Genomic DNA, 144179 nt, shown 5'->3' with positions numbered 1-144179 from the left:
ACCTACCTCTGACATCCCCCTATCCTTTCCTCCAATCACCTTAAAATTATGCCTCTCATATAACAATTTCTGCCCTGGGGCAAAGCCTTCGGCTGTCCACTTTATCAATGCCTCATATCATCTTGTACACCTCTATCAAGTCACTTCTCACCTTGCTTCACTCCAAAGAGAAAAGCCCAAGCTCGCTCAGCCTGCCCTCATAAGACAAGCTCTCTAATCCAGTCAGCATCCTGGTAAATCTCCTCAGCACCCTCTCTAAAGCTTCCACATCCTTCCTATAATGAGGTGACCAGAGCTTGACACTATATTCCAAGTGTGGTCTAACAGGGTTTTATAGGACATAGAACATAGACATCTGCAGCCCATTACAGGCCCTTCAGCACACAATGTTGTGCCGACCATGTAACCAATTCTAAAAACTGCCTAGAATTGCCCTAGCGCATAGCCCTCTATTTTTCTAAGCTCCATGTACATATCTAAAAAGACCCTATACTATCTGCCTCCACCAGTTTCATTGGCAGTGCTTTCCACGCACCCACCACTCCCTGTGTGAAAAACATACCTCTGACATCCCCCTTGGACCTACTGCCTAGCACCTTAAAACTATTCCCCCTCGTGTTAGCCATTTCAACCCTGGGAAAAAGCCTCTGGCTACCCACACGATCAATGCCTCTCATTATCTTCTACACCTCTATCAGGTCACCTCATGTCCTCCGCCGCTCCAAGGAGAAAAGGCCAAGTTCACTCAACCTATTCTCATAAGGCATACTCCCCAATCCAGGCAACATCGTTGTAAATCTCCTCTGCACTCTCTCTATAGTATCCACATCCTTCCTGTTGTGATGTGACCAGAACTGAGCACAGTACTCCAAGTGGGGTCCAACTGAGGTCTCGTATAGCTGTAGCTGCAACATTACTTTGCAGCAGTTGAACTCATTTCCTCCTAATAATGAAGGCCAACACATCTACACCTTCCTAACCACCCTATTAACTTGTGTGGCTACTTTGAGGGATCTCTGGATGTGGACCCCAAGATCCTCTGTTCCTCCACACTGCCAAGAATTCTGTCATTAACTCTATACTTAGCCTTCAAATACAACTTTACCAAGTGTATCATTTCACACTTATTGAGTCCTGGTCTCAATAATATGTGATTACCACCGTGCAGTGGATTATGAGTTTAGTGGCAGGTCTTGATCTTCAAATTCAGGTATAGAGGGTGGTGAAAGAAGGCATTTGACCCACTTGCCTTCGTCTGTTCAGGAGTACTAGAATTGGGACGTCATGTTACACCTGTACAAGATATCAGTATGACCACACTCGGAGCACCTGTGCAGTTCCAATCACCTAACTATAGGAAGGATGGCATTAAGCTGGAGAGGATGCAGAACAGATCCATAAAGATACTGCTGAGACTGGGAGACTTGAGTTATAAGGGGAGACTGGATAGGCTGGGCTTTACAGTGGAGTATAAGTTCATGAGGCTCATAGAAAGGGTCAATGGTCAAAATCTTCTTCTTGGGGATCGCAGGTTTAAGAAGAAGGATTTAAGTGGGACACACAAGGAGCAAGTCGGGAAAAATGTATTGCCAGCATCTGCTTATGAATTTCACAAGAAGTTTTCTGTTTCTCCTGGCTGAGATCTGTCCATTTTATTCAGGCAAAGTAAAAATAAAAAATTGGAGATGCATTTCATCCTTGCCACACAAAGGAACTGTTCAGTCTGCATTGGCCTCAGACCAAAGGGGTCATTATTTCCATATGATTTTTCTCCTTAAATGCAGTTTTCTCCATTTCACTTCTATCTCACCACAATCTTGTTATTTACAAAGAGGGCTGGGTCTGAGATTTAATGCTTTGCAGCCCTGCAAAGAGAAAGACCTTTCTTCTTCTAAGAGAGTTCAGCTATTTTCCAATTTCTGTGTTGTATTGGTTGCTCTTGACTGTCTCACAGGCTTCATATGCAAGAGGCCCAAAGAAAGAAATGTGTTCCAGCTTTTGATCTGGGTTATATGGAAAAAAGAATTACAAAAGGGAAATGATGGGTTTTTTCATGGACTCATTACACAGGTTTTAAAGGCAAAAGCTAGCATTGGACATAATTTGGATTCAAGTCACCATCAGGTTCATTGACAGGAATGTAGAGTAAAATCATTCTCCCCCACACCCCACACCCCAAAACACACAACAAAATCGCTAATTGAGTGCCAAGAATCTTTTCTTCGCTTCTTTTGGAAGTAAGCCCCAATTCCAATATTTCTGTCAATATAAACAGAGACTGGGAACAGAAACATGTAAGTGTATTTTAGTAACCCACACTTGCAGTATCAACACATTTCCTGGCTGCTCATTCCCTTCTCTTGGCCAGAGTCACTGGATGATTGTTTCTTGCCTTTGTATGTTTGCTTTGGTCAGAAGAAGTTTGGCTGTAGTGTCATTTTCATTCCTGTTATAGAGGCCTGTGCATCATTATTGGCAACCCACACATAGAGGGGAAAGAGGTAGGCGATAATGACCATGAAATCATTTTCCTAGAGACAAGATTTTTGAGAAATGAACTGAAGTGGAATCTTCTAAGGTAAAGAAAATTCTAAGAAAGTGTGTGATGTTGAAATCCTGATCAGGAATCTTAGCCATGAGCGGATGATGCAGAACCAACAGTATTCAAGTTGGCACATTGCTCCGTCACCTCATTGGATGTATTGCGTGCAGTTTTGGTCTCCAAATTTGAGGAAGGACATTCTTGCTATTGAGGGAGTGCAGCGTAGGTTCACAAGGTTAATTCCCGGAATGGCGGGACTGTCATATGTTGAAAGATTGGAGCGACTGGGCTTGTATACACTGGAATTTAGAAGGATGAGAGGGGATCTGATTGAAACATATAAAATTATTAAGGGATTGGACACACTGGAGGCAGGAAGCATGTTCCCGCTGATGGGTGAGTCCAAAACTAGAGGCCACAGTTTAAGAATAAGGGGTAGGCCATTTAGAACAGAGATGTGGAATAACTTTTTCACCCAGAGAGTGGTGGATATGTGGAATGCCCTGCCCCAGAAGGCAGTGGAAGCCAAGTCTCTGGATGCATTCAAGAGAGAGTTAGATAGAGCTCTTATAGATAGTGGGGTCAAGGGATATGGGGAGAGGGCAGGAACGGGGTACTGATTGTGTATGATCAGCCATGATCACAGTGATGGCGGTGCTGGCTAGAAGGGCCGAATGGCCTACTCCTGCACCTATTGTCTATTGATGGGTAAACTGTCCTCATTGGGTCTCAATGCCTCTTTCTGCAACTGGATCCTGGACTTCTTGACAGAAAGGCCTCGGTCAGTCCATGTTGGCAGAAACATCATTAGCTCCATCATGCTGGACACCGGTTCTCCCCAGGGTGCTCAGCCCACTGCTGTTCACGTCGCTGATGCAAGACTGCACTGCTAGATCCAGGTCAAGATGAACCATCAGATTCGATAATGACACAACAGTGGTTGGCCTCATCAGCAATGACAATGGGGCGATGTACAGAGCAGAGGTTGAGTGCTGGTAGAATGGTGCCAGCACAACAATTTCAGTCTCAACATGGACAAGGCTAAAGAGATGATTATGAACTTTAGGAAGGCACAGGCTGACTACTCTTCACTCTGCACATAAACGGCTCCTCCATGGAGAGAGTTAGGTTTCTGGGAGGACGCATAATGGAGATCTCACCTGGTCCCTCAACTCTTCGGTCACGAAAGCACAGCAGCATCTCCACTTCCTGAGAAGGTGGAGGCGAGTGAGGCTCCCTTCCCACTTCCCATTCTAACCAATTTTTATAGGAGCTCCATTAAGAGTGTCTTCTTTAGCTGCGTTCTGGTACGGGAATTGCAAGGCAGCTGGCTGCAAGATACTACAAAGGATTGCGAGGACAAAGGGTGGGGTCTCTTTTCCCCATATTAGAGATATTCATCGGAGTATTGCACATTCAAGGCCCTTATCATTGTCAATGATCCCTCCCATCTGTCCAACAATCTCTTTGACCCCCTCCCATGAGACAGGAGGCACTATAGCGTTAGGACACAAACTGTTAAATTGGAAATAGCTTCTTTCCCCAGACCGTAAGAGCACTGAACTCCTGCTACCACCCAGGTCTCATCACATATAAAGTGCCAGTAACATCATACTGTTTAGTTTTCAACTTGTGTCGCTCATCTACGTTATTATTGTGGTAATACCACTTTATGTTATGTGCGTGAGTTACATGTACCACATTGTGCACCTTGGACTGGATGAACGTTGTTTCATTTGGTCATATATATGTGTACAGCTGAATGACGATAAACTGAACTTGAACTCAAGGGGAAGAGTTCCTGAAGGATTTAAATGCATTTGGTGAGGAAAGACATCTGGTTTATAACACTATTGCAGAACAGTTACAGCTGAATCAAATGACTATTTTTCTGTTGTATGAATTCTATTAAAATTATATGTAAACATTTCAACTTAGAATCACCCCAAGATGCTTAATTTGATTAAACTGTTCTGCAGTGTAAATACTCTATAAAACATTCACAGTTAGAGCCAATGACAGGCCAAATCCTAGATAACAAAGACTTAAAATTGCCAAAGCTTGGCTTCACAGCATATGATCTCATGCGCGGATTAAGTGACAGAACAATTGTTGCATCGTGTATTAAGCATTGTTTAAACTATTATCAGTCCACATTGTATCTAAAAGCACATTTCTCTTGCAGCTTAGACTGAGTGGATAGAAGTGTAATTTATGCCAACAGTACTTGAGACATGGCCTTGTAAATTGAAACAATCTTGCTGCCACCATTCAGATCTTCGTTGGTGACAGTTTTTGCTGAGGGATTTCACATTTGTGCCTCAGTGACATTTGTGTTGACTCTTATTCATTGGGTGCCTTTGTGGGTGGATGAATTGATTGACCCATTGACCATCCCCGCCTCCCCACCCCAGGTCAGTGTGTTGTTGGTTCTGGGAGTGACTGTGGAGAGGAAATTACTGTCCTTCACCCTGAACAGGTCAGGGTGTGACTGTGGAGAGGAAATTACTGTCCTTCACTCTGAACAGGCTGAAGGACTGGGTTGGAGTCAGAATTCCATGCGAGCAGGAGGAACGAGGCATGCTGACCCACTGATCACGAATCAGGGAGATTGGAGTTGGAGGCATATTGGACAAGGTCCCATCATCATTGTCCAAAGCTCGGGGCCTGGTGTTTAGTGATCAGTGGAGCCTGGGGTTGATGTTGAGGACTGAAGGCCAAGGGTCAAATGGGAAGTTAGAAGGTCAAGGCCTGTTGGTCAGAGCCCAAGTCTGCAAATCTCTGTGAGTATGTTGGTTAATCAAAGGCCGATATCTATGTACATGTCCCATTCCAAATATGCTGGAGGCTTGAGGCTGAGGAGGCTCTATATGCGTGTGGGTGGGAGGGAGGAATGGGGCTTGTTTTGCTGTTGTTTCATTGCTTACAGTGTTCTACATTGTGGCCATGTTATGTTGGTGCTGGAAGGTGTGGCGAAACTTGCTGTCTGCCCTCGGCACCCCCTCGGGTGTGCTGGCTGTTAACACAAATGACACATTTCACTATGTGTTTCGATGTACTTGATCAATAAATTTGAGTCCAGAATCTAGTGTCACAGCCACGGATTCAGCAGCGCAGCAGATTCAGCAATTGCGCTCGTGAATGTGCACATGTCAGCTAATTATTATTTCATTGTGATAGTATTTAACTCCATTCATTCTGTCGTAGTATTTGTCGAGACTTGGACACAGCACAGCAACGCTTCGCTGCCTGCTTGCACTCCGCCTTGCCTGAGAAATTGGACTGTCGAGTCAACTGACTCTGAAGACGAGCAGTATTCGTTATATTCTCAGTTGTTCTTTTCAGCCGCAGTGTAGGCTTCATTTTCTATTTGAGTGTTTTAGTCAACGGCCATGTTTGGCCTAGTGTTTATTGTTTTCTTTTCCCTTTGACATTGTTCGCATTAAATTCTGTGAACTATCGACCCACTTCAGAGTCTCCTGCTCCGCACTTGGGCCCTATCCGATCCGGGTGACATCTAGAATCTTGGAAGTTTTGGTGGATTAGTTTTATTATTGCTTAAATGGGAATTTTGTGGATTAGATCAGCCAGCTAGTGAACTTGTCAGTTCTGCCTGGTGTTAAATCCTTTTTGTGATCCTGGCTGCTATCAGCCATGGTTTACTCTCTATACTGCAACAAGGACAAAGCTCACAAAGCAGAAGAACTTTGACACATATTAGTGCAAGTCCTGCATGCTATGACAGTTTAGCAAGTGGACAAGTTTTTGTACATTTTTGCCGAAAGCTGTTTTACTCACGTCGGCGCTATGGTTCCCATTCGCAGTGTGGCCCTGCCCTTCAGAAAGTCGAATCTTGGCATAGCTGATGTTATTCTGGTGTCATAGTCAGAGTCAGGGGTGGTCCCTTCTTCCTTATTTACAGAAATTGGAGCCATAATGTGTGACTAATGATTTTAACTTCTGGCAAAACTGAAGAGCAAACCGGGCAGATAGTTGGCAAAGTGTGAAGTAAAGTGTTTCCTTCGAACTTCAATGTCCAGTCCGAGTTTTCAACACTCTGTGTTTGTTACATCGTTATGCTAATTGCAGACACTTACTGCCACGCATGACGCCATCTTTTTATTTGTTTGGTTTTTCAATGGCTAGACCAGCTTTGAATGCCCATACCTTTCCCACCTCGAGCTCTACAGTCTTACTGAAGTCGCCCACTGCTGATGGGCGAGGGAGGGCCCTGCAGTCACTATGCACAGTAGATTAAAGATAAAGATTATCTTTATTTGTCACATGTACATTGAAACATACAGTGAACTACATTGTTTGCCTCAGGGACCAACATAGTCCACGGACATGCAAGGGCAGCCCGCAGTTAAGATAAGATAAAACTTCATTTATCCTGAAGGAAATTAATGACACCATGCTGCCCGCATCAACATGGTCTGCCAGCAACTCCCTAACCCTAACTCCTATGTCTTTGGAACATGGGAAACCCTCATATGGGTCAGAGATGAACTCGTATGTCAGCTGAAAAGAAAGCATTGGTGAAAATTGTTATGGCGATTGGGAGGGTGGTGTACAGTGAGAGTTTTAAGTGAGGCCTGAGCGAGTTGGAACATGAGAGTAACACGAGCGAGGAGGAAGGGTTGTGCTGAGATGGGATTTATGATCTCACTTGAAGGCAGCCTGTGAGACAATATCCCAGATGTAAGGGTTCTGTGTTTTCTCAAAGTTTATCCTCGATGTCATTACAGTTGCTCACAAAGTGCTCATGGATGGCAAAGGCCCTGCTCTCAAGTGAACAAGATTTCAGGAGGGATGAGGAGACGTTGATTATGGCAAATCTATTAGGCCAGCACTGGAGGAGAAGAAGATTAGGAAGATTATCTGTGGGTAAGAAAGTTAGCGGGAGAATAACGACAGTAGAGTTAGTTATTCATGAGGAATACTAAAAGCCAAAAGAGGCAAATTACCTTAGGGATTTGAACCTGGGAAACGGTCAGGGGAGGAGGTTAGGAAGATCTAAAGACTGAGGTAGGAATTCAGGAAAGTAGAATATAGAGGAATGGTGAATTGAAAGAAACATGAAGGACAGAGATGTATTTAGAAAGAGTAAAGTGGCGGGAAAGTCACTAAAAGCCTGGAGATAGAAGCAATAATAAAGCCAAAAATATGCATATAAATGAACATAGCAATTATAAAACCTCAACTGAATTGCTTTTAGGAGGCTAGTTGATTGAATGAATCAGTAAAAAGCAGAAGACCCAAGCTGAGAACTCTAAAGTTGACATCCACTGGAAATATTGCCTGTGAATAGAACTTGAGAAACAGTGGTGGAACTTCATCTCATCAGTATTTCTGTTTCTCTTTGTAGTTACCTGTTCTTTACCTCACAAAGTCATCAGCGATGAATGCCTCTGCTCTTATTCTTATCTCTGTTTATGTTCTGCTCCCAGAAGCTGCAATTGCCTCTCTGTATTGCCATATCTGCCAACCTCTCCTGCTCTCTGGAGCAAAATACTGAGTTGAAAGAGCAACATTGAAGTTGAGGCTGGCCTTCCAATGCAATACTAAAGCATTGCTGCATTATCAGGTGTATTTTCCAATGGACGAGGGTTTAAACTCAAGGATCTTTTCTGCTTTCTCTAATAGCCATGGCATAATTTCAAAGAAATGGTATTAAGTTTGCCTTGGTGACCTGGCCAGTGTGAGGAAACCTACTACTTAATGTATAGAGCAGGACTAAGTGCATTTTTCTTCGGCAGTTTGAACGGGGCACGACTGCGCAAGCGTGTGAAAGTCGGCCGGTGATACAGCGGGAAAGTTTAAAGAGCCAGCAGAATAACGGAGCGGGCAATGTAGAAGCGGGCGATGGAGTAGAGGGAGACAGAGTAGAAAGGCTTTGGCTCAAGAGGCTTCAGTGAGCAGAGGCTGAGGACGAGCTTGCTCCCAGGGAGGTAAGGCCGGGTAAGTTCTTTTAATAACTGTAATTAACTTAGGAGTAGGTAATAGAGGCAGCAGTTAGGGCAGTTGAGTGCTCCGTTTGCAGTATGTGGGAAGTCAGGGCGAGCACAGCTGTCCCTGATGACTACACCTGCGAAAGGTGCATCCAGCTGCAGCTCCTGACAATCTGAGTTAGGGAACTGGAGCTGGAGCTGGATGAACTTCGGCTCATTTGTGAGGCAGAGGCAGAAATAGACAGGAGTTACAGGGAGATGGTCACCCCTAAAAGTCAGGAGGCAGGTAGTTGGGTGACTGTCAGGAGAGGGAAAGGGAATAGACAGAATTAGCAGAGCACCCCTGTGGCCATTCCCACTGATAATAAGTATACAGTTTTGGATACTATGGGTGGGGTCGACCTACCAGGGACAAGCTGCAGTGGTTGCGTCTCTGGCACTGAGACTGGACCCTCAGCTCAGAAGGGAAGAAGGGAAAAGAGGAGAGCAGTAGTGAAAGGGGGGTTCAATTGTTAGGGGGACACATAAGAGGTTCTGTGGAAGAGATCGAGAATACTGGATGGTCTGTTGTGTCCCTGGTGCCAGGGTCCGCGATATCTCGGATTGAGTTTTCAGTATTCTCAAGAGGGAGGGTGAGCAGCCAGATGTCGTGGTTCATGTAGAGACCAATGATGTGGATAGGAAGAAGGAGGAGGTCCTGCAAAGAGAATTTAGGGAGTTAGGTGCAAAGTTGAAGGACAGGACCTCCAGGGTTGCAATCTCAGGATTACTACCCGTACCACCTGCTAGTGAGTCTAGAAATAGGAAGATAATGCAGCTAAATACGTGGCTAAGGAGTTGGTGCAGGAGGGAGGGCTTCATGATTCTGGACAATTGGGCCTTGTTCCAGGGAAGGTGGGACCTGTTCCGGCGGGGCGGGTTGCACCTGAACTGGAGGGGGACCAACATCCTTGCGGGGAGGTTTGCTGGTGCTGCTCCGGAGGGTTTAAACTAGATTTGCAGAGGGAGGGGAACTAGAGTGTTAGCAGATAGTGAGGTGGAGGAGGATAAAGGTCAAGAGAGAACTGTAAGTATAGTGCATGGAGTAAAGCCAGATCTAACATATAAAGAGGCTTTGAGGAAAGAGAAACAGAATAAAGGGTGTAAAGGTAGTAAGGTAGAAGGGCTAAAGTGCATGTACTTCAATGCAAGAAGCTTCAGGAACAAAGGAGATGAGCTAAGAGCTTGGATACATACATGGAATTATGATGTAGTGGCCATTACAGAGACTTGGCTGGCACCAGGGCAGGAATGCATTCTCAATATTCCTGGACTTCAGCGCTTTGAAAGGGATAGAGAGGGGGGGAAAGGGGAGGAGGGGTGGCATTACTGGTCAGGGATACTATTACAGCTACAGAAAGGGTGGGTAATGTAGCAGGATCCTCTTTTGAGTAAGTATGGATAGAAGTCAAGAACAGGAAGGGAGCAGTTACTCTATTGGGAGTATTCTATAGGCCTCCTGGTAGCAGCAGAGATACCGAGGAGCAGATTGGGAGGCAGGTTTGGAAAGGTGCAAAAATAACAGGGTTGTTATCATGGGTGACTTTAACTTCCCTTATATTGATTGACACCTGATTAGTTCTAAGGGTTTAGACGGGGCAGAGTTTGTTACGTGTGTCCAGGATGGATTCCTGTCACAGTATATTGACAGGCCGACTGGGGGGATGCCATACTAGATCTAGTATTAGGTAACAAACCGGATCAGGTCACAGATCTCTCGGTGGGTGAGCATCTGGGGGACAGTGACCACCGCTCCCTGGCCTTTAACATTATCATGGAAAAGGATAGAATCAGAGAGGACAGGAAAATTTTTAATTGGGGAAGGGCAAATTATGAGGCTATAAGGTTAGAACTTGTGGGTATGAATTGGGATGATGTCTTTGCAGGGAAATGTACTATGGATATATGGTCGATGTTTAGGGATATCTTGCAGGATATTAGGTATAAACTTGTCCCGATGAGGAAGATAAAGAATGGTAGGGTGAAGGAACCATGGGTGACAAGTGAGGTGGAGAATCTAGTCAGGTGGAAGAAAGCAGCATACGTGAGGTTTAGGAAGCAAGGATCAGATGGGTCTATTGAGGAATATAGGGTAGCAAGAAAGGAACTTAAGAAGGGGCTGAGGAGAGCAAGAAGGGAGCATGAGAAGGCCTTGGCATGTAGGGCAAAGGAAACCCAAAAGCATTCTTCAATTATGTGAAGAAGAAAAGGTTGACAGGAGTGAAGATAGGACCAATTAGAGAAAAAGGTGGGAAGATGTGCCTGGAGGCTGTGGAAGTGAGCGAGGTCCTCAATGATTACTTCTCTTCGGTATTCACCAATGAGAGGGAACTTGATGACGGTGAGGACAATATGAGTGAGGTTGATGTTCTGGAGCATGTTGATATTAAGGGAGAAGAGGTGTTGGAGTTGTTAAAATACATTAGGACAGATAAGTCCCCGGGGCCTGATGGAATGTTCCCCAAGCTGCTCCACGAGGCAAGGGAAGAGATTGCTGAGCCTCTGGCTAGGATCTTTATGTCCTCGTTGTCCACAGGAATGGTACCAGAGGATTGGAGGGAGGCGAATGTTGTCCCCTTGTTCAAAAAAGGTAGTAGGGATAGTCTGGGTAATTACAGACCAGTGAGCCTTACTTCTGTGGTGGGAAAGCTGTTGGAAAAGATTCTTAGAGATAGAATCTATGGGCATTTAGAGAATCATGGTCTGATCAAGGACAGTCAGCATGGCTTTGTGAAGGGCAGATCGTGTCTAACAAGCCTGATAGAGTTCTTTGAGGAGGTGAGCAGGCAGATAGGTCAGGGTAGTGCAGTGGATGTGAACTACATGGATTTTAATAAGGCATTTGACAAGGTACCACACGGTGGGCTTATTCAAAAAGTCAGATGGCATGGGATTCAGGGAAGTTTGGCCAGGTGGATTCAGAATTGGCTTGCCTGCAGAAAGCAGAGGGTCATGGTGGAGGGAGTATATTCGGACTGGAGGGTTGTGACTAGTGGTGTCCCACAAGGATTGGTTCTGGGACCTCTACTTTTCGTGATTTTTATTAACAACCTAGATATAGGGGTAGAAGGGTGGGTTGGCAAGTTTTCAGACATCACAAAGGTTTGTGGTATTGTGGATTGTCGAAGATTGTAGAGAGACATTGATAGGATGCAGAAGTGGGCTGAGAAGTGGCAGATGGAGTTCAACCCAGAGAAATGTGAGGTGATACACTTTGGAAGGACAAACTCCAAGGCAGAGTACCAAGTAAATGGCAAGATACTTGGAAGTGTGGAGGAGCAGAGGGATCTGGGGGTACATGTCCACAGATCCCTGAAAATTGCCTTACAGGTAGATAGGGTAGTTAAGAAAGCTTATGGAGTGTTAGCTTTCATAAGTCGAGGGATAGAGTTTAAGAGTCGCGATGTAATGATGCGGCTCTATAAAAGTAAACACGAGGAAATCTGCAGATGCTAGAAATTCAAGCAACACACACAAAATGCTGGTGGAATGCAGCAGGCCAGGCAGCATCTATAGGGAGAAGCACTGTCGATGTTTCAGGCCAAGACCCTTCGTCAGGACTGACAGTGTCCTGACGAAGGGTCTTGGCTCGAAACATTGACAGTACTTCTCCCTATAGATGCTGCCTGGCCTGCTGTGTTCCACCAGCATTTTGTGTGTGCAGCTCTATAAAACTCTGGTTAGGCCACACTTGGAGTACTGTGTCCAGTTCTGGTTGCCTCACTATAGGAAGGATGTGGAAGCATTGGAAAAGGTACAGAGGAGATTTACCAGGATGCTGCCTGGTTTAGAGAGTATGCATAATGATCAGAGATTAAGGGAGCTAGGGCTTTACTCTCTGGAGAGAAGGAGGATGAGAGGAGACATGATAGAGGTATACAAGATATTAAGAGGAATAGATAGAGTGGACAGCCAGCACCTCTTCCCCAGGGCACCACTGCTCAATACAGGAGGACATGGCTTTAAGGTAAGGGGGTGGAAAGTTCAAGGGAGATATTAAAGGAAGGTTTTTTACTCGGAGAGTGGTTGGTGTGTGGAATGCAGCGCCTGAGTCAGTGGTGGAGGCAGATACACTAGTGAAATTTAAGAGAGTACTAGACAGGTATATGGAAGATTTTAAGGAGGGGGTTATATGGGAGGCAGAGTTTAAGGGTCGACATGACGTTGTGGGCCAAAGGGCCTGTACTGTGCTGTATTGTTCAACGTTCTATGTAAACTGAATACCAAGCTTATGTACATTAGTGACTATACTCTAAAACTAATTCATCAAAACTGTGACAATATTGTTGAAGAACAATAATTAACACAAATGGTAAACAGAGATGGGTATGGGGTGACAGCAAGGATAAAATTTAAAACAAGAATTCTGCAGATGCTAGAAATCATGAGCAACACCACAAAATACTGGAGGAACTCAGCAGGCCAGACAGCATCTATGGAGAGGAATCTATCGATGTTTAAGGCTGCGATTCTTTATCAGGACTGGAAAATAAAGGGGAAGATGCCAGTTTAAGTAGGTAGGGGGAGCTTAAGGAGAAAAATCTGGGTGATAGGTGAAGTCAGGAGCACGTGGGAAGGTGGAGGGGTGAAGGGGGAAAGAGTAAAGAACTGGGAGTTGATAAGTGGAAAAGGCAAAGGGCTGGAGAAGAAGGAATCAGATAAGAGGAGAGTGGACAACCAGGGAAAGAGAAAGAGGAGGGGCTTCAGGGGGAGGTGATAGGCAGGTGAGGAGAAGAGGCTAGAGTGAGGATAAAAGAAAAGGGTACGGGGAGTGGAAAACATTACCAGAAGGAGAAATCGATGTTCATGACATCAGATTAGAGACTACCTAGACAAAATTTGAGATGTTGCTTCTCTAACCCGAGAGTTGCCTCACCATGGAAGAAGAGAAGGCTGTGAACCAACATGTTGGAGCAGGAATAAAGATAGGAATTAAAATCTGTAGGCTCTGTGCAAGTCCTTTCTAGTACATAGCAACTACCATCACTCCGCCCCACACCCCTCTCTGTTACCATTCTTGTTAATTATTGCTCTTCAACTATATTTTAGCAGACTTGAACACCTACAATATTTGGACCTTCTAAAGATGTCAACAAAATAGAGAGAGTACAGAGAAGATTTACTAGAATGTTACCTGGGTTTCAGCACCTAGATTACAGGGAAAGGCTGAACAAGTTAGGTCTTTATTTATTGGAAAGTAGAATGTTGAGGGGGGACTTGATAGAGGTATTTAAAATTATGAGGGGGATAGATAGAGTTGACGTGGATAGGCTTTTTCCATTGAGAGTAGGGGAGATTCAAACAAAAGAACATGAGTTGAGAGTTAGGGGGCAAAAGTTTAAGGGTAACATGAGGGGGCATTTCTTTACTCAGAGAGTGGTAGCTGTGTGGAATGAGCTTCCAGTAGGAGTGGTAGAGGCAGGTTCGGTATTGTCATTTAAAGCAAAATTGGATAGGTATATGGACAGGAAAGGAATGGAGGGTTATGGGCTGAGTGCAGATAGGTGGGACTAGGTGAGAGTAAGCATTCAGCGCGAACTAGAAGGGCCGAGATGGCCTGTTTCCGTGCTGTAATTGTTATATGGTTATAGATCCAAACAGTTAATTCTGTTTTTTTTAGGAATCTGAGTATTGCTGGCAAGGCCAACACTCATTGGCATTCCTATTTGCCATTGGAAAAATTGGTGACACAGCACCTTCTTGAGCTGCTGATCTGATGACCATACCCCAAACTTGGCCAGAAAGGAGGGGTTGCAAGAATTAAACCCAGTGATAATGTAGGAATGTAATATATGTTTATGACTTGTGTAGGTTTGTATGGATGGCGAAGCCCCCATTGCTTTAGGAGTGTTTTATTCTGTTATGCATTGTGTTGTAAATCCCTCTCTAAATGTTCTCCCCTCAATGAAGTCCTTCTGACCGTCTTTCTGAATAAGTGTTCTCATGTATCACTAGGACAAATTTGTGAACCTTAGGATAATGTTTGCTTAACAGTTTCAAGTTTCAACAGTGTCAACACCTCTATGGGCCCAAAATATTGATACAATTAGAAGAGGGCACACCAGCCGCTACGTTTGGTTAGGAGTTTGAGGAGATTTGATATGTCATCAAAGGTTCTAGCAAATTTCCGCAGTGTACCATGGAGAGCACTCTAACTGTCTGGTATGGAGGGGCCTCTGGACAGGATTGGGAAAAGCTGCAGAAGGTTGCAAACTCGGCCAGCTCCATTGTGGGCACTAACCTTCCCACCACTGAGGGCATCTTCTAAAGGCAATGCCTCAAAAAGGCGGCATCCATCACTAAGGACCCCCACCACCCAGGACAAGCCCCCTTCTGATTATTACTATTAGAGAATGTGATAAACTATGTATACCTGTCTGGACACGCCCCTCTGCGAACTGCTTCCACTATGGCCTGGGCTTCTTTCTCCACCGCGGAGTGCTGAGTTTCGGGGCCTTGAAGGGTACGAGAGAAGAATGCTACCGGCCTTCCTGCCTGATTGAGGGTAGCAGCCAGCGTGAAGTCGGAGGCGTCACTCTCTACTTGGAAGGGAATGGTCTCGTCCACCGCATGCATCGTTGCTTTGGCAAGGTCCCCTTTAATGCGGCTGAAGGCCGCGTGGGCCTCAGCTGAGAGGGGAAATGCGGTGGACTTGACCAGGGGGCGGGCCTTGTCTGTGTAGTGAGGGACCCATTGGGTGTAATAGGAAAAGAAGCCCAGGCACCGTTTGAGGGCTCTGAGGGTGGTGGGAAGAGGGAGTTCTAACAGGGGGTGCATACGGTCGCGGCCAGGGCCAATGACTCCGTTCTCCATGACATACCCAAGGATAGCAAGTCGGGTGGTTCCAAACACACACTTGTCCCTGTTATAGGTAAGGTTAAGAGCTTTGGCCGCTTGGAAAAATTGTTGGAGGTTGGTGTTGTGATCCTGCCAGTCGTGACCGCAGATAGTGATGTTATCCAGATATGGAACGTGGCCTTCAGTTGGCACTGGTCCACCATCCGGTCCATTTCCCTCTGGAAGACAGAGACACCATTCGTGACACCGAAGGGGACGTGCAGGAAGTGATAGAGCCTGCTGCCCACCTCGAAGGCGGTGTAGGGGCGGTCCTCTGGGCGGATGGGGAGCTGATGGTAAGCAGATTTCAGGTCTATGGTTGAGTACACCTTGTACTGAGCTATCTGGTTGACCATATCCGCGATGCGGGGTAGGGGGTACGCGTCAAGCTGCGTGAACCTATTGATGGTCTGGCTATAGTCCACGACCATCCTATTTTTCTCCCTGTTCCGAACAACAACCATCTGGGCCCTCCAAGGACTTATGCTTGGCTCAATGATCCCCTCCCTGAGTAGCCGCTGCACCTCCGACTTAATGAAGGCCCTGTCCCCCGCGCTGTACCTCCTGCTTTTAGTTGCCACAGGTTTACAGTCGGGGGTCAGGTTGGCGAACAGTGGGGGAGGGATCTTGAGGGTGGAGAAGCTGCAAGTGGTGTCAGTAGCGCGGCTGTTGGCATGGTGCAGGGTGGGATGAGCGGATCGGTGTGTGTGTGTGGTCAGTAGCTGGGTATGTGACAAATTCCCACAAAACTGAGGATTCCTGACAGTGATTGGTGGGAGTCGCCCGTCATACTCCATTGTCACACTTTTCAGGTGGCTCTGGAAGTCGAGCCCCAATAGCACAGGGACACACAGTTGAGGCATGACCAGTAACGCAAAGTCCCGATATTCTGTGCCCTGCACCACTAGTGTCGCTACACAACCCCCCCGGATGTCTGTGGAATGCGATCCAGAAGCCATGGCGACCCTCTGGCTTACCGGCCGTGTCACGAGTCCGCAGCGTTGCACCGTGTCCGGGTCAATAAAACTCTCAGTGCTGCCCGTCTCAGACAGGCAGCTAGTCCTGTGTCCCTCCACCAGGATGTCCATCATTGACCTTGCAAGCTGGTGTGGGGCGCTTTGGTCAAGGGTCACGGAGGCCAGAGTTGAATCACCACTGGTCTGGCGCAGTGGGAGGCCCGGTAAGCACCCGTGGGTCGTAGGTGGTGCGAGGTGGTGCCGACCAAGATAGCCGCACCCATGCCTCGCACGTGGCGGGCAGGCAAGATGGCGACCCCCATGCCTCGCACGCGGCGCTGCTCGACCCCGCTCGCGGTTTGGACTTACAGGCCTTGGCGAAGTGGCCCTTCTTTCCGCAGCTGGAGTAGATAGCTTCCCGGGCCAGGCAGCGTTTCTGAGGGTGCTTCTCGAGTCCGCAGAAGTAACACCTCGCGGACTCGTGACTGGCAGCAGCCGAGGTCGATTCACCGGCGGGTTGCGGGGTCTGCAGCGTCAATGAGGCCGGCGGAAGATCGTGCACCTGGAGAGCGCCAGCATTGTGCAGAGCGGCCTCCAGCGTGTCGGCCAGCTCGATCACTGAATGTATGGTAAGATCGTTGTGTTCCAGCAGCCGCTGGCGCACGTACACTGACCTGATCCCCATAACGAAGGCGTCTCGTACCAGGAGCTCCGCATGCTGTTCCGCCGTCAGCCCCCTGCAGTCGCAGGCCCGCACGAGTGTCTGTAGGGCCCGGATAAACTCAGCGCTCGACTCTCCGGCCTGCTGCTGCCGTGTCGCTAAGCGATGTCTTGAGTAGACGATGTTCACCGGCCGCAGGTATTGTCTCTTGAGGGCATCCAGCGCACCCTGGTAGTTTGGTTGGTCCCTGATCATCGAGTAGACCCGTGGACTGACCCTGGAGAGGAGAACCCTGCGCATCATGGCAGGCTCGGTCTCTTGAATCTCCTCCAGGTACGATTCGAAGCATGCTAGCCAGAGTTCAAAAGCGTCACCAGCTTCCTGGGATTGAGGGTTGAGATCCAATCTGTTGGTCGTAAAATGCTCTCCATGTTTTAAAATTGCTGTTAATAAAATTGATGCACCATCAATAACTCTAGGAGACTGGAAGTGAACGATAGGCTTTTATTAACAGCAAAAAGGGAGCACGACATGTTGAAGACTGAGGGAGGAGCAGTGCCCCAATCGCCTTTATACAGGGGCCTGTGGGAGGAGCCACAGGAGCAGTCAGCAGAGGGGTGTGTCCAGACAGGTATACGTAGTTTACCACAGAGAGGAGGTGCAGGAGACTGAAGACACATTCTCAATGTTTTAGGAATAGCTTCTTCCCCTTCACTATCAGATTTCTAAATAGACAATGAACCTATGAACATTACCTCACTATTTTTGCTCTCTTTTTTGCCCTGCTTATTGTAATGTATAGCTTATTTTATGTACTGTTACTGTAAAACAACCAATTTCACAAGAAATCTCAATGATAATAAGCCTGATTATTGTTATGATATCAAGCTTTTTATTGTTCAGTGGAATATAGATCACAAGGAGATAGATCACTCCTAATGGCAGTATAAGCAACAGGGTCTCTTACATCGAGTCCTGATGAAGGCTCTCAGCCCAAAATATCGACTGTACTCTTTTCCATAGATGCTGCCTGGCCTGCTGAGTTCCTCCAGGATGTTGTGTGTGTTCTTTACATAAAGTCCTGTCTAAATCTTGTCCATAAAAGGCAAAAGCACTCCTCCCAGATGTTCATTTTTAAAAGCTTGAACTGGTGAGATTGAGGAAAAGATAGAATTTACTAACATTCCTTCTATTTCACCATGGAGTAGCATTTATAAATATATCTGTTACTGTACATTTCCAAGAGCACTTCTGATCTTGCTTGCATTTCATGAGGAAACTTGGAATAATTCCAAATGTTTTTTTAACCAAACAAGGAAATCGTAATGACTTTGCTTTTGACTTTATGGATGGAATGCATGATAATTAATGAAAGGGAAGTAATTTCAGCCATGTGTGTTGAAAAAGATCAAATAGAACTAGGATGGTCATCGAGCTAGCCAGGCGTGGAGAAAGACTCAGTCATAGAAGAACACAAACATTGCATGTGTATTCGCATAATCAAGTCTACACAATATACAAAGTCAGCCAAACAAAAGAGTTAGTTTTGAGTTCAGGAAGGGAGGTGGTGCCCATGCTCCTGTCTATGTCAACAGTGCTGAGGTCGACTGGGTTGAGAGTTTCAAGTTCCTAGGAGTGAATCTAACCTACCCTGGTCCAACCATGTAGATGCCACAGCCAAGAACACACAGCAATGCCTCTACATTTTCAGAAAGCTAAAGAAACTTGGCATGTCACCATCAACCCTCACCAATTTTTTTTGAGCACCATAGAATTTAGGCAGTAATCAGCTACATAGCCAAATGCACTGAGGATGTCACTGTGATGAAAACCTTCACCGCACGTGGTAATCAAAAGCCATGGATGACAACAGAGGTGCGTTCGCTACTGAAGGCCTGTGACACAGCCTACAGATCGGGGGACAGGAGTGCGCTTCGCTCAGCCAGGACTGCGCTTTCACTAGGGATTAGGAAAGTGAAAAGGGCCTACGCGGGCAAAATACATGGAGACTTCTGTGACACAGGTGACACCAGCCTGATGTGGCAGGGAATTCAAGCTCTGACAGACTACAAGATCAGGCAGAAAACTGATGACAGCGATGCCTCTCTTCCAGACAGACTCAACAATTTCTTTGCATGCTTTGAAGCATCAAACACTACAGCAAGGGGGAGAGCCAGACCCTTCTTACCATCTAACCAGCCGGCTCCAATCATTGATTCAGAGCAAACATGGAGGACCCTTGCCAGGGTCAACCCACGAAAAGCAGGAGGTCCCAACAACGTCCCTGGATGTGTGCTCAAGGAATGTGCTGATCTATTAGCAGATGACCTGACAGACATTTTCAATATCTCCCTTAGTCAAGCCATTGTCCCCAGATGCTTCAAAACCTCCACAATCATCCTTGTAGCAAAGAAATCAGTTGAGGCCTTTCTGAATGATTACCGTCCGGTCACCCTGACCCCCATAGTGATGAAATGTTTTGAACGGCTTGTCAAGCCTCATATCACAGCCAGCCTCCCCTCATCGCTGGATCCTCTACAGTTTGCTTATCGTCCAAATCGCTCTACGGAGGACGCAATATCCACCACACTGCACACAGTTCTCTCTCACTTGGACAATAAAGACACTTATGCCAGAATCCTGTACATTGATTTCAGTTCAGCGTTCAATACCATCATCCCTCAGAGACTAGTGAAGAAACTGTCGCTGCTTGGCCTTAACACTGCCATGTGTCGCTGGATTCTGCATTTCTTAACAGAGAGACCACAGTCAGTCCGTGTTGGCAGGAACATCTCTGACTCCATCACACTGAGCACTGGATCCCCACAAGGCTGTGTGCTCAGCCCATTGCTGTTTACACTGCTAACATATGACTGTGCAGCCAGATTCAAGGGGAACCTGATCATTAAATTTGCTGATGATACCACAGTGGTGGGGCTCATCAGCAAAAATGATGAAACAATGTACAGGGAAGAGGTCAAACACCTAGAGAGCTGGTGCAGTGACAACAACTTGATGCTTAATGTCATCAAAACTAAGGAGATGATCGTCGATTTCAGACTGTCTCAGCCTGAGCACACACCCCTCAGCATCAACGGCTCCACAGTGGACAGAGTGGAAAACATCAAGTTCCTTGGGGTGCAGATCTCGGACAATCTCACCTGGTCCAGGAACACCACTGGGATTGTGAAACGAGCCCAGCAGAGTTTGCACTTTCTGAGGAAGCTTAAACAAGCATCACTCCCCGCTAGCATCTTAACTACATTCTACAGAGGCGTGGTTGAGAGTGTGCTGACCTTTTGCATCACAACCTGGTACTCCAGCTGCAGTGCTGTGGACAAAAAAACCTTGCAGAGGGTGGTTGGGGGAGCAGAGAAGGTTATTGGGGTCTCCCTACCTTCTGTCCAAGACCTCTTTCAAAGTCGATGCCTCCAGAAGACACGATACATCATTAAAGACCCCTCACACCCTCTCCATAAACCGTTTGTTCTTCTGCCATCAGGCAAACATTACAGGAGCATCAAAACAAAAACCACAAGGCTACTAAATAGCTTCCTCCCACAGGCAGTCAGACTGTTAAATAGCTGCTCTACCTGACTCTGCTTTGGACACTTTTAACTTGCACTGGACACTTATAACTTGATTTTAACCGACATGTGGCTGTTGTGTTTTACTGTTTATTGTTGCGTTTGTTATGTTATGATTGCACTTGCCTCTGGGAAACGCTGTCTCATTCTGCCCTGCGGAGCTGATGTATGGTTGGAATGACAATAAAGTTTTTGAATCTTGAATCTTGAGAAGGCATCCTATCCCCCGGACGTATCACAGCTGGATATGGCGACTGCTCTGCCCACAACCCCAAGAAAACACGATGCTGTGGACACCGCTCAGAACAGATCAGCCTCTTCTCTGTGGACTTCGTCTACACTTCTCACTGCCTTCAAAGTTCAAAGCTCAAAATAAATGTATTATCGGAGGACACACAGTATGTGTCACCATATACTACCCTGAGGTTCATTTTCATGTGGGTGTTCAGAGTAAACACCAAGAAACACAATAGAATTAATGAAAAACTGCCCACAAAGATGGACAAACAACCAATATCCAAAAGGCAACAAATAATGCCAAGACAAAAAAGAAAAATAAAATAATGATAATATATAAGTAAATAATAAATATTGAGAACCTGAATTGTAGAGTCCTTGAAAAAATGTCTCTAGATTGTGGGGTCAGTTTGGTGATGGGGTGAACGAAGGTATCCACTCTGGTCCAGGAGCCTGATGGTTGAGGGGTAATAAGTGTTCCTGAACCTGCTGGGATGGGACCTGAGACTCCTGTAGCTCCTTCCTGATGGGATGGTGGGGGTCCTTGATAATGGGTGCTGCTTTCCTGCGGAAGGGCAAAGAGATTCACACCAGTGTACATGTCAACTTCCCCCCCCCCCTGCTCCTATATTATAGGAGTCACCTTTCAGTAAAGGTAGACAGCTATAATAAAAATCACCTCCACCTACAATGCTTCTGGCCAGCTGAGGATAAATCTAAACCTTGAGCCTGACACAAAGTCCGAGATCTACCAGGTATCTACCCTGCTCTCCTGTATGCTGCTGTGACCTGGACAATAAGCAGCAGGTCACATTGCCTTAACAACCAACACACACAAGGATGTCCCGAGGGCAGCCTACAAGTATCGCTACATATTCAGGTGCCGACATAATATCCCCACAATGCTCAGCAGAACGACACAGAACACTACAAAACGTAACGCGACAAACAACAAAAAACAACAGCTAAACAAGCCCTGTCCTTCTCCTCGACTTATACACATGCACAGTCCTCTAACCGCAAAGTAGGCCTCCAGTCTCCAGTGGACCTGGATTCAGACCTGGACCTGACCTTCTAACTCCCTTCTCTGTCCCCAAAACCATCTCCATGAACCGAAAAAAAAACCTACCAGAAAACAACTAAAAACACATCCCAATGCCATCTTGAGTATATCCTACATTGGTCTTGCTAGCCACCTCAATAATCTGCAGAACTAGACCTGAAACAAAGTCATCCTGGTTCCTGAGGAACTGTCTGAAAAGAAGTAAGACAATATACCTCAGTGGTTGGTAAGTTGATGGAGAAGATCCTGAGAGGCAGGATTTATGAACATTTGGAGAGGTATAATATGATTATGAATAGTCAGCATGGCTTTGTCAAAGGGAGGTTGTGCCTTAGGAGCCTAATCGAATTATTTGAGGATGTGACTAAACACATTGATGAAGGAAGAGCAGTAGGTGTAGTGTATATTGGATTTCAGCAACGCATTTGATAAGGTACCCCATGAAAGGCTTATTGAGAAAGTAAGGAGGCATGGGATCTAAGGGGACATTGCTTTTGTGGATCCAGAACTGGCTTGCCCACAGAAGGCAAAGAGTGGTTGTAGACGGGTCATATTCTGAATGGAGGTCGGTCACCAGTGGAGTGCCTCAGGGATCTGTTCTGGGACCCTTACTCTTTGTGATCTTTATAAATGAATTGGATGACAAAATGGAGGGATGCCTTAGTAAGTTTACTGATGACACAAAGGTTGGAGGTGTTGTGGATAGTGTGGAGGGCTGTCAGAGGTTACAGCAGACATTGCAGGATGCAAAACTGGGCTGAGAAGTAGCAGATGGAGTTCAACCCAGGTAAGTGTGAATTGGTTCATTTTGGTAGGTCAAATATGATGGCAGAATTTAGCATTAATGGTAAGACTCTTGGCAGTGTGGAAGATCAGAGGGATCTTGCGGTCCGAGTCCATAGAACGCTCAAAGCAGCCGCGCAGGTTGACTCTATGGTTAAGAAGGCATACGGTGTATTGACCTTCATCAATCATGGAATTGAATTTAGGTGCAGAGAGATAATGTTGCAGCTATATAGGACACTGGCCAGACCCCACTTGGAGTACTGTGCTCAGTTCTGGTCGCCTCACTACAGGAAGGATGTGGAAGCCATAGAAAGGGTGCAGAGGAGATTTACAAGGATGTTGCCTGGATTGGGGAGCATGCCTTATGAGGATAGGTTGAGTGAGCTCGGCCTTTTCTCCTTGGAGCGAAGGAGGATGAGAGGTGACCTGATAGAGGTGTACAAGATGATGAGAGGCATTGATCGTATGGATAGTCAGAGGCTTTTTCCCAGGGCTGAAATGGTTGCCACAAGAGAACACAGGTTTAAGGTGCTGGGGAGTCGGTACAGAGGAGATGTCAGGGGTAAGTTTTTACTCAGAGAGTGGTGAGTGCGTGGAATGGGCTGCCGGCAACAGTGGTGGAGGCGGATATGATAGGGCCTTTTAAGAGGCTTTTAGATAGGTACATGGAGCTTAGTAAAATAGCAGGCTATAGGTAAGCCTAGTAATTTCTAAGGTAGGGACATGTTTGGCACAACTTTGTGGGCCGAAGGGCCTGTATTGTTCTGTAAGTTAGGGGTCACCAACCTTTTTGCACCGCAGACTGGTTTAATATTGACAATATTCTTGCAGACCGGCCAACGGGGAGTGGGGGGTGTTGATCACGACCGGAATACAGCGATGCTTGAAGGGAGTTCCTTATGTTCAGTCTATTCTGCAATTTAGTTTTCGTGGCTATCAGCACTTGCTTCTATCCTGCTTGCTTACGTTTTTTCCACTCAAAAAACTCAACGTGTTTGTTTTTAAGTGCAGGGTGCTTAAAAGACTCAAGGTACCAAAGCAGTTTTGAGGGCTTCATTGCCTCATTAGACAGCCTCCAGGCCCGAACTCCAGCCTCCCGCCCACCCACCGCCAGACGCCTTGGCCAGGTGCGGCTGGTCGTGGGTGGGGTGAGAGGACAAGGTAAGGGCCAGAGGTCCTCGTGCCGGGGCCACGGTGGTCGCAGTCCAGAGAGAGCGACGGAGAGAGCGAGGAGTGCGACAGGGCGCGTGCCCACCCCCCTCTTGTAGGTAGGTAGGATCTATCGGCCGGCAAAAGTTTGGCTCAAGGGATGACTCTCAGTAGATCGCAGTGAGGTAACTGCTCTGCTACTTACGAAACCCTGAGCCTGAATTAGGTTGTCTGCGAATACTTTAGCACCGGGTTCCCCACAAACATTCAGTGTGCTAAACAGGTTTAGAGGCGGCACCCATCTGTCTGTGCCCCAGGCCAGTAGTGACGGCACTTCTCGCTGGCCGTGCGAGGCCAACCAGTGATCCCTGGCGCGAGGGTATCACTGCGTTTCGGCGACTGATGACCTCGCGTGGGTTCAAGTTCAACAGTGGGCATGACAGGGAATGAGGAAAAGTGCAGCTGACTCATATCGTTTCATATCGCCAAATTATATCGCTCCCTCATGGGCCGGTAGCACATGCTTTGCGGCCTAGTACCGGTCCGCGGACCGGTGGTTGGGGACCACTGCTGTAGGTTTTCTATGTTTCTATATCCGTTCATTATTGTGATACTGCTGGTGATAGCTTGCTGTACACAAATTGGCCAGCCCCATTTCAAACACTAGGACAGGAAGTACACATCCACTTTTACGCCTAGCGTATATCTCAGGTGTTCTGTGGGTGCAAGGTCTGATGGAAAACCTTGTATTTGTTCTCCAGCATTTTTCAGGCACTGATGTCTGGCTGTCTGGCTAAATGCATCATTGCCAGTCCTGTGAGAAATCATTTGCACCCAAGGGATTTGCAGGATAATATCAAACTTTGGCTGAGCTCTAGCCAAAGCCATCAGCTGTGCTTTCTGCTGCTCCATTTTGAACAGCCAAAACCTTGGCTTTTCCCTGAGTGAAAACTGTAGAACAGCTGCCCCTCCCAGTTTCTGATAATGGAGGGTATTCACTCAACACCAGCAGGTTGCATTAGTTATCAGCAGGCCGATCAGGACTCTTGTTCCCAGGACAGCATGTCCAACCCGAGCAGCTCACCCACTGTTATTGCTCAGTGTGAATGAAAAAGGAAAGATGTGGGGTATGGAAAGGAGGAGATGTCTGTCTACTGGCAAACAATGCTCCCGAGCTGCTAACTACCATACAGTTTCTCTAGCAGGATGAAATGGCCCACTCCATACTTCAGCAGTTCTGTCTTCCAGGATCGTCGGGGAACTCAGCTCACAGGAATTTGTCTTTTTTTCACTCAGAGGGTGGAATGAGTTTGGAACGAACTGCCAGCAGAAATGGTAGATGCAGGTTCAATCATAACAATGAAGAGATATTTGAATAGGTGCTTGGATGGGAGGGTCTTTGAGGGATATGTCCCAGGTGCAGGTAGATGGACCTAGACAGAAGATCAGGTTGGCATGGACTAGATGGGCTGAAGGGCCTGTTTCTGCGCTGTTGTACTCTATGACCTATGACTCAAAGAATAAAGGACTAATGTCACTGAAAGGAAGCACAGTTAGAAAAGACTATTGGAAAATAATATCTGTCTTTTCCTTATCAGTGAACAGACACTTTTTGCAGCAATAATTTTAAATTTTAGTTATGGGAAGATAAAGGACTGGTTTTGTGTCAGACAGGAAATGTTCTACATGGACGACACCAGAGGGTGGGTAGGATCAAAGCCAGTTCCCCGGAGCTACAGCACAAACAGCTACACCACAGTGCTATTCAACCAATTTAGTAAACCCTCCTACTGTATCTTAATGTTCAGTAGAGGGAACACAGTTCTAGCCTATTCAGACCCTGCAATTAGACCATAAGGCATAGGAGCAGAATTAAGACATTTAGCCCACCGAGTCTTCTCCTCCATTCCATTATGGCTGAGTTACTAACCCTCTCAACACCATTTTCTTGCATTCTCCCCATAACTTTTGACACCCTTACTAATCAAGAGCCTATCAACATCCGCTTTAAATATACTCAAAGACATGGTCTCCACAGCTGTCTGTGGCAATGGATTCTACAGGTTCACCACCCCTGGCTAGAGAAATTCCTCCTCATCTTTGTTCTAAAGGGACCTCCTTCTATCCTTCTATTATGCAAACCAACCTCTGACAAGACCAATATATACTGATCTTAGAAACATAGAAACATAGAAAATAGGTGCAGGAGTAGGCCATTTGGCCCTTCGAGCCTGCACCACCATTCAGTATGATCACGGTTTATCATCCAACTCAAAACCCTGTACCTGCTATAGAAACATCTTCCCCACTTTATCCTTAATGTGGTCCTGTTCAATCTGTCAAAGTCAAAGGCAAAGTTGAGTTTATTGTCATATGCTCTAGTACATGTACCTGTTGGAATTAATGCAAGAAAAATCTTTCTTTCCGCAGAATCACAGGCACATAGCATCAGATACACACCATTTCCAAGAAGAAGACAAAAATTTAAATGATACAAAGTTATACCAGGTAGAACACAACTTAAACAAATCTATGGAAGTGTAAATGGGTGATATACTGAGTCAGCGATTAGGGTGAGCAGGTAGGTTCAGGAATTGAATGGTTAAAAGGAAGTGGCTGTTCTGGAATCTGGTGATGTGGCACTTCCGGCTTCTACACCTTCTGCCCATGGTAGCTGCTAGAATGGCAGGGACTTTTGATGATAGATGGTGCCTCCTATCAGTGCCTCATGTAGATACCTCTGATGGTGGGGAGAGATGTGCCTGTGATGTAGTGGGTGGAGTCTGCTACTGTCTGCAGCTTCTTACACTCCTGTGTAATGGGATTGCTGTACCAGTCAGGATACTTCAATAGGACATCTACAGAAGTTTGTCAGAGAGTTTGGTAACTTCTGGATTCCTGTAACTTCCTCAGAAAGTGAAGATGCTGGTGAGCCTTCCTTGTGATTGCATCTTGGTGCTGGGTCCTGGACAGGTCACCTAGAAACTTAACACTTAGAAAATTAAAGCTGCTGATCCTCTCCTCCCACTACTTATCGCCCAATGTACGCTCACCCTCCATCCCCTTCAAGAAGTCAACAATCTCACGTCTTGCCCATATGGCCGTGTTTGCCATTGTGATTAATTATGAATCGTATACAGACACATAGTTGCTCATTGGACTGATACAAGTTCAAGTTCGGATTATTGTCATTCAGCTGTACGCATGTATACTGACAAACGAAACAACATTTCTCTGCACCAGGTTGCACAACACAGTACATATAATTAACACACATAACACGTAAAGTCACATAAAAAATAATAAGGTGCAGGTATGATGCAAGCTAAACAGTTTAACGCTGCTGACGCTTCATACGTTCTGAGACCGGGGTGGTGGCAGAGAGTTCAGGAGAGAGGAAGCTGCTTCTCATCCTGACAGGTACCTCCTGCTGATGGGAGGAAATCAAAGAGATTATTGGACAGATGGGAGGGATCATTGACAATGCTAATTGTCAAAATCAACTCTCAAAATGTTTAAAGACTTTTGAGTTAATCACTTCTTGTGGTAATGATTTCTATAGATCAGTGACCTCCAGGAACGCACCTATTTTCCCCATTAAGTCGATTGCATTTATTGGTTTTGGTGAAGGAGTTTTCATTCAAGTGTCAACATTCTTTCCACATCTATGATTTACCTCCGGTTGATAATTTTAAATACCTTTTTAATGTCACTTCTATGTCATCTCTTTTATTTAAAAAGTCTTATTTGATCTTTTCTATTTAGCTGTAGTCTCTAATAGTATCATCTTTAAAAATTTCCTTAGTTTTCCCTGCAAATGATCCGGGTCCCTTTCGTAGTACATAGACAATAAATGCAGTATCACCAGTGTCCCAGGGTTTAGCTTAGCTTTGCAATAGCCTAGAAATACAATAAATCCCCAAGATAATTTTGTTTGTTGCCTTTCAGAGCTGAGTAACCACAATTACTCTCAACTCTTTTGCCTAAATGTTTTCTTAATATCTTAAAACAGAGTTGTGAGTCTCCTTAATGAAGGGTCTCGGCCTGGATTGTTGACCGTTTATTCCTTTTCTTGGATGCGGCCTGGCCTTCCCAGTTCCTCCAGCATTTGTGCGCTGTTTGCAGAAGTCTCTTAAGAATCAAGATCTTTATGGCACAATGTTTCAACAACATTTAAAAGACATTTATACAGGAGATTAGATAGAAGAAGTATAGAGGGGTGTGATTGTCCACGTTTGGCTAATGTCACTCTAAAATCTTTTCATTTTCAATATGTGAGTCCTCAGAATGATGATGCCCATCATTAAGGCCCCATCACCCAGGATCTATCTTCATTATATTGCTGCCATCAGGGAGGAGGTACAGGAGCCTGAAGGTACACAATCAACACATGAACACCACCTCAATGTTTGCTCTCTATTAGCACTACTTATTGAATTTAATTTTATATATATATGTGTGTGTGTATATATATATATATATATATATATATATATATAAAATGGCAATTTTACCTTTTTTTTTGTATTGCATTAGACTGATGCTGCTAAGCAACAGCTTTCATGTCAGTGATATCAAACCTGATTCTGACTCTGATTCAATGTACCTGTCCAAATATATTTTAAACAATGTAATTGTACCTGCCTCTACCACTACCTCTGGCAGCTCGTTCCATATACTGGCCATCATCTGTATGAAACGTTTGTCTATCAGCTTCCTTTTAAATCTCACTTTAAATCTACGTCCTCTAGTCCTGGACTTTGCGGTGTTTCAGTTTTGAAATATTTAGATAGATAGATAGATAGATAGATAGATAGATATTTTATTCATCCCCATGGGGAAATTCAACTTTTTTCCAATGTCCCATACACTTGTTGTAGCAAAACTAATTACATACAATACTTAACTCAGTAAAAAAAAATATGATATGCATCTAAATCACTATCTCAAAAAGCATTAATAATAGCTTTTAAAAAGTTCTTAAGTCCTGGCGGTAGAATTGTAAAGCCTAATGGCATTGGGGAGTATTGACCTCTTCATCCTGTCTGAGGAGCATTGCATCGACAGTAACCTGTCGCTGAAACTGCTTCTCTGTCTCTGGATGGTGCTATGTAGAGGATGTTCAGAGTTATCCATAATTGACCGTAGCCTACTCAGCGCCCTTCGCTCAGCTACCGATGTTAAACTCTCCAGTACTTTGCCCACGACAGAGCCCGCCTTCCTTACCAGCTTATTAAGACGTGAGGCGTCCCTCTTCTTAATGCTTCCTCCCCAACACGCCACCACAAAGAAGAGGGCGCTCTCCACAACTGACCTATAGAACATCTTCAGCATCTCACTACAGACATTGAATGACGCCAACCTTCTTAGGAAGTACAGTCGACTCTGCCTTCCTGCACAAGGCATCTGTGTTGGCAGTCCAGTCTAGCTTCTCGTCTAACTGTACTCCCAGATACTTGTAGGTCTTAACCTGCTCCACACATTCTCCATTAATGATCACTGGCTCCATATGAGGCCTAGATCTCCTAAAGTCCACCACCATCTCCTTGGCTATCCTCATGCTGTTGCTTGTGGTAGCTTATAGCCCAGCTGCAGTGATCCGTCTCCATCGCTGAGTATATTCAAGGCAGGCACATTTTGAAATGAAGAAAATCAAGTAATACACAGTTCGTGTATTGCTGTAGAATTGAATAGCTGGCTCCATAAGATGTCGCACAGACTGTGGCACCCGGCTTATCGGTAACATTATACTGGTCTATAGGGCTGGCTTTTTCTCTCCGAGTTGAAACAAGGTCTGCACCTGACTGCTGGCAATCCACTGTTATCAATACGTTATAAAATTAACCACACAATTAAAAACATGAATTGTAAATTTATTTCAATTTTAATCTCATGGTTTAGCCAGAAAATTATATGAATATTTTTGATTGGTGCAAATGAAAATGTTTTGCCTTTAATTTTAGAAGGCCTCATGGGATACTTTTTCCTTATAAGTTCCAAAGATATTTTTTAAAACTTGTCATGTTCAAATGTCTATTTACACTTTAATCTCTTCCACTCCTAGAGCCCTCAGAACACTGCTTTCTTTCATTTCTTTTCCTTTTCTTAAATGCATCTATTTTAATGCTAGGAGCATTGTAAGAAAGGTGGATGAGCTTAGAGCATGGATTGATACCTGGAAATATGATGTTGTAGCTATTAGTGAAACATGGTTGCAGGAGGGGTGTGATTGGCAACTAAATATTCCTGGATTTTGTTGCTTCAGGTGTGATAGAAATGGAGGGGCAAGAGGAGGAGGAGTTGCATTGCTTGTCAGAGAAAATATTACAGCGGTGCTTTGGCAGGATAGATTAGAGGGCTCATCTAGGGAGACTATTTGGGTGGAATTGAGGAATGGGAAAGGTGTAGTAACACTTATAGGGATGTATTATAGACCACCTAATGGGGAGCGAGAATTGGAGGAGCAAATTTGTAAGGAGATAGCAGATATTTGTAGTAAGCACAAGGCTGTGATTGTGGGAGATTTTAATTTTCCACACATAGACTGGGAAGTCCATTCTGAAAAAGGGCTGGATGGTTTGCAGTTTGTAAAATCTGTGCAGGATAGTTTTTTTGCAGCAATACATAGAGGTACCGGCTAGAGAAGGGGCAGTGTTGGATCTCCTGTTAGGGAATGAGATAGGTCAGGTGATGGACGTATGTGTTGGGGAGCACTTTGGGTCCAGTGATCACAATACCATTAGTTTCAATATAATTATGGAGAAGGATAGGACTGGACCCAGGGTTGAGATTTTTGATTGGAGAAAGGCTAACTTTGAGGAGATGTGAAAGGATTTAGAAGGAGTGGATTGGGACAATTTGTTTTATGGGAAGGATGTAATAGAGAAATGGAGGTCATTTAAAGGTGAAATTTAGAGGGTACAGAATCTTTATGTTCCTGTTAGGTTGAAAGGAAAAGTTAAAAGTTTGAGAGCACCATGGTTTTCAAGGGATATTGGAAACTTGGTTTGGAAAAAGAGGGAGATCTACAATAAATATAGGCAGTGTGGAGTAAATGAGGTGCTCAAGGAATATAAAGAATGTAAAAAGAATCTTAAGAAAGAAATTAGAAAAGCTATAAGAAGATACGAGGTTACTTTGGCAAGTAAGGTGAAAATAAATCTGAAGGGTTTCTACAGTTATATTAATAACAAAAGGATAGTGAGGGATAAAATTGGCCCCTTAGAGAATCAGAGTGGACAGCTATGTGTGGAGCCGAAAGAGAGGGGGGAGAGTTTGAACAATTTCTTTTCTTCGGTATTCACTAAGGAGAAGGATATTGAATTGTGAAAGGTAAGGAAACAAGTAGGGAAGTTATGGAAACTATGACAATTAAAGAGGAGGAAGTACTGGCGCTTTTAAGGAACATCAAAATGGATAAATCTCTGGGTCCTGACAGGATATTCCCTAGGACCTTGAGGGAAGTTGGTGTAGAAATAGCAGGGGCTCTGACAGAAATATTTCAAATGTCACTAGAAACGGGGATGGTGCCAGAGGATTGGCGTTTTGCTCATGTGGTTCCATTGTTTAAAAAGGGTTCTAAGAGTAAACCTAGCAATTATAGGCCTGTCAGTTTGACGTCAGTGGTGGGTAAATTAATGGAAAGTATTCTTAGAGATGGCATATATGATTATCTGAATAGACAAGGTCTGATTAGGAATAGTCAGCATGGATTTGTGCATGGAAGGTCATGCTTGACAAATCTTACTGAATTTTTTGAAGAGGTTACGAGGAAAGTTGACAAGGGTAAAGCAGCGGATGTTATCTATATGGACTTCAGTAAGGCCTTTGACAAGGTTCTGCATGGAAGGTTAGTTAGGAAGGTTCAATCATTAGGTATTAATATTGAAGTAGTAAAATGGATTCAACAGTGGCTAGATGGGAGATGCCAGAGAGTAGTGGTGGATAACTGTTTGTCAGGTTGGAGGCCGGTGACTAGTGGTGTGCCTCAGGGATCTGTATTGGGTCCAATGTTGTTCGTCATATACATTAATGATCTTAGATTTAGGCCAGTTAGAAGAGTGGGCTGAATGATGGCAGATGGAGTTTAATGCTGATAAGTGTGAGGTGCTACATTTTGGTAGGAATAATCCAAATAGGACATACATGGTAAATGGTAGGGCATCGAAGAATGCAGTAGAACAAAGTGATCTAGGAATAATGGTGCATAGTTCTCTGAAGGTGGAATCTCATGTTTGGTAGGGTGGTGAAGAAAGCTTTTGGTATGTTGGCCTTTATAAATCAGAGCATTGAGTATAGGAGTTGAGATGTAATGTTAAAATTGTACAAGGCATTGGTAAGGCCAAATTTGGAGTATTGTGTACAGTTTTGGTCACTGAATTATAGGAAAGCTATCAACAAAATAGAGAGAGTAAAGAGAAGATTTACTAGAATGTTACCTGGGTTTCAGCACCTAAGTTACAGGGAAAGGTTAAACAAGTTAGGTCTTTATTCTTTGGAGTGTAGAAGGTTGAGGGGGGACTTGATAGAGGTATTTAAGATAATGAGGGGGATAGATCGAGTTGATGTGGATAGACTTTTTCCATTGAGAGTAGGGGAGATTCAAATGAGAGGACATGATTTGAGAGTTAGGGGGCAAAAGTTTAAGGGTAACATGAGGGGGAATTTCTTTACTCAGAGAGTGGTAGCTGTGTGGAATGAGCTTACAGTAGAAGTGGTAGAGGCAGGTTTGGTATTGTCATTTAAAGTAAAATTGGATAGGTATATGGACAGGAAAGGAATGGAGGGTTATGGGCTGAGTGCAGGCCAGTGGGACTAGGTGAGAGTAAGCATTCAGCACGAACTAGAAGGGCCGAGATGGCCTGTTTCCGTGCTGTAATTGTTATATAGTTATATGGTTTGTGTACCCTGATACTTTTTGGCATTCCCTCTTTTCCTACCCCTCTCTTTCTCACTCTGGCTCCCATTCTCCATCTCTCTCTCCCTCCCTCACTTACTCTGCTCCTCTTACCCTCTCTGTCTCTACCCCTCCCTGCTCCTTCCCTACACCTCCCCACTCTCTTCCTCCCTTTCTCCTACCCTTCTTACTTCACCTGCCCTCTCTCCCTGTCTCCCCCTCATCTTCCACTGCATAGTTTCCCTCTCCCTCCTTCCATTCTGTGAAGTGTACATGCTGTTGCTCTGAATGACTAAGATGGTGGACATGGTTCTCTTGAGAGATAAAGAATCTGCACTCAAAAAGGAATTCTATCACATTCCTGTTGTGGAGACACAAGAGACTGCAAATAAGGAATCCAGAGCAACATATGAGAACTGATAAACTGAATATAGGGTGATAAAATTGGTCCTCTTGAAGATCAGAGTGGTCGGCTATATATGGAACCAAAAGAAATGGGGGAGATCTTAAATGGGTTTTTTGCGTTTGTATTTACTAAGGAAACTAGCATAGAGTCAATGGAAATAAGGCAAACTGGTCGTGACATCATGGAACCTATACAGATTGAAGAGGAGGAAATGCTTGCTATCTTGAGGCAAATCAGAGTAGATAAATCCCCAGGACCTGACAGGGTATTCCCTTGGACCTTGAAGGAGACTAGTGCTGAAATTGCAGGGGCCCTGGCAGATATATTTAAAGTGTTGGTATTTACGGGTGAGTAAATTTACGGAGGATTGGGGGATAGCTCATGTTGTTCCGTTGTTTAAAAGAGCCTCTAAAAGTAATCCGGGAAATTATAGGCCAGGAAGTTTGACATTGGTAGTAGGTAAATTATTATAAGGAGTACTAAGAGATAGGATATATAAGTATTTGGATAGACAGGGTCTTATTAGGGAGAGCCAACATGGCTTTGTGCGTGGTAGGTCATGTTTAACAAATCTGTTAGAGTTTTTCGAGGAGATTACCAGGAAAGTGGATGAAGGGAATGCAGTGGATGTTGTCAACATGGACTTCAATAAGACCTTTGACAAGGTCCTGCATGGGATGTTAGTTAGGAAGATTCAGTCGCTAGGTATACATGGTGAGGTAGTAAATTGAATTAGACATTGGCTCAATGGAAGACGCCAGAGAGTGGTAGTGGAGGATTGCTTCTCTGAGTGGAGGCCTGTGACTAGTGGTGTGCCACAGGGGTCAGTGCTGGGCCCATTGTAATTTGTCATCTATATCAATGATCTGGATGATAATGTGGTAAATTGGATCAGCAAATTGATGATGATACGAAGATTGGAGGTATAGTGGACAGTGAGGAAGGTTTTCAAAGCTTGCAGAGGCATTTGGACCAGCTGGAAAAATAGGCTGAAAAATGGCAGATGGAGCTTAATACAGACAAGTGTGAGGTATTGCACTTTGGAAGGAAAAACCAAGGTAGAACATACAAGGTAAATGATAGGACACTGAGGAGTGCAGTAGAACAGAGGGATCTGGGAATACAGATACAAAATTCCCTAAAAGTGGCATCACAGGTAGATAGGGTAGTAAAGAGAACTTCTAGTACATTGGCCTTTATAAATCAAAGTACTGAGTATAAGAGTTGGAATGTTATGGTGAGGTTGTATAAGACATTGGTGAGGCCGAATTTGGAGTATTGTGTGCAGTTTTGGTCACCGAATTACAGAAAGGATATGAATAAGTTTGAAAGAGTGCAGAGAAGTGCAGATGGTAGACTATCTACCATTGCCAGATACTGCTACAATACAGAGATCGCCCTAAAACAAACCTTCGTGAAAATCTGCTGGGTACATTGCGCGACCTCGGCTTGCTGAGGGAATCGGGCCTGCAGTCCTCGGAGTCGCTTGATACCGGTGGCCAGAGCTGGGGACATTGTCGGCGGTATGTGAGGAAGCGGAAGTGAGGCGAGTGAGCAGGAGTCTGTGCCAGGAGAAAAGTAAGCCCTAGCCGGCCGGCACTCCCGTCCATTCTGCTCTCCAATGGGCATTAGATTGGACTACATCTGTGGCAACGAAATAACTTGGCGGGAGTACAGAAACGGACGGAATCCCGGATGCTGCCATTCAGCTGTTTATATTATGTAATAGATTTTCCCCCAAGCCATCGGACTACCAACCTACTGACCTCTGCTGTGCCTATTGTCTTGTTTATTATTTATTGTAATGCCTGCACTGTTCTGAGTACTTTATGCAGTCCTGGGTAGATCTGTAGTCTGGTGTAGTTTTTGTGTTGGTTTACATAGTTCAGTGTAGTTTTTGCATTGTTCATGTTCCTGAAAAACGTTGTCTTGTTTTTACTGTGTACTGTACCAGCAGTTATGGTCGAAACAACAATAAAAAGCAACTTGACGACTTCACTTGACAAGGATGTTGCCGGGACTTGAGAAACTGAGTTACAGAGAAAGGTTGAATAGGTTAGGACTTTATTCCCTGGAGCATAGAAGAATGAGGGGAGATTTGATAGAGGTATATAAAATTATGATGGATATAGACAGAGTGAATGCAAGCAGGCTTTTTCCACTGAGGCCAGGGGAGAAAAAAACCAGAGGTCATGGGTTAAGGGTGAAGTGGGAAAAGTTTAAAGGGAACATGGGGGGTGCTTCTTCACACAGAGAGTGGTGGGAATGTGGAATGAGCTGCCTGATGAAGTGGTGAATGTGGGCTCACTTTTGACATTTAAGAAAAACTTGGACAGGTACATGGATGAGAGGGCTTTGGAGGGATATGGTTCAGGTGCAGGTCAGTGGGACTAGGCAGAAAAATGGTTCGGCACAGCCAAGAAGGGCCAAAAGGCCTGTTTCTGTGCTGTAATGTTCTATGGTTCTGTGGTTCTAATAGAACAAAACAAAGCAATAGCAGTAAAGCTAGCCCCTTTCCCATTCACCCACCCCATCACACACATGCAGACAGATCTCTAACCTTAGGACATACAGCTTCTGGGCCTCCATTCCTCGGCTCCAGACTCCCCGAATCACAGACGTCAGTCCTTCAACCTTCAGTCCATAGCCCGGGCTTACTGACTTGACCTCTTACCTTCACAAATCAATGCTATTCATCAAAAACAGATACAGGTACAAAAATAAAGAGTTAATGGTTCTGGTTACATTTGAAGTGTCAGCCATTCAACGTGTTATTGATTCTATTCATTGCTAAAATGGCACAATTGAGTACATAGCATCATTATAACTCATGTGGCCTCCTGTTTGAGAGGCTTCTGTTCCATTAACTCTTTAATGTCTAGTGAAAGAAGGACAATGAGACTGCATTGCTTCTACACAACACCTTTGAGTGAGCTGCAATGACCTTTAAAATGTCCCTCAGCAGGCACTGCTGTGGCCTCGAATGGGCTTGTCGCCAGCATTCTCTTATGGACACCTTGTTGTGCTGGAAGGCCAGCATGTTTTGGGCAGACTAGAGAGCATTTTTCACCAAATTCATCGTCCAGCACCACGTAGTGCCTGTCTCTTTATGCATCGCTGCAAAGAGCCGCACAGATCAAAGAGTCCTCTGTTATGCAACTGTTTGGGATGAACAAGACACTTTGCATTCTTCTCCACACCTTCTTTCTGAATAGAGGTGGGCGACTGTCCCTTTCTCATTGCAGCCCTCCTGAGGGCAGCGTATGTTGGGTAAAGATTTCCAGCATTTGCAGTATCTCGTGTTGGGAGTGAGCTTCCCATCATGCATGAAGGATCTGCTAGAGAGGTCCCCTCCACCCCCACAGCCAAGCAAAACCTTTGGCGGTGAGCTCTGATGATTCAGCCAGGTGATCTGGAGTGTCTGTTCAGGGAACCACCAAAGCAGGTTCCAACAAGTCTTTGTTCCCCAGCGTCTGCAGGACACTCTACTGCCGGCTGACCCATTCTCTTTTATCAGACTCCTTCCTCCTTCCTCTATCTCTTTCACCTATCACTTGCCAGCTTCTCACTTCATTCCCCCTCTCCCAACCACCTGCCTTTCCTCTAGCCTGGCTTCACCTAAAACCTGCCAGCTTGTACTTTGTTCCCTCCCCCCAAACCTTTTATTCTGGAACTTTTTGCCCTTCTTTTCCAGTCCTGAAGAAGGATCTCTGCCTGAAACGTCGACTGCTTATTCCTCTCCACAGATGCTGCCTGAGCTGCTGAGTTCCTCCAGCATTTTGTGTGTGTTACTTTTGACAACATGTTTCTCTGAAAGAACTTTTCCACAAAAGATTGGAATTGAGACAACGTTCAGTTGGCAATGGGGCAAAACCCACCCTTCGGTTTTACCAGGTCTCCTTGATGCCACGGTCACTCAAGTACAGCCTCAATGCCATGAGCAGTCACTCAAGACTTCTGGAGACTACCTCTTTGCTCCATTTTTGAGCTCAGTCTGTGGTGAGGTTTGGAGCTTTCCAAGACTAGGCGCCAGTGAACGGGTCAGTGGCAAAAACTATCACTTCATTTCATTGAAACTTTCAGAACTGCTTGGAAGTTGCCAGTCTAGTAGCTAATTAGCTACATCATGGAACACTTTGGTAGAATGCAGAGTAACAGGGACAGAATGAGACAGATTACTTAGGGCGGATTGCTGTTGAACACTTATTTGGCATCAAGATGTTCAATGGTAATGTTTCTTTCCAAAGTATTTAATGAGTAAGCCTGTAAGAACTCTCTGCTTTCCTACAACCTACGCACATGGACCCAGTCCCAGTTACAGTTTGTTCAGTAGTTTTTTTTGAAATTAGAAGCATCCCATCTGTCGTAAGCCAAAACAAAGCAGGAGGGCTGTGGCTCGCTGAGGACCCCCACAGTAATTGTGCACTGAGAAAAAAAGTTACATGCTTTTTGAGGGAGTTCTTGCTCACTACTTGGAAGTTGAAAAAATGTGCAACTTGCAATTACACTCGGTGACCACTCTGTTAGTTACCTCCTGCGGTGGCTACTGAGTGAATGCTCATGGTCTTCTGCTGCTGTAGCCCATCCTCTACAAGGTCCAACATTTTGTGTGTTCACTGGTGCAGGACCAGGACCAGAGATACAGATGCTTTTTAATGACATTGTGGAGTAAATATTAGGCAAGGCAACAATTAGAATTTCTCTACTTTTTTATAGCATTTCTGTGCAGATGGACCACTGCCCTCCTTCACTGGAGGGTCATCACAGTTCTTTGGGTGCACGTAACTCATCAGGGAATTTGATCCTTCTCCCTTCTGACCTTGAGGCAAGCCATTTAAGATATGGCTGCACCAGGACAGAAGGTGCTACATCACGGCTGTTTGAAACCGTCCCGACAAAGTAAAAACTTCAAGATCTCTGCTGAGTGTTTTATATCTCCAGAGTAAATCCTGCTGATTAGCTGCTGCAATAAAACTTCAATGTTGAAATACTGTTGGGCGATTACGAGATTTTAGCCAGTCTTTCAGCTCATGGTTTCGAATCTCCTTTGCCAGCTGAGGTAATGTTGAAGAAATAGAAAGAGGTGTTGGTGGCTTGGATAGAACTCTACTTGAGGGAGAGACTACGGAGATGAGAGGAGAACTTCTGAAAACTTTGTTAGTGAAGAATAGATACTCAGCATCCAATCAGGAGCACCCATCAACACCAGCATCTCATCCTTGTAGGGTGATTCCCCTATCCCATAGTTTGAAATTTGGAATGTAAGCTGATTAACAATGGATAACTGATAGCACATGGGTCCAGCAAGGTCATATCTGTCACTATTTCTTTTCAATGATACCTTGGGCAGTTTTCACACGGTAGGAGTCTGATACAACATACTCTATCTGATCTGCTTGAGAGGCAGGCCAGGAGAGGCCATAACCTGTTTGATATGACTCTGAAGCCTATTCTAAAAGCAATTGCCTCCAAGTTAGTAGGAGACAGGTGGCACACTGGCACAGTGAATAGAGCTCCTGCCTCACAGCTCCTGTAACCCGGGTTTAATCCCGGTCTTGGGTGCTGTCTGTGTGGAGTTTGCACGTTCTCTGTTTGCTCCAAGTGTTTTAGTTTCCTCTCACAAGTGGGTTGGTGGGTTAGTTGGTTGCAGTACATCGTCCCCAGAGTAGTCGGTGTAGGAGACTTGATGGCAATGTAGTTGATGGAGACGTGAGAGAATGAAATTAATTTAGGTGGGTACTTGTTGGTTGGCATGGAAACAATGGATTATTCATGATCATCAGGAGGAAAACCACATAGAGTATGAGGGAAATAAGATGAAAGCAGGCTGGGGCACGATGGGGAGGGGGGAGAGTTCAGCGAAGAGGAATTAGCACAGTCAAGCTGCTCCTTGTCAAGGTGAAGAACACCTGGCTGTCAGAGCAAGTGGGAAGGGAGATTCAAAGTGCCCAGTGGCATTGTCATCGACTGCTGATGCGTGGCTGGAGATGATCCAAAACAGAACTCATCTGGTGAAGATGATTGACACCATGGCATAACGGTTAGGTCAGTGCTTTACAACACTCTGGCTGTAACATCGGGGGTTCAATTCCCACCACTGCCTGTAAAAAGTTTGTTGAATCTCCCCATGATTGTGTGGATTTCCTCTTGGTGCTCCACTTTCCTGCCATATTTCAAAGGCATACAGGCCAGCGCTCATAACTGCGGGCATGCTGCATTGGCGCTGGAAGTGAGGCAGCACTTGTGGGCTGTTCAGCATAATCTTCATTGATTTGATTTGATGCAAGCAACACTTGATGTACTTGTGACAAATAAAGCTAATTTTTATCATCTTCATCATCACCATCAGTGCAGGAGGCAAATGTAAAACCTGGGAGGTGGAGGTGGTAAGGGCATATTTATAAAATGCCATCTTGCACTCAGCCCCGTACACCTAGCATTAGGCATCAAGAATGTGGCTGGCAATGGTAAATCCGTGACATGGGGTACCCTCACCAGGCTAGCAACATGCCACCTGAGGCAGGAAGATTACGAGCACAGGGCAAGGGAGTAGCAGGGGATGGACATAAAGTTTGAGTGGCTCCAGACTCTTCGTTCATTTATGTTGATTGGAATACAACAACTGAAACCACATGTAGGCAAGGATCTGAATTGCAGGAGGAATGGGGAAATCCTCTTAAAATAATTATTTCAACCTTAACTTCCTGCTTTCTGCCTTTTTCACCATATAGTCAGGAGATTTGTGACTGCCCCAGGAATCTGGGCCCTTTTCATTGCAAAAGAAAATTAAACTGGACAATAGGGACTTGATGTAGTTGTTTCTGATTGGGTTGATGGCCCAGTGAGGTGGAGATGAGACCAATTACAGTCAGGCCTAGAAGAGATTTGCAGCCACTATGTTCCATTATTGAGAGGTGGTGTGGACGGGGCTTCCTCAGGGCAGGGTTTTTGGGTGTCTTTCTGAGAAAGGCTCCACTGTATAGGAGACCCCAAATGTAACACAGACTCAACGGGCCAAACTGAACTCTGGAACCATGGACACTGCAGAAAATGATATCTACCAAGTGAAAAAGAGATAAAGAAAATATGGCACAGGATTTGCCAGGTATATCTTCCTGAAATGCATCTATTCCTTGAATGCACAGCAGTCTTCCAAAAAATATACAGAAATTACAGGTTGAGTCGATGATAAGGAAGGCAAATCCAATGTTAGCATTCATTTCCAGAGGACGAGAATATAAAATCAAGCATGTATTGCTGAGGCCCTTTAAGGCATTGATCAGACCACACTTGGAGTATCGTGAGCAGTTTTTGGCCCTTTATCTAGGGAGGAATGTGCTGGCATTGTAGAGCATCCAGAGGAGGTTCACAAGAATGATTCTGGGAATGAAAGGATTAATGTATGAGGAGCAGTTGATGGCTCTGGGCCAGTACTTGCTTGAGTTTCGAAGAATGAGGGGTACCTAATTGAAGCCTATTGAATGTTGAAAGGTCTAGATAGAGTGGATGTGGAGAAGATGTTTCCCATATTGGGCAAGTCTAGAGTGCACAGCTTCTGAAGAGAAGGAATTTAGAACTGAGATGAGAAGGAAGTTCTTTTACCATAGTGTGGAGTTTCTGTGGAATCATTGCTATGGATGGCTGTGGAGGCCATCATTCAGCAGAGATTAGTAGATTCTTGGTTAGTCAGGATGTCAAAAGTATCGGGAGAAAGTAGGAGAATAGGTATGACAGGGATAATGAATCAGCTATGATGGAATGGTAGAGTAGAATCGGTGGGCCAAATGGCCTAATTCTCTCCAGTCTTATGGTCTAAAAAATAGAAGTGGGGAGCATTTTTTAAATGGGGAGAGATTGAAAGATGTTGGTGTTCTGTGGGACCTGGGCTCCCTTTCAGAAGAATAATTGTAAGTTAGCATACAGTTGCAATATGCAATTTGGATATATTAGCAAGAAAAGTTGTATGTACTGTATAAGAGCCAAGGTGATTCACTGGCATTACATACAATGGCACCTCATCTGGAATATTATGTACACTGTGATTGTCCCACACAATGAAGGATGCACTTACAATAAAGGGAGTCTAGCAAAAGATCACGAGACGGATTCCTGGGATGGGGAGAGGGGCTTTTTCATGAGGAAACATTAAATTGGTCGGACCTGTACTCTGGAATTCAGAGGAAGGTGAAAGGAATTCATTGAAATGTACAAAATGTAAACAGGACTTGATATAGCAGATGTTGGGATGTTCTGAGGTACACAGGACTGGGAGTCATGGTCTAAAAATAAGTTTTCAGCCAATCAGAACAAAGAAGAAATCGTTCCATCTAAAGATTGGCGAATCTTTGGAATTCTATATCCAATTTAGGTTGAGGATAATCAATACAGAGATTGATGCATGACTAATGTTAAGAGCATCAAAGGATATGTGGTCAGTGCAGGAAAGTAGTTCTGAGTTATTAGATAAGCCTTGACCTTACTGAACAGGGCAGCAGGCAAGAGGGGCTGAATAGCTTCCATTTCAGACTGCACTGACTTCTATGAGACATTACCTCGGGAGGTAATGCTACCCCTGGTCACCACAGAGAGATAAATCTCAGTGGCCATACTAGACTATAGATTTACCATCTGTACAGACAGATGAAGGACCTGCCATACTAGGGTGTAAATAGACAGATAACCTATGCAATCAAACCCAGGAACGGGACAGTGGTGATTCCCTTGATATCTCTCCATTCTCTTGCATGTCCCTCTATTCATGTATTTATCTAGTTCCCTTCTGAAAGCCTTTTAAAATCTGTTTTCATGCAACACATTAAGGGTCAGAACTACTTCTCCTTTTCTTGCACTATTTTGATCTGGTCATTCATTGTAAACCTGCACACACTGTTTACTGACCCTCTCTTTGGATCAAAATCTCTGGAAAGATGCATCTATGGTTAGGACTGAGGCAGAAAAACAACCCTTTTAAGTTTCACAGAGATTCACATGTGGGCTTGGAGCAGGCTGGAGGCTACAATTGCCAGCATTTGATGGGTGGGGCAGTATGGGGGACCTAACAGGGGGATTTCAACATTGATTTGGCAAAGATTAACTTTTTTTCTACATTCATTTAATGAAATTACAGAATTGGAAATACTAAATGAATATGCAAAATGTAATCATGTTACCTGTCATGCATAATTTATGGTAATTTTGATGAGAGAGCCATTGTTGGCAGCTGCTGGGCTCTCTGCACAGCTGTATGGAGACACATACTTTCACAGTTTTCCCATTCCTGGCTGGATGCTTTTAGGGCCAGCCTACTTCATACTCGGTCTCCGTCTGGAGCAGAGGCAAAGGCTTCTGCTGCTCTGCCTCCCTCTCCCTGCCTAGTTTCTGCTTCATATTCCGTGTGCTTAGCACACCAGTTCCACTGCAGAAGTGGAAACCATGGCTTTAAAGGTATTATTCGTACTGATCGAACTCTGCTGTGTGTGGAAGCTTACCCTGGCTGAAGAAAACAGCTTCTATCATCCAGGTAAGTGCTTGCAATCTGTGCTCGGAAGAAATTTCAACGTTTTCGTAGAGGAATTCTGTCAAGTGATGGGTGGCTTCATTGCTTTTGATCAACATGGTTTACTTGTCCTTTTACATTACTTTCTTGTCTCTGAGTTAATCTATCACATTTACTAAGATATGCAAGGAAGAAAAGAGGCAATAGTTCCTTGTATTTCAAAGACGTGCATTTCACTTGCAGTTTCTAAAAAGCAACTTTAATTTTTTGAAGAATTCCCTGACATGGTTCAAATTTGAGTTATTGTAACCATCCTGTTGTCTCCACAGAATGCCCCGCAGATCTATATTTCGTGTTGGACACATCTGAGAGTGTTGCTTTAAGAGTCCAGCCCTATGGATTCCTTGTAGATCAGTTGAAGAAATTTACTCAAGACTTCATCGACAAATTGGACGACTGGTAACCACTACATTCTTTTCTCTTACATTCTCTGTCTCAAACTATCGGGAACTGAAACACTTGGAATGATTGGCTCCCGTATGCCTGAAGATGGCGCTGGTGTTCTGGTGAGGGTGGTTCCTTTGGCCGAGACCAGTTTCTTCCACAAGTATTCCATTTTATCAAAAGTATCTGTAAAAAAAATCTGTCTGTGATCCCTTGTCTTTGCTAATGTTGAAAATGTCTGTAGTTCCAGCTTCATTCTCATTTGGTGGTAGAGCAGAAATGGATGTGTTTTTTGGTTAGATATCAGCCATTTCAGTTGAGGATTTCAGCTAGCAAAGTTTATAATTTGTTGTCTCAAGCTATATAGATCTCTAAAGCTAATACCTGCAGGATTATCTGTGCCCTGGACCAACATCACATAATTAAGACACTGCAAACATCAATTTATCCACAATTCATGAGTTGTACATACTTAAGTACACCCTTCAGTATTATAAACAATTTTCTCAGGAATGCAATTAGGCAAAATGTGAATTGCATTAAGATATGTTACAAGATCGTCAGAAATTCTGGGCTAAGATTAGGCCAAGGAACAGGTTTTATTGGGCTCTTAAAGGAAGGAAGATGAACAGAGTGGTGTAGGAAAGCAGAGTCAGAAGACAATGCCACTGATGATGGAAGGTTGAACCTTGGTAATGGTCAATGGGTGATATTTTTTGCTAGTTCTCTCATAGCTCTTTCCTTTCCAATAGAAAGTTATTGGCTCTGTAAACACAAAATACTACAGGCCCTTCAGCCCACAATATTGTGCTGACATTTTAACATTGTAACATCAGTCTAACCCTTCCCTCCTACATAGCCCTCCATTTTTATATCATCCACTTGCCTCTCTAAGAGCTTCTCAACTAGTCTAAGTGAGTGGAATTTTTAATGGTCATCAAAAGAACAGGCCTTTTAATGCACTGAAATGGTAGATTTATATGGTATTCTCAGGACCTCCTCCATGGTGTGTAGCTAATGAAGTATGTTTGAAAAACAAGTCACTGTAGAGACTGAGGGATTACACTACTCCTTTGGCCCAATCAGTATTTTCCAGTTAGTTCCAGTCCCTTTTTCTTTTTCCATTGTACAAGCATTTCCTGTTCAGTTACTGTCCAGTTCCATTCATCCTGAAGCTACTCAGATGAGTTTTCAGGTATTGCAGACCAACTTGCTAAGATGAAACAAACCCCATCAATTGTCTGTAATTAACTCCATGCCTTCCAGTTGCTGGCACAGGGATCAGTGGAAATTTTCTCTTCTCTCACTCTACTAATGCCCTTCATTTGAGGTATCTCCATTAAATCTCACCTTAGTCAGCTGCTCTGAGAATAATTCAAGATTCTCAAGCTTCCTGGTAGACAGAAAATCCCCAGCCCTAAAATAGGAGACTGCCCCAAAAAATACTGTCTAGTGATCTAACCAACAAGAAGTGTTGAGAATTCTTTAGCATTTGAAGGGATTGGACCTGCTTAAGATGGCGAAATAAGCTGAAAATGCAGATGAGAAAAAGCATAGAATCCTACAAGCAAGCCCTTCAGTCTATAACGTCCCTACTAACCATCAAACATGCATCCACATTAGTCACATTTCTCCTTCAATACCTCCCACTCAGTTATCCAGCCACATCCCTACATTAGGAGCAATTTACATTAGCCAGTTAACTTGACAGCCATGCATCATTAGGATTTCTGGAAGAAACCCCTGTGGTCACGGGAACTTCACACAGTTAGCTCCTGAGGTCAAGATTGAACCTAGGTCTCCAGCATTGTGTGGCAACTACTGTGCCATGCCCTCTTGAAATCTTTTGATAGTGTTGTGGTAACACATTTCTCTCAATGACACCTGTCACCTTCCAGAAGTCACTATGACAACTTTTGGGTTCTTCTCAGGGATGAACATGCCCAGTGTATGTACATAAAGGTCTTTGGGCCTTGCTGCACTCCTGGTTTGATCGAAAGCTCATGAATTCATGATAAATTGCCTAAAGAGGAAGCTACAATGGAATGTACAGTGATTTGAGAAACACAATTTACACAAGCAAAGAATGTGCAAAATTGCTTTATTGCCAATCCATCATTTATGTTGTGTAGAAAGCAATCTGTGTACTCCAAAGATGCCACAAAACCAAATCCATACCCCCACCTTATCTACCTTAGGGATGCTTCTGAAGGAATGAGTGTACAAAAGGTTGGGAACATTCTTATAGCTTCCCCAAATGTTGTCATGAAATCCTGTCATGGCTGAGATTTTACCTGCAAATAAGAGACAGGTCTTGAACCCACAACCTATTGATTCAAAGGCAACAATGACTCACTGTCCATACCTTGTTTTTCCGAGTCAGAATCACTTTTATTGTCACTACCTTATGACATTACATGTGTGGTTTTGTGTTAGCAGCGCAGTGCAAAGGCATAAAAATTACTATAAATAAATAGTGCAAATAGAAAGAATAATGAGGTAGTTACATTGCAAAAACTCAGAAACATTGTGAGATTTTTTTACCATCTCCTCTGGCAGCTCATTACAGATAGATACCACCATATGGATAAAAAGATTACCCCTCAGAATTCCTCTAAGTTTCTACCTCTCTGCTTAAAGCTGTTCCTGATTATGCTAGAGCTCCTTGGGAGGTTCAAGCTATCAATCCTGTCTATGCCCTTCTCTAAGCAACTGGAAGGTCACCTCTCAGCCCTCTAAGTCCCTATGAGTACAAACCCAGCCCAATCAATCTCTCTTTCTAACCAAACCCCTCCATTCCAGGAGACAGTCTTTTGGATCTCTTCTGCATTCTCTCCACAGCCATCTCAAACTTTTTTCCCTGGCTTTCATATTCCTCAATTCTTCTAAAGTCTAAAAATCCATTGTTCTCTGCCTTGAACAACATGTCTCCACAGTTTTCCAAGGAAGGCCATTCCAAAGATTCACCACCCTCTGAATGGAGAAATATCTCATCATGTCAGTCCTAAATGGATTACCTTATGTGTCAAGGCAGTGACTCCTGGCTCAAGTCTCCTCTGCCAGCAGACCCATCCCATCACGACCTCTGTGTAATTGGTACATCTTCATAAGGTCACCTGTCATATTTACTGCTAGAGAGCACCAAGTCTCACAGTCCCACTGAGTCTCTTCTGATGACAAGCCAGTCATGGCAGGGACCAGTTTGCTGAGACCTCTGTAGCAAGTATATCTTTCTTCAGGTAAGAAGTCCAAAATGTTACACAAAAGTGACACATACAAAATGCTAGAGGAGCTCAGCAGGTCAGGCAGCATCTATAGAGAGGAATAAACAGCTGACCCTTCATCAGGATGGACCAGGAAGGGGGCAGAGCCAGAGTAAGAATGTGAGGGAACAGGAAAGAGTAGACACTGTTACGGGATAGGTGAAGTCACCTTGTAGTCCAAGTGTGGCCTCACCATTGCTCTGTTTAATTGTAGTAAGAATTCTTTACTATTAAACTCCATCTGCCATATAATTGCCCGCTCTCACCCTTGAAACCTCTTTGCATTCTTATTCTGATATCCCCGCTTAGCCTTGTGCCAACAGCAAGCTTAAATGCCACATTTGGCCCACTCAGGCAAATTTTGATGTGGATTGTGAATACTTGGGCCCAAGTGCTAACCCTTCCACTGGTCAAAGCCTGACAACCCGAGAAGAAGCCATTTAATCCCATTTAATCCTGCTCTTTGTTTTGTGTTCACTAAGCAATTCTCAACTAGTGTGTCACCCACAACTTAATATACTCCAGTCTTGTTCACAACTGTTATTAAAAGTCTTCCAAACATCCGACGCACCACACCTACAAGCTCTCTCTCAATTGCAGAGAATGTTCTGAAGTCAAATCCTTTCTGTAATTTGTTAAAATACTATTCCACACTTTTGATTTACAGTGCTTTAAGCTTGGCTGAGAGCCATTTTTATCATGAATTATCTCAAGATAGCAAATGAAGCACCGTTGGCACTGATTTAATCTTCTCCTCATGTCCTGTGCACAGGAGACTGGTTGGGCTATTCATTCTGGGTCATCAAATGACCCAGTCTGTTATAGGAACATGAGCCTTTTCCCTTTCTATGTACCAATGTTTTATAAATACAGCAATTGTCTTGTGGTATTTCTCCATGTTAGGTACAGCTTAGGAGGAGGCCAATTCACCACACTGAATCCATGTCTGCTCACAGAACAATCACATTCCCCCAACAACTTTCCCAGAAAACTATTCCCTCACATTCTCATCAAACTCCCCCAGAATCTACCCACGCCATAGAGAGATCCAAGTACCCAACCAGCCCACGCAGTGTCTCCGGGGCCGTGAGGTAGTGGGTCTACTAACCATTCCACTTCACTGCCTGTTTAAAAAGTAAGCACAAATTTGAGAGCAGCACGTTGACTATTTGTTGTCATGCTTAGACTGGAAGCATCAGAACAATTTAACTGATCCTGTGTGTTGCTATTAGAAACAGAGATGGTGATGTCTTCATTATTCATCATAACTCATCCACTTATTGTTGAACAGTTAGAAAGAGCTTGTCTTTTTCAACCGGAATTTGACTTACTTTCTGAAGTTCATGTGGGGCAGGGCTTCTGGAACCAATACAGAAAAATCTGGGTGTGGTTCATTTGGCTATATGAATAAATCTGTGGGAAAGTGAGTGGAGGACCATAAAACGTAGGAGCAGAATTAGGTCTCTCAGCCCATCGAGTCTGCTGCGCCATTTCATCATGGCTGATTCATTATTCCTCTCATTCCCATTCTCCTGCCTTCGCCCCATAACCTTTGACATCCTGACTAACCAAGAATCTACCAAACTCTGCTTATGCTCAATGACTGGACTTTGATAGCAATGGTTCCACTAATACACCACACTATGCTAAATAAAATTGCTCTGCATCTCTGTTCTAAATGGACATCCCTCTTCAGAGGCCATGCCCTCTGGCCCCAGACTCACCTACTATGGGAAGCATCTTCTCCACATCCACTCTATCTAGACCTTTCAATATTCAATAGGCTTCAATTAGATCCCCCACATTCTTCGAAACTCCAAATGAGTACTGGCCCAAGGGCCATAAAACGCACCTCATACATTAATCCTTTCATTTCTGGAATCATTATTGCAAACCTCCTCTGGACCCTTTCCAAACCTGGCACACCTTTTGGATAAGGCACCCATAACTTCTCACAATACTCCAGGTGCAGTCTGAACAATGTCTTATGAAGCCTCAGCATCACAGCTTTGCTCTTATATTCTAGTCCTCTCGAAATAAATGATAACATTGAATTTGCCTTCCTTACCACCACTCAACCTGCAAGTTAACCTTCAGGGAATCCTATAGAACAACTCCTAAGTCTTTTTAAACCTCTGACTTTCCAATTTTCTCCTATTTAGAAAATAATTTATGCCTTTATTTCACCTATCAAAATGTATGACCATATATATCTCTACACTATATTCCATCTACCACTTCTTTTCCCATTCTCCCAATTTGTCTTGGTCTTTCTGCAGACTCCCTACTTCTTCACCACTACCTGCCTCTCCTCCTACCTTCATATTATCTGTAAACTTGGCCACAAAGCCATCAATTCTGTCATCCAAAATACTGACATCCAGTCACTTGCAGCCAACCAGAAAAGGCCCCCTTTATTCCTACTCTTTGTCTCCTGTCAGTCACCAGATCTTCTCTCTATGCAAGTATCTTTCCTGTAATACCATATGCTCTCATCTTGCTAAGAAGCCGTTTCTGTGGCACCTTGTCAAAGGTCTTCTGAAAATTCAAGTAAACAACATCCAGTGACTCTTCTTTATCTATCCTGCCTATTATTTCCTCAAAGAATTACAACAGATTTGCTGGGCAAGATTCCATTAAGGAAACCATACTGACTTTGACATATTTTATTAGGCGACTCCAGAAACCTTATCCTTAATAATGGACTCCAGCATTTTCTCAACCACTGAAATCAGGCCATCTGGCCTATAATTTCTTTTGTTCTGCCTTCCTCCCTTCTTAAAGAGCAAAGTGACATTTGTAATTTTCCAGTCCAGTGGAACCATTCCAGAAACTAGTGATTCTTGAAAAAATCATTACTAATGTCTCTCCAAACCCTTCAAATCCCTCTTTCAGAACCCTGGGGTGTGGTCCATCTAGTGCAGGTCTCTTACTGTATCTTCCTTTGGAGCTTTCAACTTCACTTGTGCCTTCTCCTTAGTAATGGCAACTACACTCATTTTTGCCCCCTCACACTCTCAAATTGCTGGAATTCTGCTAGTTACTTCCACAGTGAAGACTGATACAAAATTCTTATTAGGTTCATTGTCATTTCTTTGCCCTCATTGCTACCTCTCCGGCATCATTTTCCACAATTGCCTTTCTTTTTCTCTTTATATATCTGAAAAAACTTCTGGTATCCTTTTTACTGTTACTGGCTAGCTTACCTATATATTTCATCGCCCCTCTCCTTATCAGGTTTTTAGTTGTCTTCATTTGGTTTTTAAAAGCTTCTCAATCCTCTAATTTCTGCTATATTATTTGCCCTCTCTTTTGCTTTTATGCTGTCTTTGTCCAAGCCATTATTGAACCTCTGCTGGGTCTATTTTAGCCGGGGTTCTAATGTCATGCTGTGCGCTGAGAGATGACTGAATCCAGGTGCAGAGGACTGACAGACTCCCTTGTAGAGATGGAAACAAGAGTTTATTCATAGGAATTCCAACAGAATATTGTTGGCCTGATCGATTGGCACCACAAGGCAAATCATTCTCAAAACACAAGAACCCCGCCATTAGCACTAATCAGGAGTCCACTTTAAATAATCAGAGTATGTGGAAAACCCATGTCAGTCAAAATAAACTTGACAGGATTGAACAGAAAGCACAAGAGCTTAACAACTGTAGACTAGACAACAATTATCAAATACAGGTGCACAGGCCCACTAGGTTCATGACACCTATTCTTGCCCTGACTTGCACATGGCATTGGAAGTAATCAAGAGATTACTACCTTGGGTTCTACTCTTCAGCTACTTCCCTAACTTCCTCTACTGACTATGCAGAACCTCTTCTCTATTTCCTATACCGACTGCTGAGGACCTCTTCCCCATGTCTACCTATGTCATTGGTGCCAATGTGCACCCTGCCCCTTGAGAATTTTCTGCAGCTGTCCCGAGACATCTCAGACCCTAGCACCTGGGAGGCAACACACCATCCTGGCTTCTCTTTCGCAGCCATAGAATCTCCCATCTGTCCTCCTAACTATCAAGTCTTCTATCACTATTGCTCTGCCTAATTTTACTCTCCCATGCTGAGCCTCAGACAGCCTCTGGGTGCAACCATTTCAGTAAAAGTTTCACCTATGAAGTCTACAAGGAGGCGATATTTCATTGTCTTCCAGGCCTGGAATGCTGCCTCAGTGGAAGTGGTCTCCATGCAAGGTGCATTTAAAATCAAAGTCGAGTCTATTATCATACATAAAAATGCATTTTTAAAAAGATGGAATGAAAAACTTCCTTGCAACGACGTCACAGGCACATATAGCATCATAGAAGCAGCATTCGCAAGAAAAAAAACAAAAAATTAGATGTAAATTACACACAGTTGTTACAAGAAAGAAAACAATTAGAAAGAAAAACAAGTTGATTTTAGTGTCAGGTAGTCACAGTGTTGCTAAACTGTAGAGCTTAGGGTTTTCCTGGTTGTTTCAAGAACTGAGTGGTATATGTTCCTGACTAAGACGCTAGCAATCCCCCTCCCGCCACCGCCAAAAAAAAGCATCAGCACCCGCCACCGAGCACTCAAGTGTGATCAAAGCCACAGCAAAGACACAGACTTGCAGTTACCCCAAAGACTTGGCGTTTCACCCAGTGTACGACATACCACAGGCTCTCTTTCTCCCTAATAAGGGAGAAAAAAGTGTCTCCACTTTCATAGCGAGCGGGGAGACATAACAAACAACTCACTGGTTTACGATGTTAAAAGTCTGTTACGTCGCCCTTTACGAGCTCTGTGCCTGAAGATCGCAAAGATCCCGGGTCTCCAGGCACACAGTCACAGACATCCTGACTCCCTCAACGACACACGGGTCTCCTGTCACGACACCGACCCTCGATCCGCCCGTCTCCAGAGCCCCGAGATCCCAGACTTCCGAATTCGAGCCGGACTCTTAGGCCAGACTTTAGCGTGCTGAACAACGGCCAGTTATAGAACCCCAAGAGCAGGTCCCATTCCCGCAAAGAACTGTAGTCAGCGTGTAACTCCTGGTCAGGGTCTTCATAATAACCCTGAAAGGGAAAAACAGAGAAATTAAAGATGGAAATAGAGTTGTTTCCGAAGATGCAAGCAAAGGAGTCTCCATTGGATGCCATTGACCCCCCCCTAAGCTCTACCTTCTGTGAGGGTCTCTGATGATGGGTGCTATCCTGTTAAATCAGTGCCTCCTATGGTTGTTGCCAGTAGTGGGGAGGGTTGTGTCCGTGATATATTGGGTGGAGTTCTCTGCTCTCTGCACTTTATTACATTCCTGCATATTTGAATTGCCGTACTAAGTGATAATTCAACCAGTTATGATAATAACTGTAGTGTTCATGGGTTCATAGTCCATTCAAAAATCTGGTGGTGGAGGAGAAGAAACTGTTCCTAAAACATTGAGTGTATGTCTTCAGGTTCCTTGATGGTGGCAATATGTAGACGCATGTTCTGGATAATGGGTGTCCTTAATAATGGATGCTGCTCTTTTGAGCCATCATCTTTTGAAGATTTCCTCAATGGTGGGGATGACAGTACGCATGATGGAGCTAGATGAGTTTGCAACCCTCTGCAGCCCTTTAGCGATCCTGTACCCTCCATCCTAGACAGTGATGAAACCAGTTAGAATACTCTCCATGGTGCACCTGTAGAAATTTGCTAGAGTCTTTGTTGACACACCAAATCTCCTCAAACTCCCAGTGAAATATGACTGCCTTCTTTGTAATTGCATCGATATGTTGGGCCCATGATAGACCTTCAAAGGTTTTACCACCCAGGAATTTGAAACGATTCACTCTTTCCACTGTTAATATCAGTTATGAAGATGGTTGAATAAGTAGAAGAAATTGAGTGCAGACTTCAGTAAGGGGAAATTGGGAGAACATACATTGGTCTGCATTGAAGAGTTAGCAGTGGAAAAGGTTTCATGGTCCTGAGCATCAACATCTTAGTGCTGGTCAATCTCCCGGGCCCAAAACATTGATGTAATCACAAAACAAGCTCGCAAGCAAGCAAGTTTATTTGTATAGCGCCTTTTCAAACACTAGCCAGTTCGAAGTGCTTTACATAGAACAAGATAGGAAATTCAAACATCAAATTTAAGACAATATATAAGAGTAAAACCATACAAAAATAGATATGTTAAATAGAAGTTACAGTGCAGGAAGTTCTAATTGAAAGCTACAGCGAAAAGAAAAGTTTTAAGCCTCAATTTTAAAATAGCAGAAAGTTGGGGCAGACTTCAGACCCTTTGGAAGTTTATTCCAGATATGTGGAGCATAGTAACTAAAAGCTGTTTCACCATGTTTAGCTTTGACTGGGGATGGAGAGCAGAACTGCCGAGATGCCCTGATAGCTTGAGAAGATTCATAATGCAGCAAGAGTTTGGCCCTGGATTATTCAGTGCTTTATAAACCGGTAGTAATACTTTAAAATAATCTTCTGATGGTCAGGAAGCCAGTGTGGCCATCGGAGAACTGGAGTGATATGTTTTACTTTCTTGGTCTTACTGAGGACTCCAGCAGCAGCAGTGAGGACAAGAAAGCACACCAGCAGATTTAGGAGTTGGAGGAGATTTGGTATTTCCTCAAAGATGCCTGCGAGTTTCTGTAGATGTACAGTGCAGGCATTATGGCTGGTTACGTCACACCCTGGTGTGGAGGCTCCAGTGCACAGAATCACAAGAGGCTGCAGAGAGTGTAGGCTCAGCCGGCTCCATCATGGGCACAACACTCCCCACCATCGAGGACAGCTTCAAGAACTGATGCCTCAAGAAGGTGGCATCTGTTATGAAGGACCCTCACAATCTGGGGCCCCCTTCTCATTACTACCACCAGGGAGGAAATGCAGGAGCCTGAAGACCCACATTCAATGATTTAGGAATAGTTTCTTCCTTTCCATTATTCCAGGTGTCTGAGCAGCCCTTGGACCATGACAAATGTCTTGTTTTCCCTTTAGTTTTCACTATTTATTTATTTTATAATTTACATGTTTTTATGTATTTGCTGCCCCAGAGCAACAAATTTTCACATGATCTAAGTCAGTGATAATAAACCTGATTCTGAAATTTCTGCTGGGGTCCATAATGAGCCAGCCCATCAGGAATGATTAGAAAGTTAAACCAATAGAAACCTGAACTTTTCCCCAAAGAGCTGTACTTGCTGGGGACCAATGGCAAACATGAGAATTGAAGAGGTACTAGATTAAGGCACATGATAGGAACTAGGATAAACATTGTCTGTTGTCAAACGTAAGGACAAGTGAAGTTTAAGAGGCAGATATATATTTCCATGGCTACCAAGAAGGCAAAGAAATTATAATGTAATGATGAATGAAGTGAGAAAGGTTTCAGCAGATTAAAAACATTTGTGGCTGTGGCAATAGTGATGAAATTTTCAGCTTAACAGATGTCACCAGAAAGTGAGCCATTTGGGCTTTTCTACTGAACATGGTAGATTACCTGGCGCAAAGGGATTGGCGGAGGCACAAATCTTGTAGGGGAGAATAAGAGAGCCCTGATGAAAGATCTCACCAGAAATGTCGAATGTTTATTCCCTTGCATAGATGTTGCCTGCATGGCTGAGTTCCTCCAACATTTTGTGTGTGTTGTTCTGAGTTTCCAGTATCTGCAGAATCTGTTGTGTTCAAGAGAAGAGAGAACTAGCCAGGCTATGTGTTATCTATCAAAGCTGAGTTTTTGTTTCATTTAAAGGATTTTCTCACAGTGAAGTTTCTTAGAAAACATATGTACAGGATAAAGGTCCTTAACCATCTTCAAAGCATAGCCATCACACTGGAATTAATGGCTTTGACTCATCAACACAAACGACAATGTTAATTTACCACTGGTCTTATTTCCATAGAAACTCACTAATTAAAAGCACGTTCATGAGACTTTCTTCATTGCCCCCTTCTTAAAATAAACATTTGGCCACGTCAACCCTGCGTTTACTCAAATAAATTAAGCAGAACATAGTCTGAATATTGTTAATGCCATCATCTTTGTTCCTTGGTGAGCCACCTCTTTAAGGTAGTTTTGTCTTCATCATTTTTAGTCACAATGAATTTAGCTGATTGGAGAACACATGGTGTAAAAGCTAAATTGATGCTGATGATTCAGGACAAAGATTTTCCCGTCCTCTTGGCTATCCGCAAACTCAAAAGCGAACCCTTGCTCCTCTTGAGATGGGAAGGGAACATAAGTGGGTGAGGAAAAAGGTGTCACTTAAAACGAATGTGACTATCACAAAGAGCTTGTCTTTTTCAGGTATTTCCGCTGTGACCATTTACTGGAATGGAACGCTGGCGTACTTCATTACAGTGACGCAGTGCAGAAGGTTCACCGTCTTAGTCTTATGAATGATGATGGAAAGTCAGCCATAAAACGGAACGTCGAGGGGATAAACTACATTGGCAAAGGCACTTACACAGACTGTGCTATACGGAACGGAACGGAAGAGCTCCTTATGGGGTAAGAGAACATCAGGAACTGAGCTACCAATAACAGAAGATAGCTAAGATGATGTAAAAGTACCTGTGTAAGCTCCACATGGATTCAATGACAGAACGACGATTTCATCAAAGTTCAAAGTATATTTATTATGGAAGTATGTCACTATATACTACACTGAGGTTTATGTTCTTGCAGGCATTCACAGTAGAACAGAGAATCACAATATAATCTATGAAAAAATACACACACGCAAATCAACCAATGTGCAAGACAAATGGGCAAATAAAAAAATAAGTAAATAAGTAATATTGAGAACATAAGTTGTAGAGTCCTTGAAAGTGAGTCTGTAGGTTGTGGAATCAGTTCAGGGTTCATTTCCAGCAGTGACATTACATTAGAACCAGACCATTTGAGGCGAGTTGCAATCATGCCATGACACCAGAGAATCGTGCCATTGACATTGAGAAATAATGACTTGTGTCGGGATCCAGGTCACAGTGGTTCTCATAGCCAATCAGTGTCAGCAGTTATTATTTTGCTCATTTGCACTGGGAGGCATGTACCATGTACACAGGGGACCTTTCCTCAAGCATATTTAATTACAATGGAAAATGGCTGATTTTTCAGATGGCTATCAAGCAATCTTTCCATGCATCAGTGCAGCCATAATCTGTTCCATATGTTTGGCCATCATATTCTGTTCCTATCTATAACCTTAAAATTCCCAGTCTATGTTCTACCACAGACCTCCTAATTGGTCTACTGACACAAACATGGTGAAACTTGTAAATCTATTAGACAAAGTGATAACTATGACCGATTGCCACGTAGCCCTCTAGTTCATTACTATAATTATATTTAAATATTATAGATTCTTAAAGAACTGACTCATACCTCAATCTTGATTTTATTTTCTTTAAATGAAAATAGGTTCAGTTTACTCAGTATATCTAATACTTGGGCACTTTGGATCCCAGATTAAATTTTGCCATCAGTTTTCCCAATTGGCATTGCTCCTTTGCAGCTAAGCCTCACGGAATGATAATAATAATCATCATCATAATCATTGTACATATGGCATTACCAAAAAAGTTATGATTTGATGGAATAGCATATAGTAGCTTTGTCAAATTCCCTTGGCATGCCTTCCAACATGGAATCATTTAAGTCAATGGCTCTAATGATCCTCTAATATTTAAACATCCTTGCACATTGTACTAGTGCTTATTAGTTTGAATTGTAAAGAAAAAACACAGATGGATACTACTTCTACTTTTGCTCTTTAGTTGCTACCTCGAAGTTCCTGATGCTACTAAGCATCAGTCACATCAGTATGCCCACAGATACACCTTCTCCTATTTGTGAAGCAATGATTACTAACCTTTTACTTCCCATAATCTTCAAAATCAGACAGAAGTTACAAGAACAGATATCAGCTTCCACCTCGCTGTTACAGGACTCTTGAATGAACCTCATCTGTATATATATGCAAGATGAACTCTTGATCTCTCAACTTGTCTTGTGCTGGCCCTTGTACCTTATTTGTCTGACTGTACTGCACTTTCTCCGTATCAGTAACGTGATATTCTGTTGGGACCTCCAGCCCTGATGAGGGGCCTCGGCCCAAAATGTTGACTCTTCTTTCCTCTCCATAGATGCTGCCTGACCTGTTGAGTTCCTCCAGCATTTTGTGTGTGTTGCTCTGGATTCTATTATTGTTTTCCTTTTGTACTTGTGTGTGAAGAAAATATTGCTGGATGGCATGCAAAAACCTTTTCACTGTCTCATGGTATATTTGATAAAGAGAAACCTACATTTTCTTAGCTGATTCAGGTTTGTGAGGCATCCTGGAACCATAGATCAAAACCAGGTGTCTAACAACTGGACACACAGACGGTGATCCTGATTCTTTCTTTCCACTGTAATAGTGGAAGCATGTCCCTTGTGCCCCAATCCCTTCTCAGCAATCTCTTTCCAGCAGATGATTACAGTAAATTCTGCCAATGTCTCTGCTTTATATCAAGTTGAAGGCTTCTTCTTTTGTTTATATGTACTGACAGATAAAGGGATTGCATACCAGTAAGAGCTGTAGTGAGTCAGGCTGCTCTGCATTTTCCCTCTAGGATGGAAATAAATAGATTCAGATTTCTTTTCCACATGTACCATCAAAACATACAGTGAAATGAGTTGTTTGTGTTAACAACCAACAAACCAAGGAGGTGCTGGGGGCAGCCGTCAAACGTTGCCACACTTTCTGCTGCTGGCTGAGCATGCCCCCTCCACACACAACGAGACAACAAGCCCTTTTCCCTCCCTCTTATTCCCACACACCCCCCCCTCCCCCAAGGACAGGCCACCTCCGGGCCTCCAGTCCTTGGCCCCAGGCTCTCAAGCTCGCAAAGAATGTAAACACAGCCACACCTTTCTCTTTTCAGTGGATCTCATTTCCGGGAGACAAAGTTCATGATCGTAGTGACTGACGGGCATCCGATCGAAGGGTACAAAGAGCCGTGCGGAGGGCTGGACAGCGCCGTGTTTGATGCGAAGCATCAGGGCATAAAGTTGTTTTCTGTTGCCATTACTCCAGATCACGTGGTATGTCTTTAGTCTCTCTACTCGCTGCTGGTTCTACTGACCCTATGCATTATGTAAGATGATAGCAATGTTCAAAGAGTGACGGGAAAGTGAGACAATGAGGACTTTCAGATTTTGAAAGACAGGAGTTGTTAAGGTCATTGAGGATCTGAAGAGTTTGACTGTTTGGAAGTAACAAAAAGAGTGAGTTGCAGTGAGGGAGTCTTGGATTCAATGCAGCCAGAAAACGTCCATTTATATTACACCATGGTGTTAACAGTTAGATTGTGCCAAAGAGACAGTCGGACCTTGACTATTCCTCTTCCCACCCTGTCTCCTGTAAAAATGCCATTCCCTCTTCTCAGTTCCTTTCTCTCTGCTGCAGCTGTTCCCAGGGTGAGGCTTTCCTTTCCAGGACATCAGCGATGTCCCTTCCTGCACCACTGATGCTACTCTTCCCTGTATCGCCACATTTCCTAAACATCCAAACTCACCACATCTTCCGTAAAGGTGATAGAGTCCCTTTTGTCCTTACCTTCCACCCCATGAGCCTCAGCATCCAACATATCATTCTCTGAGACTTCTGCCATCTTCAACAAAATCCCACAACCCAACACATCTTTATCTCCCCCACTCTCCACTTTCCATGGGAATTTCTCCCTCCATGACTCCTTTGTCCATTCCCCCCCGACTACTAATTTCCCCCCGTAAGTGACAGAAATGCAACACCTGCCCATTCCCCTCCTCCCTTACCTCCATTCAGGGCCCCAAACAGTCCTTCCAGGTGAGGCAACACTTCATCTGTGAATCTTTTGGGGTTGTCTATTGTATCTGGTGCACCAATATACCTCCTGTATATTGGTGATACCCTATGTGAATTAGGGTTTGCTTTGTCGAGTACCTCAGCAGAGTTTTCTGGTGGCCCACCAAATTATTTCCTATCTCTATTCCCATCCTGACAAGTCAGTCCACAGACTTCTCTTTTCCCACACTCTGAAGGTGGAGGTGCAGCACCTCATATTCTATATTGGTAGCCTCCATCCTGATGGCACAAACATCCCATTGATTTCTTCTTCCAGTGATTTTTTTTCTCACATACTTCCCTCTTTTTCTATTCCCCTTTATGACCTCTTACCTCGTCTCCTCACCTGCCTGACATCTCCCTCTGGTGACCCTCCTTCCCTTTCTTCCATCATCTTCTCTTCTGTCCTATCAGATTCCTTCTTCTCTGACCCTTCACCTTTCCCACTAACCCGGCTTCACCTATCACCTTCTGGCTTGTCCTCCTTCCCCTCTCCCCACCTTTTTATTGAGTCACCTTCCCCCTTCCTTTCCAGTTCTGATGAGGGGTCTTGGCCTGAAACGTAGACTGTTTGTTCATTTCCATAGATGCTGACTGACCTGCTGAGTTCCGCCAGCATTTTGTGTGGATTGCCCCTGGTTTCCAAGACCTGCGGAATCTCTTGCAGTTATGTGTCTGATCTCTCTATTAGTCAGATTCAAATACTAGTATTTGAATCCTTTGTCCTTACCTACAAAGGACAAAGACTGGAGAGCTTAGGCTATAGACCATAGACCACACCGACAGTAGAGCTTAGGCTAAAGAGGATAGACCACAGACCGTAGAGCCCAGGCCAGAGACCATAGACCACAGACCGTGGGGTTCCAGCAGCAGTGAGTAAAATCTTGGCCTGGAGGTGCTGTTGTGTTAGAGATTCAAATCCACAGCTTGTGTCCTTTGAAATAAGGGCATAAAATTCTGCAGTATTGAACAGGTCAGGCAGCAGGTGTGGAAAGTTGAAGATGAAGATCTGAAAATCTGAAGTTGAAGATCTTTTGTCAGAACTGCGAAAGAGAGATAACAAGTTAGTTTTATCTTATCGGGTAGGGAAGAAGGAGATATCTCTGATCAGGTGAACCCAGGAGTGCTGTGAGGAAAGGCGTTGCATTTTCTTCTTTACTGATTAATGAGGGCAGATAGAGAAAGAGGAAACAAAAGGGAAGGAGAAAGCTGTGAAGTGCAGGTCTGAGCTGTAGGAAATGCCCAGCACATCAGGTCATGTCAGTGAACATCGCAGATAAATAATCCACACACAGAAAGTAAGGGCCATTTGACCGATCTTGGGGGCCTATGTTCAAGCTTTTCCTGCTTTGAAACACAGACAAAATAGTAAAAAACATTGAAGAATAAAGAAACCCAAACAAACAAGAAACAGTGATTTAAAGAATGTATGCTTTTAAATTTTTCCTCTTGAGTTTCAGTCTAAAGTTTGTAAATTAACTGTCACTTCAGGAATCACGGTTAAATTTGATTGCCAGTCGTCCAGAATTTCGCGATAACTACACAGCAACCAGTAACGCAAACAACCAAGTGCTGGTAGACAACACTATCGATGGTATTATTAAAATAATTGTAAGTATCCATGCTGTAACATCCATGAAAATGCCTTGTAAAATATGTTTTTCATCATCAATTGATCGAGTGTGGAGATTGTTATGAGAAATATTCGGATGGCAGATCCTCTCCAATCTGCTTCCAATGAGAATGATAAAAAAAATCAGAATTTGAGTCAAGCAGAAAGAATAGTCATCATAGGACACATCTCTTTTTCCCTTAAGGTGCAAGGTGTACCAAGTGAATTGATAATACTGTCTAAACACACTTGCCTGTCCATAACTGTTAACAGTGTTAACCTGATAGCACTATGCATCCACTTTAGAGTGCAATGCTTTAAAAAGTGTTGAGTAGCACCCATTATTACTGCGAGGGTCATTTCATGCCTTTGTGAATGTATTATGAAAGTAGCAGATGCTGCCCATTCACTCTTATACCCAACATTGAACAATATCCATTATTGAGTCCTCACTCTCCTTTATTCTCGCCCTTCCCCGCACATCCTCATTCATAATGACAAAAAAAACTCGAAGTTCACTTAACCTGTATGTCACCTTTCCTAAGTTTGTCCTTTTTTGTCTAAAGACAAATATAAAAAGCCATCTAATGGAGTTGCTGGTTTCATGATTGCATTGAGACTGCTGGAGGGCAAAGCCAGTGTTAGACTTCAGTGGGCAGAAAACATGCAAAAGATATTTGATCAGCTTGAATTCATGATTCTACTGATATTCAATTTCACTCCCCTCCCTCCCATCACATTGTAATCAATATTTGCTTATTTTGCAAACAGTGTTAACCTTTTCTCTTTTTCCCTTGCAGAAAGCTGAAGTGGAGGAAGTGGTATGATCCATCATGATATCTTTGCTTTGAACTTATTTATATGGATTTATTAGCTTTCAACTGTGTGAGTAACACTTGCTCTTCATTTTCTTCTCTTTTCTCTTCTGGTTTGCAGTGTTGCTCTTTTGAATGTCAGGTAAGTCACTCTTTAGAGTTGCCTCTGTATATACCAAACGTTTATTTCCTCAGAGGAGCCTTTGCACAATGAAACATGTTATTTCTGTCCAACAGGCTCCGTCTGGAGTTCCAGGAGACCCTGGTGACCCCGGAGATCCGGTTAGTGTCACGGATTTGGTGATCTGCACCTGGGGCAGAGGGCTGTGTGGCTGTTTGTGACAGCCACAGTATTGGTAATATCATTCTTTTTCCATGGATGACAGGATTATGCCAGGTTTCCCAGGTATTTATGGAAGCTTTCCAGGAACCACTGGGCAGAGTACAGGAATCACAGACTGTGATATCTGCTCCAATGAATAAATCCCCACTTGTTTATATTTGGGCTTTCCCAACAGAAGCTTGATGTCACAAGATTCTGAAAGACACCAATCAGGTGTGCTGAGAATATTTTACTTAATTTTGTTTGTGAATTTTCTAAATAAGTTACTTCAAAGTTAATAAAGCATCATAAATCCACCCTTCTTTACTACTAAGGAGCCCCTAGACCTCAGAATGATATCTCAAATTATTCTGTTCTTGTAAATTAGAGCCAATTCCAAACAAATTTGCTGCAATGCAGGCCTTCCTACCTTTCATGAACTTACAAGGATTTATGTGGCTGCTCAATTACTGAAATATATTTGAACCATTTGAAATGTACCATCAGTATTACAGAATTCACCTAATGCATCTAAAAGCTAATGGTACTTTCTTGTTTTCCAAAAGGGTTCCGAAGGACGCCGGGGCCCCCATGGCCCTATAGGACCATCTGGCGAACAGGTAATCAGAAGCTTTTTCCTCTTGCATCCCCTGAGCTTTGCCTGTAAATGCGGCAGATGCTGGAGAGAATGGCCTTCCCTCAAAGCCACACGTCACATGAGGCCTATTAGGTCCTGAAACAATTCATCATTCCGAGTTGTTCCCCTCCGGGCATTTAACCTTCCAGTTCAGTGCGTACCAGTCTGATATCAACGTAAGCTGCACAATGCTCATATTTAATCATGCACTGGTATCTCTCCATGATAGATGGATCATCTGTCTACCTATCAACTCCAAGTTAGTACTGATAATACATATCCCATCCAGGAGATAAAAAACTCTCCCACGCAGCATGAAATGCATCCAGTTTGTGCAATCACCAATGACCTGCCCCGGACAGTACTGCTTGAATTTATTCTTCCATGTTTGATACCTTGTCTTCTTTATTTCAGGGTGATCCCGGTGAGAGAGGACCAGCAGGGCACCCGGGTATGAAGGTATCTATCTGCATTCAACTACGGGAAACATTTAACCTCACCTTCAAGGCACAATGCCTGAATCCTCCTTGTGCTAACAGTCTCTTCTTTCTTTTGACAACAGGGTGACAAAGGAGAACGTGGTGGTAAGGTAAGGATGCCAGTGCATTTCCAGACCAAGTTTCCATTCATTATTTTTCCAGTGTGTAGTATGTGGGTGGGTGAGAACAAGGCTCATTTTTCTGTTAGTGGTTAGTTGCTTGCTGCGTTCTGTTTTGCTGTGCTCTGCATTGTTCCACTGAACTTCGCGGGATGCTGAAATGTGTGGCAACACTTGCGGGGCTGAAGTCTGGTATATTGCATCCTTGGATCTTTGAAATCAAACAATGCGTTTTGATGTACATCTGATCAATAAAATGAATCCAAATCTGAATCTAATTTAGAACATTATTTCCATGAATTAATTAATCCAGCCGCCTGCACACGGTGATTACACAATATAAAACACAAGATTGTTCTCTTTCTAGTGAAAAGGCTTAAGGGGAAATGTACTAAAGACCCCAAAAACTATTAGGTAGCTTGACAGGAAGATCAAAAACCAAGTGAGCCCAGATTTAAGTTGGGTAACTAGTGAATCAACGGGGTGATAAGTTGATTATAATTTAAGCAATGATGTATTGTGAATCAATTGGTTCTGGAAATGAAGTATCCTCCTGGGCAGTGAAGAGTCAGTGGAGATTCTGTGATTTTTGGTATCATATTATCCTATATTTTATAAAACTCTTTGTTAAGCAGTGTCCAGGCCTTGGGCCTCACTGTGCTAGGCAAGTCAATGCTCCCACCTACACAAATACAGACCCCTCTAGGTCTTCAGGATTACTTGTTCCTCATTAAACTCTGTTGAAAGCATAGCTGGCTCAACAGCAGTGGGTGACAGAAGAGCTATAAGAAGCTCTCAACTGAACCAAAGTGGAACAGAGGAGGTTTGAGGTCTGTGACTATCTGTTCATGGCACTCTGAAGCTTGAAGCCCAAGCGGCAGGCAGCTGTGAGGGTGAAACAGGGATGGTTCTTGCCGAATGTGAAGCATAGATTAAGTTAAAATAAAATTGGCTTTACTTGTCGCGTGTACATCGAAACGTGCAGTGCAATGTGTCGTTTCGTGAAGGCAGCCTACCCAGCCTCTGGATTGTGCTGGGGGCAGCCTGCCAGTGTTATCGTGCTTCCACCGCTGGCATAGCAAGCCCACAACTTACTAACCCCAACCACACGTCCTTGGAATGTGGGAGGAAACCAGAGCCCCCGGAGTAAGCCCATCCAGTCACAGGGAGAACATATGAGCTCCTTACAGACAACAGCAGGAGTCTAATCGCTATCAGTGAGCGCTGCAGCTGTAGAGAGCCCCTCAGCTGAAGTTAACACATAATCTTTCCCTGCCTCTAACAAGCACTCGGACAGCAATGGAAGTATCTGCAAAGCAGTCATGATGGATCAAAGGGAAGGGGTGGAAAGTGGTAGAGAGGAAGAATCCACAACAGATAGGCCAATGGACAATGTCTCACCACTCACATCACATCACTTTGGGGGCCCCTGGTTTGCTGGTTTGCGATTGATTGTAGCACCATGTCAGCAAGGGAAGGGATCCAGCATCAGCGGGAAAGAATCTACTGCAACCATGTTAGTAACAAAAGAGCATGTGATCTGGTGTTACCTCAGCTCAGTGGGAGAGAAAGCACTCTTACTCTCCATATTCAGTCAAAATCCATCTTGGGGACAACTTGAAGATGCCAAACCAGTAGACAAGTGTGCACTTTGCTAAATCTGAGTCTTTTATTCTCCAGGGTGACAGAGGATACAAAGGAGCTAAGGTACGAGCAGTTTTGACTCTCTTCAGTTCTTTAGGGAGATTTTTTTTGGCAAATTATAAAATCGCATGTATGCTCTCTCTTGTGCTAATGCTGTTCTTTTTGATTGTTTTAGGGAGCAAAGGGGTTCCCTGGAAAAGATGGGCTAGATGGTGAGAAGGTAAGAGAGACGGTGTAGAATGGAATTAAATAATATTTTGGAAATCTTGTTCAGAGTTAGGTAGATAGAGTGAAATAAAATCCATTCTGAAGGATCTTAAGTAACATAATGTTTTCTCCATTATTTTAATGGGAAAGGTATTAATATAAACACTTTAAAATGTTGTATAATATTTATCTATTTTATGGTAATATAAATATAATGTATTTGATGTGTTTAAAGTACTTTTATGAGATTCTTAGTGCTTTTAGACTCCTGACACAGTAGGTATTTTAACAGAGGGCTATACTTGATGTTTGACATCATCTTGAACAGCAGCTAATGGACCTATACAAACAGAATTAGGCAAGAGCACACAAGAGACTGTAGACAGTTGAAATTTGGGGTTAAACTGCTGAAGGATCAAGCAGCAGTTGTGGAGCAAAGGGTTAGTCGACATTTTGGGTGGAGATCCCTTTGTCTCATGGGATTAAGCAGAGTTTTTCACTGCTGTTATGCATGTTCGGGTAGGAACATTCAGGGTTAGTTATATCCAGCTGTACCAGTGCAGTTGCACTGTTAACGAACATAGTCTATCCAATTAGTTCCCAGATAATTGTTTGGCATTAAGTTCAAGTTTAGTTGACATTCAGCCATACATTTCTATACAGCCAAATGAAATGACATTCCGCTGGGGCACAAGGTGTAAAACACGACACCAGCAATCACACCCAGCACACCTTGGCACATACATTCAGAAAATATAATATTAGTCCAATTCTCTGAGGAAGAGCCAGAAAATTGATGGCGCATGGATTGGAGTGAAGCAAGTGTATCACTGGGAGTTATAAACATGGGCTCAGTTGGAAAGCTGGATTTATACCCAAACCATTGTGATCACTGTTTCCCATTGAACGGGTTGGATTAAAATTGCTGTTGTTGATAAAACCCTGCGACCCAGTCTCTGCTGAGTTTTCTCTGCATGGATTACAGAGTGAGCTGGGTAAATTGGGCCACTCAGTGCCTCTGAGTGAGAAGGTGGAATCTGTGCCTGGTTCCAGGAGCAGAGCTGGTGCTGTAAGTCGATTCACTAATCGCCACACTACCGTGCTGTCCTGGAAACGGATTTCCATCCCTTCACCGGCACCGAGTCTAAATCCCAGAACTCCGTACCCAACAATACTCAATAACCTGAGCTAGAATCCGGAAAAGGATACTGCTCTTCTTAACTCTCCCTGAGGCAAACCACCCACTCCCACCACCATCTTCTTGGGCCACTGAGGGACGGGCAATAGAAAAACTACCCTGCGTTTTCCTGCAAGGCCCAAAATGTATTAACTAAAGAAGGTATAATATTTTATACACAAAATTCTGGAGGAACTCAGCAGGTCAGGCAGCATTAATGGAGAAGAATAAAGAGTCACATTTGATGAAGTCCTGATGGAAGGTCTTGTTCAGGAGCATTGGCTCGTCCTTCCTCTCCGCAGATGCTGTCTGACTCGCTGAGCTCCTCCAGCATTTCTGTGTGTTAGTGTGGATTTCCAGCATCTGCAGAATCTCTTGTGTTTACAAGGATTTACACCTTTCTGACCCTGTCCTCTTTCCTCAGGGTGAAGCTGGTTTCACTGGTCTTCCAGGCTGTGTTGGATCTCCTGGACCTGCCGTAAGTGTGTTGCCCGACACGGTGATCTCGCTAATTAGATCATTTCAAGTAGGCATATAACCAGCGATTTAACTTCCACATATTAAGCTGCAGCAGCTGATTAAGCTGAAAGCAAAACCTCTTCTTGCGACGATGATGAAACTGTAAAGATTTTTTTACTGCAAAGAGTTTATGGAAGTGCTCTGGAAAAGCTGTGTTGACCCGCAATGAACTGTGCATTGGAATTTGTTTCTAAATAAGGTGGTAAAAGTGGTTGTCTGAGCCGTCATGAGCAGCACAGAAACAAACCCTTCAGCTTTCAGACTACCAACCTCCCATTTACCCTAACCCCATTTTATTCTCCCTATGTTCCCATCCCCACCCGGACCCCTCCGTACCCCCTCTCTCTGGTTTCCACCACTCACCTACACACTAGCTACCTAAAGATGCTTTTTTTGTCACACGTACATGGGGACATAGAGTGAAATGCATCCTTTGTGCAAGTGTCACCTCGCTTCCGGTGCCAATTACAATGCTCACTACTTAATAATCCTAACTTGTGGGAAGAAACCGGAGCACCCAGAGGAAACCCGCCCAGTTATGGGGAGAACATACAAACTCCTTACAGACAGATAATCGCAGTATATATATATATATTACTTAATACTTCCTACAGCTGTAAGCAATACTTATAGTTGCCAATTATCTAACGACCAGCACATCCATGTGGTATGAAAGGAAATCAAGGTAAAACAGTCACAAGAAACCGAATATCATAGGCAGAACATGCAAACTCCACACAGACAGTGGGTGCCTGGAATGCACTGCCGGCGGCAGTGGTGGAAGCGGATACAATAGAGTCTTTTAAGAGCCTCTTAGATAGGTACATGGAGCTTAGAAAAATAGAGAGCTATGCACTAGGGTAATTCTAGGCAGTTTCTAGAGTAGGTTATATGGTCAGCACAACATTGTGGGCCGAAGGGCCTGTAATGTGCTGTAGATTACTATGTTCTATGTTCTAAGACAGCTCCGGAGGTCTGGATGCAATCCCGGTTTTTGGCTCTGTGAGGCAGTGGCTCGACTAACTGCACCACTGTGCTGCCCAATATAATCAGCCACTCCCTGTAGCAAGCCGCCCCATCAATGATACTGATACCAATCCCATCTTCTCCAGGTGATTTGCTTTACCAGCAATGCCCACACTCTGAGCAGGAACTTCAACAGGTCTGCCCATTCAGAGTGGAGAGTAAAGAAAACCTAGCTTGCCAAGTGTGGGGTGGCCTGGCTGTATGGGGTTCAAGGCTGAAGCTCTCCTATTGGCTGTAGAGCTGACACTTGCTTTTTGGCTTCATAAAAATGTGTCAGCTCTTAAATTATCCCCAGACATGGTAAGAGTTGTACAACAATTTAGCTAATTACATAGACCAAATTTTGTCTTCTCCTATGAGTCTGTTCATTAATAAAACCTTCCTCAGGCTTCAGCCTGCCTTTCAGCTCCGTCTCCAAACAGAGGCACTGTCCGAGACCAATGCAGCTCTCGTGGTGCTGCTCACTACCATCACAGAGGAGAGGAGACCACTTACGTTACTCGGCAAATCTCCAAGGGGGTTTGCCTGCGTTTGGTGGAAAATTGATTAGGCTTGGCCTTGTCTATTGCCACAGGCCCCTCTTCGCTGCAGAGCCCCCTCGCGTGGGGTCCTACGTCTGTAGATTGCTGCTTACAGCAAATGCAGGATATTCTCTGTAGATTCTTGAACCACAACTGTTAGTCATCCTCAGCTTGGACACTGAAGATTTTGCAGCTCAGAGATCACCCATATTATCACCAAAAAACACATGGGTATTTAGTGGAGAGGGTAAGCACTCACTGTGATCTCTTATCTTTCTCTGATATCCCTAAGATGAAAAGAACAACCTTCAGCGTATTGTTCTGAGTAACCCAAAGAGAAAAGTCATGGCAATGTGAAGTTTTTGTGTGTATATTTTAATTTGCTTTCATTTATTAATTTTAAAAATTATCAGAAATACAGAGGAAGTACTTGACCAAACGACAAGGATCACCCATGAGGGGAAAAGGTGATCTGTTCATCTTCTCATTGGCTGGAATGTAGTGTACCATGTGGATGGACATGTCAATAGATTAATAGTAAGACTGGAGAGGCAGGATATCCGGATGCAGAAGCTAGCAAGTAAGACTTCTGGGCATATATCTCACCAGAGTCAGCAACTTAATATGTGGTGGTTAACTTCAGGGGCATGGTTATAATGCTCCCCATTTCATGTTTCACATACATTGTGTCAAAACACCTGGCCATCTTAAGAATATGGACATCAAACTTCTCCACTTTCCGTCATTTAATAGCAAGTGAAGGGTTGAGTACAAACCATGTGTTTCTCCCCTCTTTTTGTAGGGTACTCATGGAGAGCAAGGCCTCAAAGGAGATCCAGGTCCATATGGAAAAAAAGGAGAAAAGGTAGGACTACATCCAGATGGTACCCAGTTATTGCAGTAAACGAGGAGTGCTTGTCAATCAGACTTCAACGAAAGCCATAACTGCCTAACTCTCAATTGAACCCTGTTATAGGCCTATTCAATGTTCTGTCATTTGGTGCCCAACTGAAGAAAAGAAATGGAAACATTGTGAATATTAATGGCTTCTGGCCACAGGTCTGTTATCAATCTTAAATGGATTTGCCTTTGTTGGCTGCATGAACCAAGACCTGCGACTCAGTGTGCTTCTGGAATGTGTTGGCACCCAGTACTAGGCTTGATGGGTTGAATTAGGTCCTTTTTATTTAGTGTCCATTTACACCCTTCGTCTTTGACACTGACCTCCCTGGGCCAGGTTTACAATCTAGCTACAGAGCCTCTGGAAAATGCCCCTCAACATCTGAAAGAGTAAATAATGCACCAGTGGCGACCAAGTCCACCCAAGGATCTCATTATCTGCTCCCCCCTCTGACATACGAGGGGTGATTGATAGGTTTGTGGCCTAATGTAGAAAGAGTCAATTTTAGAAAACCTAGCACATTTAATTTTCAACACAGTCCCCTCCTACATGTACACACTTAGTCCAGCGGTCATGGAGCATACGGATCCCTTCTTTGTAGAAGTGGTCCACAGCAGGGGTGATTGAGAAGTTCATGGCGTAAGGTAGAAAGAGATGAGTTATTAACTTCAAACTTTCTGCTTTATCACTCAAAGAGTTGAACTGCACGTGCATGTAATGAGAGTGTCTTGGACCTCCAGGTGGTCCACAGCAGGGGTGATTGATAAGTTCATGGCCTAAGGTAGAAGGAGATGAGTTATACAGCACTTGTTACATGCACAGGCAGTTCAACACTTTGAATGAAAATGCAGAAAGTTTGAAGTTAATAACTCATCTCCTTATACTTTAGGCCACAAACCTATCAATCACCCCATGCTGTGGACCACTTCTGGCGGTCTAAGATGCCGACTTCTACAAGGAAGCGATCGGTATGCTCCATGACTGCTGGACTAAGTGTGTAAATGTAGAAAAAAATAAATGTGCTAGGTTTTCTAAAATTGACTCCTTCTACCTTAGGCCATGAACTTATCAATTACCCCTCATATCTCAGGACCTGGTATGTGTCTAGCACAGGGACAGAAGGCCCAGGCCAACTTGGGCATTATTAGCATCTAGTCGCCTTTCAACCATTTGATTATCCCTGAGCCAACCAGGCATCCAAACCAACTGGTTATAATGGCCCAACACACAAAAGATGCTGGAGGAACTCAGCCGGACAGGCAGCATCTATGAAGAGAAAAAACAGTCAACATTTTGGGCCTAGACCTTTCATTAGGACTGGAAGAGAAGAGGGAAATAGCCAGAAAATGAAGATAGGGGTGGGGAGGGGAAGGAGTATTAGCTGGCAGGTGATAGGTGAAACCAGGTGAGGGGAAGGGGCATGAAGCAAGAAGCTGGGAGGTCCTGGACACTCCAAATTAAGTAATTATCTTTGTATTGATAAGCTGCCCTTGAGGTGAACGAAAGTCATCATTGCACTGACTGTACTCTCTTAATATAAACAATTGTCTGCAGGCTAATTTGTTGTCTATCTGGTAATTGGTAATCCTGTTTCACAGAAGCAGCCATCAATTTTGCTTTACAGAAGGCACAGTACTTTTCTTCTCAGTACACCAATGCTACTCAGGAGATGATGTGGGGGTGAATTTCTAGGCAAATGCCTACTGTACTGCTGTGGTATGGAAATGAAGATTATACGACTGTTATCCATTTCTTATGGAGTGGGGGGTGGGGGGGAGGTTAGGAACTCCCTGAGGGTTTCTGTTGTGGGTCTGACATAATTACATGCTATGTTGGCAAAATGGGGGTGGGGGGGGGGGGTGGGGCTCGACTAATAGATTCCCGGATATGAAGGAAACCAAAGGATGTAGAAGACACTTGCTTCATTATCCCCTGTAGTAAACTTCCATTAAAACAAAAACTACATTCTAATCCTGATAAAATTGCACACCTAGGATTTATTGCAAATCAAGGGGCACAATTTTAATGTGACTGGAGGAACGTATAGGAGGATGTCAGAGGAAGGTTTTCACACGGAGAGTGGTGGGTGTATGGAGCATGCTGCTGGGGTGATGCTGGAGGCAGATACATTGGGGAGGTTTAAGAAACTCGAAGGTAGGCACACGGATGAAGGAGAAGTGGAGGGCTGCGTGGGAGGGAAGGGTTCAATTTATCTTGGAGTAGGGTAAAGCTTTGGCAAAACATTGTGGGTTGAACATTGTTCTATGTATGTACCATATGGGGCAGTGGAGGTAAATGGATCTGGGGTGGGTGATACACCATGATCTTGGTGAGTGGTGGAATAGGCTCAAAGGGCAGAATGAAACTTCTGTTATGGAAAGGAAGTGAAGAGCACCTGTTGGTTGTGGTAAAGGCTCCGTGGCGTTGGGCCAGGACCACAATGGATGGACATTCCACTACTAGACCTTGTAGTCCTTCTTCGTTGACATTGTTAACACCGTTTAAACCTTTGTGATGTCTCAACAGTTATGGTTGAGCTGATGAGATCAAAGTGAGTTTGGTATTCCCTGCTCCTGGTGGGAAATTTCCTCCATGTGGTAACTGAGTGTGGACAGGATTGGGAACAGAGAGAAGAGCAGACAAGAGGTTAATCTGCAGAGGCACTATGACTGAGTAATAGCCCAGTTCATTCATTGACACAGAAGAGGGCTTTTGGGACCACAGAAAGGCCCATATAATGAGATCTGTGAGAAGTGCCAGAATGAAGCCGTTTTTAAGTTTAAGCAACCTCAAACACTCCATAATTACCCTTGAACCTTCAGTCTCTGCACACAAAAGCAGCTGCTGATGCTGGTTAACTAGCTAAGACATGGGAAGCTCTTCCTAATCCTAAACAAGTCTTGGCAGCTTTCCAAAAGCCAGAGCAAGTGAGAACATGACTATCTTCTCTCTTCTGCTATCTCTGAGGGCCACACTAACTTGACCTGCTTCAGAGAACATGATATCTTTAGAAAATAAAACTGAGTGAATCTTAAAGGCAATGTGATCTGAGGCTGGTTTTGGATGAGGTATCGGACTATGTTACACATAACAGCGCTCAAGCTTTATAAAGTATCGTGGGAGTTGTTATTAAGAGGAGGTTTTCTAGTTTGTAAGGATGGGCCTAGATCCTTCCAGTGGGACCTAAAAAGACATACTTTGTTTTTCCAAATCTTACAAGACATCTGGGTCTTAAGAAAAGCATCAAGCACGATGGAAATTCCCTGAAGTTTAGTCAAACACAAGCCACCAGCCAAGAGCTATGATTACACAGGACTGAAGCAGGTTTCACTGAATGCAGCAAAGGAAACTCTGCCTCTTGTGGGGTTAGGAACCAGCCAAGGGGCCCTGCTCACTTCTGTTGTCCTTCTCTCAAACACATCATTCCAAGGTGAATATAAATTGCAGAGATTTAGTTTAAATCGCTGAGTCTGGCACATGACCTGAATTAAGTGACAGGACAGTATATAAAGTCACCGTTACCTTTGGTTCAAGTGAGAGATTTACTTCTACATTACAATAAGACATTGGTTATTCTCTCAAATATATAATGTACAAATACTCAGGATCCACTCCTACCATTCCCACCAACACCTTCTTCACCCCCAAAACCAACAATGAGCCCAAGAGAGTCTGGAAATGCTCTTAATTCGGAGCGACACACAGAAAATCTTGGAGGAACTCAGCAGACCAGGCAGCATCTGTGGTGGGGAACAAACAGTTGATGTTTCATAGTCCTGATGAAGGGCCTCGGCCCAAAATGTTGACTGTTTATGCCCCTCCACAGATTCTTCCTGACCTGCTGAGTTCCGTCAGCATTTTGTGTTATTATAAAGATAAGCTGCTTCTGCAGATTTGCAACATGACCTGGCCTCACCTGTACAGGAATAATTACAACAATCAACAGTCAAAAAAAACTTGACAGGGAAAGCAACTACTACCTTCTGTGGAGAATGATGATAAGTTAGTGCTCAGGTCAAATTTATTGACTTAAAGCATAAATTCTTGTTTCTTTTGCTGCCTGACCTGCTGAACATTTTTCACCTTATCTCAGATTTCAAACACCTGCTGCATTTTGCTTTTGGATGTAATTCTGATTTTTACATAATTGGAACTCAAACTGTGCACAAATGTTCCTGCTATGATCCTGGTTTGTCTCGAAGGTTTCCCCCACCTCCATAGTCCTACTGGCACCACCTTGTAACTTCTATACAAGTGGTCCACTAGCATATCACCAGCTCCTCCATCCCGCTGTGTTGGGAGATGAATGGATCACACATTACTTGGAGGCTGTATACACTTAGTGGCCACTTTATTAGGTACACCTGCTCGTTAATGCAAATATCTAATCGGCCAATCATGTGGCAGCAACTCGTGTGCATAAAAGCATGCCGACATGGTCAAGAGGTTCAGTTGTTCTTCAGACCAAACATCAGAATGGGGAAGAAATGTGCTCTAAGTGACTTTGAACTGTGGAATGATTGTTGGTGCCAGATAGGGTGGTTTGAGTATTTCAGAAGCAGCTGATCTCCTGAGATTTTCATGCACAATTTTGAGGCGTTGATCATGTGGATAGTCAGAGGCTTTTTCCCAAGGCTGAAATGGCTAGCACGAGAGGGCACAGTTTTAAGGTGCTTGGAAGTAGGTACAGAGGAGATGTCAGGGGTAAGTTTTTTATGCAGAGAGTGGTGACTGCGTGGAATGGACTGCCGGTGACAGTGGTGGAGGCTGAAGCGATAGAGTCTTTTTAAGAGACTCCTGGATGGCTACATGGAGCTTAGGAAAATAGAGGGCTATGGGTAAAGCCCGGGTAGTTCTAAGGTAAGGACATGTTTGGCACAGCTTTGTGGGCCGAAGGGCCTGTATTGTGCTGTAGGTTTTTTATGTTCTATGTTTTTTTCTACAACAGTCTCTAGAGTTTACAGAGAACGTTGTGAAAAGCATAATCGTCCATGAATGGCCATTCTGTGGGTGGAAGTGCCTTGTTACTGAGGGAGGTCAGAGGAGAATGGCCAGGATAGTTCAAGCTGACAACAATCACATGACCAAGTGCCACAGCAGTGGTGTGCAGAAGAACATCTCTGAATGCACAACATTCAAAACTGGAAGTGGATGGGCTACAGCAGCAGAAGACCACAAACTTACACTTTCTGGCCACTTTATTAGGTACGGGAGGTATCTAATAAAGTGACAACAGAGTGCATATCTCAGATACGCGTAGTGAAAGTTTGTTGTGGAGGTGCAAAGTGTCCAGCCTGTCATACCCGGAGTAGGTAAAGTACTTTCACTTCAGCTTTCTTTGGTCCTTCCTATCTGATACGACACCTTCTCTGTTGTCTACAAGTATAAGGGCGAGATGGACAGGAATAGTCTCAAAAACTGAAGAAACCTTCTGTGCCACAGCATATCTGAGCCCACATGTTCTCCTGGGAAACTGAAGCAGATCAGAACCCAGGGCCAATTAATGAGGAAAAAATCTTGGCAACGTCCACTCGCAATGGCTGGAAGTGGCTTGTGAAGCACAGAAGGCCTGACACCAAATTGATGCCTAAAGCTTGATTTTTGGAATAAATGCCTTTTTCTCTTCACACTCAGGGTGAATCAGGTTTGGACGGAGAAGCAGGTCGAAGTGGAGCTGTGGGGGAGCCAGGAGAAAAGGTCAGTATGCCTGCTATCAACAGGCATTCATGCATTTCCAGCCCTGAGCTGAGTTTGGATAGATTGGCCCTGGACCCATAGCGTAAGGGAGCCCCCTGCTTTGTCAGTTCATTGATTTTAACCCATTAACCTCAAAGGGAGAAAATAGAAAGCGCCTGGTGTGGCAGCTGCTGAATCTCTCAGTGAAGAGGTTGTCCTGTGAGGCAGCTAGCTGGCAGTCAAATGGTGCCCAATGCTGACAGCAGTGTCTGCAAAGGGAAAGCAATTAATTATCCCCAAATCGGCCAATGCAGAATTCTGCATGCACTTTGCAATCAATACTTCAGATTAGCAATACAAGGTCAAATATTGCATGACGTTGGGTTGAACATCCAGCTTTGATTGGTGTCTGAGGCAACAACGTTCACTTGTACAGTACCCTTTGTGCAGCCAGATGAGCTTTGGACATGTTATCCACAAAAAGAAATGTTGGCACTGAGTGACCCAAGGAAACCTTGGGCTAGAAGGCAACAGTCTAGTCCAAGAGATGGGTTTTAAGTACCATAATAACAGAGAGGAGAGAGGCTTGGAAGCAGGGGAGTGTTGGGCAAGAACTTCAGAGTCTTGGCCCCTGATGGCACAAACATAAAGAGGGCAGCAAGTCAATTGAGGGAAGACCAAGCAAGCTTCAGAACTGGAGGAGTGGAGAGACAGCTGGATAATTCAACTGTATGAGATTAGACAGGTACAGAGCAGCGAGACAATGAGGGATTTGAATACTTCAATGCCAAGGCCCTAGCCATTGAGCAGTTTGATGTGAAAGAAGCTATTCCACCAGAATTTGACTGAGAGCTTTGTCCTGAAGGCATGGTTGAATGACAAGGAGGAAAAATGGCCTCCGTTCCTGGGATGATTTCTTTCACGTTTTCTCCCGGACAATGGGCATTCTTCATCGGGAAGATGACCAAGAGAACAATTCTTCCACCAGGCTGTCTCCAAATAGTGATACTTGGCTTTTGTATCTTCAACAGGGCAACCGCGGAGGCAGAGGGAGTGATGGAGATCTTGGAGAAAGAGGCGATGATGTAAGTACTGTTCCCACTTAAACACTGGAGATAAGGAATAGATTATAGAGCTTGAGGAGTCTACTCTTCCATTAATTCAAGATCATGGCTCAACTTTCCCAAATTAGTTTCCATACCCACTAATTTCCAAGATCTATTGGCCTCAAACTTGAATAAATTCAATGACTTACCAAGTAGAGAGTTCCAGTCTTCACAACCAAACTTCCTTTTCAACATGGCCACCTCACATAGAGTAAAGGCTCTTCAAGTTGAACACCACTACACAGAAACAGGTCCTTTAGCCATGCTGAACTGTTATTCTGCCTGGTCTTATTGGCCTACATCTGGACCATAGCTTTCCATAGCCCTCCCATCCATGTACTTGTACAAACTTCTCTTGAATACTGCAATTGAACCCACATTGACCACATCCACTTGCAGCTCATTCCACACTCGCACCACCCTCTGATTTCCCCCTCGTGTTCCTCTTTCGCCTTTCACCCTAAACCCATGACCTCTAGTTCTAGTCTCACCCGACCTCAGTGGAAAAAGCCAGCTTGTGATTGCCCTATTTAAACCCTTCATAATAGTGTATACCTCTATCAAATCCCCTCTCATTCTCCTAAGTTCCATGGAATAAAGCCTTAACCTATTCACCCTTCCCTATAACTTGAGTCCTCGAGTCCCAAGAATATCCTTATACATTTCCTCTCCACTCTTGCAATCTTACTGATATCTTACCTGTAGATAGTGGACCCAGAAATGCACACAAGACTCCAAATTTGACCTCACCAACTTTTTATACAACTTCAACATAACATCCCAACTCCTGAACTCAGTCCTCTGATTTATGAAAGCTGATGTGCCAGAAACTCTCCTTATGGTCCCCATCTGCCCATGATGCCACTTTCAAGGAATTACATATGTGTATTCCCAGATCCCTCTGTTCTACCACAGTCCTCAGTGCCCTCCTGTTCAGTGTGCATGCCCTGCCCTGGTTTGTCCTCCCAAAGTGAAACACCTTACACTTGTTAGCGTTCACTTCACCGAGTCAATTTGTAGCTGTGCCCTCAAGTTAAGGCGATACTGTATGTTAGGCAAAATAGAACAGTATGCCTGCTTTATGATATACAACTGTGACTGCGATCACTGTTAAGTGTGAACACCTGTTAGGAAGTCATGAAAGCAACAGCCCACACCCTAAACATTGGTGGAAATTGAGCAGATTCCTATGGCAACCTACTGCATGAATGCTGGTGGTTTGCTCAAAGTGCTTAGAAAATTGATGTAAATAATATCTGGGCAAGTTATCAAAGTTCAAAGTACCTTTATTATCAAAGGATGTATACAGCCTTGAGATTTGTCTCCTTGCAGACAGACACAAAACAAGGAAACACAATAGAACCCATTTAAAAACCCCAGACAACAAAGACTGCCAAACACTGTGTAAAAAAAGAACAAATTCTGTGAACATTAAAAAAAAGTAAACAAATAACACACAGAATACTAACAGCAGAGTCCCTGAAAGTGAGTCCACGGCTGCAGAGTCAGTTCAGTGCTGAGGTGAGTGAAGCCAGCACAGAGCTCACAGCTGCAGGTTATAGTCACAGAGTCAGTTCAGTGCTGAAGTGAGTGAAGCCAGTGGTTGCAGGCCAGTTCAGTAAACCCTGCAGAGCAGTGAACTGAACACAGGTTCATCCTTTGGCCTCGGCCTAGACGCCTTGATCAAATTGCACAAATATTTTTAAAAACTGTAGAGAAACACAGGGAACATGAAGCGTAGAAAGTGAGCCCATTCCGCGCTGATGTGACTGAAGCCTGTCCTGGACCCCAGTGGTTACAGGGCACCAACTGCTCCCGAACCTGCCAACATGGGACCTAAGACTCCTATGCCTCCCTCCTGACAGTAGTAGTGAGAAAAGAGAGAGTCTGGTCAAATGCAGGCAGATGGCGCTGAACACCTGTTCATTTACCACTCTTGTCCTCGACGACTTAATCCTGCTTGGTGCTGTAATTGGCACCGAGTAATGGAGCCAACCACGGATTTGCCTTCCACTATCAGGACTCGACACAGCGTCCAACCCCAGTGATGGCCACCCATAGCAACGTGTTCCTGTATACACACACTCGACAGTCTATTTTGCTGAAACCCCCAGGACATGTGTTTGGTTAAAGTTCCACCACGATGTTAGTAGGTTCAGACCTCCGGGCTGGCGAGCAGCAAGGATAATTGCCTCAATCCTGGCCTTGTCCTTCCTCCTGTGGACTAATCCCGCAACCTGATGCTTTTCAGGTTTTTAAGGCTATGCATGGTGGATTCAGGTCGGCTGTTAATCAATAGCATTTGCATTTCCAACTGCACTAATAGCTAGGAAGATGCAAATTAGGAACAAGAGAAGGCCATTTGGCCCCTTGAGCCTGCCCTACCATTTAATAACTGATTGTGACATCACTTCCAAATTCCCACCTACCACAGTAACTATTCAACCCCTTGCTTATAAAGAACTCTGCTTCTTGAAAAAATGTTTGCAATCTTCTAAAAGAAAAGAATCTTCATTTTAAATGTGCAACCTCCTTGCTTTTAAATAAGTTACCCTATTGAAAAATCTCCTTTGTATAATAATCTCTTAATTGTAGATTCACCCTCACAGGGAGACATCCTCTCCACCTCTGGATCTTGTATGTTTCAATTAAGTCTTCTGTCATCTCTAAACTCCATCATCTTCAAGCCTAGTCCGTCTAATGAGACAAATACGCAGAGCATAGTGGAACACACTGCCGAGGGTGGGTGGTAGAGGCAGATATATTAGGGACACTTAAGAGACTCTTGGACAGGCACATGGATGAAAATGGAGAGAAGGATTAGGTTGATGTTGGAGCAGGTTAGTAGGTCGGTACAACCAGACGTGTGTTCTCACCAACAATTTATTAAACTGAAGCACAGTTTTTATACTCAATTCCCCATAAAATTGAAGCACAACCTCCCTGTTTTTATGTGCAATGAACAACAACATTCTTTAAATGTTCTCAATTATGTGGACCTGCCTTGGTGAATGGAGCACGAGGCATCACTAGGGACGACTGTTCAAATAGTAAAGCAAACATTTTCACTGGAGCATTGAGAAAAATGAGCTGCCAATCATTCATTCACTTTAGGGCAGGGGTTCCCAACTGTTCTTGTGCCATGGGTCAATACCTTTCAGTGAGGGGGCCGTGGCCCTCAGGTTGGGAAGCCCTGGTCTACGGGAAGTTCTGTTTTTCACTTCTAAGTGCATGATCTTGCTTTTGATAACTGTATGGTTTTGTGCACAGGGACCTCCAGGGAACGACGGAGCAAAAGGCGAGCCGGTAGGTGGAATGGTTTCTCATCCATGGAAAGTTGCTGTTCCTTGGGTTTATTTTGTTGCAACATGGCAGGCTGCCATTCGGGTCTACGCTGGTTCTGAGAGAAAGCCCAACATCCCCTGCAAGTCCTTCAGCTACGAACTGGCTGGAAGATGGTTGTACGACTTTGCAGACACCCTCACTCCCCACATGCTGGCGGTCAGCATTGGTTCCATGGGAGATGGGCAGACTCCACTGGACTTTAACATTTTTGAATATCCTTATCTACACTCTTCATTCTGTCCCATGGAGCCTTGCCAGAACACGTCACCCGCCCTGTCGGGCGATTGCGAGATCCACAGAAGAATCCAGGCACAACTACAAATCAGCCCAATGCACGGGCCCCGCCTGAGTATCCACTTGCCACTGAAACAAGGTGTACCAGGAGTAGCTCTCACAAATCTGGAGGAACTCAGCAGTCCAGGCAGCATCCATGGAGTGAAACGAACAGTCAATGTTTCAGGCCAAGACCATTCATCAGGACCAAAACATCGATTTTTCATTCCTCTCTATAGATGCTGCCTGACCTGCTGAGCTCCTCCAGCATTTTGTGTGTGTTACTCATGATTGCCAGCACCTGCAGAATCCCTTGAATCTCCCGATCCACAAATAGTCCTGGTGACTCTGGGAAGAGATCAATGTACTAGCACTTGTTCAGCGCTGAGGTTGAATGGAGTGTGGGTGAGTGTCGGGGGAATGCATGAATGTCCTCGTGTTGATATAGCACATTAATGCGAGATACTTGTCTGAATAATTTTTTTGAATTACTTTTAGGGTCCTTCCGGTGAGCCTGGACTGCCTGGACCTCCAGGTTTGAGAGGCATCAGAGGTTCAAAGGTAACTGAGATTGCAAATCACTGGTAAGGGTTGATGAAGTTAGAATAAGAGGGAGGACACACTCCCCTGAGGGTTGTGTTATCATAGCAAATCTATGTTCAATTCCACTTCTTCATCCTAATGGTAGCATCATTAATGCCCCTACCTGAGAATTATCTGTTGAACACAACATTCCAATAACCCTAGCCTCAGCAGAATTTTGGGAAGAAATTACAGACTCCTGCTGTCATAATTGTTGTGTTTAATATGTGAGTAATATTGTAAATATGTTGTTTGATTTAGCACCCTTTGTTGTTTAAATGATTCACTATACATTATATGTAAAAGTACGTGAATGTCTTACATCATTACGGCTCTGTGTTATCAATGTGCACCTCACTAAAGTAAAAACAAAGTGTACGCAAGAATCCCTAGCTCCTTGTTTTCCCTTCTATTAATTTTCGGAGTTGCCAAACAGAACAGTGGCAATGAGTATGTTTTAAAATGAACCCAAGATGGCTACTTGCCTGTTGAAGCACAGTGAGACATTCAAGTATGGAAAAAAAGTGCAGCGTGCTTTCTTTGCAAGAGGAGAGAAACGGTCAAGTGAAAAAAAGCGCAACACTTTTTTTCTTTGGAAGAGGAACATATTTGAAATTTTTAAAAAGTGCAGCACATTTCTCTTCGGAAGAGGGAGAGAGATGGTACAGTTAAAAAGAAAGGCAGAAAATAGATGAAATTCACAGGTTCATAAACAGATTTCCAGGTGATAAAATAATAAATTAAAAAGAGCATAAAAGGTTGACTACATTGGAAAGATAGATGTGTTTGATTGCAGAAAATATAACTGGGTGATGTATACTGAGCAAATTGAACAGTATTTTCAAGCAAATGGAATAGCTGATGAGAAATGTGTGCTAGTTTTGCTGAATGAAATTGGTGAAAGAGTAATTAGTGTGCTTAGATGTTTAACTGCCTCAACCAAATGAACTGAAATTAGCATTGCTGATATCATGAAAGTAATGCAGGAACATTTAGAACCAAAACTATTGTTGATTACAGAATGCTTTAGATGTCATTAATTAAATCAAAATGAAGGGAAATCCATTTCACCTTATGTGGCTGAATCAGTTCAGTAATCGGCTTAATGATGCAATGAGCGATTGTTTAGTTTGTGGAATCTTACAAGAAAGCATTCAAAAATTGCTCCTAACTCCACTCCATAAAATGAATTTGAATGACATTTCAAAGGTACTGAACTGAAGCCTGCAGATATGCAACTGAGAACTTATACTAGAGAAAAGATACCACTTGCGAGAACAACATTCATAACAGTAACATACAACAACCAACAAGCCATATTGAGCTTGTATTGGTAAAAGCAGGAGGGCCAGCATTGTGAGGCCATGAGTGGCTGAGACAATTACGACTTGATTACATTTCCATCCACTATTTGCAAGCCACATCCCCTGCAACAGAGTTAACAAAAAGCAAATGCAAAAAAGCTACCGGATGATGACACAGCAAGGATGGCATTGGGAGACTCAATCACTTCAAGGGTAAAATAGTGTTAAATAAAAATGCCACAGCCAGATTTTGCAAAGCCTATCTGCTTCCTTATTTCATCTGCGATGAAGTAGTTAATGAGCTGGATCATGTGGAGGGTGAAGGAATTCTTTCCAAGTTTGAATGGAGTCCATGGGTAACACCAGTGGTCCCAGTAGCCACGAAGAATGTGTATGTCAGGATCTGTAGTGATTTTAAGGTCATCATCAACCCAGTACTGTACATAGATCTATACCTTCTGCCCAGGATAGAGGCTATCTTTGCAAATGTTTCTGGAAGAAAACACCTCAGCAAAGTGGACTTAATTGAGGACTACCTACAAATGGAAATGGAAGAATCATCCCAAGTGTTTTCCACCATAAACACTCACAGAGTCTTTATCACTATAATTGGTTTATTTTTGGAGTAGCATCCGCACCTGCACTCTGGCAGAAAGCTGTGCACCAGATGCTGCAAGACTGCCCAGGCACTCAGTGTTACCTGGATGACATTGTTTCCAGTGACGATGATAAGGAACACCTCCAAAATTTCAAGACAGTGTTAAAAAGATTAGAAAATTATGGGCTCAGAACATGATGAATGAAGAAATATGAATTCTTTAAACCAAGCTTCACTTACTGTGCTCATACCATTGACGTGCAAGATTCACACAAATATGCTGAGAAAATTCAAGCAGTGGTGGATGCCACAAGGTCAAAGGATGTGTCCTTTTTATGCTTTGTTAATGACTAGTACAGGTTCCTGACAAACCTAGCTACTGTGCTCCATCTCTTGAACTCATTACTACAGATCGGGAAGAAATGGCAATGGACAAGGAAAGATGAAGACAAAAGAAATAGTAATGTCAGAGACTATACTCACACATTATGATCCACCTCGCCCAGTGAAGTTTGCCTGTGATGCCTTGCACAGTCATGTTACAGGTTATGAGGGATGGAATTGAATATCCCATAGCCTTTGTACCATGTTCCCTTACTGCATCACTCACCGCAAAGGTGCCAGTTGATTCCTACCCTTCAAAGATATGGCACGTGGTTGTGGTGCACGATTGAATTTCAGGACCTTACCCATTATCCTCTCTATCAAATTCTCAACATTAGCTTCCCTAGCCTTTTTGAATTTCTACAGCCTCATTCCACCGAATGATTGGAAGTAGGTTTTCCATGAATAATGTGAGTGCTCTTCCAACCCACCTAATGTTGTGCTTCATGGCAAACAACACGGGAGCTAAGAACAGCAGAGGAAGGAGCGGGTGGTAAAGGAGGGTGTCAATTGTAGTAACGTCACACATTGTTCTTCGTCTTTACCTTCCTAGGGTGAAAATGGGCCTGATGGTCCGTCAGGACACGATGGACCTCCTGGAGATGTTGGAGATGTGGTAAGTACATTGCTAACACGTTTCGACCAGTCACTGAAACTCAGTTAACTGACTCATGCTCACAGTAACTATTATTCTTCCACGTACAGTGTTATCCAGATAATAAGAGAAATGTGGAAGGTAATACTTCTTTAAGTTTCCTCACAAGTTCACCCACGGTTGTCTCTCTCCTGTTCATGTAGTACTTGGCACAAAATGAAGCTTCTTTAGGGCAAAGGGGAAAACATCTGGTTCATATATTGAAGTTGTTCTGCTATAAAACTGCTGAAGATACTCCTTAATTTCAAAACAGCTGGAAGAAAGTGATGTTTGTGCTTTGTCAGATCTAATGCCTTCTTTCCGAATTGGAGTTTCGGAATCTCAGGATCAGGTTTATTATCTCCGACGTACAGTATGTTGTGACACTTCTTCCGCAGCAATGCATAGCAAAAGTTGTTATAAGTCACAAAAAATATAAAAATAATAGTGTAAAAAGAGAGCAAAACAGTGAGGTAATGTTCATGGATCATTCATGAATCTGGAGGTGGAAGGGAAGATGCTGTTCCTACATCTTTCAGGCTCCTGTTCTACTTCCCTGAAGGTTGTAATAATTCATTAGAGACAGTGCAGTTGAAGACTCCTTTGTATCAGACAACATAGAGGCTAACTATCCAGTAGATGACCTTCGCACTTCTCTCATCCCCTGTCATCATTTGATGGGTATATCCTGATGTCCTCCACTGACAACAAGCAGGCCACATGCTTCACAGGCCCTACAGGGGCCCACACCTCTCACACTGGGTCTACACCTCCAATGGCAAGTCCATAGATTTCAAGATGTCCCATGGTGAAGACCACCTCCTGGATTCCAGCATGTGTTCAATAACCCCTATCCTAGGAGATCACTATTGAGTGGGAAAGGTCAATGTTGCACATTGGGTTCCCAAAGCCGGAACGTTGGCTAATAAAGGTAACTGCTTCCACGGAAACGTGTACTGAGTCAATCAATTTCAAAGTAACTTCATTACCAAAATACTTATGTCACCAAATGCTACCCTGAGATTCATTTTCTTATAGGCATTTACAGGAAAACAAATTACAATAGAACTTGTGAAAAAATATACATAAACAAAAACTGCCAAAGAACTGATCTGCAAAAGAAGACAAATTGTTTAAATAAAATTAAAAATAAAGATTGATTGATTAAATAAATAAATAATATTTCTGTGGACATGAATTGCAGAGTTCTTGAAAGTGAGTCTGCAAGTTGTGGAATCAGTTCAGAGTTGGGAAAGTGAACTTAACCATACTGATTCAAGATACCTGAGGGTCAAGGGGTAATAATTGTCCCTGAACCTGATAGTGTGGGACCTAAGGTTCCTGCACCTCCTGCCTGATGGTAATAGGGGGTGTCTTTGATGATGAATGATGTTTTCTTGTGGCAACAGCCCTTGTAAATATGCTCAGTAATGGGGTGGGGGGTGGTGGTGGTGGTTTCCCTGTGATGGACTGGGCTACATCCTCCAATGTCTGCAGACTTTTCCATTCCCGGACATTGATGCTTCCAAGATGATTATCCATCTAGCGAATGAACCATCTGCTGAACCATTTCCCATCACCACAGGAAGTTAAAATCTCTACTGCTGGGAATCTCATTTCTTGGAAAACTAAGAGCAGACTCTTATGGGGACAACTACAACAAGAACTTGAGGAGTGCTGCAGTGTCACTGTGTGGAAGCAGGTGGAGGAAGAAAGAAGTTGTTGTCTGGACCCAACAATGAGGGACCAATTTAACACTGGTACTTCCAGGACACAGTCTGACTAGGACCCAACCCCAAACGGAAACTGGACATTTTGTCCGGCATCCCTCAAAAAAGCTGATAAACAGGGTCAAACTCTTTGTTAGTGGTGGGGTCTAACATTGTCTGAGGAAAGGACGTGGGCTGGGCTTTCCTCATTAAACCTTTAGTTCAGAGGAGCCCTTTGCAAGCAACAGCTACCTAAAATGGAAGTAAATTTCTTCTCCAAAGCTTCGTATAGAGCTAGGAGTGGCCTGTGTGTGCATTTCAATAGTACTCTTGAAGACCACTGCTGGCCATGTCAGCACTGAAGGTCAAAGAGAATGTGGTCCTGCAAAAGACCTGCAGGCATCGGCAGCTCCCCTAGGTGAGGGCCAGTATTAGAAAAGTCTCAGACAGGGCTGGTAGAGTTTCCTTGGCACACATTGCATATGAAGTCCATTGCCATAATCAGTTTCTGCTCTGAGTGTTTAGTGCACCATATGGGGTTCAATAATGTTAGAATGCTGTATATTTTAAACAGACTTGCAGTTCTATTAAAGATCAGAAACCATGGTAACCCAGCAAATCTGGAATTAGCAACAGCATAACACATACCAGATGCAAAACCGGATGTATGAGTAAATTCATCCGGTGTTTGCCAAGTGTTGAAGCAGCGTGATTAGCAGTGGCGTATAAGATCCATCGCTTAACTCCAAGTAATAAGAAAGAGCAAGACATAGCAGTGCCATCTCCTCCGGTTCATTATGGGGATCGCAAGCTCTTTCATATGAACTTCAAACTAAGAACTTTTAACTCGCCTTTGCAATTAGAAAGCAAACTCCAAGCACAAAGGATTTCCACTCAGGTTAAAATCAGACCTACAGGGATTCTGGGATGTACATAATTAACATCATTGGAAGATCTTCTACCTCACACTCCGCTGATCTGGTGCTGAGTTAGTCCCTGAGCTGTCCTTCATCCACAATCTCACACTATTCATCTGTCTGCCCTTTGGATTCTGCAAACCTAGCTACCCTCAAATTTGCTTCTTATGAGTTTCTTGTGTCTGACCTTTTGGCAGTTTGATCTTCAATGTTTAAGAGACATTACCTGCGCTGGTATACAGGCGACCTCAGGTCTGCCTGGAAATATCTGGGGGAGATCATCCGAGACATCTTAATTAGCCTTAATATTGGAAATTCCCCATTAGTTGACAGCGTTTGCGAAGAACTGGAAAACGCTAGCTATGCCACTTGCTGTAATAGACGGTAAATTTTTGCCACTCTCTAACTATCCTTGAGCAGACTGGGTTCCTGAATGGCTGCATTCTATGTGATAAGTTGCAAGATTCTGACCCAAGAAACGGTAACGTATATTTGAGTTGTGACCTGGACGGTGCCGTGTTCCCACGTACGTTTCATCTGGTCACTGGCGATGCTGTCAAAGTGGAGTTACCAGCTTGCTGATGGCAGAAGGAATGAAGATTTATGGTGATAGATGGTGATGACAATGCGGTGAACAGTTTTCTTTCAGATGGTCGAGCTTCTTGAATGTTGCGTTAATCCAGTTAGCAGCATGGTATTCTGTCCATTTGGTGCTCACTGTGTTCAGTACCATATGTCTTGCCTGCTTTGCTTTGCGGTCACCCATGAGCACTCTGCTTTCTTTTTGCCTCAGGGAGATCCTGGCCGTGCTGGGCCCAGAGGATTTAAAGGAGACATGGGACCTCCAGGAAGAGAGGTATGTATTGTGTACTGTGAATACTTAATGCCAGCAATCTAGGCGATTGTTTTGCTGATAGGCTTCACTGCCTGTACCCAGACTGTGTTACACTACTCTACAGCCAACACCCATCTCCCCTACCCAGCCCTGAGCATGACCGCAATGCTAGGCCAGTTTTACTCTGTAAACCCAGACCACATCTTACCTAGCACTGCCATTACCCTTTATTGACTTTTCGGGAAAGTGTGGAACACTGTGGTCAACATTGGCCTGTGCTCTCGTCTCCCAAAGATAAGTCACTCCGTTTTAGTAGGGAGGAGCGGAGTTGTTATTTTTTTTGCCAATCATCTGAGACAAAATGGAGATGGTAACACTTGTTTCCCTGAGAAAATGGACTTGCCACACCCTCCTCATTGGCTGAGCTATATTTGGGAATGTGGAAATTGCCAAGTTCCCTGAAAGAATATACATTATGAACAATGGCTGGTTTATTTAGTCTGAACTGAACTCCTTAATACTTTCATTTCAATTCCACTTCTTATTCCCATTTCAAAATGTCTGTCCATGGCTTCCTTTACTGCCACGATAAGGCCAGATGCAGGTTGGAAAAACAAAACCTTAAATTTCATCTTGGTAGTCTCCATCATGACAGCATTGATTTCTCTAACTTCTGGTCATTTCTCCCCCGTTTCCCCCTGCACCCCCACCCTGTATGTTTTCCCTCTTTCTGCAGCCCTTTTATCCCTTACTTTCCTCTCTCCAGCCCATCGACTCCCCCTGGTCCCCACCTTCTTCAGCCCTCCGCCTCTTCCGTCGGTCACCTCCTAGCTCCTCACATGATTCCCTTTCATCCCCTCTCACCTAGCCTTCTCCCTCTCCCCTCTCAGCTCGACTCATCTGTAACCTGCCAGTTTGTTCTCCTGTTGCTCCCCCTCCCCAACTTTTTATTCTGTGTTTTACCCCATTCCTTTCCAGTCCTGATGAAGAGTCACCGCTTAAAACATAGGATGTCCATTTCTCTCCATAGATGCTGCCTGACTTGTTGAGTTCCCCCAGCATCTTCTATGTGTTGCTCAAGATTTCCAGATTCTGCAGAATCTCTTACATCTCCTAGGTGCACCAGTTTCCTTTTGGACTTAAAGCCATTACCGTGCTTTCCACTGAACATGTGATTTAGTGTTAAAAGATATCCTGAAGCTCAGTGCACTCCGGGAATAGACTAGCATAACATAATCTGATGTAATAGCTGACCTCAATATTAATACTGATGACATTTGCCAAGAGGTATCACAGGCCAATGTCCATCTTCCCAAATGGCTGATACATGTTGCCTCTGAGAGAGTATTATCCAATAGGCCTGTTGAGAACTAATCATTATAATGTGTACAAGCTAGTCAGCAACTGCAGTGATTATTTCTTCGATAACACTGGGCAATTTTTTTTCGAAGTGTTGCTTCCTCAGAATTTTATTTTTGTTTATGATAGACCACTTGAAGCTGAATGCAAATATAATTTCAGACTACTTGTATCACGTAGGAATCTGGAGAAACAAGAAATGAACTTTTATCGGATATAATGCATGATGTTTTGCAATAGTTCAACTAAGCTGAAAATGTTTTGTTGATGACTTTCTCTTGTACTCGGTGTCTGAGGCCTCTCACTTAAGTGTCCAGCAATAATCAGCCAGCATTGATGGATTCCAGTTGCCCTGATACCATTTCTCCATGACCGCAATGTCCCGGTGAAACCTTTCACCACGCTCGTCACTGACAGCGCCAAGATTTGCAGGGAAGTTGCCTAAATAAGAATGCAGAAAATGAATCTTTAGTGACATGTTGCACTTCATTGTTTTGTACACTTGAAGCATTTTGTCAACGAGCTGCAACTAGTTTGATGCTCTGTAGTTGCCAGGAACATTTTCAACAACATCCTTGAGTGCCTTCCTTGTGGTTTTCTCTGGTCCCACTAGAAGCTCTCTGAATTGCCTGTCATTGATAACCTTTTGATTTGTGGACCAAAAAAATTGCCTTCCTTGATCTTAGCATTAGTTATTCTGGATTGAATTATTAATTGAAATAACAAATATAGGTGATTTCAAACAAATGGTGCATGATAGGGAAAAGTCATGGTGATTTTCATGATCAGCTGCCCAAAATCCATAAGGTACACCCCAAAGTATTCAGGAAGCAAAATCTTTGTTGTCCAGTGTAATTCAATTAACGGTACCTCATCTACACTTCGCTGTACATTGGTTGTTCTGTTCTGAATATGTAACTAAAGGACTGAATGTTGAAATAAAGGTCTAACTGATGTTTTGTAACCCTGCAGGGAAACAGGGGACCAAGAGGTCTAAAGGGATATCCCGGTGATGCAGGCCCGATGGGAGAAATGGTAAGAACGGAGACAGTATTGGCAGAGTGTTCATACACACTAGGACTGGGGAGAAAGAGAAACCCCAAATTAACTGAAGCTGAATTAATATTCCCTCTGAACATCTTGAATAGCACAGTGGGTACTGCCATGAAGGTTTGTCTTCTCGTTCATCCCTGCGATTTGGTAACACGTACTGCCCGTCTGGATAGGGTTTGCTCCTGAGCGACTACCGTCTGTGCCAGGATGGAGCTGCCCCAGTGTTGTTGGGCAGTGCGTTACAGGTTATGCTCCCCATGGTGATAAACAAATTGTGCTGCATCCCCAGTATGGCAGCCTAGTAGCTTGCAGTAGAATTTGCAGGTCATACATTGGGCTCACCAACTTGTTCAAGGTGGAGGCTTGAGAAGCAGTATTGTAGATACCTTGGGAAATTAAGAGGTGGCAAACACTGTAGCCTCATAGACATAGGGACAGAATTTAGCCATTCAGCCCATTGAGTCTCGTCCATCATTCTATTATATCTGATTCATTATCCCTCTCAACACCATTCTCCTGCCTTCTCCTTGTAACCTTTAACAGTCTTACTAATTAAGAATCTATCAACCTCAGCTTTAAATATACCCAATGACTTTGCCTCCACAGCTGCCTGTGGCAATGAATACCACAGATTCACCACTCTCTGACTAAAGAAATTTCTCCTCATCTCCGTTCTAAAGGGACATCCTTCTATTCTGAGGCTGTGCTCTCTGGTCCTAGACTCCCCCACTATAGGAAGCATCCTTTCTACATCCACTCTGTCTGGACCTTTCAACATTTGATGTTTCAATGAGATCCCCCTTTAGTGAATGCAAGCCCAAGACGCTACTCAAATGCTCCTCATGCATTAACTCTTTAATTCCTGGAATCATTCTTGTGAACCTCCTCTGGACCCTCTCCAATGTCAGCACATCCTTTCTTAGACAGGTGTCCCAAAACAGGTCACATTGCTCTAAGTGCAGGCTAAACAATGCCTTATAAAGCCTTCATCTTTCATCTTTGCCTTTAGATTCTAGTTCTCTTGAAATAAGTGGTAACGTTGCATTCACGTTCCTTACCAATGACTCAGCCTCATGCGCCAATAATTTGGCAACTTGTGAGCAGTTTTGTCTTGGATGCTGTTGAAGTTTGTAAGTGTTGCTGGAGCTATGCTTTTGCTGTGGGTCAAAATTGCCATGAATTCCAGCACTCGATTTTCTGCTCTGCAATGTAGCTGACTCCATTATGTTTTTAGTGCACTCTGTCAAGCTCTTTGGTCTAGGTAAATGGGAGAAAGCAAGGGTTTGAAATCATGTGGGAAGGGTCGTTAGTTAAGATGGAAGAGTAGACAATAATGTCTCGTCTCCATAGAATCATGGAGATATTCAGCACAGAAACAGGCTCTTCAGACCACCAAGCTGCCACCAACCATTAAACATCCAATTACACTCATCCCTATTTTTGCAACTCTCCTGATATTCCCAGCACCTCTTCCCAAAATCTACCCCTTAACTACATTAGGGGCAATTTATATCATACAGTTAACCAACCAACCTGCACACCTTTGAAACGTTGGTGGAAAAGAGAAACCCCGTGGGTAACACAGGAAGAATGTGTGGGCTCTTCGCAGACCGCACCAGAGGGCCACTGTCCGACAGGGAACCTCAGAGTGAAAGGAAGGGAAGGGGTCTGGAGAGATATTTGGGTGGAGCGGGTAGAAATGTTCTGATGTGCAAGGAAATAAAGTGTGATTGAGGAACGAGTGCAAATTTCAGAGTCCAGTTAATCAAATGATAGTAGGGACAAATAAAAAATTCAGCGCAGCTTGTCATGTATTCCCAGAAGATGTGCGACAGGTCCGCTAACTTTGCTGAGATTAAAGCAATTCCTGTGAAGGAGTGTGTAATGTAGCCTGGAGTTACCATTGATGCACAAGTTTTGTTAATGGCCATCAACACAATAACTATAGCAGAAATTTAGCTCCATTAGTGATTCACAGGAATGGTTCTAAACAAGCTAGTCGATGTCGGTGGTGAGCCCCGGATAGAGTTATGGCAGGATGGGGAATTGTGTGGAGTGGGATTGAGCAGGAAGTGACTTTATCCTCTAGAGCTGCCGTAACAGAGGTGACGACTGAATTCCACAGCTCAGGAACACCTTGGATGCAGGCTTTCTTGCACAACTCTCTTTCCAGGCAAATTGGCTGCAGATTCTTCTCGCACTTCTACTCCTGGAAATTGAACTACTGGGGAACTGCGGCACACCTGTGTGAACTGGGGAGGGGAGACATTGAACAAATCCTGGTCCTCCCTTCAGTGAATGGGAACGTGGAGCACGTGATCATGCCACTAGAGGGGTGGTTGGACAGAAGGCTATGGTCCTAATTAACTGGGCTGGCAATCAAGAGGCCAGGATTTCATATTCCAATGCAGTTAGTTCTGAAGCTGATGATTTGTGAGTTGACATAGAAATCAGAACACAGAGCATAGGACAATACAGGAGTCGATCTTTTAACCTATTCTAAGATCCTTCCCTCCTACATAGCTCTCAATTTTTCTATCATCCATGTACCTATCTAAGAGTTTATTAAATGCTCCTAATGTATCTGCCTCTACCAGCACCCTTACAGGGTGTTCCTCACACTCACTGCCTCCGTGTAGAAAAAAACTTGCCTCTGACGTCCCCCCATTCTCTTCTCCAATCACATTAAAATTATGCCCCGTTTTATTAGCCTGGGAAATTAACTTATTAGATCAGCTATTAGATTGCTGATGAAATTATAGACTCTTACAAAAGTATAGAACAGAAACAGGTCCTTTCATTCCCCCTTGAACTCCTTTGTGCCCCTTTGTCCCCTTTGTCCCCCTTGAACCCCCTGTCTATGCTGTACCCTTCTACACTCATCCCTGTTGTCTAACACTTGGCCTGTATCTCTCAGACACGAAAATGGTCACCAAAGGCTGACAGAAAGGAAAGTAGTCAACCCGACACATTGGGGAACAGTATGGACTCCATCCTCGGTGCTGGTTTCGAGTCAGAAAATCAGTGTGGAAACAGATTGTTTGTCTCAACTGTCCTCACAATGTAATGGGCACCCCTCTGTATTAATCCGATCTCCCAGCCCTCAGGCCATCAGCTCTTATACACAGAAGATTCAAGTGCTCATCCAGACACTTTCGTCAATACTGTCAGCAACCCAGCTTCAGCTTCTCTCTCAGGTAGCGTATTCCAGGTACTCCACACTCTCTGGCGAAGAAGGTCCCCTTCTAAATCTCTTCCCCCTTAGCCTAAATCTATGTCCTGTAGTTTTATCTACCTCAGATATGGGGAAGAGTTTTCTGTAGTCTACCCTGTCTATACACGTGATTTTATATAATCGTAGTTATGTCCCTCTTAACCTCCTCTGCTCCAGAGAGAACAGACCTAGCTTCTCCAGACCCTCCTGATAATTTAACTGCTCTATCCCAGACCACGTCAGGATGAGTCTGCTCTGCAACCTCTCCAGCATTATCACATCACCTATAAAATCCCCTACTGCTATTTCCCACTTAGATTGGGACAATTTTGGGATTTGTTCTTTTATTGGGAACTTGATTTGTTTTTAATGCTAACACAATGTTTTAACACGCCAAAAATATGTGCAGTTCAATTTCTAGACAAGATTATTTCCGAGAACATCAACTTTTAAGTATCTAGGGGTCCTTGCTTGCTGGTCTTGATCCATGGCATAAAAGGGTTGGGAACCCCTGATCTAGTGAGTGGAAATGCAAAATGAGACAAAATGGTTCATGTGGGAAGAATTTTAGCGAAGACTTTTAATGAGCCGAGTGCTTCTGTGTTTCAGCCAGGTCAGAATCTGAGTCTCTGAACAAATGTGGCTGATGAGGCTCCCATTTGCAGTATAGTATGCTGCTTCACAGTTTTGATCTCCCGATCTTAGGAAAGATGTTCTGATGGTGAAGGAAAAGTAACAGAGGTTTACCTGGGATCATAGGGCTGGATTATGAGGAGAGATTGAAGTAACTGGGTCTGTAGTTGCTGGAGTTTAGAAGCATGAGATGAGATCTTGGTGGAACCTAACAGGACTGGGCACAAAGAAGATGGATATGACAGTCAGGGGCTGTTCTGTGCCACACCTCTCCACTACACTATTAAAGAGATTAATGGGATGGGAAATGCTAGGAAAAAGATAGTGAGCTGAATAGCCTGCTCCTCCTATTTTATTTTTTTTCATATTAGACTTCTACCTTTCCATTTGGATAACTTTCTTTATTTTTTCCTTCAGGGAGAACCTGGAAGCCCAGGGAATGGCTCCAGGGGCCCACCAGGATTACCCGTAAGTACTCCTTTTGATCAATTGCTTATTGCCTGTCAGCCGCCTTCAATTTGCTCTTATCAAAAACACAGACGTTTTCATACAGAGATAAACGGCTGGTTTTACACCAAACCCACAATGTTCAAAAACACTCTGCGGTAGGTTGTGAGAAAACAACATCAAGACTAAATTCTCCATGGCAAGATCGCATAAAACAACAGCGTGGTATAGAGGTAATTTGCTTCAGTGATGTTGCTGACTGTTGTCCAGGAGTTTGATGAGAACACATTGACTCTCCTTCAAAGATGTTGCTGTGTGGGGGATTTTCTTACAGGCTGTCGAGGGACTGGTAGTGCATCACTCTGTTAGCACTACACTGGAGTGTCCTTAGGTCTCTGGACAGGGCTGACCCATAACCTTCAGACTTAAAGAGAAGCATTTTATCAACCAGCATAGTAATCTATCCCACCAAAGGCATGAGGCCCACATCTATTTGTGGATTAAGAAAGTTCAGACTGCTCTCATGGTTCTAGTCCAGACTGGTTCAGGCACAGTTGGCTTCGTAGCCTGACCACTCCAAAAATAGGAAGGGATCCTATCCAGTCACCCTGCCATGGATCTATGGTGCACAAAGTACAGAAAGCTGTGGCAGCTCAGTCTGATCTTTATGATGATACAGCTTAAATGGAACATTTGAAATTTTTGACTAACTGCCAGCCAATATCTTGGGTTGCATTGTCTCTTCTGCACTAATGTATGTTACTATAAATTGATAAATCTGATAAACATTTTGTTCCTTTTCCCACAGGGTATTCCAGGAGCACAAGGATACCGTGGACCCAATGTAAGTTGCTGCTCCTACCCCAGGGACATCTGCACATCCCTTCTCTTGCCACCCTCCACTCCCTTCCCCCAGAGCCATAACCAGAGTCAGGGGCTGGATGGAGCCAGACAGAGCTGGGAGTGATGAACTTGCTGAGTCAGTAAGGCCGGCTGGCGGCCACTCTTCCTGCGCCTGCTCTCCCCTATCACAGCTGTTTCTGTCACCCTCTCCCACGCACTGTTGCCGTTCATTTCTGACTTATGAAAAATTTAGTTTAGTACAATTAGTCCATAAAAACAGAACCCTGTCATAACCCTTGGACTGTCTGTACAGGGAGGGAGCCAGATCACAGAATTAGACCAGATGGCTTGTGTGAAAGGATTTCAGTGAAGATTTTAATGAGCTGAATAGTTTTGTGTTCCTAGCATTCAATAGAATTCAATACAGATTAGAATCCAGTCTCTGATCAGAAGCTGGGTGTTCCTATTATCTGGATTGTTGGGTCATGAGTCTACAAGTTAATTGCAAAAAGCTAGACTCTATAGCTGTCCTGCTTTGCAATTTACATCCCCTTATACCACAGTGGAATTCGCCGAGACATCAGAAACTAGTACACCAAGAGAATTGTGGTTTGATCTCATGGATTGTTGGGCTGGATGTAATTAGGAAAATAGAGCAAGTCAAGACTTTGCCCTGGGAAGATGATAAGGAATATGTGAAAGAATTCAAAAGATGATCGAAGGTGCCTTGAGAAAGCATTTTTTCCAGAGGTTAGCTTGAACATCAACACCATATATTGAAAAAGAGGGGAGCAACATTGTAAATAAAAATAATACTGACCTTTAGTTCAAGGTTTTCCAAACCAAGAATTTTCAAGAGGCCAGGTACCCCTACACCATTCAGTTCATTGAAGGAGCATGAAGTAGTTGTGGCCAGATAATCTAATGCCCTTCTTTTGAAGATGAGTGCATCATCCTAATATTAAGAGATGAGTTGTTTCTGCACGAGTAAATGCTGGCAAAGTAAGAAGTGAAAAGCAATTCCTGGCAGAGGGCAACAAGAGTGACTTGGATGAGCATGAGGTGCCTGTTATCGCAAGGCTGTGGGACGATCAAGATGAGCACTCCCTGTGCTTGAATGCAAGAGATATGGTAGCCACGCACTAAACTGAGGTGCAGGTCTTGTGGAAGGATCAACCAGCAACAAAAGCAACTTGTTTCTTTGCAGGATGGAGGAGAAGGCAGGAGAAAGAGAGGGAAATGGGAAGGGAAGGAAGGAGAGAGGAATGGAAGGGAGGCGGAAGGAAGGGGAAGTAAAGAGAAAGGATAGGAGGGAGAAGAGAGATTTGCATCACTTCTTTAGAAATGTACTCTCATGTAGTAAGTGTAGGATCAAGCTCCAGATCATGGCCAGGTAACATTTGAGTGGCATGAGTTGACTGGGTACAAGAGAGAACTGTGTTAACTTTCTTTAAACTAGTGTCATGAGATCATTTACACCCTGGTAAAAGAGTAAATTGGGGCTTGGTTCATCTACAGAAGCTAGAGTCGTCAGAAAGCAAAGAATTTGCAAGCTCGGATTGGAACCTGACACCCCTTCCCCTCCCCCACAGAATGAATGTCAGTGATTACAAACTGTCTGAGAAGCCAAAAGCACAATGCCTGAGTTTTAAAACCGTGATATCCAGAAGATAAGTCAGTCCCTTAGTTTCTTTCTGCACATGAATTGTTCATTATGTTTCCTTAAAAACAGAGTACAATTCTGACACGAGAGCAGCAGAGATTGAAGCAGCCCCTCTTCTGACTCATGTTCCTCTCTCTCTCTTTCCCTCGCTCTCTCCCTTTCTCCCTCAGGGAACGGAAGGTTACCCCGGTCCCAAAGGCGATGACGGTGAACCTGGAGACCCTGGGCGTGATGTAAGTAGTGGCTTCCAAGTGTGTTTGACAACTTTTGCCTTTGTGTTTGAATGAGACTCTGACCAGACAACTGTTTAGCCTGTGTTGCTTTGCGCCATAAATCCGCAAGCAGATCTATAGCCTGGAGATTTGGAATGACCACCTTTGCTCCTGCTGGAATGTTAGTAAGATGTACAGTGCTGCAAATTATCAACAAGTAAATAGTTTCCAGGCTTCTGTAAACTAAAAAGGAAATCATTGCGTTACTTCAAAATGTAGTGTGAATATTTTTCAGTATTGCTACAGTCAAGTTTATTAATTCTAAGATAGTAAATGGTTAATGAAGGGTGATGACACAATGAAATCTCCACTTGTAAACAGGAAGCCTCTAATAACATTCCATCTTTGCTTAGACTGAGTGAGGCACTTAAGTGGGAGGGAGAATATTTTGCAGAGAAGGAAGTGAGATTGGTTTGAGGGCTGACATGTACTGAAAGGGCTGAGTGGCCTATCATGTCAGAAGAAAATTATGAGAAATTTACATAAAGTGTGTGGTGTGTTTTCAGGCCATTCTTCACCTCCCACAGAAAGCATCTGATGAAACACACGATGACCTTTTTATTGTTCCATGTTTTGCTTAGCTTTGTTTAAAGGCGAGTATCGTCCACATATAAAACGTGTGATCAGGGTACCCATGATGCACTGGGATGTATCCACTACCTTTTGAAAGCTTTTCCATTCGAGAGCATTGGTATTTCCATACTAGTGCAAGCTAGTTGGCCAACAATGTTGTGCCGACCTTTCAATCTACTCCAAGATCAATGTAACCTTTCCCTCCCACATTTTTCTTTCACCCTGTTTAACTAGCTTAGCTCTGCTTGGAGTCATACAGACTCATAGAGTGCAGAAGAAGGCCCACTGATTCAGGTCAGCCATTAAGCACCAATTTGTGTTAATCATTTTTATTTTCTCAACTTTCCCCTGAGATTCTATCAGTCACCTACATACAAGGGTAATTTAGTTAACAATACCAACTCGCTCTTGATTGGAGGAGATTGGAGCACCCAGTGGGAATCACTTGGAGCACGTGTAAACTCCACACAGACAGCAGTAGAAGCCAGGATCAATCCCAGGTCAATTGAGCCATGAAGCAATGGCTCTGCTAGGTGCCCCACTAGTAAACTGTGTTCTTCACTGTGTAAACTAAACTCAACGCCGTCAACTGGTCTAAGTATCTTGTGCAGAGAAAAGCCAGCCAGGGTTACTCTGATTTGCTCCGGTGGAAGTGTCTGTTAACCCTTGCTGTTCACGCAGTTGGAGAGAAACTTCCAGAGAAGGTGTTGCTCTTCTGGCCTGTTTCTGTAACTGAATCAATTTCCAATGAAAATTTTTGAAAAACAACTCTGTGGAGAAACTCAGTGGGTCAGGCAGCATCTGTGGAAGGAAATGGACAGTCTACATTTTGGGTGGAGACCCTTCATCTGGAATGAAGAAGGTAAAGGGTCCTGATGAAGATTCTTGAGGTGAAACATTAACTGTTCATTTCCCTCCATGGGTTCTTCCAGCAGCTTTTTGTTGCTCTGGATACCAGGATCTTTTATATCTCCAATAAGAGCAAGAAGTTGTGAGGGAGAGACAACAGGGCAGTAAAATATCTAATCTATTTTGGGTTCCAAGCAAGTCCTTCAGTATTTCCTCAGCAGTGGAGAGGAGATGTTCAGGGATGTGTGCCCAGTAATTCAATATCTACAAAGATTGTGTTAATCTGGTGAGCACATTGAGGCCACCAATTCTACCCTCTCTTGTACTCCTTTCATGTATGTGCTGGGTGGTGCCTGATTCCTCAAAGCCCCGTGTTCTTGTGTGATGCCATCAGTTGAAAGGCTCACACTCTAGAATGTTACACAAGGCGTGTCTGGAAGTCGAGTGCCAAGGAAGAAGAGGAAGGTTGCATAAATCATCTATTTCTCAAGACGATTATGGAGATTTTCAAAAATATCCCATACGCCATTTGTATAATAAAACATCTTAAATACTGGTCAAACAAAACTATTCACCAAGGAAATATTAATACCTGTTGCTCAAAGCTCAGTGAAAGGAGGAGTAAGTAAGGTAGAAGCGTTTACAAGATATCAGTGGCCATATCTGCTGGTGCTTACATACCTCTGAAACCACCCAGGGGTTTTCAATTGTGCATCTTATACGGGGAAGGAGCTCATCACATAAGAATTCCAGAAGTTATGGTCACCATAAAAGTTGCATATAAATGTCCAGAACTGGAGGGAGAGACTTGCATGGTTAAAGGGTTAAAGGGGTTGACCTTCTCTGTTTCACCAGAGGTAGGCTTATGCTCAGATGACGAGGTAAAGAGCCCAGCATGTCCCTCTAAAACTTCTTTTCCATTTTGTGCTTTAAACTTGTTGTAGACTCATGGAGCACTGGACCACTGCAGAACAGCTACAGGTCCTTCAACCCATTTAGTCCATGCTGGACTACTATACTGCCTAGTCCCATCCACCCGCACCTGGACCAGAGCCGTTCATACCCTCCCATCCAGTACTTTTCCAAATTCCTCTGTAATGCTGCAATCAAACCCACACCCACCACTTCCAATCGCAGCTCGTTCCACACTCTTACTATCCTCTGAGTGAAGACGTTCCCCTCAGATTCCTCTTAAATATTTCACCTTTCACCTTTAACCCACGACCTCTAGTTTTACCAAGCTTGTAGTCACCTGGGCTGATACCCAGCGTGCTGTAGTACAGTCAGATCATGCTCCTGGGAATGTTTCACCACACACTCCCAGGTGCCGCTCAAATGCAGGTTGTTGCTAGCCAAGATCAGCTTCCTCTGGCTCACTGGTGCCTCTGACCATCGGCAGAACAGCTGTGGAGAGCAGTCCATCAAGTGAACCCATAAACTATTTCCTGATGATTTAATAGTTCCCATATTGTCCTAAGGTCATGGAACAGCTGGAATGGCTACTCTGACTCATTGCCGCCTTCCCTGTCCTCTTTACTTCTTCCAGCTGTCGGCTTTATTCCGGATTGTCTGGTGATTCTATCAGTGGTAGAGGGTCTCGGCGTTGATCAGGAGTGATGGTCACAGCACCCTTAACTTTAACCCATTCTTTCAGAGTTGTTGTATGATTAGAATGAGTTGAAACTGAGATGTTTTCACTTGACTCTCAAGGTCAGGGGCCAGTCATTTAAAAATGGAGCTAAGCAGAAAATACCTTTCACAGGCGTTGATGGATCTCTGAAATTCTCCAGCCCAGGGAGCTGTAGTTCTTAAAGGTGAGGTAGATTTAATGTTTGAAAGACCGAGGAATTGGGGAACTGGCACAGAAGAGGAGGTGAGGCCAACATAGATCAGCCAAGGTCATATTGAAAGGTGATGCAGGCTTCGTGGGGGGGGGCTAATGGCCTACTCATAATACAGCACAGCACAGGATAGGCCCTTTGGCCCATCTAGTCCATGCCGAAATATTATTCTGCCTCGTCCCTTCAACTTGCAGCCCTCCATACCCCTCCCATCCATGCACTTATCCAAACTTCTCTCAAATGTTGAAACTGAACCCACAGCCAGCACTTCTGCCGGCAGCTCATTCCGCACTCTCCCCATCCTCAGGTTCCCCTTAAATATTTCTCCTTTTCACCTTTAACCTATGATCTCTAAATTGACCAAGCTTATGGTCGCCGGGCCTGATACCCGGCTTGCTGTGGCACGAAACGTGCTCCATCGAAATGCCCTGGAATGTTTCACCACGCCGCTCAAATGCAGGCGGCTGCAAGCCAAGGTCAGCTTCCTCTGGCTCACTGGTGCCTCTGTCCATCGTGGGAACAGCTGTGGAGAGCAGCCTCTCAAAAGAACCCAGAAACTATTTCCTGGCCGTTTAGGGTTCCAGCTCAGGTTCCTTTTAAACATTTCACTTTTCACCCTTAACCCATGACCTCCAGTTCTATTCTCACCCAACCTCAGTGGAAGAGGCCTGCCTGCATTTACCCTATCCATACTCCTCATAATTTTGTATACCTCTATTAAATCTCCCCTTTTTCTCCTGAACTCCAAGGAATAAAGCCCTAACCTTTTCAGTCTTCCCCTCTACCTCAGGTCCCTAAATCCTGTCAACACCCTTGTAAATTTTCTCTGCTCTCTTTCAATATTATTGATAGAGCAAGTCCCAGATGCTTGGTCATCAATGTGACCCTTTTGTCTTATCCACTGATTTTATTTTGATGTTGCTGTTTAGCTGTGAAAGTTGCCTGTTCTCCTTCCCCGGCCTCTTCTTGCCTGCTCTGGCTTAAAGTATTCAGGATCAGATCCGCGTTCTCTGCTTCAGCCCACAGCATAGGGGCAGGGCTGCACTCCGCATGGGAAATAGTGCTCCCGTGGATCCAACATATGTTGTCTTTTCCAAGAAATCATCCCCCAACTTGGATTTAGATCCTCCTTTATCAAAGTAAACTTTCTGAGAAATTCAGGAGGCATAATGTTTTTTTTGTATGATGGCTTTTCGTGGATTTCTCCGATTTCTCTTGGATTTTCTGGAATCAATTTGGAAATTTCGTCAGTACTTTTAAGTATAAGTCATGTAAAATCCCTGGGGGTGAGAGAGGGAGAAAGACGGTAAATAATCCTCCTTCCCTGTCACTCTCCTTTCCTTCTTCTTCTTCAGCCCTTTACATTTTCCACATGTCTCCTCCCTGCTTCTAACTTCATGTGCCCTCCCCATCCACCCACCTTCTCCCTCACCCAGTGTCACATCCTTCTCCCTCACCTGGTGTCACATCACCAGCCAACTTGTGTTCCTTCTCATCCTCCCACCTTCTTAATCAGGCTTCTTCCCCTTTCCTCTCCAGTCCTGATGAAGGGTTTTGACTGTAATCCTTACCATAAATGCTACCTGAACTGCTGAGTTCCTCCAGCATTTTGTGTGTGTTGTTCTGGACTTCCAGAACTATATGAGTAAATGTCGAGACATTTCCACCAGTGGGAGAACCTCAAACATGGAGACACTGTTACCTGATGAGGGGACAGTCATTTAAAGCTGAGTCGCACAGGAACATCTCCTCCAGAATTTGTTACACAAGAGGGTTGAGAAATAGGGGAATGGAGTGCCATGGGGAACTGGCAAAGGAGAGGAGATGCCACTTAGGGTAATCAGTGTGATTATGTTGATGGTCAGGCAACTTTGAGTGGCTAAGGGCCCTACCCCTGCTCCCAATTTCTTCCATTTTTCTGTTCTCTCCACTGCAAATAACAACCCCATATTTCTGCCACTATACCCCTCAATCAGGACTTTTCCACTTGTGGAAACATCTTGAGTTTTATGCTGTCATGTCTGCTCGGTATCTTTTATGTTTCAATAGAACCTCCCCTCATTCTTCTAAAATCCAAGTTTGCTTCCTTCAGTCACTGGTCAGTGGACAATCTTTCTCACCCCAGGATTTAGCTTTGCCAATCTCTTCAGTATTGCCTCTCATGTCACTACACACTGTTAGTTTTAAAATAAGGCAACTGAGACCGTGCATTGAAAGGACTGAAGCTGTTACCGTAGTTTGCAAAGGCAGCCATTTTGAAGAAGTGCTGAACTTGAAGGGGCCAGAGGAGAGAAACCATTAATAACAAGGTTGCCAAATCTGGCTGTACGCATTCCTGGAGGTCTCATCGTGCGGCCTCCTGCCTCCATCTCCAGACAGGCTCGGAGCACCAAGTGGCAATCCACGTTACGAGAAGCAGCACACAAAATGTGGAGGAACTCAGCAGCTCAGTCGGCATCTATGGAAATGAACAAACAGTCAATGTTTCGGGCCGAGATCCTTTATCAGCAATGTTGCTTACTTGTTTATAATGACACAGCAGGAGTCTATTTGCAAGCCCATGCCGGCTCCCAGTGCAGCTATCCCATTCTCCCTCTCCTTATTTCCCTGTTCCCCTGCAGCTTATTCTCTCCCACATGCCCATCAACTCCTGCCTGGTTCCTTTGCCACGACCACAACAAGGGGTTAATTCTGTTAACCAATTAACAAATGCATCTTTGAGAACTGGGAATAAACTGCGTATACGTGCAGGTAGCATTGAGGGTCAGGATCGAACACAGGTCGCTAGAGTTGTGAGCCAATAGTTCCAAACGAGTACCACTGTAACATTTCCCAGCCAGTGACCCACCTAGCAGAATTTGATTTTAACTTGTAATCAAACAGTTCATCAGTAAAGCCCTTATAATTAAACGTTCAAAGAAAATGTAAATATAAAATTGATCATTGGGGTTGGGTTCAGACATGTTCCGAAAATGAATGTGTGCTTCTGTGGGAAACCATGGAAGTCCCAGAAGATCAGCAGCCTTCGTTACTGCCCTGCCTCCTGGGAAACCAGCTTCCCGTCTTCTTTACAGCATTGGTTTTACAGTTTGGCTACACAAAGACTTCATAGCATTCACTTGTCTCCACTTTCCTCCCCAGTCCATGTCAAAGATAGTGATACAGTGGAGGGGAAAATTTAGAAAGATAATTCAAAGCTTGAGGTCCTAATGACAGTAATGAAAGTGAAGAGCTGACTCTGTTCTGTTCTGAAAGTGATTCTGTTCTTAAGGATAAACAGCCTTCAGGCGATTCCAGAAAATCCATGCATTCTGTATATGCAATGCCCAAATCAGCAGATACTGCAGATGACAATTCTGTAAGCCATTTTGCCTACACTTAGAACCACTCCACCTTATAATGAGTGCCAAGTGATATTGTTTAAGACAAACCAGAATGGGACAGCTTTGAAACTTGGTGGCTAGCATAATAAATTCAGTACAAAGTAATGCCAGCTAACGTAGGATCATTCCTTGTCCAAGATCTTTTGTCAGGAGGCAGGAATCTGGGCAAGGTTTTATCTTTAACCCAGTAAAGGCCTTGTATATTTCACAATCTCACAGATGCCCAGCTAACGTTGCTTTCTTTCTGAAGTGTAGTCACCATTGTAATGCAAACAGTGACAGTGGCACGGATGGTCAAGCTGATGCCTCGCCATTTCAGAGAGCCGGGTTCAGTCTTGACCTTGGGTGCTGTCAGTGTGGAGTTTGCAAGCTTTCCTTCTGACCACATAGGTTTCCTCCAAATGCTCCAGTTTCCTCCCACATCTCAAGAATGTGTGGGTTTGTGTAAGAAAAGTGGCGGTTGATAGAGGGCATGAACCCAATGGCCCGATTGGCTTGTTTTCCATTTTATCTCCCTCTATATTTTATGACAATAATGCAGGATGCTCATAATTTCACTTTTACAAAGAAATATAATAATATCTGTAGTCTTCCTCTCATAACCTTCTTATTCTGGCATTTAACCCCTTCTTTTCAGTCCTGATGAAGGGTCTCGGCTTGAAATGTGGAGAGTTTATTTCCCCGTACAGATGATGCTGAGTTCCTCTGATGTTCTGTGTGTGTTGCTCAAGATTTCCAGCATCTGCAGGATCTCTTGTGTCAGTAACCAGTCAGTTTTACTGCTCAGAACACCAAAAATAATTGCCACCTTATGAGCATCTGGGCAGGCAGACAGAGCTGCAGTAATCATGTTTCATCTCAGATTCATGAAGTCTGATAGTTGAGCTTTCCCTCATACATTGCACTGGACTGCCAGTTTGCCTTCTACACTCAAGCCTCTGTAAAAGATTTGGAATCGACAATTAGCGAACAGAGGTAGGTGATAAATGCAGAAATACCCTTCGATCACCATCAAAACTGAGGCATTGCTAGAAACACTCAGCAGGTCAGGCAGCATGTGTGGAGAGAGAATCAGAGTTAACCTCTCACCCCAATCAACTTTCAGGTTTGGAGCTCTTCAGTGTGTGCTGACAAAGGATCTTTGTCCTGAAACATTAACTTAGCTTCTCTCTCCAGAGATGCTGCCTGAACCATTGTGTATTTTCTGCTTTCAGTTTAGATTTCCTGTGCTTGCATTGTGTCTTGTTTCATTTAGTAAAGAATTGCTGTACTCGGGGAAGAGAGGAAGGTTAAATATTTTAATTTCTCATAGGTATCATATATATATATCATATGAAATTGATATATATATATGATATGAAATCATATATAGGTATCATATATATATATCATATGAAATATGAAATTCTTCTTCAGAGAGCATTAAGTGATCCAATCAATGTTTCGCCCAGTAAACTGAGTGAAATTAATTAGTGCTGACCAAGCAAACTTTTTCTTTGTGTTCCTTTCTCAGAATAATATTGCAGGACAAAAAGGCCGCAAAGGGGCAAAGGGTTACAGAGGGCGTGAAGGTGATCCGGTAAGGATTTTCACATTGCACTAGCCTTCTGTTAACTGACTTACTTGAACGAAAGGGTTGGAAAGAATGCTGAAGGTGATAACAGAACCATTAGTCACGGTATGCTTTGCATTCCTCTCTAAACACAAAGCTTTAAACACATGCAAGAGAGCAGCACACCGTTTTCGATTCTGAGCTGATGTTTTTACAAGGCCATCCATGGCAAAGAGGCCCATCTATGACCCTTAAATGTTGACTTGCCCCTCCACCGGTACACTGTGACCGTAGCGTGTCCCATCAGCAAAGCACGCTCCAGGGTCACAGTACACCAGAAGCCTCTGTCACGCCTGTGACATCAGCACCCAGGAAGGACCAGGGAGTGTAGATCCCCCAACAAGCCCTGCAGCTTTGGAAACACATTGCCAGAACTTTATCATCTCCGTGCCTAAATCCAGAAGCCCTCTCCCCAACAGCACGGTGGGTCTGCCTTCACCAAATGGTTCAGGGTGGCAACTCACCTCTATCATCTGAGTGGTAATGAACAAAATGCTGGCTTTCCCAATGATGTGTCATTCCCAAGTAATGAACCGGTCAATAAACAGATATATCAAAGCAATATCAATCTCATGTGTGTGAGCATTATCTTATTCATCCTGTTGTATTTTCAGGGTCCTCCAGGACCTCCAGGACCACCTGGACCTTCTGTAAGTGCATGGTGGACTCCTTTATGATGTTAATAAGAAAAATTACTGAGCCCTCAAATCACCAGAAGGTTCGCTTCTTACTTTTTTTTTTCCTTTTTGTTTGCAGGAATGTGAAATATTGGATATCATTAAGCGCATGTGCTGTAAGTGGATAATCTTTATGACTTTCCACAAAGGTGAATCTGTGTCTGGGAAGCACTGAGATGTTAACATGCCCCAGGTCTCGGGCGGGTCATAGAGCTTTCAGATCCCATTTCATAGCACTTTAGGCTGCTGGGACCTTCACATCCACACACATAAAAAGTAAGCTTCAGGTTTATCGAACATCCCAGATCCCAGTCCATCAGGCTGTAGGTTACATCTCCTCGAGTGCTCACCCTTTGACTTTGTCAATGAGTTGGGCGTGTCTTCTTCTCCCGACAGCCAGTTCCAGATACCCACTTTCATGTGAAATCACCTTTTTTCTCCAGTCTTTCAACCATTAACTCAAAACTACACAACCAGTTCTCGGCCAAGTTAAACAACTTCCCACTTGTACTGTCTAGTCCTTTTATAGCTTTTTCACATCTCCCCTTAGTCTTCTTCATTGCAAAGAAAACAATCCCAGTCTAAACAGTTCTGCTTATAACTTCAACTCTCCAGATATGGTGAGTTGTTTCTGAATCCACCCCTCTCCTCTCCCCCAGCACCTCCCAGCCAGAGAGTGGTAACCAGGACTGTACAGAGCACCCTCATTGTGACTACACTTCCACCAGCACTTCCTTTTCTTCTGTTCACTGCCTCAGCCAATCGTGACGAGAAGATGTATCATTAATATTTTCTTTTTACACTGTTTGACAATGGTTCTTTTTCTTTTCTATTTACAGCTTGCTGCGGTAAGTAGATCTATTCATTTGATACTGGAAAGGACATTGTTGGTTGCTGTTTATCACCGACAGTCTCTACCATTCTTTCAAGTTTTTTCCATATTGTATTCATGCAGCTTGTGTATTAGTAGACTTCACCAAATTTTGGTTTGTGTCAATGCTCCATGATTTGATTGAAATTTAGAGACATTCTCATTTGCAAGCAGTCTCTGGCAGGGTTTTACACCAAACTGCAATCAAATGGTAGTCTGGAAATGGCATTAACACAGGAAAGGTATTGCAAATAAAATGTTTCTGACTTTAGCATTTATGCTGTGAGTTAAGTGATATTCATCACATTGAAACCAAAGGGTGCAGAAAAGATTTATAAGGATGGATTACAAGGCTGGAGTGATAAGGAGAGATGGGATAAGCTGGGTCTGTTTACCCTGAAGCGATGGAGGCCTAAGGAGTGACATGATAGAGATATGTACATAACATTATGATAGGTAGGTAACCAGAGTTTGTTTCCATTGCAGTAGCAGTCTAAAGCTAAAGGTGGTGGCTCAAAGAGAGAGAGAGAGAAGTGGTTTAAAGGGGATTGGGGAAGGGGGGGGGGGGTAAAATTTTCACACGGCAGAATTGGTAGTTTGGTAATGAGCTGCCAGAAGAGGTGGTAGAGGCAGGAACAGAGGCATCTGCACAGGCACTTAATAAATGAGCAAGTCATAGAGGGATATTAAATTAATGCTGTATTAGTATAGAAGCATGATAGTCGGCATAGATATGTTGGGCTGAAAGGCCTCTTTCTATGCTGTACTACTCCATGACTCTAAAACCTAGCTATTGAGAGTTCGCCTTCTGTGAATGTCACTGACCTCAAGCCATCTATGTCCACTTTAAAGCAGACATTTCCTGAGCATGAATGAAAATCCCCTTAAAAAGTGAATCAATGGAGGAAGGTCTGGAGACGTGAAAAATGTAGGGCTTTGTGGCAGGGAACCGTTCGCTTGATTTTAGAATCGGTTTAAAAAGTTGAGACAACAACATAGGCTGAAGGGCCTGTACTATGCTGCTCTATGTTCCTGGAATGAAAGCCTCAAGGTGTATCATGTTCAAGACAACCTGACTCGTACTTTTCCTTGCAGAGTGCAAGTGTGGGCCCGTTGACCTCCTGTTTGTCGTGGACAGCTCGGAAAGTATTGGGGACCAAAACTTCCACCAATCCAAAGAGTTTATAATCAGCGTGATTGAAAGACTGGTCAAAGATGAAAAGATCGAGGTGATGCCAGAATACTCAATGTGACAAGCGACTAATGAATAGGCTGCCTTAGGTTTTTCAACGAGACCGCACTCTGTAGGAGACAGAAAGCAGCACATCAATTCCACTGTATCTTTGAGAAGATATGGCTGCCTGTTGGTTAATGAGATAAACTATTTTAACTCAGCAGGCATCATTGCATTTTAAATGTTATCACAGCCACACAATCTCAAATATCCTGCTCAAACAGGATAAAGGAAACAGCAATGTTTGCATCTGAGTTGTGTTCAGATCGGAGCACAGATACACAAACTCGTGAAACGTGATCTTAGGTTGAAATTTTGTATTAGTGGACAGAATGCCAGGTCCGAAAAAACTATGACCTCAGTCAAGATTTTGGTTTGACTTTTAAAAGGCTTTAAGGGGTTTTACATTTTTCACAGCGAGGTATATTTTAGCTATAGTGTAAATTTCAACCAAAAACGCTGTCATTGGATCTATAACTAAACGAAGAGTGGAACTGGTGCCTTGGAGAGTATTCTGTAGACATTAAAGCCTCGGGAGTTGGCAACCCCTTGCCCAAACTGAAAACAATTTCAAAGCTGAACTTGACAAAGTAAAACTCCCACCCTCTGCCCGATGCAGTCTTGATGTAGTTCATTAATATGTTCTGAAGAGAACATGGCCAGTAGATTAGGTTACTGAGAGCAAGCGCCCCTTATCATCAGCATCAACGGGATGCTGGCAGTTTCTTCCAGAGGAAAATAAACACTTCCTGGATGTTAGAAATTTGCAATAATTTAATCCAATATTAGTAGGCTGAATTAATTTGTTTAGACCCTTTTATTTAAGAATAGCATTGGAAAACAGAAATAGTCTTCCCAAACCTTTTCTGCCATTCAGTTAAACCATGGTTCATCTCCATCTTAAATCCAGAGGTTCATCTTAGTACATTTAACACAAAATACCCTTTAAAGTAAGTTCTTAAATGTCTAATCATATCAGGATCCCTACAGTAGATGTAACAGTTGTCCTGGCGGTACACCTAGTACCTCACCACTATCCAGGGACCTAAACAGTGCTTCCGTAAGAGGCAAAGGTTCATATGAATCTCCTCCAACCTTGTCTACTGCATCTGTTGCTCTGGACACTAATGAAAGCAGGCACAGGCAGAGCAACTGTTTTGCAGAGCCCCAGTGCTCATCCATTGCTGATATCAGGATCCATGATTTTTTGGAGATGACCAGATTTTTCACACTCCACCAAGTGTGAAAAGGTGTTTCTCAATTTCACTCATCCCTGAATTGTGGAGATCTATATCTCCACATACCCTATTGATTATGTTTTGTTTATCTCAGTAGGATCGCTGCCTTATTCAGAGAATGCCAGCTACTTTCATTCAACTAGTCATAAAAATGTAACTCTCTGAAGCCTGGTATACTTCCTCTCTGATGCCAATATATCCTTCCTCTGGCACAGTACCCAAAGTTGAACATGAGATTTTGGATGAGGTCTGGCCTATGGCTCAGTCTACCTGAATCTTTCCTTTGGAAGCCAATCTCATCATTTTTGTACAGTTTAACATCCAAAGAACTTTTAAAACCTTTTTTTTCAGTCTGCCCATTCTAATACTTTTTTACTTATGGGTTTCCCACTAACTTTGCTTCTATATAATTCCTTAGTCGAGCACCATCTCAAGGAATATCAGCAGTCTCTGGTCCAACATGTACCTGACCACATTCTGTGTACCTTGTTCCTATTAAGTCTGTTCCGGGACCAGGAAGTCCTAATTCTTCTCTCTTTTTGACTTTTCTAGTTTGAACGCAAAAAATCTAACATTGGAGTTGTGCAATACAGTCATGATGGAACACAAGAAATGGTCTCAATGCAACATAAAAACATCAGTACTCTAACTGAGTTGAAAGCGTAAGTCTCCTGCTTTCTGTCTAATGGTTAATTCTTCATCTGGTTTGTATAATCCATGTCACCTACCTGCATGTTGTTTTCAGAATTGGCAGAATGCAATAGCTTCATGGAAGGGAAATGGAGCGATTGTAATTCCGAATTCTCCAAAAAAAAGGAAGATTTAGGGGAGGAAACCTGATACATAGCAGGTATACTGGGAAATATGGTTTTATAATATGCTGGGCAGCAGAGCAATGGGAGCTGGTGGACAGAAATGATTGTATCCCTTCAGTGAGCAGGTCAATTTTTTGGATTGTGGCTTTCCACACAATGGGAGTCCAAGTTTATCACCATTTTCAAGATCGGTGTACTTTTACTACTATATCGTGCCATCACCAAGTTAGCTCCTGGTTTAGGTTGGTAGCGCATGAGGTTACATATAGTAATACATTTCTTCTGCTGCTGCTGGACCACCATGTCCAGTGGATGTCTGGATCTTGTGCTTCCATATCTGAGCTTAATCTGTTAAACCTAGTTCAGTGCTTCCTCGATAATGCTACTCCAGGATTATCCATGACCCCCGCCATCCAGGCCATGTCCTCTTCTCCCTACTACCATTGGGCAGGAGCTACAGGAACTTGAATTGAATGATCTTTAATGTTATTGTACATAGGTACAATGAAACTCTGTTTAGCTTCCTCTCAGTCAATTAAATAAAGTGGTAGATAAAAACAAGACAGTAATTTAAAAAAAACAGTATTAAATAGATATTTAGCAGAAAATAAGTTGCAGCAGCACCAGAATGTCACAGTGATGCACAAAGTGTCGTTAGTGCGAGTATTTGAGGCCTTGTGTGTGCTCACAGTTTCAGTCATTGTTCTGTGGGAGTGGTGTGATGGAGGCCACAGCTCTGGGGTAGAAGCTGTTCCCCAGTCTATTTTTTCTGGCTTTTAGTGTCCTGAACCTTTTGCTGGACGGCAGCGGGTCAAACGGGGAGTGGCCAGGGTGCGTGGTGTCTCTGGTTATGCTCTTGGTCCCACACCACCAGGTTCAAGAATAGTTATTACCCTAACAATATCAAGCTCCTGAACCAGCATGGATAACTTCACTCACCTCAACACTGAACTGATTCCACAACCAACTGATTCACTTTCAACGATTTCACAACTCATGGTCTCAGCATTATCTATTTCTCTTTATCTGAACAATTTGTCTTTGTTCACAGATTGGTTGTTTGTCAGTCTTTGCTTATGTATCATTTTTCCTAAATTCTATTTTATTTTCCTGTAAATGAATCTTTACATCATTTTCCCGCAAGAAAATGAATCTCAAGGTAGTACATGGTGACATATGCACACTTCAGTAATAAATTTAACTTTCACTTTGAGTTTGACTAGAGTTCATGAGAAATACATCTCAACCTCTATGAACATCTTCCAAAGGCTTCAGCCTTGCATTAGCTCGTGACAGTCAGGAAGCAGCTAGCAAGAGTTAAAGTTCAAGTTCAAGTTTATTGTCACCTGGCTGTACACAAGTACAACCAAACGAAATAATGTTCCTTCAGACCGCGGTGTGCCCACAAAGCATATATCACACACAGCTGATCCATTAACAGCTACTCAAACCACTTCATGATTGTTGAAGTCAGTGCCATTCAGCCTCCAATATTGTTTCTGTTACTTTGCCTACTGTCCCTCTCTGTGAGTGCCCTACGTGACCGGGGCTGGCCCAGAGCACCAGAGGCATGAATATCAAAATTAAGCCCCAGAACATGAGGGTGACAACAGGAGTGGAGGGAGTGGGAGGTTCGGAACTTTCATCCAAAGCAGGAGGATCAATTCAGACACATTTCCACTAAACCAGACTTGGTATGCAGACCAGTCTCAAGATAGGTTTGAGGGGTTGAAGTGATTCCTGTTCCTATGTTCTTAATTCCTGGGATTTGAGGGTTCTTTGGAGTTTAGAGGAATTAGGAGTGACGTAAGGTGTTGTGGGGTTGGGGGTCAGGAATGACAAGATAGATGTAGAGCTGTGTAGCACCACTGGGAGAACCTTAGGTGAGGGGAAGTTTGTTAGAGGAGAGAGGGCCAGTCATTTAAAATTGGAGTATGCAGGAAATTCTTCTCATGGAGGGTTGTGAAGGTGGGATTAATGGAGTATTTAAAATGGGAGTTTAGAAACGTTAGGGAACTGAGGATGCAGAAGAGGAGCTGAGGCCTGAGGCAGATCACCGTTGATCATTAAATCACAGGACGTGCTTGAGGGGGGCTGAGTGGCCTTCTCCTGCCCCTATTGTCTTGCGTTGTGGCCACATCAGTAGAGGCCAGATCAATATGGCTGTGCATGTCATTACCCAGAACATCTAGCAAAGCCCTAAGTTAGTCTGTGAAGGTCCTCACCAGACTGGGCTGACTGGACCCCATTGGCCATGCAGCCATCCTGTATTGGCGAAGGAAGGTCAGCCCTAGAGATGGCTGTCCTAGGGATCCTGTTGAGAGGTTGAGCGATCAGAGTAAATCAGGGGTATTAAATGCTTTGCATTTGGATAGCAACTATAGTTGACCTCGAGAAAGGAAGAGTGACAAGTGACTGTTGTCTTTGGAACAAGGATCCAACCTGCAATGGAGCAAAACCTTGTGGAAAAATGTGGGAATCTGATTGATGAGAGTTTACAGTAACAGCGGGTCATTTTGTTTCTTCTGATCCTCAGTGCAATTAGGAACCTTCATTGGATTGCCGGAGGAACATACACTGGCACAGCACTGGACTGGTCAAAGACAGCCTTTGGGCCATCGCTTCTGCAAACACGAGTAGCTCTGGTGCTGACCGACGGGCGCACGGACATTCTACGGGACCCCAAACCACTGTCGTCGCTTTGCAACACGGCAGCTCGTGTACGTATCCTGCCATTCACTCTCTGCTTTTCCGATAGCGTTTTCTTTAATTTCATCACATGGACCTCCTTGATCTAGCAAGACCAGGGGATGAAGTGTTGAAACCCATGGAGGGTTTTGGCAGAGTGGAGAGAGGAAAGTAGAAATTTTTTCTGCCGACTGGAAACCCATTCGGTGATAGACATGGATTTAAGATCATTCACACAGAGTTTTCTTTGGTTGGGTGAGACTAGAAATAGAGATCATATGGTACTGTGCATATATATAGCTGGGTGCTTAAGACTTTTACACCGAACTGTATTTGTCACTGTGAAGCAGAGAGTGAGTTTGTAAATCAGGAGCAAAGGTTATTGGGAATGGTGAGGGTGGAGTGGCATGGGAGGGATGTGGGGCAGGTGTTAGAGAAGCAGTGCCAGGGCAGGGGTTGGCCTGGATGTAGACACATCCAACCCTGAGACACCAGGCAAGGTCATTTGATTCCAAACAAATGCTTTATTGATCATTGCAGAATGTCTCTATGGTGCTTTTCACTCCCTAACCTCTGCCTTCTCCTTTTCCCAACCATAATTCCCCTCTTGCTGTCCCCTTCCCACTCTCAGTCCACAACAGAGACCCATATCCGAATCTGGTTTATCATCACTCACAAATGTCATGATTATGTTTTGTGGCAGCAGTACAGTGCAAAATGCAAAATCACTTAGACACACTAGCTATATATAAAATATATATATTTTATATACTTTTGCACAGTTCTGTAGATTATAGGTGAAAGGTGAAATATTTAAGGGGAACCTGAGGGAGAATTTCTTCACTCAGGCGTTAAGGAGTGAGCTCCCAGCAGAAATAATGGATGCAGGTTCAATATCAACACTTAAGAGAGGTTTAGGTAAGAACAAGGAAGGAAGGGGGGTGGGGGGGAGGTTGTGTATGGAAGGCTATGGCCAGATGCGGGTTGATGGGATAGGCAGAACAGTAGGTAGAACTAGATGGGCCAAATGGCCTTTCTGTGCTGTAGTCCTCCAAGACCCTAAGTTATTCAACAGAGAAGGCACTAGCCCGAAGAGTCGGTATTAATATTCAAAAGGGAATCTACTATGCCCCTCCTCATCCAAATGTTGAAAGCCACATCACTCCTCACATTATCTTGAAGCTCAGTTACTCCAAGACATTCTTGACCAGGTTCTCACTTTCCAGCCACTAAACTCAGTCTAAGTACTAACTGTCATACCCCGCCTCTCACCTTAGCATTCCTTCTTGTACTTGAACTGAAAATTAATTGAAATTTAAAATTTCCAGTGGTGTTTTATAATTGCCCCACAGTTCCATACCTTTGCGCCACCTCCTTCAGTTCTTGAAACCCCCAAAGTTGGTGCGTAGATTTTTTTGACTTGGTGGAGCAGACTTGATGGGACAAATAGCCTATTTCTGCTCCAATACCTATGGTGTATGGACTCCATTATCTGAGTGTGACCTCTTGTGGATCCCATACTTCCTACATCTGGTGGATTGTGGCTGTGCCTAATCTCTAAATTCCTTCTCAAGCCTCTCTGTACCTTGACAACGACCCACAGAGTCCTGATGCCAAAATGCCACCTCTTTATTCCTTTCCATAGATGCTGCCTGACTGACTGACTGCTTCCAGCATTTTGTATGCATTACTTTCGATTTCCAGAATCTGCAAAATCTCATTTCAATAACATAAATCTTAGAAACATGTCCTTGGATGGTGGTGTCAAACTTATTGCTATTGCTTCAAGTTTCTTATAGTCGAATGTTGATATTGTTGTAGTTAATGTGTTTAGTTTACATCCATGATCCAAAACCCACCACTCGCTCACTGGGTCATCTGCCCCCTGGGTAACCATTCCTCTGCCCTCTGATCTCGTTTACTGACACAGCTTTGTAAGTTGGCCTCTCACCCCTTTTTCATTGTGTCCCAGGTGGTCTCGGTTGGCGTGGGTGATGTTTTCTTGAATGAACCTGCCTCGGAGAGCCTGGAGCAGATTGCCTGCCAGGACCCCAGCGGGGCCCTGACGAGCATGAGCTACGTGGACCTGCGGAAAAATGAGACGTTATTTGAAAAAACGATTGCATTGATCTGTAAAGGTATATCTCAATTCTGTCTGGAGCACAACCATTCTGTTCTTTCTCAATATCCAGGGTCTCTGTTTTAGGGAACAGGGCACAATTTATTGATATTTTGTTGGGTTTTCAATCAATTATGAGCTTTGTTTTATATTGATGAGTTGTGTGTTTGCCTTTACAGACAAGAAGTGCCCAGACTATTCTTGCCCAAGTAAGTGTATTTTTATGTGTTACCTTTTGCTGAAGACAAGGGCACCAGTACTAACTTGGTGCTTGCCTGTGAATGGCTGAAGATTGAGTTGGATTCCAGCAGGCCTGGGAGCTATGGGGATGTTTCCCAGCCAGCAGTGGGTGGAAGTCGTGGGGATGATGTGGGGATGAAAGGTAGAAGAGAACTTGCTGGGGGCCCTTGCAATGCCAGAGCAGGAGGGAACTGAAGACTCATGCAGGACAACAGAGGAGAAGAGAAGAAGGGAGGAGAGGAGGACAGGACAGGTTTGCTCTCCAGCAACCGCTGCCATCCAGGAACTTCCCTCTGTCCTTTTACCAAGTTATCAAAGTAATTGTCCTCCTTCTACCGAGGTTCAGCTGCTGGTGTTAACAGTCAATGGCAGTTGACACCCTTTGGACCTGACTCTAGACTAAAATTGCATTTGTTTCTGGCTTTGTAATTTAAACTAGAACCACCCTGCTACTGAGTCTGATAGTTCTTACACTACAACAATCAATGGGGTCGTATGTAGCATGGGAAGAGAACTCAAGTGTTAATTCTGAGGCCCTGAGTGTGTCTAGTTCCTTGACGTCTCATGGAATGATTAGTTGGCTCTCCGAGTTATGTCGAAAAAGTGTGTTGGATCACTTTGATCCTCAGTGGCTGGTCTACATGAATTCGGACTCAGATTCACTTATTTGTCACGTGTACATCGAGAGACACAGTGAGATGTGCCACTTGTGTTAACAACCACCAAAATCTAGGGATGTTCCAGGGGCAGCCTGCAAGTGTGGCACCAACATGTCATGCCCACAACACTCCGCAGAACAACACAGAACACAACCAGCAACAGGTGCGGAACAAGCCCCCTCCCTCCCTCTCACCCACTCACAAACACAGACAGTCCTCCAGCTCCAGGGCAGACCTCCAGCCTCCGGACCCTGCCAGTCACTCCCGGGGTCGGACACAGAGTGAAGCTCCCTCCGTTGACTCCACTGAATTGGCATCAGTGCTTTCTCTGGAACACACTGTGGTAATGCTGTCATAATTACGGCCCATTCACCGGGTGGCGGTTACAAGCACCACTGCATGAAACCTTCCAAAGGATTGCTCACCGGTGCTTCTGCCCAGTTAGTTGGAAATTGCGTTTAGTGTGCGCTCTCAAGCAGTTTCCTGATCCACAGCATCAGCAGCACTTGGGTTTGCAGATGCTTGGTGTTTACAGAGGCAAAGAGGATCTGCCTGATGTTAACCTGATTGGCTTCCCAGACAGAGCTCCCGCCACTTAGCCTTTTATCAATATCATGCCACACAGATTAGCATCACATCCTGATACATCGACAATCCAAATTCTCTTCTTTTGCCTTCCAAAGACTGAAGGTGTGGGTAGCGGGGGGTGGGGGGGGGGGGGTAGGTGGAGCCTTTATCAATATTTTCTTACTAAATCCCTGCCACATATTCTATCCTGAGAACAGTCTGCCACCATCTCTTGCCCCCTTGTTTTCCTGTGTTTACAACCATTATTTGAATTCCATAAGGGCCATCTGTGTAACAATGCACACACAGGAGCCAAGGTGCAAGTACTTGAGGTGCAGGGGTGTGTGGGAGACTAGAACGTAAGGAGGCAGAAGTCATCATCTGAAGAAGGATGAGCCCTCAAGGTGGATTTTAAACAATAGAACCAGTAGCCAGTTCACAAAGGCCAATGGGTAAATAAGGTTTGGGACCCAAACAGAACCAATGTGATTTGACAACCTGCTTGTAATTTGTGTATTTCATTTAAAGCTTGCAATATAGTTTTAGTCCATTTCAAAAACTTGGCCTTAACGATTGTTTTCTCTACAGTTACATTCAACACCTCAACGGACATCACTTTGCTGGTTGACAGCTCCACCAGCGTTGGGAGCAAGAACTTTGAAACCACCAAGAAATTTGCCAAGCGACTGGCCGAGCGCTTTCTTAAAGACGCAAGCGTCGAGAATGGTGCTAGGGTGCGGGTCTCTGTGATTCAGTACAGTAAAAACCAGGTGGTCGAGACCCAGTTCTCGGACAACTACACCATCGTGTCGGAAAGGATAGAGCAGATGAAGTTCATGAATGATGCAACTGATGTGGTGTCTGCCCTGGAGCGTGTGATTGCGAGCTACCGGAACACTAGGGGCAACATCAATAAGAAGGTCCTCTTGTTCACGGACGGTCGATCCCAGGGAGACCTGGTGTACTCCATAGAGCAGCAGGCACAAACAGCTAAAGCAAACCAAATCGCAGTCTTCGCCCTCGCCGTGGGCGACCAGGTGCACGAGGATAATCTCCGGGCTTTAGTCGCTGGTAAAACGATTGACTATGATGTAGATATTGGTGCACGTTATCTCTTCCGGGTAAAGGAATACTCTTCCCTTTTGAAAGGTGTATTCTACCAAACTGTTAGCAAACAAATGTCACTTTATTAACAATGAAGAAATTTCTAAGCCCTCTAAGCTCTCCTATTTTATGCATTTTTATAAAGTGGTTACTTTCTTTGGGAATTTGCTTTCTTGGATTTTGCATTGTCTTCCGAAGTGTATCTTCATTCAGGAATGCTCCTCCCCTGTGCCATCCTGTCATTCTTTGATTTTGCTCTAATATATACCACTCTGCCCTCATGGGTCCTTACCACTTGTCGATCCACTATCTTCTGCAAGGCTGGGAACACTTTTCCTTCCTTTCAGTGCTCCTGGTTCAGGCAGTGAGAGGTACCTTTTCCTGAGGTTAAAACGAGGTGGCAAGGTTTGTGTAGGTCCCTGCACTAACTCAGAGCTTCCTCTGAGTAGTGAGGAAGTAGGACTTGGTCGTTGTTGCGCTAGTTTTGTGGATGTCAGATATGGTGGTAGAAAATCAGTGACATCCTTGCACACCGTGGATGCCTGAAAATTAATATTCAGCAGCTGAGGGCATCTCCTGGTCGGCGGGTTAGGGGCTGAAAGACTATTTCAGAACCCTCAGGGACAGTGGGGTTTCTGGGTGGAGGAAGCATTTGATATGGCCCAGTAAACACCCAACTCTGGCACGGTCAGGCCTTCTCTCTGATCCACACTGCTGTCTCCCGGGTACATGTGACAAGCACAGTTTATGTGACTCAGGCTCGAGCCCAGTTGTGACCTGGCTCAGTTACAGCCTGGGCCCAGCCGTAGTCTGGCCTCCGCTATGGCCTGGGGCTCAGGCACATTCTGGGCCCAAAGCAGGCCTTCGCATTTCAAGCAGTACTCGGCCTGTGGCGTTTCTGTCCAGAATTCCCTCACCAGAGGTTGTTCTTCCAAGTCCAGTGGAGACAAAATAGCTCAGAGCCCTGCAGCCACACTTGATGCAGTTCCAGCTTGCGAGGGTCAGCCGGCTGCTGACCACTTGCACATCAGAGCCTCCAGCAGGACTTTATACCTGACGGCTTCTCAAGGGACCCATGGCTTGTGCTAGGTTGAAGTCTGTGCACTGCCTTTGGCAGGGGCCCAAGCCCTGGCTTGCTCCCTCTAATAACGGTTTTATTCCTTCAGATGCCTCCCTAGAGCCTCATTAACTTGTTGTTCTGTGTTACTGGACAGTTCGATTAGAGTCAGTTCATTTAAAGGCAAGGTAAATAAAGATGATTGATAGGTGACAAAAAAAGAGCAGAAGACACTCCACTTGCATTGGTAATATGAAAGGAGCAGGTCAACAGATGCTTCACCAGATGACCAGCTCATGTGGATCACCAACACTTGATAGCCAGCTGTAATCAATTATCATCTCCACTGCCAGTGATCCATATATATGCAGTATCTGGAGAAAATGTTCCCCTAGAAGCTTTAAGTCTTGGGACTGAATTAGTGGTCAGGTTTTCCAGTGACTATCCATCATGTATAACCTGACCTGTAGATCAGGCCACACTACCCCAAAGTTCTGTTACAGGCATCCAATGAGGATGATGAGATCGGTGGAGGGTGTTACGATTAAGCAGTTGCTTATATTTTTATTTTGTTCCATGATTCAGCGTGGAGTCCCTTGGAGCTACACCACCCCAGAAGCCCCACAACCCCGATTAGCCCTAACCTACTCAGGGGATCATTTAGGATGACCTATCAACTGGTACATCTTTGGACGAGGGAGGAACTCCAGAGAAATCCCATGCATTCCAAGGGGTGGATTTATAGTCTGTCCTTACAGGATGGTGCTAAAATTGAACTCCGAGCTCTGAAACTCCCCAAACAGTGTTAGTGCCTCGCTAACTGCTATGCCAGCATGGATCTAAATATTTTAAATGTCAGTACCTGACAGTTGTATAAAAATGTGGGATCACCATAAAGTACAGAGTAGATTGATTTTCTAGCAATTTTTTTGAAGAGACCTTAAAGCCTTATATACATTAAAGCAACTTGTACACCAATGTGCCCATTTGTAGTCTTGCTAAAGGTTGGATGGCTAAGTCAACTGAGGCCACTTTACAACATCAACTTGCTTCAGAAAAGTAAATTTTATTATCAAAGTTCATATCTGTCACCGTATACTACATTGAGATTTATTTCTCCGCAGGCACTCACAGGAAAGTAAAGAGAATGAATCTCAGGGTTGTATTTGGTGACAGATGTACTTCGATAATAAATTTACATTGACTTGACTTTAACTTGCCTGTGGTCGAACCTCTCATTTTTTTTCTACCAAAGACCAACCAGCGTAGGGTGAGGGAAGTCTGGCAGAAGAGGCAGTTGTAGACAAGATCAAAGGAAAACGGAATGTGCATGATCAGGCAGTTGGTTCTCTTGAAGGGAGAAAGGATGGGGGATGTCGTAAGAATGAGGTTAGTAGTAGGTTATTTGTGGAATGACAACTTGATGGGTTACAAACTGAAGTCTGATTAAAGTATCATCATTACTACAGTATATAGGAGATAGCTGTTGGCTAGATTTAATCACAGAAGATAGTACATGGGCTATGAACTTCTCCTCACACCTAACTGTCTGTGATGGGAGGTCATGGTATTGTGAATGAAAGAGAAAGACTCAATATCAATGAAGATTTGTTGAGTAATGGACCTTGGAGGGTGTGTAATACCATAGAGATCGCTTGATTTTAGGGGAATACTTTGGAATCTCTAAGCATACTGAGTCCTGATCATTCAGCATTTTATTTTAATGAGCAAACTGTGTTATGATCATCAAGTAACCATTTTGAATGTAAATAAATGTTACTTTGAAGTAATCTTATATTGGTGCTATGAACATAGAGGGCTTCCAAAAAAAATTTACAACACTAAAAGTTTTGGACCATGTGTGAGGTAAAACCTGCTTTAAATCTATCTCGTATTTTGCAGAACTCATTTTGTATTTGTAAAATATAGACTTTTTTTTAATGGGACCTGTATCATGTTTGCAGTCATAGTTGTAATTACACAATTGGAGATCATGTATGGATTGGGTCATCAGTGTTAAATAAAGATTTTAATGTTTACTGTCAGTACTTTAATTTATTTTGGAGTATGCTGTGTGGTATATTTGAGATGCCCATGCTAAAATCTACCAGGACCATTTTACTGGAGCAACACTAATTCTACTAATACATTCACTACTCATCTTAAATAGCAACACTCCTCACCTCCCCTCTCACACCCAATGGCTCATTGCAATGGGCAAGTCCTTGGTTAACTATGTTCGTGGACATGGAAGCAGCACTCAGCATGCTGGAGGAACTCCGCAAGCCAGGCAGCATCTATGGAAATGACGTTTCTGGCCGCGACTCTTCATCAGGACTGGAAAGGTCAGAGAAAGAAGGTGGGGAGGGGAGGAAGAAGTACAAGGTGACAGGTGATAAGAGAGACTGGGAGAGAGAGAGAGGGGGGTGAAGTCAAGAGCTGGGAAGTTGATTGGTGACCGAGATAAAGGGATGGCTAAATCTCTTTTTACCAGTCCTGAGGAACGGTCTTTTCCATAGACGCTGCCTGGCCTGCTGAGTTCCTCCAGCATGTGGCTCGGATTTCCAGCATCTGCAGATTTTTCTTGTGTTCATGCACATGGAGATGGATGTGTCCCAGCACAGACACGAAAGGTAGGTTTCCCTAAGGGGTACTAGTTGACTGTCTCTACCTGAGACCAGGTGACAACCCACCGACACTTCCTCCTACCTACCCCTCGAGGAGGACTACACTCCACAGCATCAGAAAACTGTCTCTGACTCTATCACTGACCTCATCAACTCTGGAGAACACTCATCTACTACCACAAACCTCATAGTTCCCTTACCCCACACCGCTTGCTTCTACCTCCTACACAAGATCCCCAATCCTGACTGTCCAGGTAGGCCAATTGTCTCTGCCTGCTCCCGCCCTACTGAACCCGTGTGCTCATACCTCAATTCCATTCTACCCCCCAGGGTTCAGTCCCTTCCCACCTACATCGGTGACTCTTCTCATGCCCTCGATCTCCTCAGTAACGTCCAATTCCCCAGCCCTGCCCACCTCATCTTCACCCTGGATCTTCAGTCCCTATACAATTCTATCCTCATCAAGAAGGCCTCAAAGCTCTTCACTTTTTTCTTGACAAAGGAACCTACCAATCCCCCTCCACCACCCCTCCTCTGTCTGGCAGAACTGGTGCTCACCCTGAACAATTTTTCCTTCAGTTCCTCCCACTTTCTCCGAACTTAAGGGTAGCCATGGGCACTCACACGGGCCTCAGCTATGCCTGCCTCTTCATCAGTTATGTAGAACAGTCTATGTTTGAAGCCTTTCCCAGTTACACTCCCCAACTCTTCCTCCGCTACACTGATGCCGCTTCATGTATACATGATGAGCTCGTCAATTTTATCAGTTTTGGAGAGCGCTTTGTCGAGCACCTTCACACCATCCACCACAAGTGGGACTTCCCAGTGGCAAACATTTTAATTCCCATTCCCATTCCAATGTGTTGATCCATGGCCTCCTGGTGTGCCAAGATGAGGCCACCCTCAGGGTGGAGGACCAACACCTTATATTCCCTCTGGGTAACCTCATCCTGATAGCATGAATATTAATTTCTCCTTCCAGTGACCAGAAATTCCACCCCTCACTTGCTTTATTCCCCACTCTGACCTTTTACTTCCTCTCACCTGCCTATTACTTCCCCCTGGGCCTCCTCCTCCCCTTTCTCCTATTGTCCACTCTCCTCTCATATCAGATTCTTTCCTCTTCTTACTGGCTTCATCTATCACCTTCCAGCTAGCCTCCTTCCCCTGCACCCACCTTTTAATCCAGGCACCTCACCCCTTCCCTCTCATTCCTGAAGAAGGGTCTCGGCCTGAAACATTGACTGTTTACTCTTTTCCATAGATGCTGCCTGATCTGCTGAAGCTCCTCCAGCATTTTGAGTGTGTTGTTAGTGGACTAGGTGAGTTTTTATATAAGAAGATTCCCAGTTATTATTACTGATGCTAGTTTTTATTTTCCATATCTATTGTGGATTTAAAGTACCCACCTACCACAGTTGAATTCAATGTTAATTGTCAGCATATCAATAGTCCATTGCTCAGTACTCTAGAGACTAGGAGACTCTAGAATCTAGAACCAGGAGACAAAGACTTGAGAGACCTAGAGCATTTGTTTTACCAGAGGAGATTACTACCAGCTCAGCATTCTTCTGAATGAAATTATTCCACATGTTTTTTTTTCATTTTAGTGATGTCTCCATTTAATATAACAGTTTAATGCGCGTTGCTTCAGGAAGGCTAAGGTATCATTAAGGATGTCTACTGCGCTGACCATTGCCTTTTCTCTCAGGGCCTCCTGGGAGAAGACACAGGGATTTGAAAGCCCAAATGACCACACTCAAGAAGAGCTTCTTCCTCAGAGCGCTGAACCATTCTCATCCTTCACATCCCTTCCAATTCTCAGCCACTTAATTCAGCCTCCAATATTACAGCACAGTAGAGGCCCTTCGGCCCACAATGTTGCACTGACCTAATTCAAGAGCAATCTAAATCTTCCCACCCACATAGCCCTCCATTTTTCTTTCATCCACATGCCTACCTAAGAGTCCTTACTGCATCTGATTGTACCACCACCCTGGCAGAACATTCCAATCACCAGTTATTGTCGCTACAGCATTTTGCTTTGCAATACTTCAGTTTGCACTCCGATCTTTGCACCATCATGTTATTTTGAGACTCACACTGTCTGGTGTTGTATTTAGTATTGGAATGTATACCATTTACTCAGTGAACTGCAGGTGAACAGGGAATTTCAGTACACCCTAGTGTAACTAATCTAACCTAACCAGATGTGATCAAGGTGCTTTATTGGAACATCACCAGGCTGTGTTGGGGCATGAGCTCAGCCATTTAAACAGCTGCTGAGATGCAGTGAGTGTCTGAAGGGAGACCGTAGAGGAGGGAAGGTGAGGGCAGGATTGGATGCACACAGATCACCAGAGCACAGGAGCTGGGCAGCAGAAGGTATGACCTCAAAGAGAGGAGTAAGGGACATTAGAGATAAGCAGGAGGTGAGAATTGGAGTGCACAGAACTCTCTGGGATGGGAGGTGGTTAGAGATACAAGGGGATACAGAATCACTGGAACTTTACACACAGAGAAGCTCATTCAGCCTGTTGTGTCTGTGCTGGTCAAAAGATTTTAACCAGTCCAGTCCCCCCATAGCTCTGCAGATCTCAGCTCTGTTATCATATAATGAGTCATAGTGTCATAGAGCACCTCAGCACAGATACAGGCCCTTCAGCCTATCTGGTCCATGCCAACCCAATCTTCTGCCTAGTCCCATCTAATTGCACCAAGAAAATATCCCTCCAGACCTGCCACATCCATGTACCTATCCAAACTTCTTTTAGATGCTACAATTGAACCTGCATCTGCCACTTCTGCTGGCAGCTCATTCTGAGCTTGCACCACTCTATGAGTGAGGTAGTTCTCCTCAGATTCCCCTTAAATATTCCACCTTTCACCCTAAACCTATGATCTCTGGTTCTCGTCTCACCCAACCTGAGGGGAAAAGGCCTGCACGCGTTCACCCTATCTATGCCCCTCATAATCTTGTGTGCCTCTATAACATCTTCCCTTACACTCCAGGGAATAAATTCCTAACCCATTCAATCTTTCCCTATAACCCTGATCCTCAAATCCTGGCAACATCCTTGTAAATTTCCTCTGTACCCCTTCAAGCGTATTGATATCTTTTCTGTATATGGGTGACCAGAACTGCACATTAAACTCTAAATTTTGCCTCACTGAAATCTTGTATAACTTCAACATAATGTCCAAAGTCCTGTTCTCAATGCCCTGATTTATGAAGCCGATGTGTTGAAAACTCTCTTCCCTGGACTATATAGCTGTGATGACACTTTCAAAGAATTACACATCTGCATTCTCAGATGGCTTTGTTCCACCACACACCTTTGAGACCTTCCATTCACTTACCCTGGTTTGTCCTTTCAAAGGGCAACACCTCACTCTTGGCAGCATTGAATTTCACTGCTACTTTTCAGCCCATCTTCCCAGCTGGTCCAGACCACACTGCAAGTTTTGATAGCCTTCCTTGATGTCCAGTACACCCCAAAGACCAGTATAGCTGCTCAGACATCTTTTCCAGCACCGAGTTCTAAATCTTTTCCTTGCTCTTGGTGAACACATTATAGACCATAAGACATAAGGGCAGAATTATGCCATTTGGCCCATTGAGTCTGCTCTGCCAACACGCAGGGCTACTTTGTTTTCCCTATCAATCCCATTCTGCTTTCTCTCTGTTACCTTTGACACCTTGAAAAATCAAGAACATACAGTATCAACATCTGCTTCAAACATACTCAATGACTTGGCCTTCACAGCTGTCCATGGCAGTGAATTATCCTCACTTCCAATACAATACCTTTACCAATCTATGCCCTATAACCTTTGTTATAGCAGATAGCAGAGAGAGGTCCTTCCTCTTTATTCAGTCTTCATAATTTTATCCACCTTGTTTACACCTGTTTCAAAGAGAAAACCCTGAACAGGTAGTTACATGGCAGTGGGGCAGCACAGTAGCATAGTGGCTAAAGTAACGCTTTACAGCACCAGCGACCGGGGTTAAATTCCTACCACTGTCTGAAAGGAAATTGTATGTGATGGGTTTCCTCCCACATTCCAAAGACGTACAGTTAGCGTTAGTGAGCCGTAAACATGTTACACTGGCGCTGGAAGCATGGAGACTCTTGCGGGCTGCCCCCAGCACATCCTCGGACAGTATTAGTCATGAGATGTAAAATGACCCATTTCACTGTATGTTTTAATGTACATGTGACAAATACAGCTAATTTTTGAATCTTTGTTTATCCAATCTTTCATCGCAGCTTCACTTTTCAGACCAACATCCATATGCATCGTCTCTGCACCCTCTCCAGTGGAATCACATCTCCCCTGTAACATGCTGACCAGAACCATACGAACACTCAGGCTGTGGTCTAACTAGTAAACAGGTCCAGGCACGGCCTCTCTGCCATCATAATATCTCAGGCAATAAAGGGAAGCAATTCCTCTTAGATTCCCCTTGAATATTTCACTTTCATAACCAACTTATTTACTTGTCCTTCTCCTTTTTGTGATTGTTCATTATCCATTCCCTTGACTTGGTTCAATACCCCCCACTTGAGTGAATAAAACTCTATTTGCTACTTTTTGGTCTAACTGGCAGACAGGGCCAGATTAAGCTAGTGCAGGGCCTGTAGCACATGACATGAAGGGGCCCTAAATTTTAAAAATGCACATAAGTATTAAAACATAGATTATTTACTTGCATAGTAAAGTAATTTGATTTTTTCATTTGCTATACAGCCAGATAATATGACAAATGTCTGACACTTCAGTAATAGTATTACTTATATGTAGGTATCAATTTCAAATGTCAAAAGTAACAAAACTACAATTTAATTGTTACATTTTCTAGATTTAGCATGAGCAAATTTGTTGATGATACTGGAAATGTCTATTTCACGCAGAAGTTCATGTTCAATGCTCATTAGAGTGAGATTGTTCAATCTGTTTTGACCCATGGTGCTCCTTAGTTCATTGCTAATCCTTTTCAGTTCTGAAAATGAGAGTTCTCCACTGCAGTTGGTAACCATGAGTGACAAATAGATGCGCAAGGCATTTTCTACATTTGGAAAACATGACTCCAAAGAATTGTCAGTTATCAAACGGTACAACTGCAACTCTACAAGGTCTTGTTTGGCACCAATATGAGAAGCAAGATCAGTTTTCAACAGTTCAGTGAACTGCACAAATTCTGCATTAAGACTTTCTTCCAGATCTTCCGGATATGATTTAATAAGATTTGATGACCTCTTTATAATCTCTTCAGGTGTACAATCTCTTCATCTCTTCAGACTGTAACTGATGAAGGAATCCAAAAATACCATTCACCTTTAGATAAGCTTTCTGCCTTTTTGGCAGAGCAGAAAGCAATCTGTCAATAATGGCAAGGAATGTTCAGCTTTTAAACTTCTGAGAAGGTGTTTGAGATTCAACCACTGAAATCATCATACCCGTGATATTGCTTATGTTTTCTTCGAGTTTGCTGTTGATAATCTTCACACTTAGTCAGATCCTTGGCTTTTTGCTCAATGTCTGAAAAAGTAGACTGTACAGCTTGAATATATTCATGCAAGGATTCATAAAGTGCACAAGCTGTGTTCAAGTCTTGGCCAGAAAATTGCAAAGAAGCACTGGTCATTTGAAAACGTTGTAATACTTGATCCCACAATATGACCATTATTCCTGTTTCTAACTTCATCATGGTTGAAAGTAGTCAACGAGCCTGTTGTCAGCACTCTGCCTTCTGATCATTGTTATTTGAAATGTCATCCAGGATTTGTTTTATTGCAGAAACGCTGTGTAAAAGTGCTTTTGTTGCATCTGCACGAGCTGACCACCTGGTATCTGACGTTCTTTTCACAATGGGCAAATGAGCACCACCATCAGATAATGCAGCAGAAAGGAGATCCCACCGATAAGCAGAAGCAGAAAAAAATGTGTACAGGCTTTCTAAAAATTGAAAGAAAATTAATGCTTCTTGACAACATTCAGCAGCACATTTTCCAACCAAATTTAGTGAATGTGCAAAGCGTGGAATGTAATTCGCAGACTCATTCAGCTCTTTAATTCATGCTTGTAAGCCACTATACTTGCCACTCATGTTGCTGGCATTGTCATAACTTTGACCACAGCAGTCTTTTATATTAATGTCTTTTTCCTTTAAAAAGTCAGGTAAACTTTGAGTGAGCTGTTCAGCACTATCACCTTCCATATCCAAAAACTTCACAAATCTTTCAACTGGTCAAGACAGCAAAACATAGCACACAGTCAAAGTCAGCTGGTCCACATTAGATATATCTGAAGTAGAATCCAATGGAACAGAATACCTGTATTTCTTCACTTCACCGATAATATGAACCAGTAAGCTGGATCCAATCAGATTGATGAATTCCTCACATGTTGTTTTGTTAGGTATGATTTATATCCCCTTTCTTTGTTTGCATGAGCATTTATATGCTCTGCCAGAAAAGGGTCAAACCTGGCCAGTAATTCTAACAACCCCAGGTAATTTCCATTCCGAGGAGAACCAACAGTTTCATCACTACCATGAAAAAAGTTAATGAAATAAGCATTTAAAAACAAATAGTTTATGTTACAAAAGCTAAGTAGCGGTATCAACAAAGACTAGTGAACAATAATAAATTTATGTGACTGTTGTGGCTATGAGCACGTGTGCTCAACAACCAACTAGGAAAAGTGTTCTGAAAATTATCTCAAGCAACACATACAAAATGCTGGTGGAACACAGCAGGTTGGGCAGCATCTATAAGAAGAAGTACAGTCAATGTTTCGGGCCGAGACCCTTTGTCAGGACTAACTGAAAGAAAAGATAGCAAGAAATATGAAAGTGGTGGGGGGGGGGGGAATCCGAAATGATAGGAGAAGACAGGAGGGGGAGGGATAAAGCTAAGAGCTGGAAGGTTGATTGGCAAAAGGGATACTCAGCTGGAGAAGGGAAAGGATCATGGGATGGGAGGCCTAGGGAGAAAGAAAGAGGGAGGGGTCCTGCTGCGTTCCACCAGCATTTTGTGTGTGCTGCTTGAAACAATCACAGAAAAGAAACGGAGGATTCAACGGACACTTACCTCAACACTTGAAGACCTAGTTTTTGCTGACGCTATCAGTCTGCTAGCGAGTCGTCATTGTGACATTCAGGAGAAATCAGACAGACTTACATCATATGAATCGCAACTTGGGATGGACATTCAAGTGAGAAAAACAAAGATCATGAAGATGAACGCTTCCAACCTCCAACCAATAATCATCAATAATCAGCAAGTGGAAGAGGTAGATGAGTTCACGTACCTTGGGAGTAAAGTCAGCACTGATGAAGATAGCGGTAAGGACGTATTAGCAAGACTATCTAAAGCAAATCAAGCTTTTGGCAGCCTAAATGCAGTTTGGAAATCCACACAACTCAAACTTAACACCAAAATCAGAATTTTTAAAAACAACGTCCTAAGTGTGCTACATTATGGAAGTGAATGTTGGAAGATGACGAAAGACATCAGCAAGAAACCTGACACGTTTCAGGCCAAATGTCTACGACGTATCAAGAAGTTCTTCTGGCCTGAGAAAATCAGAAACCAAGACTTGCTTACATCTTGCAATATGGAATCAATCTCAGTTTGTGTGAAGACGATGGAGATGGCTGGGCCATGTAATGAGAATGCCAAATGATCAACTAGCAAAAGAAGCACTAAGATGGACTCCACAGGAAAAGTGAAGTAGGGGCAGGGACAAAATGACGTGGCGAAGGTCTGTGGAAGCAGAACTGAAAGAAGTCGGCATGAACTGGGTAACGGCGAGCAGCAGAGCGAAAGACCGACAGAAATGGAAGACCCTTGTGGAGGCCCCATGTGCCACCTAGGCACTAAGGGTTCAGATGATGACAATGACCTGAATTTCCAGCATCTGCAGATTTCCTTGTGTTTGCGTCTGAAAATTATCTGTTTAGTAGATAAACACAGCAGGCAGTGAAGAAAGCTAATGGCATGCTGGCCTTTATAACAAGAGGAATTGAGTATAGGAGTAAAGAGGTCCTTCTGCAGCTGTACAGGGCCCTGGTGAGACCCCACCTGGAGTATTGTGTGCAGTTCTGGTCTCCAAATTTGAGGAAGGACATTTTTGCTATTGAGGGAGTGCAGCGTAGGTTCACAAGGTTAATTCCCGGAATGGCAGGACTGTCATATGTTGAAAGATTGGAGCGACTGGGCTTGTATACACTGGAATTTAGAAGGATGAGATGGGATCTGATTGAGACATATAAGATTATTAAGGGATTGGACACGCTGGAGGCAGGAAGCATGTTCCCGCTGATGGATGAGTCCAGAACTAGAGGCCGCAGTTTAAGAATAAGGGGTAGGCCATTTAGAACAGAGATGAGGAAAAACTTTTTCACCCGGAGAGTGGTGGATATATGGAATGCTCTGTCCCAGAAGGCAGTGGAGGCCAAGTCTCTGGATGCATTCAGGAGAGAGTTAGATAGAGCTCTTATAGATAGTGGGGTCAAGGGATATGGGGAGAGGGCAGGAACGGGGTACTGATTGTGTATGATCAGCCAGGATCACAGTGAACGGCGGTGCTGGCTAGAAGGGCCGAATGGCCTACTCCTGCACCTATTGTCTATTGTCTATTGTCTATAGTTGCTTATTGAAACTCATTTCAATTGGGAAATACAGGTTGAAATTTACAGTCTAATCCGATCTTGTATGTTCCTGAGCTGGTTCAGACTACCTCAAATCAGAAAAAAAATGAGGAATCATGAACTGGGTTGCATAAACCTGTTGAGTCGCACATCCCTTGTCACAGGCTCACCGCTGTGGTGCATCCTCCAGCGGCGTAACAGCGAACGCTGCAGCGGCTTGGGTACGTGGGAGATAGCACAAAGGTCACCACGACACAGCAAGGAGCCAACACACTCCTGCACACACATACCACGCAGCATGAAGCTTCCCCGACATGAAAACAACAGCGTTACCAGATCATTGTGAGAATACGGTGAGATGCCGATTTCACCAGACAACAGCTTGCAAGCATTTAGTGCGGGGCCCGTAGCATATGCTACTTTTGCTACTAGGTTAATCCGGCACTGCTGACAATCCTTCTATACCTTCATACACTCTGAAGCTCGAAGACAGACCATCCCGACGTAATCAACAGCTTCCATACTGACAGAGATCAATTTTGTCTATAAGTCAGAAAGTACACACTAATCTCACCATTTGGTAATCATATCTCTGCAGGTATTGTAATAAATGGTATGAAAAACACACAAGTCAAATAAGAGAGAATAATTACTAGAAGTGGAGAGAGTGGAAAGTAACTCTACCATTCACAGGAAGAAATGTGTGTATGTACATTGGACTTCTCAATTTAATAATATCTTCAGAGCTTGTTCATGTGTAAGAGATATCTGTTCAAATACTGGGTGTTTATGACCTGGGGACAGCATGCATGTGGCTCAACCTTGCCTCTACTACAAACCTCCTTACCACATTCCATATTTAAGTCATTTATATATCCTACAGCAAGCAAGACAAAATCTCAGATAAAGTCTCCACATTACGTTCTTGCTTTTATATCCTAGTCTTCTTGAAATGAATGCTAAGATTGCATTTGCCTTCCTCACTACCAAGTCAACCTGCAAATTAACCTTCAGGGAATCCTGTATGAGAACTCTGAAGTCCCTTTGTGCCTCAGATTTTTGAATTCTCTCTCCATTTATTTTACTTTACTTTACTTTATTGTCACCAAACAATTGATACTAGAGCGTACAATCATCACAGTGATATTTGTTTCTGCGCTTCGTGTTCCCTGGAGTACAAATCGAAGTAAATATAATAAAAATTTAAATAATAAATCATAATTAGAAAATAGAAAAGGGAAAGTAAGGTAGCGCAAGTCAGGTCCGGATATTTGGGAGGTACGGCCCAGATCTGGGTCAGGATCTGTTCAGCAGTCTTATCACAGTTGGAAAGAAGCTGTTCCCAAATCTGGCTGTACGAATCTTCAAGCTCCTGAACCTTCTCTCAGAGGGAAGAGGGACAAAAAGTGTGTTGGCTGAGTGGGTCGTGTCCTTGATTATCCTGGCAGCACTTTTATTCTACACTTCTACACTTGTATTCTACACTTTTATTCTTTCTACCAAAGTGCATGACCATACTCTTCCAAACACTGTGCCTGTATTCCATTTGCCACTTCCTTGCTGATTCTCTTAATTTGTCTAAGTCCTCCTGTACCCTCTCTACTTCCTCAAAACTACTTGCCCCTCCTCCTTCCTTTGTATTGTCTGCGAACTTTGCAACAAAGCCATCAATTCCATCAGATGCCATTGACAAATAACATGAAAAGAAGCGGTCTTAACACAGTCACTGGCAACCAGCCAGAAAAGGCTCCCTTTATTTCCACTCTTTGCCTTCTGCCAGTCAGCCACTGCTTCTTCATCAATGCGAGTATCTTTCCTGTGATACCATGGGCTTTTAACTTATTGAGCAGCTTCATATGTGGTGCCTTGTCAAAGGCATGCTGAAAATCCAAGTACACAACATCTACCGATTCTCCTTTGTCTATCCTGCTTGTTATTTCTTCAAAGAATTCCAACAGATTTGTCAGGGAAGATTTTCCCTTGAGGAAACCATGCTGACTGATTTTTATCATGTGCCTCCAAGTACTCTGAGACCATACCCTTAACAATCGACTCCGACACCTTCCCAACCATGAGGTCAGACTAACTGGCCTATAATTTCCTTTCTTCTGCCTCTTTCCCTATTTGAAGAGTTGATTTACATTTGCAATTTTCCAGTCTTCCAGAACCATTCCAGAATCTAGTATTTCTTGAAAGCTCATTACTAATGCCTCCACAATCTCTTCAGCTATCTCTTTCTGAACCCTAGGGTGTATTCCATCTAGTCCAGGTGATTTCTTTACCTCCAGGACTTTCAGATTCCCAAGAACCTTCTCTCTAGTTATGGTAACTTCACACAGTTGAACCCTCTGACACTCTTAAACTTCCAGCGTACTGCTAGTGTCTTCCACAGTGAAGATTAATGCAAAATATTTATTCAGTTTTTCTATCATTTCTTTCTCCGCATTACTACCTCCCCAGCATCATTACCCCACGGTCCAATATCCACTCTCACCTCTCATTTGCACTTTACATATCTGAAGAAACTTGTGGTATCCTCTTTTATTGGCTAGCTTACTTTTATATTCCATCTTTTCCTTCTTCATGGCTTCTTTAATTTCCTTCTGTTGGTTTTCAGAAGCTTCCCAATCGTTTAATTGTTGCTCTATTATATGCCCTTTCCTTGGATTTTGTGTTGTCCTCCAATTTATTGACACTATTCCTATACCCAGGAAGGATTAAAAAAAATTCTATCAAAGTTTCCCTAACTTCCTCTCCTAGTTCCTTAAGCAATCTGGTATATATCTCATGAAAATCAATAACTAAGCTTCAGATATTGGAAATCTGAAATCCAAATGGAAAATGCTGGCAACACTCAGCAGGTCAGGCTTAACATGAAAGGGGAAGTAGTTAACATCTAAGGTCGCAGACCTTCTATCCACACTGAGAAAGAGAGAAAACAAGTTAGTTAAAAAAAGTGCTGGAGGAACTTAACTGGTCAAGCAGCATTTGTCGATGAAGTTGGCCTGCTGATGTCTTGGCTGGCGATCCTCAGACAGGATGAAGATCTGAAATGTTGATAGTCCATTTCGGTCTCAAGATGCTGCCTGACCTGCTGAGATTCTCACATTTTGCTTCACTTGTTCCATTCTTCCTCTGTCACATGAGTCACACAGTTCTCAGCGTCTGCTCACACCTTTGGGGTGGGGTGGAGAGGGGGAGAGGTCATGCTTATCATTCAACATACAGAATTAGGCACAGCTTTTAAATTTCACAATTTCATTAATTACTGCCCTGCCGCCATGCCTCAACAGCTTCCTTGACTCCCCTGTAAAGATGCAGGAGGACAGCCAGTAAATTGGGGTGGCACAGTGGTGTAGGGGTCAGCATATTGTTATGAAGACACCGGCGACCTGGATTCAGTCTGCCGCTGTCTGTAAGGAGTTTGTATAATCCACCCACGTCCGTGTGGGTTTCCTCCTGGTTCCCCGCTTACCTCCCACAATCCAAAACATGTATGGGTTAATTGTTTAATTGCTCATATAGGTGTAATTGGGCAGTTTGAGATCATGGGCCAGAAGGGCCTGTTACTCTGCTGTATTTCCAAATAAAAATCTAATATTTAATTTAAACCAACAAAACACTTTATTCATAAAGTAAGTCACAGAAGGCAAAACATTAACTTTAATGTATCCTTATATCAGACAGGCAAATGGATCCCTGGTAGATTCCACACTAAACAATTTCATAACACTAGGGGCACTTAGTGATGCACCCCTTAAAGTGACATCAAACAATGTTCTCCAGGGCATTGTCCCAAGGGCAACCATTGATCACCTTCATCAAGTCAGAAGCTGACCGTTTGCTGATGATTACAAAATTCCACTCATGGCCCCTGTGATGAAGCACTCTGTCCCTATTGAACAACTTTCATAGGCTGAAATTGGACAAGTATAGCTTGCGCCGGGTAAGTGTCAAGAAATGCCCATGTCTGAGTAAACACCAGTGACCAGATACTTAACTGCGCCAAGCAGGTAAAGTTCACGGCAAGAAGACCAGGTCAGAGTGATGCACCATCAATAACTCACGCTGAGACTTAGGAAGTGAGATATCGGCTTTTATTGACTGAAGAACAACACTACATCCTGGGAAAATGAGGGAGAGCAGCAGACCACAGTCGCCTTTATACAGGGGTCTGTGGGAGGAGCCACAGGGGCAGTCAGCAGGGTCTGTGGGAGGAGCCACAGGAGCAGTCAGACAGGTATATCTAGTTCACCACACAGAGCCTATGCACTTTGCAGTGAGGGGCTCACTACCTGACATTGTAAGGCTTTTCCACCATCTGAGCGTACCATGATGGGATATTCTCTCCAACACCACTTATGAACTCAACACTAATCAGAAGGAGACAGTCCTTTTGAATGGAACCCAGTTATCTCCTCGAGCATTTACACCCTTGTGTCTGCAGTCACCTGAGAATGGGGAAGCACCGAGATTTCTTCCACAGCACATTCAAACCATGAACTCTACCACACCAAAGGTCATGTGAAGAGGAGAATGTTATGATAGTCACGGGGGATTTCAATATACAGGTTGATTGGGAAAATCAGGTTTGTGCTAGATCCCAGGAGAAGGAATTTGTGGAATGCCTACAAGATGGTTTTTAGAGCAACTTGTGGGTGAGTTCACTAGGGAAAAAGCAAATCTAGATTGGCTGTTGTGTGAAGAACCAGATTTGATTAGGGAGTTTAAGGGAAAGGAACCCTTAGGAGCCCATGATCATAATATGATAGAATTCATCCTGCAGTTTGAGAAGGAGAAGATAAAATATTACAGTGGAGTAAAGGGAATAACAGGGGCATGAGAAAGGAGCTGGTCAAACTTGACTGGAAGGGGACAATAGCAGGGATGACAGCAGAACAGCAATGGCTGGAGTTACTGAGACAGATTCAGAAGGCACAGGAAAGTATTTTAAAGGGAGGTTGAGGCAACCATGGCTGAACAAAGGATATCATAAAAGCAAAAGAGGGGACATACAATATAGCAAGAATTACTGGGAATCTGGTGGATTGGGAAGTTTTTAAAAAATCAACAGGAGGCAACTAAAAAGCATTAATGAGAGAAAACATGAAGATAAGCTAGCCAATAATATTAAAGAAAATACAGTACCAATTTTTTTCAGATATATAAAGAGTGAAAAAGAGATGTGAGTGGGTATCAGATGGCTGGAAAATGACGCTGGAGAGGCAGTAATAGAGGACAAAGAAATGGTGGGCTAACTTAGTATTTTGCTTCAGGCTTCACTGTAGAAGACACCAGCAGTGTGCCAGAAATTTTGAGTGTCAGGGGGAAGAAGTTACTGTAGCTGCCATTGCTAATGACAACTGCACTAGTGCTTGGGAAACTGCAACGTCTGAAGGTAGGTGTCAGCCGGACCAGATGGACTACACCCCAAGGTTCTAAAAGGGGCAGCTGAGAAGGTATTAGTAATGATCTTTTCAGAATCACTAGGTTTGGAATGGATCTGGGGGATTGAAAAATTGAAAATGTCACTCCACTCTTTAAGAAGGGGGAGAAGGCAAAAGACAGGAAATTATAGGCCAGTTAGTCTGACTCTTGGTTGGGAAGATGTCGGAGTCCACTGTTAAGGATAAGTTTTTGGGGTATGTGGAGGCACATGATAAAATAGGCCATAGTCAGCATAGTTTCCTTCAGGGGAAATCTTGCCTGACAAATCTGTTGGAATCCTTTGAGGAAATAACAGGCAGGATAGGCAGAGGAGAATCGACAGATGGTGTTTACTTGGATTTTCAGAAGGCCATTGACAAGGTGTTGCACATGAGGCAGCTACACAAGTTTAGAAACCATGGTATTACAGGAAAGATAGAATGAATAGAAGGTTTGCTGACTGGCAGGAGGCAAAGAGTGGAAATGAAGGGGGCCTTTTCTGGTTGGCTGCCAATGTCTAGTGGTCAGTGCTGAGACTGTTTGTTTTATGTTTCAGTGATATGGATGAGGAAATTGCTGGCTTTGTGGCCAGTTGTGAGGTTGATATGCAGATAGGTGAAAGGGTAGATAGTGGTGAGGAAGCAGGAGTCTGCAGAAGGACTTAAATGGGCAAAGGAGTGGCAAATGGAATTCAGTGCAGGGAAGTGTCTGGTCTAGCACTTTGGTAGAAGGAATAAAGGCTTGGACTATTTTTAAAATGGGGATGAAATTCAGAAATCAGAGATGCAAAGGGTTATTGGAGTCCTCATGCTGGATTCCGTAAAGGTTAACATGTAAATTCAGTCGGTGGTATGGAATGCCAATTCAATGTTTGCACTTATTTTGAGAGGACTAGAATATAACAGAAAAGATGGAAAAAAACACTAATTATGCAAACAATAGAAGTGAGCAGCAGCATTCCGAACCAAAATGAGAGCTTAGATTTGAACCCCGGAGCAGGCCCAAAGCCTCGGTATTAGTTCATCATATTAGCAGGCATGAAGCACATTCATCTAGGGAAGTCTTCAAAGCCTCGGCACCATGGAGCTGAACGTCATGGGACAACCAGCAAGCTAGTGATCGGGCAAGTGATGTCTTTCCAGTCTATCTGGATGGGCGTTTGAATTGTCCAAACAGTGTATCATAGTCAATAGACAATAGACAATAGGTGCAGGTGTAGGCCATTCGGCCCTTTGACCCAGCACCGCCATTCACTGTGATCATGGCTGATCATCCACAATCAGTACCCCGTTCCTGCCTTCTCCCCATATCCCTTGACTCCGCTATCTTTAAGAACGCTATCTAATTCTTTCTTGAAAGCATCCAGAGAATTGGCCTCCACTGCCTTCTGAGGCAGAGCATTCCACAGATCCACAACTCTCTGGGTGAAAAAGATTTTCCTCAACTCCATTCTAAATGGCCGACCCCTTATTCTTAAACTGTGGCCTCTGGTTCTGGACTCCCCCAACATCGGGAATATGTTTCCTGCCTCTAGCGTGTCCAATCCCTTAGTAATCTTATATGTTTCAATCAGATCCCCTCTCATCCTTCTAAATTCCAGATGCATAGCTTGCACTAGGACTCGAGCTCTGGTGCAGCAGAATGCACCGGGCCTAGACATCGCCGCCCAGTGACTCACTCTGGGCCAAGATTACACTGCCCAGACTGAAGCCGCTCTAGATTCCTCCAAATTGGTGATCCAACCTCGCACCTGGGCCAGTTGTACAGTCATCTGAACCCCTCTGCCACAATGGAAAGTAGAGCCATGATGGAATGGGACAACAGACTTAATGGGCCAAATGGCCTACTGCTCCTCCTATGTCTTCTGAAAGGAGAGGGCTCCACATATACACAAAAGCTGTGATTCAACAGGGAACCCATAACCTTCAGAAAAGATAGTGGGTGGGAAACAATGCAGGAGGTTCAGTGACTCATCAATGATAACACTCTTCTGTGCTTCAAGACTGTCTATGACCTAAAAGTTGACAGTGCTGAGAGTTAAAGAGTGCTTATGAAGGATGGAGATTCAGTCTGTGACTACTGGACAAAAGCCTCAACCACGACTGTGCTCTTTACACGTGCTCTTGACTCCATAGAACAGCAACTCATTTGGTCCAGCTGACAAACAGACACTGGAACATGAGAACCCAGTACAGAAACCCATACCCTGCTGGTCTTGGAAGCAGGATTACTTTGAGCCAGTACATTAACCCATATTCAAGGACCCAGTGGCCAATTTAAATGCGTATGCCACTGCCATTATAGACTCCATCAGCAACTGGGTAAGGGACTGCACACCAAAGAGGTTTCTCAATTGGAAATCATGGATGAACCAAGAGACCCACTCCAATCCACATAAAAGTTATGGGGAGAAGGCAGAAGAATGGGATCATCCATAATGGAATGGTGGAGCAGGCACCGTGGCAAAATAGCTTGATTCTGGTCTTCTATCTTATAGTCTTACAGCATCACTTTCCCACAATGAATCACATGCCAACTTGCAAACATGTGCTGCCATTCCTGCACTGTGTTAAAGTTGTGGAACTCCTTGCTGAACAATATTTTGTTCCTTTTACTACAATGGCCACAATAACTCAAGAAGACAGTCTGCCCTCTTAAAAGCAACTAGCTTGGCTATTAATTCCTGGAAATACTTATTTTCTTGGAGAATGTGTGTTTTTACTAAATTCTAACAACTTAAGTTAAACCATGTCAGGTGTGGGTAGGAAGTGCAAGTTTATTGTCTAGTTCAATTTTATTGTTGTCGGCATACATTCCCAGGGTACAAATGTCATGAGAATTTGTTTTTTTTTTGTAGCAGCAGCACAGTGCATTACAAACATCACCATAATATAAACATAAGTTAATTGAATTAACTTTCAGAACAATAATCTATTTCACATTTCCTGTCTAATTTTATCTCTGGTTTGCTCTGCTCTGCTTCCCCATACTTGCTCACTGAATCTGTGCACTTTGTGAAGAATGATAGAGTATTCATTCAATTGTACCCTCCAGCTGCATGAGATCTCCTTATTGTACCAATATTCTTTCAAATATCCCTTCACTTTCAAATGTCCTTTTTTATAGGAAGTTCATGTTCCATTTTATTTTGCACTGATCCTTTTTGTTCTCTTACTGCTCTTATAATTATGCCATGGGTGGTATTTTTATCATAAGACTGTTTTATTTTAGCTTCTATTCCATTAGTTATCCGTGGAGCTTCAGCAGTTCTGCTTTTTCCTGATTTTCCTGATGGTCTTGGTTTATTGCAAAAATAGTGCTGCCTTGAAGGTTTGGTACTGGACAATGACTGTTTCCTTGGACAATCTTTGTTTCTGTATCCCTTTGATTAGCTAAATTCTCAAGTGATTGAAACTAACTTTCTTTCTATTGACCAGCTTTCCCTTTGACTGCTTCATCAAGCATCTTCATTCTGTCTGCCACAACAGGTGGGATTTCCCAGTGACCACCCATTTTAATTCTACTTCTCATTCCCATTCCATGATGTCAGTTTGTGGCCTCCTCTACTGCCATGATGACACCTGGGGAAGAAACACCTCATATTCCGTCTGGCTAGGCTCCAGCCTGGCAGCATGAACATCAATTTCACTAACTTTCAGTCATTTCTCCACCCCATCTCTCTTTTTCAGGTCCCCATTCCTCTTACCCCTTCTCCTCACTTGCCCATCACCTCCCTCTAGTTCCCCTCCCCCTTCTCTTTCTCCCATGGTGCATTCTCCTCTCTAATCAATCCTTCTTCTTCAGCCCTTTGCCCCTTCCACCTATCACTCTCCAGCCCCTCAGTAAACACCCCCCACTCATCCTCCTTCCTCCTCACTTTGCCAGCTTGCATTCCTTCCCCCCTCCCTCCTTCTTATTCTGGCTTTCCCCTCCTCCTTTCCAATTATAATGAAGGGTCTTGACCCAAACCATCTACTGTTTATTCCCTCCATAGATGCTGCCTGACCTGCTGAGTTCCTCTAGAATTTTTGGATGTGTTGTCCTGGATTTCCAGCATCTGCAGAATCTCTTGTGCTTATCTTCCTCTTGACCAGCTTTATTTTTGATTTTTACTCCTCTTTTCCCACAACCATTTGAAACGGAATGAAACATTGATTATTAGTAGGCAGACGTCCCTCCACTACAGCTTCTTTCATTTGAAGAAAAGGTTGCCATATTCAACAGTTTCTCTTGCCATCTGAGCAATGGCCAATAAAGGACTAGGAAGAGAGTGAAGATTAACCAACTTTCATTGGACTTGCCTCTCCTTAGCCCTTAAGGTCTTAAGCCAGCAGTGACATCGAAAGCTTTTGTCCACCCATGGACTTCTCAGCTCAGGTTCACTGGATATCACCCCTGACTAAAGGAGACATAGGCTAGTACTCAAGATGGAGCTGACTAGATTTACAACCCTCTGCAGCTTCTTTCGGTCCTGTGCAGTAGCCCCTCCATACCAGACAGTGATGCAGCCTGACAGAATGTGCTCCACAGTACATCTATAGAAGTATTTGAGTGTATTTGTTAACATACCAAATCTTTTCATACTCCTAATGAAGTGTAGCCGCTGTCTTGCCTTCTTTAAAACTACATCAATATGTTGGGACCAGATTGGATCCTCAGAGATCTTGACACCCAGGAACTTGAAGCTGCTCACTCTTTCCACTTCTGATCCCGCTATGAGGATTGGTACGTGTTCCTTCATCTTGCCCTTCCTGAAGTCCACAATCAGCTCTTTCGTCTTACTGACATTGACTCCCAAGTTGTTACTGCGGCATCACTCCACTAGTTGGCATATCTCACTCCTGTACACCCTCTCATCGCCACCTAAGATTCTACCAACAATGGTTGTATTGTTAGGAAATTTATAGATGGTATTTGAACTATGCCTAACCACACAGTCATGTGTATATAGAGAGTAGAGCAGTGGGCTAAACACACACCCCTGAGGTGTGCCAGTGTTGATTGTCAGCCAGGAGGATATGTTATCACCAATCTGCACAGATTGTGGTCTTCCGGTTAGGAAATCGAGGATCCAATTTCAGAGGGAGGTACAGAGGTCCAGGTTCTGCAACTTCTCAGTCAGGATTGTAGGAATAATGGTATTGAAATCTGAGCTATGGTCGATGAACAGCATCCTGACATAAGTGTTTGTGTTGTCTAGGTGGTCTAAAGTCGTGTGAAGAGCCATTGAGATTGGGTCTGCCATTGACCTATTGTGGCGATAGGCAAATTGTAATGGATCCAGGTCCTTGCTGAGGTAGGAGTTCAGTCTAGTCATGACCAACCTCTCGAAGCATTTCATCACTGTCGATGTGAGTGCTACCTGGCGATAGTCATTAAAGCAGCTCACATTATTCTTCTTAGGCACTGGTATAATTGTAGTCTTTTTGAAGCAAGAGGGAACTCCTGCCTGTAGCAATGAGGTTGAAAAGCTCTCTGTGTATTCCACCTATCACCTTGCATCTGCTGACATCATTCCCTTTTACCCCACACAAGCTTCCTACTTCCACCATAACCCCACCTCCTGTGCTCTTATCCTGGTTTCTTTCCAGTCCTGATAAAGGGTCTCAGCTCGAAATATCCACTGTCTATCTCCCTCCATCAGTACTGCCTGACCCATTGAGCTCCTCCGGAATGTGTGTGTGTGTGGTTCTGCAGTAAGAGTCGTCTACTTATGGAGCAGACTATATGCCTAATTCTCAGCATGTTGACACAGCCTTCTATCTATGGAAAAGAGTAAACAGTCCCCATTTCGGGCCGAGACCCTTCATCAGGACTGGAAAGGAAGAGGGGAAGTCAGAGTAGGAAACTGGGAGAGGGGAGGGAGAAGTACGAGGTAGTAGGTGATACGTGAAACCGGGAGAGGGGAAGGGGCGAAGTGAAGAACAAGTGTCCATCTTTGAAAGAAATGAAGGGCTGGAGAAGGGGGGATAGGGTCTGATAGGAGAGGACAGAAGACCATAGAAGAAAGGGAAGTTGGAGGATCACCAGAGGGAGGTGATAGGCAGGCAAGGAGATAAGGTGAGAGAGGGAAACGGGAATGGGAATGGCGAAGGGTGGGGGGACAATTACTGGAAGTTCACGAAATCGATGTTCATGCCATCAGGTTGGAGGCTACACAAACGGAATATAAGATGTTGCTCCTCTAACCTGAGTGTGGCCTCATTGCGACAGTAGTGGAGGCCATCGACTGACACGTCAGAAAAGGAATGGGAAGTAGAATTGAAATGGGTGGCTACCGGGAGATCCCACTTTTTCTGGCGGTTGGAGCATAGGTGCTGGGTGAACCAGTCTCCCAATCTATGTTGGGACTCACCGATATACAGGAGGCCACACAAGGGAGCAATGGATACAGTAGATGACCCCAACCGACTCGCAAGTGATGTGTTGCCTCACTTAGAAGGACTATTTGGGGCCCTGAATGGTAGTGAGGGTGGAGATGTAGGGGCAGGTGTAGCATTTGTTCTGCTTGCAAGGATAAGTAACAGGAGGGAGATCAGTGCGGAGGGACAAGGGGGCAAGGGAGTGGCGTAGGGAGCGATCCCTGGAGAAAGTGGGGGAAGGGGAAAGATGTGCTTTGTGATGGGATTCCATTGGTGTTGATGGAAGTTATGGTGAATTATGTGCTGGACACGGAGGCTAGTGAGGCGTTGCTGAGGATAAGAGGAACCCCATCCCTGGTGTGGCGGTGAGAGGATGGGGTGAGGGCAGCTATGCAGAGATTGGAAATTTCTCCCCCCTTTGCACTTCACCACTCCTAATTCCTGTTTCCCTCTCTCATCATATCTCTTTAATTACCCATTGCCTCCCTCTGGTGCTCCTCTAGCTTCCCTTTCATCCATGGTCTTCTGTCCTCTCCTATCAGATACCCTCTTCTCCAGCCCTTTATCCTGTTCACCAATTGACTTCCCAGCTCTTTTCTTCATCTCTCCCTCTCTCTCATTTTCACCTTTCACTCCCACCTTGTACTTCTTTCTCCCTTCCCCCTACCTTTTTACTTTGACTTCTCTTCCTTTCCAGTTCTGATGAACAGTCTTGTCCAGAAACATCGACTGTTCATTCTTTTCCATTGATGCTGCCTAGCCTGCTGAGTTCCTCCAGCAATTTATGTGTGTTGCTCTGAATTTCCAGCATCTGCAAATTTTTTCATGTTTGTGACACAGCTTTCAAAGTCTGATGCCATTCTTCTTCAGATTCTGGAGGCCAGGCACCCTGGGCACTATGACAAGGGCCCTTCTTCCTTTTCTCCTACAGGCACCTCCCTGTCTTTGGACTCTCCTTTTTCTCATGATCCTGTTCAGGGTCTATGGAACCAGCACAGAGATTCTTCATACTAAACATATGACCTTGCTCCAGGTCTATGGGACCACCACAGAGACACTTCACACCAAACACATGCAGCTCTGTAACTCCTGGAAACTCCCAAATAAAGCCAACCAAACCACAAGATTACCCCTCCACAATGTTGGAGGTGCGAAAAGGGACATGCTGCTAACACATGACTTCTAAAGCAGGGCCTGCACTGGGCGCCAGTCACGCCTCTGTGAGGCAGTTTAACAGAGGAACGCTGCTGTAGGAATGCCTTTGCCTGTGCACACTCTACGTGCTCTACAAGTACGAACTAGTAAATTGTTTCATTATTGTCACATCAAAGTCCAGATTTCAAAATAAATTTATTATCAAGGTACGTATATGTCACCATAAACCTCCTTGAGATTCATTTTCTTGCAGGCATTTACAGGAAGATAAAGAAATGCAACGTACATAGTTTCTTCCTTTGGTTGTTCTTTTCTTCCTCTCTTTTCTAGAAGTTTATACCTCAGTTAAAAATTATGTGGAGATTTGTGGCATTTATGACTATATAATATATATGTACAATATCTGAAATACATCTTATGGAAATGTTTGTTTGATGATGAACTTCAATAAAAAATAAATTACAAAAGAAAAGAATATATGAGAAACTAAATAAATGTTGACAAACACCCATATGCAAAATAAGACAAATTGTGCAAATAATAAAAAGAAAATAAATAATGCTGACAACATGAGTTATAGAGTTTTTGAAAGTGAGTCTATTGGTTTTTATTTCTGAAGCTGGTGGTGTGGGACCCAAGGCTCCTGTACTTCTTGCCTGATGGTAACAGTGCGAAGTGAGCATGGCCTGGATGGATGCTGCTTTCCTGTGAGATAGGGCTCCTTGTAAATGTACCAAGGTACAGTGGAAAGCTTCTTTTTGTATGTTATCCACACAGATCATTCATCAAATCAGTACATCGAGATTCTACGTGGAAAACTCAGTGATGGAATTCAGAATTAAGTGTTACATTTACAGAGGAAGTGTGGAAATGCAGTGAGGAGAGACAATAAAATGCAAGACCATGACAAGGTAAAGATTCCATCTTACTTCCCTATATCAGTGAGGTAGAAGCTGTCCCTGAACCTCATGGTTTATGCTTTGAGGTTTTTGTAACTTCAGCCTGATAGAAGGAGGGAAAAGAGAAAATATGTGGGATGGGCAGGGGTTTTTGATTATGCTGGATGCTTATTGAAGCAGCAAGAAGTATAGACAAAGTCCATAGAGGGGAGGCTAGTTTTCAAACATCATGCAAACTGAATAGGAGATTGAATGATAATTAGGGGTAAACAGGAATACGGAATTAGGATTACATTTAGAATAGCCATAACCCTATTGAACAGCAGAGCAGAGTCAAGGGGCTGGATGGCCTCTTTCTGCCGCTGTTTCATGTGCTTGTTCAAAATGCACAAAGTACATATGGTTCAGGTGCCATTTGATTTAGCTCAATGAATTAGAGATGATAATCAAACATGGTGCAATAGAATTTTCCAGGCTGTGGTCTTTAATCTTTTCCCATGCCTCCGCAACTCTGCTTTGAGGTGTTCCCACCTTTCCTTGTTGCCAGATCCACAATGGACAACGCATGTTGGCTGTTGGCCTTCCTCTCATGGGGTGCCCTGAACAATGGCACCAGGAGCCATCACAACACCGAGTAACTCAATGCAAAAAGCACCAGCCTGTCCACACATCAGGTTTTATAACTCTGTTTTAGACCTTCCCACACCAGGACCACACGTTGCAATGGATTTGCTTCTGACATCTCATTCCAGATGTATTATCAGTCTGGCTTGTGTTCCACGTTCAGTACTGCTACCTCCCTTCACTGCAGAAAACAACGGCAAGAAGCCAAGGCCAAACAGATAATGAGGAACTTAACCTGCACTCTTGGGCTGAACAAAAGTTACCTGCTGGGACAGCATCCACATTAATTGTGGTCTCCCATATGTGCCTACTTCCTGACAGGTTATAATGTAAAAGTTAGGGGGATGGCATTCTGGAAAATGGAATTAAAAGCTACTGAAAAATTCCTGGAAGCTATTATTTATAAGAGTACTTAGAAAAGCCTGTTGGGATTAAGTTAAATCAACACAGCTCTATGAAAGGGAAAGGATGTTTACCCAGTTTATTAAAGTTCTTTGAAGACGGAATGAACATTCTGGGTAAAGATGAGCTGGTGTAAGTCATAAGCATAAACAAGCAGCTGGAAGAACTCAGCAGGCCAAGCTGTGTCTGTGGAGGCAGAGGGATGGTCAATGCTTACAGACTCAGCAGCTATCCTTCCAGAAGTTTGTTTTTGCTCCAGGTTCCAGCACTTGCGCTCCCCTGTGTCTCTCAATGTGTGACGGTCCCTAAACAGCGCCACAAAATATCCCAGCACAAGATAATGGGGCTGAGGGTAACTACAGTGGCATGGATAGAAGGTTGGTTAACTGACAGAAGATCGTATAACTATTGATGGTCACTTCCTCTGTAGCTAGTGGGATGATTCCAGGATCAGTGTCAGAGATTTGGCCACTTACATTCAATATTAAGATAATGAAGCTGACTATGACATAAGGAGTCCTGTCCTGAGCTTGGAAGAATGTCTGTGTGGATGAGTGGGCAGAGGCAGAGAAGAAATAAGCTTGTTTTGCTTTGCTGTTTTATTGCTTGTTGTGTTCCGTGTGGTTCTGCTGAAAATTATCGGCATCCTATTTTGGTGCTGGAATGTGTAGCAAGGCTTGCCCTGGCAATCCTTCAGTTGTGTAAGCTGTTAACACAAGCAATGCATTTCCCTGTATGTTTCAATGTACGCGTGACCAATAAATTATTCTGAATCTGATTCTCAAAACAAGTTACAAGATGACTTGTTAAAAGCCAACATAAAAGCCAAAGAGAGGGCATTTAATAGAGCAAAAATTAGTGAGAAGTTAAAGGATTGGGAAGCTTTTAAAAACCCACAGAAGGCAAATTAAACAGTCATTAAGAAGGTAAAGATGGAATGCGAAAGTAAGCTAGCCAATAATATTGAAAAGGATACCAAAAGTTTCTTCAGGTATATAAAGTGTAAAGGAGAGGTGAGAGTAGATATCAGACTGCTGGAAATCAATGCTGGAGAGGAAATAAAGGGCATCAACAAAATAGCAGATGAACTGTATAAGGATTACACATCAGTCTTCACTGTGGAAGACACTAGCAGTATGATGGAAGACCCAGGTGTCACAGGGCATGAAGTGTATGAAATTACCATAACTAGAGAGGCTGTTCTTGGGAAACTGAAAGATCTGAAGGTAGATAAGTCACCTGGACTAGATGGTGTACACTCCAGAGTTCTGAAAAAAGTGGCTGAAGAGATTATGGAGGCATTGGTAATGATCATTCAAGAATCACTAGATTCTGGAACAGTTCTGGAAGACTGGAAAATTGCAAATGTCACCCCACTCTTCAATAAGGGAGAGAGGCAGAAGGAAGAAAGCTATAGGCCAATTACTCTGACCTCAATGGCTGGGAAGATGTTGGAGTCGATTATTAAGGATGAGGTTTCAGGGTACTTAGAGGCATATGATAAAATAGACCGTAGTCAGTA

The 144179-nt window shown here is 43.8% G+C and overlaps 1 protein-coding gene across 1 annotated transcript; it reads left to right on the top strand.

The window, feature by feature from the left end:
- Window positions 1-42334: 42334 nt before the first annotated feature.
- col6a1 (collagen, type VI, alpha 1) lies at window positions 42335-118547 on the top strand. The gene is made up of 35 exons (XM_073046490.1): window positions 42335-42630; window positions 42936-43065; window positions 54588-54791; window positions 57209-57368; window positions 59641-59760; window positions 60562-60582; window positions 60698-60718; window positions 60814-60858; window positions 61465-61518; window positions 61950-61994; window positions 62098-62124; window positions 63814-63840; window positions 63953-63997; window positions 65586-65639; window positions 68030-68092; window positions 73763-73825; window positions 74836-74889; window positions 78181-78216; window positions 79027-79089; window positions 81950-82012; window positions 85450-85512; window positions 87823-87885; window positions 92168-92218; window positions 93006-93041; window positions 94874-94936; window positions 103135-103200; window positions 103848-103883; window positions 103990-104026; window positions 104750-104758; window positions 105877-106010; window positions 107806-107915; window positions 110605-110788; window positions 112729-112894; window positions 113055-113084; window positions 114930-118547. Exons 1-35 carry the CDS (start codon window positions 42543-42545, stop codon window positions 115532-115534), a joined length of 3036 nt encoding a protein of 1011 aa, XP_072902591.1. The 5' UTR covers window positions 42335-42542; the 3' UTR covers window positions 115535-118547.
- Window positions 118548-144179: the final 25632 nt, after the last annotated feature.

Source organism: Hemitrygon akajei, chromosome 5 (genome assembly GCF_048418815.1).
Source record: "Hemitrygon akajei chromosome 5, sHemAka1.3, whole genome shotgun sequence".
Lineage (NCBI taxonomy): Eukaryota > Metazoa > Chordata > Chondrichthyes > Myliobatiformes > Dasyatidae > Hemitrygon > Hemitrygon akajei.
This window is presented reverse-complemented; position numbering and strand designations above follow the sequence as displayed.

Bases quoted from the DNA above. Each gene is read 5' to 3' on its own strand.
- col6a1 (XM_073046490.1), top strand. From the start codon at position 42,543: ATGGCTTTAAAGGTATTATTCGTACTGATCGAACTCTGCTGTGTGTGG. The intron at 43,066-54,587 runs GTAACCACTACA...TGTCTTTTTCAG, and splicing joins ATCGACAAATTGGACGACTG to GTATTTCCGCTGTGACCATT. The intron at 61,995-62,097 runs GTATCTATCTGC...TTTTGACAACAG, and splicing joins CAGGGCACCCGGGTATGAAG to GGTGACAAAGGAGAACGTGG.